This window comes from Uloborus diversus, chromosome 6 (genome assembly GCF_026930045.1).
Source record: "Uloborus diversus isolate 005 chromosome 6, Udiv.v.3.1, whole genome shotgun sequence".
Taxonomy (NCBI): domain Eukaryota; kingdom Metazoa; phylum Arthropoda; class Arachnida; order Araneae; family Uloboridae; genus Uloborus; species Uloborus diversus.
This window is the reverse complement of record NC_072736.1, coordinates 68,885,294-69,029,472: the sequence shown is the minus strand read 5'-3', so window position 1 is coordinate 69,029,472 and position 144,179 is coordinate 68,885,294. Positions and strand designations below refer to the sequence as shown.

At 32.4% G+C, this 144,179-nt stretch overlaps 3 protein-coding genes across 3 annotated transcripts; 1 reads left to right on the top strand and 2 right to left on the bottom strand.

Moving 5' to 3' along the window:
- Window positions 1–37,780: 37,780 nt before the first annotated feature.
- Window positions 37,781–102,894, bottom strand: LOC129225294 (unc-112-related protein-like). The gene is made up of 13 exons (XM_054859882.1): window positions 102,776–102,894; window positions 92,098–92,247; window positions 89,981–90,214; window positions 83,072–83,280; window positions 74,252–74,451; window positions 65,686–65,788; window positions 64,644–64,751; window positions 57,616–57,788; window positions 55,506–55,621; window positions 53,893–53,999; window positions 50,699–50,914; window positions 49,600–49,746; window positions 37,781–44,629 (listed from the first exon to the last, which is right to left on the bottom strand). Exons 2-13 carry the CDS (start codon window positions 92,237–92,239, stop codon window positions 44,339–44,341), a joined length of 2,046 nt encoding a protein of 681 aa, XP_054715857.1. The 5' UTR covers window positions 92,240–92,247; window positions 102,776–102,894; the 3' UTR covers window positions 37,781–44,338.
- Window positions 102,895–109,724: 6,830 nt separating this feature from the next.
- LOC129224798 (tonsoku-like protein) lies at window positions 109,725–113,704 on the bottom strand. Its single transcript, XM_054859346.1, has one exon. The coding sequence runs from the start codon at window positions 113,702–113,704 to the stop codon at window positions 109,733–109,735; it is 3,972 nt and encodes a 1,323-aa protein (XP_054715321.1). The 3' UTR covers window positions 109,725–109,732.
- Window positions 113,705–114,320: 616 nt separating this feature from the next.
- LOC129224797 (tryptophan--tRNA ligase, mitochondrial-like) lies at window positions 114,321–140,249 on the top strand. The gene is made up of 7 exons (XM_054859345.1): window positions 114,321–114,389; window positions 116,930–117,105; window positions 126,519–126,600; window positions 127,276–127,356; window positions 135,048–135,130; window positions 135,209–135,327; window positions 137,241–140,249. The coding sequence occupies exons 1-7, from the start codon at window positions 114,321–114,323 to the stop codon at window positions 137,702–137,704; spliced, it is 1,074 nt and encodes a 357-aa protein (XP_054715320.1). The 3' UTR covers window positions 137,705–140,249.
- The last annotated feature ends 3,930 nt before the right edge of the window (window positions 140,250–144,179 follow it).

Here is a 144,179-nt window from a genome sequence, read left to right as displayed (position 1 = left end):
GCGATACTTCTCTTGTCTTCAAAAGAGAACTGTCTGTATTTTTTATTATCTTTTTTTTTATGATTAACTCACTGTATGGAAGTTGTGTTGGCATTCTTTTTTTTTTTTTCTTCTTGCCTTTTACGAAAAGCTGTCGTGTTTTCAGACAGGTTTTATATTTCTTTCAACATGCATCAAATATTATGGATGTTAGATAGGTATGTATTTTCCTCGTTGCATTTTAAAACCTCGTTTTCTGCTAAGTACAACATGTGTTAAACGAATATATTAGAGCCGAAAATGACTTCGTTGATAGCACATTTAGGGTAGTACTCATTTTTCTGATTATTAGGTAGATCGTTTCGACAAATGGGACGGTATTAATGACAATGAATATTAGTTGTAAAAAAAAGGAAATAAATGGTTTATCAAATGTAAAATGTCAAGTAAGTGCCTTCAAAATCACTCGTTTAAATCAGCGATACTTTGTCTGCGACCCACTGAACTTTCGTAGCACATACATAGGCGAGTAAATGCGATAAAAATTCTTTAAATGCCACAATATAAATTTATTTTTGTGCACTTCAAAACGGCACCTTTTTTTTTCCTCTCTCTCTTTCTTCTTCTTTATGAAAGAAATTTCAGACTGTTTTGGCCAAAATGGTGCTTTTTGGATGAATTTAGTGACGTTAGGAAAACAACCAATATTTCTATTGCAGACTGTTTTTATTAATTCTTATACAGCAGTCTGAGCGAAATAGTTGTTATACGGAAGCCAATGGAATTAATTTTTAAATTACAATATAGGTTCAAATAATGAAGTTAAAAAAAGTCGAGATATTATTATTCTGTTAATTTTGCTTTATTAATTAATTTTATAAGAAAATGAATCTCTCGGTCAATGTATTTCGAAAAATGAATGGATATCTCTCAATTTACAATTTTTATTTTAAATTTTTCGTTTTGTCAACGTAATTCTGCAAAAACACAAGTAATTTTTTACATGAAAAACGTCAAATGCTACTTTATACCATACAAGTGGTACCCCGTAATAGAAAAATAAAAAGATATTTTGGTTCGCCTGTATATATTTACAAATAATGTATGGTGAATTTTCTCGCCAATTGGCTTGTACCCATGTTACGGTTCCACATGATAATTTCATAATTTACTCGTCCGTCTTATGATAATTTTGTTCTTAAAATTGGAATAGAAAAAGAACCACATTGAATTTTCAAAAAATCGCTTCGAGGTGCACACTTTTATGCTACAAACTAATTTTGTGCCAAATTTCATGAAAATCGGTCGAACGGTCTAGGCGCTATGCGCGTCACAGAGATCCTGACAGACAGAGATCCTGACAGAGAGAGATCCTGCAGTGTTAAAAATTCAGGACGATTTTCTGGTAATTGTTACTGTAAAATTGCATCGCCAACGCATCGCTGATTTTTACGGTAATTTATACCGGAGAAATAAGCGATCCCAGCGCCAACTGGTTGCTGTGGCCTACCGAGGAAACCGTAAAATTTTACAGTAACATTTGATTTTTACGGTAATAGTTACTGGCAACATGGATGCCAGTAACAATTACCGTAAATTTTCCGGAAAATTTTTAACAGTGTGACAGACATAGATTCGGACAGAGAGACTTTCAGCTTTATTATTAGTAAAGATTTTTATGAATTTCAGGAGCAAAGTTATGAAAGAAGCGCATTTTCCCCCCAAGGGTTTCCCCCCTTTTTCTATTGTTTTTTTATAATAATAATAACAATTTAATAATAATTTAAAAGCTTTATTAATATATTTATCGAAAAACTTTATTAGGTTTTAAAGAAGTTACAAAAAAATTTAAACGATAAAAATAAGATAAGAAATTATTGTAAATTATACATAGGTAATACACATTGCTAAAATATCATGGAAAACTTCGGAAATTAGTTTAAAAATTCACATAAACGATGACACATACGATATTAAAATTTTTACAGTGTGTTTTCTTTTCTTTCTTTTTTTTTTTCAGGGAGGAAATTTTTTTTTAAGTAGACGAGCAAAAATCTCTATACTCCGTCAAATGTTTTAGCAGACAGGTGCGGGTCCACCGGACCACCGGTTGAGAATAGCTGGTTTAGAGAGTCAATTTAGCTTTTTGATGTTCAATGCAATTTAAAATAATGTGAGAATTTTTTTCTGGATTTCGTTTTCAAGTCGGTGCAGTGATTAAAATTACTTCAAAAGCAAATATGTTAAAAAAAAAAAAAAAAAACATAAGAAGGCAACATTTTCCGCACTCAGCCGTGCGGGGGGCCCGCTACGCGGACCCCCCGGGCGGTGGAACCTAAGGCCTACGGCTAAGAGGTGGGGTGCGTGCGGAGAAAAGTGGTAAAATCCATGCTTTTTTCGAAACAAAGAGCTTGATATCTAATTTTTCAAATCGGTTTATCCCAGTAAAACGTCCTGAAAGAACCAAAAAAAAAAAAGAGTAAGGAATTGATAACCTTATCCTTTTTTAAGTCGGTAAAAAAGCGTTTAAAAAAAACAAAAAAAAAAAAAAAAAAAAAAACAAACAAATAAACTAAAATGTAAGTAGCTCTTTGCAGGGTTTTAAGCAGATAACGCAACAACACTTTATCCGCTACTATATTAGAGGGGGAGGTAGTAAACTCTTGGCAATGTGTGTGTGTTACGCGGCATAGGCAGCAATATTTTTTTTATTTTATGTTTCGGGTGTTTTTTTCATCAAAGTAAAGTGGTAAAATGTCATCGAGTTAAAAGCTTCTGGATTGAAATAAAAAATCAACAACCACTATGTAGTTGAAAGTTTGAAGGAAAAGAGACTTATGAGCAGTCTTATGATGAAAAGAAGAAGAAACTTTACTTGCTTATGTCAGCTTTTTTCTCACAAAGATTATGATTTGAATGATTTTTCATTTCTTAGTTTTTATGTTACAATGTATGTATCAGAGTATTGGTCAGCTGAATTCAAATTGGTCGACTAAAGAGTTATGCCGTGACTAATTAATTGGTCTTGGAAAGATGTTACGTCCTTCTTTCAACACCATCTCCCCACATTGCTGTTACTCGTGAAAGTTTTCGCGTATATATTGCTCATTTGTCGATGAATTTCTGCTGCGTTTTACCGCACCACTCAGACTGAAGAAATCGAGTGGTAAAAATACAGCATGAAATTATCACTTTGTGAAAGGTTCTGTAGTTCGAGGTATGTTTACGTGATCACTGTGTGCTTGAAATTGACAACTGTGACCTCACGTTATAAACAGGCATGCTCAGGGACACCGACTTTTCAAAATTTGGTCTGACCTTAAAAAGTTAGTAGTCAAACCTTAAAAACACAAATATTCGCGAGGAACCAGGAAAACCGACTAGGTGTTCAAATACTTTCTCAAAATATTTTTGGGACATTTTAAGGAAAGAGAGAAGAAAGGATAAAATATTACTTTTCTTTCTTTTTTTTAATTGATAGACTTGAACTTAAGCAAGTTTAGTAACTTGCTTAACACAACTAACAAATTTTACCGTAAAACTAAACAACTTTTACTGTAGCCTCGAGGGTGCAAACAGCGTCACAATCTCTCATTCAATGGAATCTATAGTTGCATCTTTGTAGGCTAAGTTTTTGCCCGTTTACTTCAAGATCGCACGTTCAATATTGGTGTCCCGTTTTGGATGACCTTCCCATACAAAAGTATATATGCGAAATAACTAAAAGTAATGAATAGTGTAATAATGATATTTTATGAAAAAAAAGTTGAAAATTAATGTTTTAATTGATAGATGGGATTGAATTCCCTTTAAAAAAATAAGATTAATTTCGTCATTTTACAAAAGGATGAGATCCTCTCTACTTAATGGAATGGTAGATACGCTAGTCATAAAACAATGCAAAAGTAAATGAGTAGTAAAAGTTGCACACTCAAGTGCACACGCACACACATACACACTTATGTTTTTTAACTAAATGTAAATTTTATGAACGGTTTCATAACAAGCTCTTTATTGCTTTAAAAAGTGAAGCAAGAAATATATTTAATTCTAAATGTGATTTTGCTTCATTATCTAAAAATGTTTTGGAATTAATTTTTCGCCTCCATAATCTTTTTACCTTTCTGCTTACAACCGCCAACCAAAGGTCTAAGATCACAAACGTAGAGATTAGCAAATAAAGCGCTAACATACGCCTAGAACTGCATCATTCGTTTACAAAATTTTAAAGCTTTTGTTCCATATAACACCGCTGATTATCACTAAAATGTGCGGCGGCAACGCATTTTATACGCTATTTTCTAAGACTAAATCGATTGAAAAAACATCCCAGTCATCTGAAGCCTACAATAAAAGAAGAAAAAAGACTCCGGCAAAAGGAAAATGCTTGTTTTTAGGGCTAGAAATCAAATCTCGGCTTTTGCGGTTGAGAGCTTTTTCTACACGCAACAAGCATCGGGAAATGAAAATAAATTGACGCCGCAACATACGCGGAAGTGCTCGGGTAAAGAGAAACAACCTTCCCCGGTGAATTTCCTGAGAGCAAACTTGTGTCCGGATCGCCGTAAATTAGGGATTTTTCGCGGCCTTTGCCAAAGTATGGGAGGACCATACACCTAACCCCATTCTCCAGAGTGCCAGGGGGATTCCTACATATGAAAAAGGGAACTCGACCACAATCGGTTTATTCTTTTTGGAAAAATATACGCCGCGATAGAAGCTAAGAATCGTATTTATTGTCATTTAACTTGTGTGGGATGTCTGAAAGTTGTTTAAGTGCATTCAGAGTTTGTACAATATTTCATAACTATCCGCACTGCAGTCATATCTTGTATTTATTTTCTTATATTCACGACTAAATAAAAGTAGATCCTTTATTTTTGTGATAAGCATCATTGCCTGAACTCCAGTCTGACAATTTCAGGAATCAAAAGTTATTTTTTAAAAAAAATATGAAATGAATATGGATTTTTTTTTCTCACTTGCCTGTTAGTTGAGAAACCTTTCTAACCACATTGTAAAAGACTAGGCGTTAAATCGCGGGTATCACATATTTGCCACGGGAATTGCCCTTGGACGAACTTCGCGCATTTCAAAAGCCTTGTTTAAATTAATTACAAACAATTTGTCTGAAAGAAATCGCTGAAAAAGACGGATATCTACACTCATAACTCAAATATGTTTAAAATACACAATGTGTTGCGTATATGTTAAACGTATCAATTTAAAAAATAAGTTAAGCAAACGAATAAATATTGAAGTGTCATTTTTCTCTTTCAATTATAAAGTCTATCATCCAGATGTGCAAGTGTGTAAATTTATATATATTTATATTCATATTTCAAATAATATATCACACAATCGCTGTGAAAATATTCTAATCGCATTCATTAATTTGTTGCTCTGCTACACAAGCAAATAACACGTAATCTTAAAATAGAAAGCCCAATGAGCCAAGTCCACGCACAAGCGCAGTAGCTGTGGCAAATTTGTGATATCCGAGATTTAATGTCTATTCATTGTTCGGACTATAAAAATCTAAATCATATTTTGAAAAATTGAATGTTCTGATGCTACAAGTTATGTAATTAAAAAAAAAATGATGTAATTCTATCAGACAAGAAATGATCTTTTCTTGCATTCTCGGTGTACATCTGCAATTTCTCTTTAAAATAATGTTCCTTCAATTAAAATCTGTTTGTTCACTCTGCTTTACATTGCATTTATAACGGGATTGTTTCTTTCAGTCAAAAGTACTACTTTAAGTCACAGAAATTGATAGAATAAGCAAAAAATGCAACATGACGCGAGAAAAAACTCATTTTCCTACAGCTTGGTTTTTAATTCATTTTTAAAATTTCCGAGTTTGAAAATAAGGCGTAGTCTTTATAACGTCAAAAATGATGAACTTTGGCGCATCCCTCTTCCGCATTTCCACGTTATGATAATCGAGAAGCGAATTAAGTATTGCGCTCTGCACTTGCTATCAACCATTTCGTTGCAAGTTCATGTGAGTACAGAAGCGAATTAAATATTGTTCTCTGTGAGTGGCATTAGTGAATGGCATTTCATCATTTGTGATGTCATCGGCAGAAGAGTAAACAATGAAAGCACAACGATTAAAATATTTTTTTTTAATGTTAAACTTAGTCAAATTTAAAAAATGGTAAGATTCTATGTTTTTAAAGCATGCTTTTTCAGAAAAAAAAAATACTTTTAAATTTTCGGAAATGACCCCTTTGAAAACACCCGAAATAAAAGAGGTAAATAAATCATGTAAACAGTACGAACTCAGGTAATGATCATCAATAAGGAAAATATGAGTCAAAATTTGGCAATTTTATGAAGTAAGAAAAAATGAGAGGGAAAAAGAGAGAGAAATTGATCTATATATGATTTTATACTTTCATCTAAATAACGACACATTTTGTTCAAGTTTAATTAAATTACTTTTTGTTTTTATCTGTTTAAAATTCAGAGAAAATGTGAGATAACTTATTTATGCAATAGCGCCTACAACACATAAAAGGCAAATGGAAACAAATAGATCAAAAAGTTCCGTTTCCTTCCCCCCCCCCCCCAAGAAAACGATTCTACAAATTTCGAGACCTAAAGACAAAATCTAAACTTTTCACTAACTTAAAAATAAACTTTAAAAAAAAAAAAATATTTAACCATCTTTTATCATGTGAACAAACAAATAAGAAAATTACATCCTAAAAGAAGGCTTAATACAACATTAAAATATTACTGAAACCAAAGTAATGTTGGTGTCAATATTTATGCTAAAAATTTATCCAACAATAACGTTTGAGAAAGCAGGTACAGTCAAATTCAAAAAAGAAGAAGAGGAAGAAGAAGAAAAATAAGAAGTTCTGTCTAGAACTAAACGGACCTACTTTCCCGTATACCCATACTACTTTCTAGTACCTGATCAATATTCTCAAAAATAGCTAAAATCGGAAATGGGGTCGTTTCCAAAATTTTAAAAGTATTTTTTCTGAAAGAGCGTACTTAAAAACACAGAATCCGACCATTTTTAAAATAATTTCTTTAAGATTGATATTTTTAAAAAATTACTTAAATCGGTGCTCTTTCATCGTTTAACGCTTCAGTCGATGACATCACAAATGGTGAAATGCCATTTAGTGTTGCCATTCACAGTCCAAAATATTTAATTCGCATCTTTCCTCACGTGTATTGGCAACGATATGGTTCATAGCAAGCGTAGAGAGCAATTTTAATTCGCTGCTTGATTATCATAACGTGGAAACGTAGTAGAAAGATGCGGCAAAGTCATCATTTGTGACGTCATAAAGACCACGTCTTGTTTGAAGAATCGGACATTTTAAAACATTAATTTAAAAATAACTGTTGTGAAATGAAAGTAGTTTCTGGGTCCATGTTTTTTTTTCTTTTCTGATTCTATCCATTTCAATGACTAAATGTAATACTTTTGACTGAAGGAAACCACCCCATTATTTCAAATATAATTTTTTAATATTTTAACCTGATGTCTAGGACTAAAATACGCCTCACTCATCTAAAAAATTAGATGCGTAAAAATAAAATAAAATAAAAGATAAATAAACGACCAAATAAAATAGCAGCACCTTTTAAACAAAGCAGCTAATATACTTTTTTTCCATTAAAAACAAATTATTTAACAAAACGAAAAAATAATAAGTAAAATTAATAAGCTTATTAAAATAAATGTATCATATCAAAAAAAAAAAAAAATCGTTTCTTTTACCCTATTGCCAAAAATAATTTTTTTAATGAATTAATGCACTTACCAAAATAAATAAAAACAATAAAATCTCAACTTATTTTCATTGTCAAAAAAAAAAAAAAAAAAGAAATCGTCTTCGCATATCGTTATGCACAAATATAAATAACTTCGAGTTTATCCGCCGAAAACTGAATACCTAAATTAAAACTTTAGAGTGAAAATAAATACATTTTTCCTCCGTGTATAAATTTTTGCCGAAGCTACAAAGCAGAAGCTTTGGCAAACAGTCTTCTTTTTTTGTTTTTGAACAATCGAAGTCGGGGAATCGGAGTCCAACTAGTTGTCGGGCGCAGGAGTCGGAGTCGGAGTCAGGCGCCCCTAAATTCTCGGTATCGGAGTCTGGAGTTTGTCGTCAAGAGCTATTTCCAACAAAATTTGTTTGAATTAAATCCGCCTTCTAGTACGGAATCTACATTGACTTTCAGTTTCCCCGTAGGCGCTAATGTTAAAGGAATTGAACTATTCAAAATTGAACGGAAAATTGTTCAAATCAAAAAGATATTTTATATACAAGTTTTTCATCAAAAGCTTTTTCCTACAAAGTTTGTTCAAAGCAAATTTGCCTCACAGTTCGGAATTGCCTTGAATTTCCCCGTAGGGGTTAATGTTAAGTTTTTTGAACGGTTCAAAATTAAACAAAAAATAGTTCAAACCAAAAAGTGAAATATAGGAATGAGGTGTCCTCGCCACTATCTTTCGAACAAAAAAAAAAAAAAATGTTCGAATTGGACTATTCACTCAAAAGTTATTGGGGGGAGGGGAGAGGGACAGACAGACAGACATTTTCCCCCATCTCAATACCATACTTTTCAATTTTTAATTTTTCGATATTTATTTAATTGTTTTTTTTTTTTTTTTTTTTTGACTTTTTTTTTGTTTTTTGTACTATTTTCAAGATGCATTAAACCTTCTTTCATGCTTTTTTCTTCTTTCTCTGACTTTTACTAGGAAAGTAAGTGGAAAACGGAAAAGAAAACCAAACTTTTTTTTTTCAAAATGGCATGACCTTAAAATTTAATTCCCATTTTTCTCCAGTTTTTGAATTGATTTTTATTAAATTTTGAATTTTTACAAAAAATCTCAATCACACACACGCACACACACAAATAGGCTGATCTTACTTCCAAAGCAAAAATCATTGGAAAAACTTTCGGCAAATCATTTGTCTTCTGAGCGAGCAATCTTCAATAAAACCGATTGAAAATCACCCTATGAGGTCTCTCTCTCTCTCTCTGTATATATATATATATATATATATATATATATATATATATATATATATATATATATATATATATATATATATATATATATATATATATATATATATATATATATATATATATATATATATCTTATAAACAATAACCAACATCTAAAAATATATCGATCCTTTGCTCTTGAAGCAATGAAGATTCCTTAAAAAAACAGACAAAACATCGATGCTTCTGAAGTAATGATGATTCGCTTAAAATGATGTTCTCTCAGACAATATCCTTACGAGTATTAGTATCTTAGCAAATGGGAGAATGTATCGTTTAAAAGAAAAACGGGGAAACAGATTCTATTATACATATCTGCCTGTTCTTAGCAGAAAAGGAAGAAATAAATGTTGGTATGAACTTGAAGATTTATTTTTGGATGCAGCTACCGGTAAGCTTAATGCACTAAAAGGATGTGGATATACGAAATTTGTGAAGCATTTTTTTAGTCTCGGCATGTAAGAGGAATTATTAACCATTAAAATGGAACTTTTGCCGGCTTTGCACGATCTACCTCGAAAATGAAAGTTATCTCAAGTGACACATAAACAAAAATGTTTTCTACGTAATGTACTAAGTGCGTCAGGTTTTTACAATATTATGAATTTCTAAAAAACGGAATTGTGCTTCAGTGTTCATTTACTGGTTCGAATACCCTAAGAAAATTAAATGCTGACTTTAAAAGTTTAACCGATTCCAAAGGTTTTGCCTTTTAAATACTTAAGTGTAGCCTTTTATATTAAGCTATAAAAGTTTAGCATCTCACTAAACGTTTAGGTAGCTATTAAGAGTTTAGTCTTAGAACTCATATAGGTAATAATATAGTTGATATTTAACTACTATAGTCAGGGGTGCCCACCCCTCTAAGGGCAAGGATCGCAGAGATCCCCCTCCAAATGAAAGAGTCCCCCCCCCCAAATGAGAAAAATACCCCTCAAACCCCGTCCTTCTAAAAATTTCAATGGTGCAGTGTACGCCATGACCCCCATTAGGTGGGCACCCTTGATATAGTTGAATATAACTAATCAAGGAGGTCAAATTTATCACACGTTTATTTATGAGCTACATATTCGGAACTAACTACGCGTTAGGTCTTAGTTTAGTCTTAAAATTTCTAGTTAATAACTATAAGTTATAGACTACAGTGAAACTTCGATAACTCGAAGTTGCAGGGAACGCGAAAAAAATTCGAGTTATCGAAAATTCTACTAATCGAAAACAAAACCAAAACTATAGAAGAAAAAGAAAATGATACCACTAAAACTCAAAAAATTTATAACATGCTCAAAAAAGTGATAAAATAATGTACCAGTGATACTATATATATACATGACAAAATTAAAGAATTTATGTAGGTTGAAAAACAAATTTAAATTTGTATGCATAATGAACAACTTTTTAACTTACCAAAAAAGACATAGGTATCATTTTTTAAAAAAATCTGTAATCAAACATTGCTTTTGCGCGGATATTTGTTCTTTCACTAAATAATCTTCGGATACTTTTAATGCGTCAAAGAGAGAGTCTGGATAACATTCGGACGCGAGTCTACAAAAACGCGCAATATATCTGCTGCTCGTTTTACATCTTGAATCGAAGGTAATTTTATCACTGGCTCAAATACTTCTACCTCTTCATCACCAGAATCTTTTTCGCTTTTTTCCGTTATGTTTGATAAAATTTCTTCATCTGTCGGGTATTCAGTCACTAAAACTCCGTCATCAACTGACACAAAATCCATAAAATCTCTGTCGGTAGGAATGTTCATTTTATATTGTAAAACGCTCCACTCACTTTGAAAATTTATATCGTCCAAATTTTCGTCTTCTTCGCATTCATTATCTAGCTCCAAACAAGATGTATCTTTTACAAAACCAGCCTTTTTAAAACAGTTAATAATTGTCTGTTGTGTAACATCACTCCATGCTTTCCGCAGTTCCCGGAGACTGTCGAGCAGAGTAATGCAAGGAACCGAATTCTCTTCCAGACACTGTAGAATTTTTAATACAACACGTTTTCTGTAGTGAACCTTTAAATTTTTTATGATGCCCTGATCCATGGGCTGCATGATAGAAGTTGTGTTCGGAGGAAGAAATTCCAATTTAATTGCTGTAAAGTTATTTGCCGCTGCCTTGGGATGTGCAGGGCAATTATCAATAAACATTACAATTTTTCTTAAAGCTGAGATAAATTTATTATCTATTTTTTTAAGCCAAGAATTGAACACCTCTGAAGACATCCAGGCCTTACTATTGCTTGTGTAATCGACTGGCAAAGACTTGACGCTGTTAAAGCATCTCGGCTTCTTAGCCTTACCGATAACAAGCAAAGGCAGCTTCTCCGTGCCTGACATATTGCTTGCTACCATAACAGTTATGCGTTCTTTGCTCCGCTTTCCACCCGAACATGTGTCACCTTTTATAGTAAAAGTTTTGTCAGGGAGACATTTGAAAAGTCCCGTCTCATCTGCATTAAAAATATCATTTTCATTGTACTCCATTAGAATAGTTTTCAATACTTTTTCTTTCCATTCTTCGCAAATTTTTTCATCCACTACTGCGCTTTCGCCACAAATGGTTCGGTACACAATGTTGTGTCGAGTTTTAAATTTGTCTAGCCAACCTGCGCTAGCTTCAAAATTTGAAATGCCGATATTTTTTGCGAAAGTTTCTGCTTTTTCACGTATGATTGGTCCAGATAACGGAACATTTTTCTCTCTCGCTACTAGCATCCACTTTACTAAGGCCTCTTCAAGCTCTGGATACCTTCCATCCTTAAGGCGTTTTCTTTTTGCATTAAATTTTTCGTCAGCAACCGCTTGGAGGTAGACATTTCGGTTTTTTAAAATTGTTGAAAGCGTACTTGGAGGCACACCAAACTTCAATGCAATGTCCTTCTTTTTTGCTATGCCTAAATCGACTTCTTTGATCAGCTCAACTTTTTCTTGCAAATTTAAAATTTTAAGTTTTCTCTTAGCCATTTTTTTAAGGTCTAAACTTTGAGGGATAAGCGAGACAGCCCCTCAATCACACGCTTTCTTTAACACATAAAGAAAAACAGCAAATTTAGAACGACCTTACAGCTTTGTAGAACAAAACGCTAATTCAAGAAAGAATCCCTTCTGTCGAGACAACAGTCCCCGCCCGACCTTTTTTCCCCAAAAGTGGATATTTCAGTCCTAAATGTACCGCCCCCCCCCTCCCCTTTCTCTATTTTTTTCTGTCCCGGGCTCCGCAAAGTCAGAGCTTTGGTTTCCCCCTGTGCAGGTTTTTCTTTTTAAGAAAAAAAAAATTAAGCAAACAATACCTTTAGGAAAAAAAAAGGTAAAACATTTACAAGGTTACCTACAAAATATCGAATTCCTATTTATTAGATCTACTTGGTCTAGACGCCTTTTGATGCAATGCAGTGGCGCCAACTTTTTTCTTTTTGTTCATAGTAGAAGAAAAAAAACGATTTCGACTTATAGAGTTACATTAGCATGGAAAATTTGACAAGGTCAGGGGGAAAAATCCGGCTCATCGGATATTTCGACTCAACGAAATTCGGTTTATCGAAAATAATTAACATGCATTCTCCGTTCAGTTGGACGGGAATTAATAACCACTTCGGCTTGTCGAAGTTTTCGACTCATCGAAGTTCGACTTATCGAAGTTTCACTGTATATTAGTTGTATATAATGTAACTAATAAACTCTTAATTAGTTATTAACTTATAGTTATTAACTATAAGTTACAAGACTAAACTAAGACCTAACGTGTTGTTAGTTCAAAAATGAAGCCCATGAACTACGTGTGGGAAAATTGACGCCCTTGAGGAAAACAACTCAATGTAATTCAGTACCCGAAAGTATAAAAAAAAAGAAGTGAGGCGTTCAGGACAAGCATCCCAATGGTGGATCCGGGTTTACCAGACCGTTTCTCAGGTGCCTAACTTCCCCCTTCTAATGACATCGTGAGAAAACAAATGATCGAAAGAATTACTTTATATTCTTTTTGTGGCGACGAATTACGAAATCAGGTATGAGGGGATTTAACGCTGTACGATCTTGCACAATGCTTAGGGAGTCGACCGGTACTGTTCACTTCCGGTTGTTGTTGCATCATAGAAACGTCAGTTCCGTGTAGGATGAGAGGCGTTTAGTTGTAGGGTTTCTGTTTGATAGGTGGATTATGTTTGTCACTGTTTTGTTCTTTCTTTTTTTTTTCTTTATTTATGATTTTCTTTTTTTCTTTTTTAGAATGTCAAAATTAACTTGATCTTTTTTGATAAAAATTAGTAAGAATTATTTTTTGATATTGCTGTGAGTGGTCTTTCTTTTCGAGAGGATATTTTCTTCATTGCATGGATTTTGCTTTTCAAAACATTTTGTTCAAAACATTTTTATCTACTTTGTAAAACAACTAGTTAAAAATAGGGTGCCGAAGTTGGAGGGAAAATGACCAACTCCGACTCCGGAAATTTTAAAATCTTCGACTCCGACTTCCTTTTCCTCAAAATCAACCCAACTTCAACTTCGATTCCAACTCCGCAAGCAGTGGCAGAGTTGAGGACTTTGAAGAAAAATGAGCGACTCCGACTCCTATTCTGACTCTTGAAACTTTAAACCTTCGACTTCTGACTCCTTTACCTCAAAACCAACGACTCCTCCTGGTTACACATGTATATGAGGCAGTGAGAAGCAAAGAGATGTAAGTGCCAAAAGTGAAAATTTGGGGATAATCAGTTGATCAGTAATATAAGTAGCTCTGGTTGGTGCTGCTATACAACATGATTTGGAAAACAATTTCAATGAAAGTCTACCTAGGGTAACTTTAAATGCGATTCACTTGAAAATTGAAAAAGGCAACTTTTTTCACTGCCTCATATGTAGCATAAACAAATTCTAAGTATTTTAGTCCTTTCCATTCTCATAACAAATTTTTAAAAACTACGAATAAACTCCGACTTATATTAATTTTTATATTCCTGAATATACGATCCATGCAGTTTAGTGTATCTAATAATACCAGGAAAGTATCAAAACAGATAATAAGACAGATAAGAAGGTAAGCTTAAACAATGCGTTCTTTTTACGTTTACCCTGCTTCACGAACAAAGTAATACATGTAGCATTTACCATGAACTTTCTCACAACAAGCTATAGATTGTGTTATAAATACAGTTACAGTTACTGCGATCCATGCAGTTTAGTGTATCTAATTATACCAGGAAAGGATCACAACAGATAATAAGACAGATAAGAAAGTAAGCTTAAACAATGCGTTCTTTTTACGTTTAGAGGACTTTCTGACAACGAGCACGTTTAGCGTCCCCTAATCATCATTAATGAAGACGGTGGATCTTCGACCGGCTAGGATTGAACCCAGGACCCTCCAGTCACAATGCCGTTCTAACTATTATAGTTTGCATGACAGTATGGATTGTTGTCATGGGTACCCTTAAAGGGGGACAGAGGGAGGCTCGATCCTCCCTAGCAATGATAATTTTTAAGATAAATTGTGTGCATAAATATCAAAAATTTAAACGAAAACTTTTAATGAATAATGATTATTAAAATTTCCTTTGCCTGAAAATTTTAACATAATTTTCTTCTGTACTTAATTTTCTTTCTGCATAATTACTTTCAGAACTGTAACTATGTACTTTCGATAATAGATTTGACTTCTAATGAAAACGAAAATATGAATCCTCTTTATATTAAGGTTGAAAGCATAATGCTTTTAAGTGCTCTAATTATTGTAAACATTGGTTCCACATCATAAAAAGGACAACTATTGTTCAAAATCCCCTTTAAAACAAAGACAATACTCCCTAAAATATCTAATATGATGAGGACAACTGATCCAAAATATTCCTCTTAGGAATCAGGTAAGAAGTGAGTTAGGAGTTAGGAGGAAATGGATAGAAAATGGAAAAAAAAAGACGAAAAAACACCTTTAAATTAAAGTTTTAAAATCCGAAAAATGATTTACACGCTGAATGATGTTAATTTTTACGTATCGTCAGACAAAATTTGCCAAATAAGGAATTTTTTAGAGGGTCACAGTGACCTCCCCTGTCTTCTTATCGGAGCGCCCCTGACCCCCTGATCTATCGAGAAGCAAATATTGTATATTTTGCTCAGAGAATGTATAAAGCCCATACACTTCTTTACCTGTAAACAATTTAATTCACTCGGAGTTAAAACTCTTTCTTCTATTGCGGATTATAATCTGCCCCTCAGTTACGATTACTATCTTTTTTTTTTCACAATTTTTTCCAAAAACATTAAATTTTGGGAAATATGTTGAATTTTCCTGAATGCAATAATAAGATTACAATGTGTGAATTAGCAATCAATAGTAGCAGAAATTCTTTTCAATATGTGGGTAAGCATTTATTTCTTCACCTTTGCACTTATTCCCGATTGTTACGAATAACGAAAAATACGAACAAATTCGAAGAGTTTTGTCATTTCGTATTAACCGAAATCTACTGTATTTCCAATAGTGCTGTATCTCAGGAGTGCCCACCCAGGGGGGGGGGGGGGTCATGGCGCAGACTGTGCCATTGAAATTTTTAGAGGGGGATTGTTTTAAGGGGTATTTTTCACTTGGGGGGCCCTTGCTTTATTTGGGGGGTCCTTCGCGACATTTAGGAGGTGCGCCCTTGCTCTTAGGGGGGATGGACACCCCTGGTAATCTTATCGCGGTTCAGTTCTGGGGAGAGAGGTTGGATCAGAGAGAGAGAGAAATACTGACAGAAGCAAAGAAAAGAAAAAACAAATTCAAAACCTATTTAATAAGAACCTATGGTTTAGGAAATTATTACCTATCTACCTTGATCTGGCAGTATAATACATTTAAGAGAAACTTTTCATTTTTGTTTCGAAACTATACAACACGTATTAACATCAACTAAAGCACCAAGCCGTCAAAATGACGCGAAACAGCTGTAAAAAATTTTTTTCGTCATTACGATCAAATAGACAAACTCACCGCATTTGAACAGATCCACGACTGGACAAAATGACCTCTGCGATCCCTGCTATTGTGTGGCTCACAGAAGCACGCGTGTCATGCGCCTGGCGCGAGTGTCCGGTGAAATTATGTCGCAGCTGCGAATTCGAAGTTTCCTTTGTCTGGTGTTTTTTCTTTTTTTCCAATTCTGACATTGTGACCATATCTATTTTTGAGAGTTTTTCTTTATTGTGTATTTGTAGCTGAATTGAACCCCTGGATTGCCGGACAACAAAAATTAGAAGTTTTTTTCGTTTATGTCGTGTCTTTGCAGTTGCGTTTTCTCGTTGCCAGCTGGTATTCTAAATGACACGATTTGGTTCTCCATTGCAGACAGTTTTTGCGGTCCACTATGAAGACCAAGGGTGTATCTTGATCTTTGACATAACGTGTGTTGCCAAAATTTTTAATGTGGTTGGAATTACAGGAGTGGAACAAATATCCCCCCCCCCCTATCATACAACGAAACCTGTTGAGAAAACAGAAAACCCATTTTTTTTTTTTTACAAATATAGATTCACTGTGTTGTCACATTTTATTTATTGTTTCAAGATAAATACAAGTGCAGTACTATGCGTTGTTTACCGAAAAGTTATGAAATGTAAAAAAATATTATAAGGATCAAAATTAATGTAAAATACATAAATTGCGATAGTAAACGTTCGATTATCCACTTTGCATTGCGCTGATTTTTGAGTTTTAGTGCTTTACACGTACAGGTTAACGTTTAATTTTTTTTCACGAAAACTACCTATTTCCTTGTTTCTCTTAGTTCAGATTTTCAGCTAATAAACAACAGATGCATGAGGAAAGTTTAATTCATTGTCTGAAAAGAGAATCAAATTTCGAATTCCTTTGATGAAAATTGCAAATGAAATATCAGTTCTGTCAAAATAAAGCACTGCTGGATCTTATTTCGACTTGAAAAAGGGCAATTCTTTTCCAGAATATCAAGGAAAGAGTGCATGAAAAATCACTTAATGCAAGACACAGAGAATTCTTTTACTCGATTTAACAATAAAAATAAATGGTTTGAGAATGAAAAAGTGTAATAAATCTTATATAATTAAAAACTGAGCGTATGTACCGAGTTACCTTCCCGGACGCCAGTGAATTGACCATGGAACCAGGTATCGATAGATTCGTAATTTTCCCGTCTTTATGTTTGGCTATTTAACAGAATCTTCCGATAATAATTAGCGGAGATATCAATTAAATATAGCTACTTAGATTTCTACATAAAATCCCTATTTTTTTTGATGGCTTTCCTCTATTTAAATTATTATTCAATGTTTCATCTCAGCTTTCGGTAACAATACTTTTATTAAAAATTTGTAGCATGAGAAAATCATTGAGAAGAAAGATCTGGTACCATTTTTTCTCGAACATGAACAAATAAAATTCTGGTTTTCGTTTTGAGGCTTTTCCTGTAATCGGAGGATTTAAAATGTTTCCTTTTTGGTTATTTTTCCGCAATCTGCAGCAAAATTTTACAATTCCCCCCCCCCCTCAAGTCTGATTTTTGAACACGTGCAATTATAAAAAATAATTAATTAATTAATTTTAAAAATTTTGGAGGATTTTTATTTTTTAATTTTGCACAAAACTATATTTACTAGTAAGATGCTTGTTTGTTTTTAGTACATTTATAAAGTTAAAGTAATATTTACAATTAGAATTTTTGAAAACAAATTTAGTTCGTATTAACCGGAGTTTCGGACAAGAGGGGTTCAGATTAACGGATTTTTTTTTTTTTTATTACACTCAAGATGAACATAAAAAACGCAAATCAGTTTATATTTGTGAGTAAAAGCCAAGTTAAAAGAAAGTGAGTTCTGTGAACACTGTTTCTCTGCCAATATGGTGTCGATGCAGAGAAATCAACATGCCCTAGATACTATCTGACCACCAATGAAATCGAAAGCTGAGCATCCGGTTTACAGGCGGAAATGAACGCATCTATTAGTTTTCAGAAGTGGCATAGCCAAGGGAAGGCTCCAAAGGGTATGGACCCTCCCCGAATGAGGAAGCAGATTCAAAAATAAAAATGTCTGTTTTTTCACGCATAATTTTCCTGCTCGTATAGTACAAGTAAATTCAAATTTGAGTATACATACAATTTTTCATATTTCCTACCCTTTACATAAGATAAGAAAATTCAAATTTTAAAACATAAGTTTTTCCCCCTTTTTTCATGTGGAAAAAAAATAATAATAATAAATTTTTTTTAAAAAATCAAAAAAGAAAAAAAGTTTTAAAATCCAGAACTATTAGAGGATAAGATAAATAAATACCTTTGTGCTGAATAGTAAAGTCAGACAGACAAAACAACGTAAGTAGAAGCACAAATTTGTAAATTAAGGCGTTCCCTGTAACGCCGAAACACGTGTCTGCTGTAATTTACAAATTTGTGCTTCTACTTACGTTGTTTTGTCTGACTTTATTAGAGGATCTTAAGCAAAACTGGATTTGAAGATATTTATTATTGGGCTGGGTTTTTCTCTTTTTCAAAACATTATATATATAATTGGACCCCCCCCCCCCCCCCCCCCCCGAAAACAAATCCTGGCGATGCCACTGATTTTCAGGGATGCCAGTTTTTGCAGACATATGTGTTAGTTTCTAATTTTAAGCAGTCAGATTCAAATCAGTAAAACACGCCTATCAAACTTTTACTCTTCCTCGTCATACAGATAGACTCGTTTAAGCTGGACGTTTGTCAATTCCATAGCAACCGTGGGCCAGACAGTATTAAATTATAAGATAAATAAATACCTTTGTGCTGAACAGTAAAGTAAGACAAAACAACGTAAGTAGAAGCACAAATTTGTAAATTTGTGCTTCTACTTACGTTGTTTTGTCTTACTTTAGTATTAAATTATGTTAAATGTGTTGTGAACAGGGCTTAATTTCTACCAAAAAAAAGTTCAGGAGCTTTGTATTCTTAAGAACATAATATTTACACGTTAATTCGTTGGAAATCAGTCTGCTCAAAATTAAAATAAAAGTTATGTAAATAAATAGAGTAAGTCGGGGTGACACGCCTCACCACGTAAAACGCCCCAGTGCCTGTATTTTACTATTTCAGCAACCGCGTGCTCCTGTATCGACTTTTTCAAAAACATTTGCGTATAAAGAAGCCTTACACATACACTTCAGTCATTTTCAGCGAATTTATAGAGGTAATTACAGTTTTATTTCAAAGTGAAAGGTAAGAGTGACACTTTTTAAAGCAGTTTAAGATATTTTACATTTCTATTTTGACAGAATAAAATTGATTTTGATTTTACATTTTGCTGCTCATATGATGGTTTGTATTGATTTCCATTAATTTAGCTCATTTTTAATACTTTTAGCTTATTATAACAAGTTTGGTGTTGTTTCTTCAAGTGAGGCACTTAACCTAATGGAGTAGCCTGACTGTCGAGGTAATATGCTCCAAAGCTGATTTTTTTTTTCTTTTTCTTTTTTTGCAAGAAAAAACTTGATTCGTAGTTTTTGGTCATGATAGATTTTATACAGCATCTAGGCCTATATTAAGAGAAACAGCAGTCATTATCTTTTATTTTTCGTTAAGATAAAATTTTTGAAAAAAGTTTCTGCTTTTACGGGCGTGATACCCTCCCTACGTTACTCTAAATTATGGTATAAATATCGGTTTTAGTTCTCACTTTGCTTTGTTGATCTCCAAATTTAACAATGAAAACTGTCTTGTTCCATCCCTCTCTGCTTCTCACGGATGACTTTTCATCCTAAAGCTCACTTTTCATGGCATTAAAAAAGGGGTTCCTTGAAACCCCGAAACACGTGTCTGCAATCCCATTTGCTAAATTTGTGCTTGATATACATATACGTTGTTTACTATTGTTACTTTGCTGCACAAAAGTATTTCAAATATTCACAAAGATTTCAAAATTCATTTCATATGTTTCACTGTGTCCATGGGAGCATCCAAGTTTTTCAGAACTGGAACGCCTCATTTTATATTATGGCGCATAGCAAGAATATGGTTCAATTCAGGAAATTAAACGAATAGCAGATAAGCTGGAACGTTGGAATGCGAGGAAAAAGCGAAAGCGTAAATACGAGAAATAACAGGAGTTATCGTTATGTTAACATTCCTCGTAGCTGTGTACTCAGTAACAGAATAGACTACTTGATAGAAAAAAAAGCTGTCAGTTATGTTACAAGTTACATCACAGATTTAATTATTTTTCTTAGGAAATAATATAAGTTTATTTTTCTTAGGAAATAATATAAGTATTTTGCAGTTCCAAAATTGATATATAGTTGAGTTCCGGAGCCCCAATATCGAGAAACTCTGCCGTTACCGCTAAATTGCAATAAACTTTAAACTTTTAAATTACTCTTTTTCTTCTTATCTTCATTTGATCTTCTTCTTATCTTTATTTCTTTTCTCTTATTTTAATTTACGGATAAAGGAAATGCGAAATTTATTACTCTTTTCATTATTAAACGTACATTCTTTATCTTGTATTTACTCTGTATTACTGGAAAACTAGAAAATCGCCCGTCAAGGTATGACGGGTGAAAATTGCTTCTACATTTGAACGAAGTCATTGCCTGTTTGGTGATATTTTGATGGTTGAAATTGTGACCCTAACTCCAGTGGATTAATCCTAAACTCATCAAGTAGGTAGCGTTCATAGTTTACCGCTTTTTTGTTTCTTCATTCCCTTGAAATGACAGTCTTACCAGTAAAACAGTTAAGTTACCGGATCGAGTTCAGTCTTGTCACAATAAAGCCTTTCCCCGCCTGTTAAACATTACCAAAACATATTATCAAATTATCATGCCGTGGCGCGAGTTTCATTGTTGAAACACGCGCGTTGTTCGATCATCGGCTATTATGTATATGAGGATGAGCCAGACAAAAGGATAGTTAAGGAGTTGCTTATGATATTTTTTATTAAGTACACTGGTAAATTAAAAACCTAAATTTGCACTTTCAATAGGGCTAAATTTCAAAGCTTAGTAGTAGATTTTTTCCATTTAGAAATTGTGAGATAGTACAACTTAAAAAAAAAATTAAAAAAAAATCAGAATTAAAGTATCAGTCTGAAAAGTGATTTGAAGAGGCCTTGATTAAAAACAAAAAGGAAGAGAAATGTTGAAATGGTAAACTTAGAAATTTACGTCATTCCGCACTTCAGCAGTCTTGCATCGGCATTTCAATAGAGTACGTGCAAAAAACAATCGAATCTGAAAATGTCAATAGGTTCTCAAGCATCTTTTAAATCTAAATTTGACAGTGCACCCAAATGGCATGGGAAAATTTATAAACAGATATCATTAAAGCGATTTCTAGGGAAGTAAATAAAAAGAAAACAAAAAAGGAAAAATAAAATTTAAGTGATTCCACTTCGCGTAACTACATTGTCCGCATTCCATCACACATGTGAAAAATGAGGTAGTTCGGGAGAAGCGAGCTGAGTTGCCGCCTTCCTTCTCCCAAAATCAAAATTTAACAGATGTCGCGGTGTGAGGAACACAGAAATAACGGAGTGTAGAAATAAAAGGAAAAAAAAATCCTCTGAAGGAGACAGGTTAGTGCTTCGTCACAGCTGCTAAGAACGGGCAAACAGCGATTAGGCCTAATTCCGTTTCCCTGCTGTATAAAGAAACCGGACAGGCGTGTGTTCTGGAACCATTTTTTTGTCCGTTTTTCCCCTGTTCACCACTCCATCAGATCTGAAATAAATAGTGACACATCATCCTTTCTTTGTCAGCAGCAGTCATCGCTTTCCCATTTCCCATACGCGGACTCTCGCTCACATTTTAATTTTTTTGTTCTTTTCCAGCGAGTGCCATGTTCTGAATGCCGCCATCTTTGTATTATCTCCATTTGCTGTGCCTTCAGATTTTTCCTTGTTTGTTTGTTTGTTTATATACATGTATGTATTTTGCTTCTCCATTTCCACAGGGAGAAGGCTCTCACGGTGCTCGTTGGTCATTTTTTTGAGCTTTGTCGCGCCGGAAAGCATTCCGTTGTCCACACAGGATTCGCATTTGCAGACAGAACTTGTTTACCGAAGGGTTTTTATTTATTACTTCTTTCTTTTTCTGTTTTTCCTAAACATCTTTCAAAAAAAAATTTTTTTTTTTTATTTGTTTTTTCGATTTTCCTCGGCGAAATGGATTCAACTCCGATCACATTTTGAATGTCCACTGCTGAATACCTTTATCAAAATGCTCTTTTCGGAGCATTTCCTCTCTTTTCAAAGTTTACAAAACCGGAAACTTAATTTTGCTTCCTCAGCAGCAAAAAAAAAAAAAAAAAAAAAAAAAAATCTTCGAGAAAGAATTCTAAGTTTACCATTTTCTTTTTGTTTAATGATCAGACCAAAAAGTTTTGCAGTGTTGAGTTGGAAACACTTTTTCAATTTTTACAGTTCAAATTGAATTTTAAAATAGAGCCCTTCAAAGTAGATGTGTGGGGATAAAAAGGCAGTCAAGGTCCGAAAATTCAAGCAATAGCATACTTAAAAAGTAATCAGCAAATTTTTAAAAAAAGGTGCTCAGCCGGGGTACCGGATAAGTTAATTTAAGAAAAGACCCACCTAAATATTGGGGAGCTTCAAAATTATTTCACAGCACCGATGAGAACAAAAAAAAGAAAAATAATAATAATACTAATTTGAATTTTGACATCTTGAATTCAAATTATGTTTTTCGCAATCACGACTGTGTGTATGTAGGCGTGTGTGTTTGTGTGTGTGTGGAGGGGGAAGGGTATGTGTGTTTGTGTCTGTGTGCTGGCATAAGTGTGTGGGTAGTGACGTGTATGAATGTGTGTGTGGGGGTATGTGTATGTGTGTGTAGGCATATGTGTTTGTGTCTGTCTGCAGACATGAATGTGTGGGTAGTTGTGTGTATGTTGTGTGTGTGTATGTTTTTGTGTGTGTGTCTGTATGTATGCGTGTGTGTATGTGTGTAGGTGTATGTGTTTGTGTGTGCGTGTGTAGCTGTGTATGTATGTGCGTGTGTGTAGGACATGGATGCAACCTGAAGACGGCTTTCGCTATAGGAGCAGCATCGTGAGGACCCGGTCGACGGTAATGCTGCAGAGGGTGGCGGTGGGAAAATAAAATCAAAGGACATCAAAACCGTCAAGTGAAAATAATAAGCAATCGTGATTGTTCAGAAAAAAAAAAAAAACTGCAACACTTTTTTAAATGGGGAAAAAAAATTAGATAGCAATAATTCATTTTAAAATCTCTGGATATTGAATAAGCGACTTGGAAGTCGTTAAGTAAGTTAAAAAATAAAGTCAAATCTATACAGATGGAAGTTGAGTGAGATGTTATAGAAAGCAAAAGGATGGCCAGAAAAGTGATAAAAGGTATTTTTAGAAATAATTTTGGCGACAGAAAGCGTGAGAAGGACTTTAGCAGCTGCGTGGGACAGGAAGTGGGCGTTTTGTCATCAGCTCAAACATTTTCTTAGTAGCCTTTTTATTTTAAACAAGTTACATAAAACATTACTAATGGATACATTGGAAAAATGCAAATGAACTGAACCGGTTAAAGAAAAATGATGAATAAAAAGCAAATAGTAAAAATGTTCGAAATGAATACATCATACTGCACTGAGAAAAAGAAAATTTGAGATGAAATGAGAGTTGAAAATTTGGAGATGCAGGTAACTTTTAAAAAAAATGTGTTTTTATCACAAGTGAATTAATAATGTTCCACACTGCTCACCGTTCAAAAGAACGGTCGTTCATTTTTTTGTGAACGAACGGATCCGTTCATTTTAAGGATTCGTTCTTTTTGACCCGTTCGTTAATGAACGACACTTCTCTAGCTTAGACACAACATTGTGGGCATCAATATTAAAACTAAGTTCTGAACTTTTACTGATTTCATTTTCTTGACGTAAGGAAGATTCGCGCATGTCTGATTGTCGTGCTACATTCGACGCACTTTTTAGTTGTTCAAGCATATAGAGAACCTGTATCTTTTATTTGATTGTCAGAAACTTTCTCTTTTTCCTTCCATCTTCACAAATTCTAAGAGAAAACAACACGCGTAAAAGCTATTGATTATATTTCATCGACTCTCGTATTTAGAATGAAAGAAATAAATGCAAAACGTAGAGGCATTATTTGTACGAGTATGTACTAACAAAGAGTTACTTAGACTGGTACAGCGTGGGGACTTGCACTTACAGTGATGGTAAAGGAACGAAAGTCCCTGCACGAAACTATAGCAAATAACAAAACCGATATTTATGCCTCGCAATTCCCGTCGCAAAGGGAATTTAGGAGCTCTAAGCTCCAGGCGTTCCAGAAACAGTCATATGTTCATGTTCATGTCGGGGGCAAAGAATTCGTGTTAGCTTTAAATTTCGTTACTCGAGAAAAACTTGCGTTGTAGCCATTTCGCGTAAGTCGAATCGCGTTGTAGGCGAGTCCAGTGTAGTAGTTTTCGAGCATGATTCTTCATTTTTCGAAAATTCGATTTTGTTCTTTTTCTACGATTTCATTTTTTACCACCATTGGTGGATTTAATTCCTCTGCACCGAGCGAATTATCATCACATGGACGAGTAAATTGCCACAACATGGAAGAGCAAATTTTCATAACATGGACGAGTAGATTAACATAACATGGACGAGCAAATTAACGTAGCATATTGGCGAGAAATTCATCATCCATTTTTTGTAAATATACAGGCGAACCAAATGACCTTTTAATTTTTTACTACGTGGAAAGCCTTGCGGGTACCGCTAGTTGCTAATAAAATGAAAAAATCTTCATTTCTTTGTATAGTTGTGCTTGGACCGTTCAGACTCTCCTGTCCCTTGGTGGATGCCGATTCTTTTTAAAGTGATGAAAGCTGTGGCTTTTCGCAGTGGCAGCAGGGAACATTGAAAAACAAAGAATTTTTAAAATATGGGTGTACAATAAGAAATTAAAAAAAAAAAAAGAATATTTGAAAGCTACAATTTCATGGTCAATGACTGTGTGTGTGTGTTTTCTTTTGCTTTCTTTTTTTATTCGAAGTTCTTTCCGAAAAATACTTATCCAAGAAAAATGTCTGTGCTTGATAGTGCGTTATATTCATATTTTCAAGCGGTAATATATCAATCAAGAAAGAAGTTGGATTCTCAGTAAAGTTTAAGAAGTACTTTTTTAACTTTCACCCGATATCATATTTTGCTTATTAAGCGAACATCTAGTTCAAAAAAAAAGGCACTCTGAGAGTGCCGACAGAAGTGAAAACTTGAATAATTATGTGTATATTTTTTGAATTGTCAGGAAATATTTTATTGTACAGGAAATGATTTTAAATGAAGTGTTTTTTTATTCATTACTATAAACTACTACTACAAAAATTATATTATAATTTTCATGTAATGCGCTATTGTACATGAAAAATAATGCATACTCTACATACAAAAATTGCAATCTATTGCTTAAAACGTAAGTTCACAAATGCATGGAATATATGATTTACTTAATTGGTATTCTTTGAAATGAATACTAATGGAACTTATGAATTTTCATCCACAATTTCCACAACTCTTCCATCATTACTCATCATCATCATCAAGGATTAGGCATATAGCCTGTTCCGGCTTCTTGGTCGCCCAACCGTTTCCTGGGCCTACCACGGTTTCGTTTGCCCGTTGGTCTGTAATAAAGGCAGCTCTTGGAAATCTCCATCGTGTCATACGTCGTACATGGCTTTTCCAATCGTTACGATATTCTGTAATTTTTTCATTGAGAGAGGCTGAATATCTGTAATTCCCTTCGAATAGATTCATTCCTTATTTTGTCTAGGATAGTAAAGTTCTTCAGTGATCACAAATACTTCATCTATGCTGCTTGAATTCTGCTGGTTTCTTATGTGTTTAAAGTCCATGTTTCGGAGCCGTATAGTAAGGTTGGCACTGCCATAACCTTATAGAACTTCAGTTGTGTTTCTGTCCTCGTTTTTCCCTTCAGGGTTCTTGTAAGGGTTCCACATAAGTGTTGAAACCTATGTAATTTGTTTTGAACATCATTGTCATGATCAAAGGTCACATCCTAGGTAGTTGAAGTGCTTCACCTGTTCGATAATTCTATTATCAATAACAATTTTACTTCTAATTGGATCTTTTCCCCTAAATGCCATTGGTTTAGTTTTCGGGATTGAGAGATTATATTCTTGGCATATCTTGTGGAGTATGTAGGTGGATCTTTGAAAATTGTCTTCATTTGATTGGATAATAATCTGGTCGTCAGCAAAGAGTAATGTATTAACATAAGTTGACGTATTCAGGTTAATACCAGCATTAACTAATGCTTACCAAGTACGCATTATATCATCAATATAAGTACTAAAAAGGGTTGAGAATCAACCACAACCTTGACGTACTCCTTGATTAGTTTTGATTTTCTCTGTATCAATCAGTATGTATGTATTTTGATAAATAGACTGACAGGCCTGGATTAGATGTCTAGGAATGCCTCTTTTTTCCATTACAGACACAGTTTCTCTCTATCTACACGATCAAAAGCCTTTTCATAGTCAAGAAAAATCATATGTGTTTCTAGATTAAATTCTCGACGCTTCTCAATTATTTGTTTTACTACAAACACATCATCCATACATGATCTGCTTTGCCTGAATCCAGATTGTTCCTCTAGAAGTAATGGATCCATAATTGCCCGTAGTCTATTATTATCTTACTGTATAATTTATATTTGCTATTGAGTAAGCTAATACTTCTGTAGTACCATCATTATTATATTCCAAAACTGAAACTATAGGTTTATGATAACTAAAAATCGGAAATAAAAATTTTTGATTTGAATCCATTTAAATATCGTGTAAAGACTATCAATTGCAGTTTTATATCTCGTTGTGCTAAGGTTATGAGCACTGGGCACCGTTAAATTTAATTCTCTGTTTAATATTCAAACCTGAGGCCCGAACTCGCAGTCCAATGCTTTAGCAATTTGGCCAACCAGGTACTCGCTTTAAGGCCAACGTGCCAAAAGAAGTTTTCATTTCAGAAATTAGACCCAGAGAATAAACATATGTATATTATTCAAAAAACGTTCTTAGCATCATGGAAGTATAAGAAGATTTTGTTGAACAGCAGCGGTTCTAGGAATCCTCATTTCAATGCCCATTCTATCAGCAGTACTCTTTTGTAAGTACTTTGTTTTGTCAAATATACTTTCAAATTTATTTTTAGAACTGTCCATAGTATTTGAAGCAGATTTCATTGTCTTGAACACTGGCAATCCTTTGTTAGAATCAAGATTGGACGATTGCAGCTGGAAATAAGAAGAAAATCTTATGTTCAAAACACTTGTTAAAATTTTAATGTTTAACAGAGCGTATGATTAGAAATTTGAGCAGATAGTGCTTGGGACATGAAGAATGTGGGACTTGGAGAATGTGAGTGCTTCTTATCTCATTTGGGGTGCAAACGAATTCAGGCAATATTTCTAGAAAATATAGAATCCCTTCGTGTTTCTGACCCCATCTATGCCTTCTTCCAATAAGAAGTGATAGGGAAAGGTATCGCAACGTCATCTAAGCAGAATCTATGAAGCGCCCGTAAATATCTCGTAAAATTCCAAATTTTTTAATACCTGGTTCGACCTTGAACTCGAGTAGTTTAAACTTTAAGTGTGCAAAGTTTCCCATCCCATTTCACCCTCTTAAAATCGAAATTTCTGAAAATGCTTTCTCAGCAAGCGCTTAATAACATAAAAAATTTAAAGAATATACCTTCGTTTCAACTTCTTTCATAAATAAATCTTTCCAAATTTCAAGTTTCTAGCCTTGGTAGTTTTGGCTGCGCGTTGATTATCTGTCATGATAAGCTACTTGATAAATATATGTAGATTATGATTAATGTCGCTGTAGAGCTTTAATAACTGTTAAAAATTTGTTTTACATTTACGAAAAATGTGAGAAAATAGAATTTTTATTCATTGTTAAGGATCTGGTGAATCGAAAAGGGATTTATAAGCAGAAGAATCATTCACACTCCGTATTTAGAAGTATCCGTTAACTATGTTGTGAACCAAAAATCACAGAAACAGTAAAATTCTTTTTTTTTTTTTTAATTTTCAGGATTGTTACGAGATTAGAAAATCCAATTTTTTTTTTCTTGTTTTTAAAAAGTTTTTCCCATTTAAAACTCTTCCGCGTTATAGAGATTTGAGAAATTCTTTTCTTTTGGGCTCTATCCATTATTCTGACGAACTTCTCTTAACACGTGACTGTATGCACTGTTCTGATATCTCCTTACTCTTTTTTAAACAAGGTTCTCTTGCCTATTTTTCAACCCAGGTATCCCATTTTGTACAGCATAAACTAAGCCCTTAAGAAAATCATGTCTCTTCATTAAAATGTTACTTTAGTTAAAGTTGAATTCGTAATAGGTAAATTTAAATGAAAAAAAAAAAAATTCAGGTCGATTTTATTATGAAGCGTTCCAGACACAGGGTTCATACTCTATTTGGATAAAAACATTCCATGACTTTTTCATGACTTCATGAAAATTTTCATGACCTTGTTACAAGAAGAGAATAGTACTATTTAATATCAAACTTGCCGTTTTTTTTAAAATTAATTTTTTTTTTTTTTTTGGAAATGACCATTAGCAAAACTTCTATGTGAATGCCACTACCTGATAGAAAAAATATCAGTGTACACCTAAAAAGCCGAGTGATTCTTGCCTGTTTTCATCGTATAAGTTTAAGTTATACAAAACTACAGTGAATGATGCTTAAATGTCGACTATTTTTTTTATAAACAGGCAGAATGATAATGATTGGGGAAAAGGTTGAATGAATCATTACTAAGTTTCAATAAATTCGCTTCAAAAGTTGCCTTTTAGTGTCAACTTGACAATTTTTTGGTTCTTTAAAATAAAGCCATTCTTTAGTAAATTCGTGTTTCTAAACCAGATATTTATTTAAAAAAATAAAAACATTTCATAGTAAATAAATCTTTTGATTTAAATGTGCTTGTTTACTTTTTTGTCATTTTCAATTGCATATAAATTAATAGGTTCAGAAATTCCAGAACATGTTTGAATAATGACACTGAACGTACCAGTGGGTCGCATAGATTAGTTTTGAGGGGCTGCATATTGGGCACTACTGTTTTTGAGCATTAGAATTCCCCTATTTCTGTATTCTATCCCCTGACTAAAGATTGTCCAAAACCTTCAACAAATTGAGATAAACTCTGATAAATTTTTAAATACAAATTTAGGAGTGAGAAACGAACTTGGATGAAATGTTTTTTGAGATCGTTCAAATTTCCAGTTTAAATAACTTTCATGGTGCAATACTTAGTCACTCAAGATTTTTAATACTCTTTTTAGCTACTGTTACTTTTTCCCAGAACATTTTTCCATGACTGAAAATAAATTTCCATGACTAAGACTGAAAATTTCAATTTTCCATGACTTTTCCGGGTCTGAAATTTGCTTATTTTTTTCCATGACTTTCCAGGATTTCCATGACCCGTACGAACCCTGCAGACTTTTTAACTATCATATTTGGTAATTTTTCAAAATCAGACATAAAATTAAAATAACTGAGCTGTTAGATGGACGTTGTCACAAACTAAATAAGGTACTTTGCACCAAAGTCTGCTAGTGCTTAGTGATTTTTTGTCCTGAATGTAAAGAATTGCAATTTGTTTCAATGTTAGATCACACGACATCACTCCAAATTTTGTCACAATTAAAATCTAGTATTATACATAGTTTTGCTTACTTTTGGTAGTTCCTATCACAAATTTTTGCATATCGCAAGGGGTACATTAGGGTAGGCCGGAAAAACTTTTTTTGGAAATCTGTTTTTGGATAGTGCGGAAAAGTTGCTATATGGGCCCGTTATTACCCATGAAAAATTTCGCTAAATTTGTTTAATATTTAGCCGGCGCTATTTGACATTGAAAAACGGAAAAAAAGGCAAAAATGCACTTTTTTCAAAAAAAAAAAGGGGGGGGGGGGGCAAAAATAAAAGTTTGAAGCTAGTTTCAGCAAACATTAGAAGTATCTGTCAGCAAATTAGTGAAATACTCAAAGACATTTATACATTTCGTAGAAGATTTAGCTACGCTTCTTTAAGACTGAAACATAGGAAAAATGAAAAAGAAAAGTAGTTTCGAAATAAGTAAATACTGAAATGTTACGCAATACGTTACTTAGAATGAACAGTGAAAATTCAATCAATTTTATGCGACATTTGTACGCCCATTTTAAAAAGGGGTCCTCTCTTTTGTCCAATGTCCATCTTTGGGGAAAGAAAAGTTTCCCGGCTGGCTGCTCTCTGAGCTTTAGTCAGAATAAAATTATGAGCATTCGATTGTTCACTGCAGAACGTGTTAAAGAAAAATTTCGAATATCATTGCATTATTATCTTTGTTTTGGTATACAATACGACTGTTATGGAGAAACGTGCGAAAAAGAAAGTAACGCTAGCAAGCACAAGTAGTCTTCTATTTGGACTTGGAAAAGATTTGTCTCCTCCCGATGCTTTATTTCTTCCAACATATGAAAACATTATCAGATGATATCAAATCACTAGAATGAAAATAAAGGGAGAAGGAAGTAAGCAACTATCTTCTGCAAGTGTGGCCGCTGTAGTTGCAAAAAAAGTTATTGATATTTGGGAGCGTGCTTCCCTTCCCGTTGTTTCAATAAGGAGAGTGATTACCATGATCCTTATATATTATTTCTGTAGCCTGTTTTTGGTTTCTACGCCAGATTTTCCTCAATTCTTGATCGATTTCTTTGATTTACGCCTTATTTTAAAGCTTATGGTGCTGGCTATTGACGAAAAATAGACCCACGGTCTAAAAATTGTTTTTTTCAGCCGAAAAACCTGTTTTAAAGAACCAGAATGAGGTTTTTGGTTAAACTTATAACTTTAATTTGCGCTATGACTGACAGAACTGAATAGCTTGATCGGCAGAGCGTTCTCTTCGTAACCAAGAGAATCCGTGTTCGGGCCCACGTCCGGACAATCTGCAACAAAAAATTAAGAGAAATATCGCGCATTACAAGATCGCTTAATTAAGTGAATAACGACTATGAAGGAATAGAATAAATGAGAAGGAAACGCTCCTTGCTGATATGGAAACTTGAAGTAACTTTGCGCTAAATTACTTCGGAATTGTACTTTTTTTTTTCTTTTTAAGCTTTGGCTCTGGTAAGAAAATTAAAGCATAATGTAAGCGAAAACATAAGTAACAGGTTTAAGATTTCAGACTACAATAGAATTGTTTTTTGTTCAGAAAAAAAAAAAAAAAAATCGTATATTAAAATGTATATTCTTCTAATGAGTTTTTGACTCTTTGTACAAATAAAAAAATTACTACCTCAATTTGAAGGGTAAAATATATATTTTTTCTTCTTTTTGCAAAAAAACAAATAGCTTATCACATTTTTACTACATTCGAAAAGCTACGCTTAAAAAATGAGCATAGTTCAATTAATTTTGTATTTTAACCGTTCTGTTAAATGATGAACACGTGCTGCCATCTAAGTCATAACGGTTCAAGCAGCCTGCGGTAACAAATTGTAAAAATTTTCAAGAATAAAAAAATGTTTCTTCAATATCTTATCTTATATATTATTCCCTTCTCATTTTAAAACTTATCAGGCTGGCTAATGAATAAAAATAGACTTACGGTCGAAAAATCAAGTTTTCGAAAACGCCCCTTGCTGTTTGAAAACCTTGGTGCAGCCTGTAGTTCTTATGCATTTTTTAAAAGCAAAGTTCTAATGCAGTTTTCCATTTTTTACGTCGCTTTCTGCCAAAAAAAAAAAAAAAAAAAAATAGCCTGTGTGTGTGTTCATATTTTGATAAAGCTTAAAAGCACTGGACTTAGTTGTTCGGTTAAATTGATAAGTTTTTTTCGGTAGAGCGTTCGGCTATAAACTATTCGAACTTCGGGCAAGTTTGGGCTGTCCGAAAGAATATCAAATTTATATTAGTATTACGCATTACATGTACTCATAACATACAAACGTAATAAAATAAATGCAGTGGGATTGCTACTTGGTGTTTCGACTCCTTTATGCAGGCTACAGTTATCATTCGGATAAGTTGACTGTTAATCGAAGAGTGTTCTTCCTTTTTTTAAGCTTTGACTACATCCAGAACACTCAGCATAATGTAAGCATAAAGAAGTATTAGATTTACCAAAAGGAAATCCTTTTTGTGCAGAAAAACATTTTCATTGTATGCTGAAATGTAGATGTTTCTAATAGCAGTGTTCGACCTTTTGTACAAATGAAAAAATACTACGCCAAATTAAAACTACGAGCTTCTCCCAGTAAACGTTTAATTTTTTATTCGCGCGAATACGATAGAAAGCATTAAAATTATTATCAACTTCATTAGCAAGAAATCATTTTCTACTCCTCTGCTTTCTGCTGAAAAAAAAAATACATTTTGTCTACGTTCGAAAAATTACACTTAAAAAACAGACTCAGTTCAACTTGTTTTGGTTTTGAATTTTAAGTGTTCGATTAAAAGAGAAACATGTGCGGGCATTTAAGCCGTAACTGTTAAAGCAACCTTCCATGTGAAATAGTTCAATATTCAAAGATAAAAACACTTATTTTCAATCTAATTTATTACTTCTCTAGAATGTTCGTTTCAATCGCTACGTGAGATCTTCGTCATTCTTTAATCAAATTCCATGCTTTTCGAATAATTTTAAATCGTATCATGCTGGTTAATGACAAAACATAGAAGTATGATATTATTATTATTATTTGTTTTTTGGGCAAAAAGCTTTTTTGCTGTTTTTTATTACGCATTCCTTCAAGGAATAGCTTTCGAAAAGGAAGGCGCAATTGCTAGGTTTGTTGGGGTTTCGGGCTCTTACTCAGAATGGCGCCAATCCGAATCCGTGCGATAAATATCTCTTTAATATTTCTTTTTTTTCCCGTCAGATGCTCACATGGGCAGGACTCTGTTTGCCACAACCTGTTTTTTTACATGCACAATTATTGCTTTTTCACGAGTCACTACTCAGCCACACTTTTAATGATATTTATGTTTGAATTGAAAATATGTACGACCAAAAGGTGAGCGATGATCAAATTATCACTACGTTTAGTTAACGAGGTTTTGTTACTGATGGGTTTAAATTACATGCCTTCTCTTCTGCGCTTACTTTTTTTTCGGTTCTTCTTCATAATGTTCTTTCTTTGAAATTCTTAAAGAACGAAATACCTTATGAAACGATTCGAAGCACAGTGCGGAGTTCCGCACGGGTCGACTAGTTTTATCTTATTATTCTAAATATAATAGCGCAACAAAAAAAGCTAAGAATATAAGGACGCAAATTTTACAATCAAAGCTAGGCAACTTTAAAGCAGAGGCTACGACTTTGTTTGACATTTGTGCCAGCAAATGCGGAGATTTATATTCGTGTAATTGCAGAAAAAAAGCAAAAGTCCCTGATAGAGAAAAACAATTTCTAATTGATCAAAGGACAGTAAGAAAACTGGCTATTGGGAAAGTGGATAAGGTAACTACCCAGAAACTACGAAAAAGAGAAAAAAGATGCCAGAAAATTGAATCAAGTGCTGCTTTGGATGAGAAAGACATATCAGTACCCAGCACAAGTGGATTGAGGGTTAAGGAAAGTCATATTACATTGAATAAACCTGAAACAGAGCTTGAATCAGGAGAAAGCACAAAAAATACAGATGACGATTTTAAATTGAATTATCCGCTTTCAAGAAAACGTAAGCGAACTGATGCGCCATCAACAATGACAAGTCAAATGGGACTTTCTATGGCTCATACTGCTTTAGCAGCGTTTGTTACGCTTGTATATAGACACTCCAACTCCATCAGAAAATCTTACAATGCTTGTAAAGTATGTAATGTTAGCTTATGCTCCAATGTGGTTTGAAATAAAAATGAAACCGAACTGCCAGTATGGTGCCCACCATTTTTGGAAAATGATTTCTCTTGCACGGCAGTTTCCAGACCACGTTAAGGAGATAATTTTCAAAGTTCTCTCAAATAATGCATATTTCGCTCATCCTGAACAGCTACTGTTGACAATGTTGTTTGACTCAAGAAAATACATTCAGGAATTAGCTGTTAGGCGCGGTCTGAACTCTAGAAATAAGAAGACGAAGAGCTCGGATGGTGTACGATTTTTTAAGCGTTTTAAACTCAATTTTGAAGCCGTTGATTATGTTGATTTAGTTGATTGGGCAAACTATGTTGTAACAGAGTCACCTCTTACAATGCATCTAAAAGACCAACAATTGAAAGAAATGTGCAAAGAACAGCCTACATAGTTCACTTTCGAGAAATTTAACTGTCACACGCAAGCTGTGAAACGTTGTGTGAAACTAATAACCGAAGTTGCAATAAAAGTTCGTGGTGAAACTGCACGAGATGGATACATTCGTGCCAAACTTCAAGCTAGGAAAGAACTTCCATCATTTGATAACAAGGGACAATATTATTCCAAAAAATAATATTCATTATTTCATGAAGTATTATAAATCAAATTTGAAGATTTCTTTTTCAAAATTTTATTATCTCTATATGTAATTCTAGAAAATGCATGATACTATTGCGTGATAATAATAACTATGATTAATAGTGCTATTTAATTAATTGGTCTATCATTTAATTTTGAAAAATAATTTTCACATTGGTTTTTAAAGAAATTCAATATTTTTTCATTTTTCTCCAATTTTTGATGTTGGAAAGGAGCAGTTAAATGTTCATTAAAATCAATGAAACATTTTATGGGCTCGAACTGGCTCATTATATAATATTTTCGGTGCATTCCAGCAAAATATTTCGAATTTTGTTGAAAAAAAAAAAATCGACAAAAATTCATTTTTCTCTTTTTTTTTTGGTTTTTCAGTGTCAAATAGCGCCGGCTAGATATTTTTTAATATCCAAGAAATTTTTTGTGAGTGCTAACTAGCTCACTATGCAACTTTTGCGCGCTATCCAAAAATTGATTTCGAAAAAAAAAATTTTCGGCTTATTTCGGCCCACCCTAGGGTACATGTACCTCCGGTTGCGAAACGTTGCTTTAAACCATTAAATAATACAATTTTTTTTTTATTTAATGAACAAGAAACACTTACATTATTGTTATGCAGTTTATTCAGCAAAATTAAAGTACATACAATGTCATAGTTAGGATAAATTAATATTAAAAAAATGCTTTCTTCAAAACTATCTTGATTATAACAATTTGATTATCATTTAACTTGTAAATAGATTCTTTAAGAATTTCAAAATCTATATGGAAGAGGTAATTAGTTATTTTCAAAGCAAATATTATGCACAAGGCACAGAACATGTTCTCAAAAGTTAATAATTCGAATATTGAAACCAACAATATCTTATAGTAATACAGGATTCAATACCATAACAATCTTTGATGATGCAATACAACAAAGTGATCTTTAAAAATGTGCACCATTACATCAAACATACTTTTTGCAACTATTGCAGAAAACTGACAAGATGATGAACTACATCTAAAGCACTGAAGTTTAAAATGAAATATACTTTGTTAATAGATCAGGTGTTAATATGCTTACATTTTATACCGCATAAAACTTTTTTTTCCAAATTATTCAATATTTATATAATGTATTAAAATACACTTTCATATATCTTTATTTTCCATTATTTAAGAGTAGAAAATAGTAAGACACCCATAAACGGGAGACGCAAATCTGTACCTCAAAGTCAGACGAGCGTAAGTCACATTAAGGACATTTTAAAATAGAATTACGGTTTTATGGCTTAATACAAAATAGTATTCTACATACAATGCAGAAAAAGCCGGAAAATTGCCATTTTTTTGGAGTTACGTCAGTTTGGCTCGGAGGTACAGAAATAACTGTACTTCAATGGCACTTCAAATATTTTCCCTTCAGAATAAATACTGTATAACCAGAACATTCAGAGGATAAGAATACAAAAATGATAAATATTTAGCCATCTCACTGAGTCGCAATATTTCATGTCTGGCAATTTTGAAAAAGATCAAATCTAATTTGAGCTCTTATTAAAAGGAAGTATCAGGCATAAAAAATATTTTATAAATATTTTTATTTTTAAACTTTGGTACTGATGAAAACAATATACAGTCTGATCTCGACAACTTGAAGCTTTTAACTCAAATATTCCTTTATCTCGAAGTCTTCATTGGGTCCCAAGCTCTTAAGACTTGTGGAAACTTCCCATAACTTTAAATACCAATTACTCGAATGTTTTAGCCGGTCCCTTGGGACTTCCGAGTTATCGAGAGCTGACTGTACTTCCGGGAAATAGAAAGATAAATTTCTGAGGTGCTTAGGTTTTAAAAGTTTATTTCTTAAATATAATCATGTGTGAGATGACTAACAAAATATACAAACGTAAATATTTTAACTATAAAAGTAATTGTAAACTATTGAATATGAAGACAAATATCTTCTAAATCTAAATATGTGTCCAAAGTTCTCTCAACAATTCGTAAGAACCCCAAAGAAAACTTCAACTTTCAACAGTAAATGCTTCGTCAAAAAAAAAAAAAAAAAAAAAGTTTAATTAAAAATTTACATACTTTTTTTTTAACACTGCAGAAAATCTACAACTTGATCATGCAACTTGACTAATTAAGGAAACAAACTGTGATTAGATAGAATAAAATTCCTTATATGAATATCAAAGCAATGCTTATCAAACAAATGTATCACATCTGTTCCAAAAGCTAAGACATAAGATACTATATACACAGACACACTACATATTTAATATTGAATATTTTTAAATCTTATATAGTAAATTGAAAGGGAAAAATTTAATTTCTAACAACCAACCTTCTAATTGCTAACAATCATATGTGAAAGAACTTGTTTCAATTTTGACACCTTGTTAAGGTTACAACAGAAACTGCTTTGAAAAAAGCAATTTTTGCTATGCTAAATTATGATATTTAAAAGAAAAAACTCTCCTTTCATTGAAAAAATTAGCAATAGTCAAAAATTAGAATTTATGTAGCACTAAATAATTATAAATTTCCCTTAAGGATATACATGAAAATACATTTTACTATATATATATATATATATATATATATATATATATATATATATATATATAATAAAAGTGAAAAATATTGAAAAGACCACACCAAAGCCCATGGATGCGCAACGCAGCAAAACTAAAAAGCCAAGTAAATATAAAATTAAGCAAACAGAATTTCAAATATTAAACAAATTATAAGTAATTAATGATGTTAAAAAGGAAAAATGCAAACAGCTATTAAGTAGGAAAAGATAAAGAGTGAATCCAGAGCTAATTATCGGAACTTGTTTTCCTAATTAGTCGAGGCGAAACCCCCTGCTTTTAGTTTTAGGTTTGAGCTCTAGTTTATTGTTTTTAGTTTTGTCCATTGTTACTCTATATTGCATGTACTGGAGCTTAAACATTCTCTTTTAGTTCATAGTTAAAATTTTGGTCTTTTGACCATAATTAATGAATCCTCCATGGCTGATGAGCTCTGGATTCACTCTTTATCTTTTCCTACTTAATAGCTATTTGCATTTTTCCTTTTTATCATCATTGATTATTTATAATTTGTTTAATATTTGAAATTCTGTTTGCTTAATTATATATATATATATATATATATATATATATATATATATATATATATATATATATATATATATATATATATATATATATATAGGGTGTAAAAATTAAAAGGATTACTGACTACCATCTGAATGCACTTAACAACAAAAACAAAAAATTACACCTTTACAGCATTCAATTAAAAAATACTCATTCAAATATTGAAGACTATTCAATTAACCCCAAAACTAAAGAAATGTATTCTCTTTACAATAACCAGTATATTCATTTCAGGTTAATGTTTTTAATAATAAACTCAACACCTTCAAGGACTTTTTTCGATACAGAAGTGAAACAAGTGGGGAACCACACTTCTTATCATTTAAGTAAAAGCTAACTGATTGTCCAAGCATGATCAAGCATACCAAGAACTACCCAGCTCTTGAAAATTGAGACAAGGGCAAACCACTCATATTAGTTGTTTGACATTATCTGCTAAAATGAAGTTTGATTTGACTATGTAATGATGGTTTCTACTATACAAGCAACAGTAAAATCTCTGGACACATGAACACTCTTTAATTACTAAGATGCGGTCACACCTTCAATATAAATTCAATAATACACATTCTGGCATGAACTTAATAATATATCAATTTTTGCTTCCTTGATCTTTTTGGTTTTATGAACTTTGATGGCAAAAAAACAAAAAAAAAAAAAAAAAAAAAAAAACAGAAAGCTTAATAGTAAATTCGCGATAACTCGAATGTAAAGGGACCGACCAAAAACTTCAACTTATCGGAAGTTCGACTTAACGCCAGTTTCGTTTTTCGATATTTTAATATTAAAAACCATCGAATACTTTAATATGTACATATAACAGACAAAATTATAGAACTTAAAAGTTTTTAAGCACAATATGCACAGTTTAATCAAATGTATTGAAAGAAAAAAATCAAAAGCATGGTTTTGATTTTGATATTACTGAAACCACTTGAATAGAGCTGATTCTACTTCAGGATAGGTGCACATCTTCATTCATTTCGAATTCAGATCCCAGTATTCTACCGCTTTAGAAGTTTCTCTTTTTCTTTTAATATCATTGACAGTGTACTTGCTTAGACATCTTTAATAGTAAAGAAAATTCTCTCCGTCTCTTTGGAACTTATCAGCAAATGATGGAACTAAAGAACTAAGGGAAACTCATTTTAAGTTAGATCAGCCTTTGAATAAAGGTACAATTAGTTGACTTGACAGCTTAAAAGCAAATTCATAGTCCAGCAATATGTCAAAGTGTAAACAGTACAGTAGAACAAAAGAAAACAAGCTAACTAATTTTCACATTTCTTTATTGGACATTGACTCAACAGGTGCTCTTTTTGCTTTAAAGGTCTATTGTGCAGGAATTGCAAGTAAAGGTGAAATAATTGTTCGCTCATAGTCACTTCTTTCTTTCTTTCTTTTCTTTTTCGTTCTTTCGAAATAAATTTTGAGTAATCTTGATAAAAACTTCGAGTTATAGTAATATTTGAGTTATCAGACTTTGAGTTATCGCGAATTGACTGTAACTACAAGCAAATTGATAATTTCTTCAAAAAAAAAAAAAAAAAAAAAAAAAAAAACCTTTTTTTTTTGTGTAGGAAACATTATATTAATAGCATGATTTTTTAAATGGTTTTCCTCATTGATTGACCTTTAACATGAGGTTTGAAAAGCATATACAATTTTATAATGGAAAAACAGTTGAAATAAAATACATATAATGCAAGAAATGCAAATTAAGTGTGAAAACTTTCATTTGCAATGACATTTACTAGCAAAAAAGTTAACACAACAAAATAAATGCTTTATGATTTTAAACAAGTTATTTTTATTTAAACCTACACATGAAAAAAAAAGTCCAAATATTGATGATAATGAATTCAAGAAAGAAAAACATTGTGATCTGTCAACAAGTGATATAGAAATATACAGTTAACAAAATTTTACAGAAAATACAGAACCCCTATTCTTTTTTTTAATTAAATTAAAGGGGAAAAACACCTTAACGATTTCTTTGTAACAATAAAGTATAACAAAACTCTTCCAAATAATGGATAACAAAATAATGCACTTTTGAGCAAAAACATGTTTTGATTCAAAATTATTACAAAAAATTAAAATATAAAGTAAAAAGTAAAAGAAAGAAATAAGAAAAACCTTGTGTATTTATAATTAACATTCAGGGTCAACTTCACATGAAGTAACCATCATCACAAAGTTTGCAATCTGAATTAAAGTGATATTACTTAATGGCAAATACTTCATAAACTCTGTATTTGTATACAAACTTCTTCAGGAAACCTCTGCACAAATAGGCATATCACAACATAAAAATTAAATTCATTGAATATACCTTTCAATTATACAAAAATGGCAAAAGAAAATGTATGAAAAACAAAATGTATTATAAAGTATTCCTATATACAAATTATGTTTTTTTTTTAATATCAAGAATGTACAAATAGAATCCTGTTTGATTTCTTTTCATGACACTTTAGTACACATACATACAGAAATGTAATCATGAAAAATATTCTGAGGTAGAATTATTAGTACCAGTTCTTAATTCCCTAAACTAAAAAGTTGCATCTAACAAAAAATTTCCTTTTTTTATTTTTGGAAATTTCATGAAATGAAAAAAAAAAAAAAGTTAGTTAGCAGTTAGCACAATATCTGTACATCAAAACCAGAAAAGAATAAATCACTTGATCACTACTATGTGAGAGCATAAAGACGTTTGTCTAGTGCATAAAAAGGTTGAGACTCGCACTCTCACAACATTGGTAAATAATGATAAAAGAATTTGTTGAAACAAAAAATGTTATTATGGCTTAATGCAAAGTAGAGTGTACATGCAGTAACAACCTGACAACTGCCAGTTTTAAGTTAGTCTGGTCCTTAGATACAAATATTAGGAGTTAAAAAAAAAAAAGAAAAGAAAATAAATAATGGCTACTACGATACAAAAATATAACGAAATTTGACACCCTCAAATGGCACTACATAGTTAACAAGTTTCATTTATGTGTGCATGAACAATATTTTTCTATCCGAGTATAGGTATTTCATCTAAAATTAAATTTTTAATCGAGCATGTATTAAATAACAAAATTAATATATGAGAAAGGAAACCACACTGTGCAGTGATTCTACTATATGAAAACTACATAAATAAGATGTTTTCAGATAAATTAACAAAAAAATTTAGCAAAAAAAAAAAAAAAAAAAACAGTTTTAAAATATCCCAATAAAAAAAAGTTTTTGATCCAAATTTTACATAAAAATGTTATTAGCTGGCAAAATATATGGCACAACTTTTGTGCATATAATCTCAATGAACAGTGTTGGTTTTTTTTTTATTCAATAAATTTTCTGTGAATTAGAAATTCAATACATTTTCCAAGTTTGAAATTCTATAAAACAAGATTGATCAAAAGCAATGCAAATTTGTAACAAAATCAAACAAATAAGAAAATGTTGAAAGCATTGTTAACAGAACAAATGAGACCTCTGTATGAAATTACATAAATAATGTTATGTGGTTACAAGATCAACAACTTTTTAATGTGGTTACAAAAAAAAAAAAAAAAAAAAGCTCAAAGTTGCTTCCAGTGATACAACTTCGGAATAAGGGACATTACAGTTAAATTTTAATCATCCTCATATATACAATAGCCAATGATCGAGTCACGCTTCTAACATGATCAACAAAGAAACTCGCGCCACGGCATGATAATTTGATAATATGTTTGCGTAATGTTTAAAATGCAAGGAAAGGCTTTATTGCGACAAGGCTGAACTCGATCTGGTAATTTAACTGTTTTACTGGTAAGAATGTGATATTTCAGGGGAATGAAGAAACGAAAAAGTGATCAACTATGAATGCTAACTACTGGAGTTTAGGGTTAATCCACTGAAATTGGCGTTACAATTTCAACTATCAAAATACCACCAACAGGCAATTGCTTCCTTCAAATGTAAAATAAAGTTTCACCCATCATATCTTGACGGGCGATTTTAAGCATATAATATGTATGTGTCTAAAATACTTTATCTCTTTGCATAATATCTGTTACATAAGAGATATTTAATTGTCAATCAGCACCAAATGGACCAATTAAAAAATTTGCAACATTACAATTTAAAAACTTAAAGCAAGTACTTTCTGCACAAGCAAATAAACATAGAATAGTAGTTAAACAAGAAAGATACATTCAATAATGCATAAAAGACCAAATTACTTGAAATACTTCATGAGTGATTGCGACCCTAATTTAAAATTCCTGGAAATTGCCATGGCAAAAATCTTCACATGGTAACACATACTTTAGCAGATAAATTTCTTCCTTAGTTGAAGGATTGAAACCTAACTGGCACAAAAATCTTTTCAAATAATATGAAAGAAAATACACCAATTTGTAAAAATTTTGCATAGGAAAAAATTAATTTGATTTATTTTAATGAAATTTGGAGCACGGAGGGAAGGGAAAGTGCAAATTGATGTTCTTTCCCCTTAAAATTTCGTTTTGTTCTTTTTTCATACCAATATTAAGTAATGCTAATGTGGAGTTGGATTTTTTTTTTTTTTTTTGTATATTTTAAATTTTACACAATCTGACAGTTCATTTTCTTCTGAAATTATTTGAAACTTCACTTAGCTATAAAATAATACTTGTAGACACACTTTCAAGGCTCATAGCTAAAGTGCAAATTATTTCCAATTATTTTTTTGACATGGTGTTAGGAAAATTCAAGTTATTCACTTTACTTCTTGCTGATACAGCACTTTTATTTTTAGTCCCCCTAGTCTGAGATTTTCAAGTAACAACAAAGGAGTCAAAATTCTGTTTAGTGTTTAGGACTTATTCTCGAAAAGAAGTCGAACAAAAGAGAATCACACACTCTCCCAGCTAGTTTATTGGCAATTCTTCTGAAAACCATTTATATAAAGAAAACAGACTCTGTACTTTTGTGGAGAAAATTTAATTACAAATATGAATGGTAAAAATGTACTTCAGAAACATCATGCATAACCTGAAATTTCAGGTCACAAATCACAAAAAATCTAGGAATCTAGCTTTTCCCTGATATTTATTACTAGCTATTTCATGTAAGTATTAAACATTCCATAATATAAGTATTAATCATACTAGATAAATTTCTTCATTTAAGGGAGAAAATGTACTGATTATATTAGAATATCGTCGAGTACTTCGAAGCTAAAGTAAGCAAGATCTCAGTACTAGACAGCATATCTGAAAAACACTCCCTCCCGTACTATATATATATATATTTTTTAAATTCTTGTAAATTCAAGGTTTTTTTTTTTTTTTTTGTCTTGTTTTACCTTGCAATTACAGGAGTGATGAAAATGTGAACATTGTATAAATCTTGCACCATGTCTCTTAATCCAAAAGCTTGAATTTAAATTTAATTTCACACAATGGGGTTGTTTCCTTCAGTCAAAAGTACTACTTTTAGTCACTGAAATTGAAAGAATAAGCAAAAAAAAACATGGACCCAGAAAATATTTTTCTTTTCCCAACAGTTGTTTTTTAATCAATTTTTTTAAATGTCCGATTTTTCAAGCAAGGCGTGGTCTTAATGTCACAAATGATGCATTTTGGAGCATCTTTCTACCACGGTTCCACGTTATGATAATCAACAATCGAATTAAAATTGCGCTCTAAGCTTGCTATCAACCATATCGTTGCCAATACACATGAGTCAAGATGCGAATTAAATATTTTGGTCTGTGAATGGCAACACTGAATGGCATTTTATCATTTGCGATGTCATCGGGCAGAAACAAACAATGAAAGTGCACCGATTCAAGTAAGTAATTTTTTAAAATTATTAAACTTAAACGAATTATTTAAAAAATGGTCATATCCCATGTTTTTAAGCATGCTCTTTCAGCAAAAAATACTTTTAAAATTTTGGAAACGACTCCATTATAGCCCAATACATAAAAAAACTATATGTGAAAATCATACAATTATAAATATATATGTGATTATTCGTACATGTATATAAACATACAACATATAAAAGGACATTAAATGATATTTTGAACTAATAATAAGTCATTCTTATAACAAGAATCAGATCAACTTAGTAAGATCTATTTTTTCTATAATGATGATGCTAAAAAATCTACCAAAATCTCATTCAATAAGAACAACACATCAATAATGATGCATATTACCAGGATGAAAAAAAGCAAATTAAAATTTACAAATAGTATCATACATTATGAACTAAGTAAATGAAAAACCAGTTCCATACGTAATTTTAAACTTCAACTTAAACTCTTTGCAACTTGCTTGCTTCAAAAACAAATAATAAAATAGTTTTATGCAAATGTGCATATAGTATAATGCTTTTGTATAAGTTCTAAAAATATGCACAAAAGTTTAGTCCTAAAAGAAAATGCATATATTTTGTTTTTTGACACATAATTTACATACAAAAAGCTATGTACAGTGACTTTTCAGAGTAAATTGTCAAAAAATAATTTGTTATTTTTATAATTCAAACATAATTACAAATGCTTGGAACACCAAGTGGATGCAATTATAGTTTGCTTAAAGGAGTCGGGGCAAGTTAAATTAAATTTTAGAAGACAAGAAAAAAAAAATCACACCCAACCCCCAGTAAGTTTGTGGAAGAGTTCTTCATTTAATGTTTGGTTCTGATCCTTAGATCTCATTGACAGAAATATGTAGCCACCAATGAATTCATGAATAATTTTGCAATCGGCAGACAAGCAGCTAAATGCCACGTTTTCTTCTTCAAACTGCACACGCACTTGCCTAACTTCCCAATTTACATTCCACACTTTCATTGTATTGTAACGCCAAGTTTTAATGTGATCTCCTGTGCTTAACTCCATCCTCATGAGACGATTGAAAGCAATGCCCAACAGTTCCTGCAAAAAATTAGACAAATAATTAACTGCATTCAAGTCTTATTTCAATTCAAAATAAATAAATAAATATATAAATAAAAATAATAAATAAATGAAGCAGACACATTTCAGTTCACACCATAAAGGCAAAAATGAATATAAAAGAAAACTACAATATTTTGAAGTAACTAAAGAACTGAGACTATGACACACAATTTACTTTTTATATTTTGAATTATTCAACTTCTGAGAGTGTGACAGAGGAAAAGGTGATACAGTAAAACCTCTCTGAGCAGCCACCCCTTTGTTCCTTTAAAATATGGTCACTCGGAAGGGGGGGGGGGGCGTTGAGGGTTTTAATAATTGAACTCTAATTATACTACAAAAGATATAATTCAACACTTTAAAAAGAATTAAGATAACGAAAAGAATGTTTTTTTTTTATGATTTCTCCTTTACAGGAAAAAATGATTCAGTTTGTGCTTGTTTAGTTTTACACAAAGTACTTTTTCTTTTAAAATTTATTTTTAACTTGCTAAAGCAAATCCCAAAATTATTCTTCAGCAATGGCCTCAAATAAGTGATATCATGATCAATTCGCTCCAAAATTTGCTGAGTCAATAACTTTACATTTTGTTATCACAATAATATTAAAAGTTTCATCATCTGAATCCAAAATACCTCCTAAAAATCATAAAATTTCTTTTACAATCATCAATCAATGAATAAAAAAATTATCAAAACAAAAATATTTATCCTAGGAGAAAATATCAGCTCACATAGAGTACTAAAACAATTGCAGAAGTGATACAGATACAAGTGCCTATACCTCAAAACGCTTCCTCCCCCTCCCCACACCAAAACCTGGCACCACAAAAATACATAGAGAACTCATGGCTATTCAATTACAGGGACGGACTAATACTCTGTCAGTCCGTGCCCCGGCACAGAGCAAAAATTTTGAGGAGCGCAAAATTGCCAAAGCAAAATGTGAAAAATGTTGCGTGGGGGGGGGGGACCCTAAGTACTATGGAAAACATTCTGGAGCCATCCACAAATTAAGAGGGCGCACTGCGATATCCCTTTATCTATTCTATAATCGTAGTCTGCACAAGTTTGAAGTAAAAGGTGTTAATTCTTGCATCACTTAAAGACTTTAAAATCATTTTAAATGAAGGAGAATCATCAGCAAGATCATCACCAACAGGGATGCCCGGAACTTTTTTGGGAGAGGAGAAATTCTCAAATTGCCGAACGGAGCTACAAATTTTGCTGAATCATAAAATACAGCAAAGCACCCATATGTACTAATGCCTAGTAAATAGTTACATTTAGGCATTTAAATATTTAATTATTTCTCCAATTTTTAAAAATCGCCAGGCAAAATTTGCTGAATTATTAATTTTCTGGGAGTGACTTCCCATCGGCGTGGCCCATAGACATGGGAACCGGTTCGCTCTCGCTCACTTAACTAGATGGATCAGCCTACCGAAGTTCGGAGGGGAAAATGATTCTCCCTAGGAGTAGACGCGGCAGACATTGTGAGGGCAAATACAGTAGAATCTCTGAATAAGGGACACTAAGGGGACCGAAAATTTTCACCCTTAAATAGAGGTGTCCCTTCTTCGGAGGTATATGAAATGATTAGATATTAATTCAGAATAATTTCGTAATAAACATGAACTATTAACATTAGGGATAAAATGATAAAATGATTTATGTATACTGAATAAATTCAAAACCATTCAAATTTCAAAATTTATTCTTTAAATAATTAAAATTTAGTCAAAAATTTGATTTATCCTAAAGTTTTGGAAGATACATGAACTATTTTGAAGTAATTTCTTACATGAATTTATTTGATTTCATGCAATTTAAAATTCAATACAGTATAAATTTCAATCAGTGTTCACACCTCAAGTTTTTTTCACAAAGCTATTCGTGGGCCGTTGACTATCCATCATCGGCTGTTAGCCTACTTGAATAAAGTGCTCAGAGAGAAAATGAACAGGCACATAAATTTTAGCAAGACTTTTAGAATACGTTCATGTCAACCTTTCTCCAGTTGAGTTAAAGACTCAAATTCCAGTAAATTCAATACTTTGTATGCATTAATTTTTGTATGTTTTCTCTGTAACTGTCCCTTAAATAGAGTGTCCCTTATTCAGAGGCAAATACATGAAACTCCCAATGACCAGAAAAAATGTCCCTTAAATAGAGGTGTCCCTTAGAGGAGGTACTACTGTATATTAGTGGTTGAACACCATTTGCTTCATTTCTCAGCTTTTTTCAGGTGGATGAAACTCAATCATGCCGACTTCGTGTTCAGCATTTAAGTGTACGAATAGAGCAAAGAAAGGAAGCAATGTATCTTTCTACAGATAAGAGTGAGTTTGTATTTAGAAGCGTAGAATTTAGTTTGAGCTACTATAAGGTTAAATAATCAACAGGAGTAAAAATATTGTAACGCATACTACTATTTGATAGGAAAAATAAAGGAGGGCTGACGAAACCGACTAAGGATAGTGTTAAAATTTGCTCAGAAACAGAAAAGTGTATCCGTAAGTATATTAACAAAGGTTTACCAAAAATGTGTGTGGTCAAAATAAGAACCAAAATTGTCAATTTAGTGGTAGCCAATTTTACTTGCATTTCATTATTTAAAGAGATCAATCATGGCAATGATGATAAAGATAGGGAGCATACACTTCAACTAATAAAATTACTTGCAAACCAATATGTTAAAACTAGATGTCACTATATTTCTAAGAATCTCAATTGTAAGCGTAGTAGAATCAGACAAAAATTAACAAAAACTCTTTAATAACGATTAAATTGTGCGTTAAGTGTAAAATAGCATAAATAAACTTATACCAAACAGCATTTTATTTTAATTTTGCTTGAAGTAAAACATGAACAATTACTAAGTTAACATATAAGCTGATTACGTATAGTTTTATGCAATTTACCAGCTTTTAGAACAATATAACGATAACTAATGCTTCAACTTTAAGTTTGAAAGATACTAGGAAACCATACGATAGTGTAATAACGAAAAAATATTGATGATTTAGTAGCAATGGAAAGAGCTAAGTACATCATGTGTCTAGATTCGTAAATTTTTTGCCTTCGTGTCCCCGTAACCGAAATATGAAGTTTGTAGTTCTCTCGTAATTTTAAGAAAAGTTTAAATTTAGCAAGTTTCAGTGAGAAATGGATAACATTTTTCACACGCATGCAGGCAGATACCGCTCGAAATCTAAAGTCTTTTTTATTTTTAAGGACAAAAAACTTTTAGATCAATCAAAAAATAGCGTTGAAAAGTTGTCACCATTAAAAACTGCACGTAATAGAGAATTAATAGCAAATATTCGTGTTTTATCAACAATTTAGTTGCAAGTGTTACATATTATTTTATTTCATAATATTTGTTATTGATTCTGATCCGAAAGTGGATGTGAGATTTACAAATCTATGTACCTTATGCCATTTTTGTACCTTATGCCATAAAAATATTTTGTAAATTTTACTTCTTGCAATTTAAAGTACATATTCTGATTACGATTAAACATGTTATCATGACTTTAAAAGCCATTCAATATCAATTTTGATTTCTTAAATTTATAATTTATTACCAACCAAAAGTACATATAAATTTACCCATGAATTGCAAATTTTATGCAGTAAACTTCACAGATATATCCGAGTTGATTTAAAATCCCTTTATTTGAAAATATGCGAGAATTCACACAAAATACGAGATGCAGCCTAAAAAATCCTCGTAGTGATTAAAACTGACTTATCCGTTACCCAAAAATTAAATTTTCGTTAAAGACAAAAGTATACTTTAATGTTTCGCATAATTCCGAATGACGAATGAGTTACAAATTAAGAAGATGCGAAATCTATTTTCTGTTTTGAAATTACCTCCAGTAGTTAATTTCGAACAGAAAAATTATTTTGAGGATTTTTTTTTTTTTTTTCAAATTGAAAAAAAAAATCTTTCACTGAAAGTACTATTTTAAAACAGAAAAATCCCAGAAAATTGCGGAAAACGAACCGATAGTAAGCTTATGTGATGCGCGGTGTAAAGTTCTTGCCCTACCAATGGCGGACGATCGTTGGTTGAAAAGGAATCGCTTTTCTACCACAGGATGATCCATCTAGTTAAGAGAGCGCGAGCGAACCGGTTTCCATGTCTATGGCGTGGCCCCAGTCAGGGGGAGGGCAGCGGTGTAAAGGTTGATTTTAATAATATAACCAAAGGAAGCCCTTCGCAGCGCTAAAGATTCAAAAAAAAAAAAAAAAATAATGAAAATGACAAATATTCTTTTCTGTAAAATTTGAGAAGAAAATGTAAATTGCAATATATATATATATATATATATATATCAGAGAACATCTGTACTATTTTGATAAACCAACTAAGAGTCGCTGAGATAAACGTTTAGACATTTTTAGCTAAAATTCTTCCAGTATATTGCTATTCACAAGCCTAAAAATATTGAGGGGTGTCCCCTTATCTAGGAGAAACATTTTTTAACATGTATTTTCAAACCACCCTAATATACATAATAATTAAATTTATTTTGAATGCAAGAAAAACAAAATAAATTCCCAAGTAAAGTCTCATTACAAGGAATACCAATACAACGAAACCCATTTCTGTAAGAAAAAATTGAGTCCGATTTTAATTGCCACTAATGTGCTTGAAATTCATTACAACGAAATTCCTGTAACAACAAACATAATTTATTGTCCCTTGAAGCTTGTCTCACAGTATCTGACTGCAATGAAGACCACTACACGAAATCTCAATTTTCAACTTAACAATTAATGTGTCAAACAAGTCATAATGTGGTTGGGGGGAGGGGGATATCATTTTCTGAGGTTTAAAATTTCTTTCATGATTGTTTCTTATTAATAAAATTTAACAACTCAAAGTGAAACAGCTGTTGGCACAGTTATTTGATTTTTGTTTTAATACTTACATCTCTCTTACTGTTGTTAAATCTTACAACAAAAAGAGACATTCCAAACTCAGGCAATGCCTGCCAAGCTTTAATGTAGTGAAGTTTGGCTTCCAGCAAATTCAGATCTTTCACATTTGCATGAGCTTCCAGAATTCTTTGAATTATCTGAAAAGATTCAAAAAATAATCCGTTATATCTTTATGTTTCAAATGTAAGCGAATAAAAGCAATCAATACTAAAATATGAAAACATTTTTTAAACATTCATAATAAAAAATACAGCTTAAACAGAATTCTATATGTTACATATTATGTTATCTTTTTTGATTCCACCAATTATATTGCCTTTTGTTTTTAATTTTTGAAAGAGATAGTAACCTGGAAATAGCTTCTAAATACATTCAAGGTTTATCATAACAACCCTTGTTGTCCTGACAGAATTGGTCGCTGTAACGAGGGGCTGTTATAATGCAAATATACAGGGCATTGCTTGTTTTTAGATTTTCTTTTTTTTAAATACTTGTAGATCTTTTACAAGATATGTAACATTTTGAAAGAGAATCAAGGAACTAGCATAATAACGAATAATATACAAAATAATGAATACTAAAACAATTTAAAAATAATACATTCAATGACAAAATACACTTTAAATGAGTGATAGAAAAAAGTATTTTTTTGTTTAGAGAACATAGTTGTCCTCCACTTTGTTTCAGTGTTTTTTTTTTTTTTTTTTAATAATTATTACAGTTTTCTCACTCATTTAAATTGTCTGGTAGAAGCCTTCAGCTTTTTTGAATTTTTCTTTGAAAAAATATTTCTTAAAGTCTATCTTCCCTTAGTGCAGTGTTCTCACCAGTTCTTTGACCCTTTCACTAGAAAATAACTCCTTTCAATGGAGATATTTTACATTTGATGATTGTTAAATATGAGTTACCAATTAGATAGTCTTTAGCTTTGGATGTTACATAGGAAAGAACAATTCAGTTTGAACGTTAAAATAGCATTGCATCTATGGACTAGCAAATGGGACTTTATGCATCCGTCATTATAATGGAAGGTTCGCAGCAATAGGAGGTCTGTAAACCCAATAGAATGAACTAAAAGAAAAACCATACCTTTTGATTTTTGAGCTTCTTGATAAATCGAGGAGCAACCATGTCATCAGGGTTGATATCTATTTGAGAGGGACTGATAACCGGTGCAGGTGCAGGCTTCTGCATGTTTAAGAAATCCATGATTGACTTCACTTCTAAATCATAGGAGCTATCAGCCATTGTTTTACCTTTGGCAGCTAACCTACATGCTGCCATCCACTTGGCATATTGTTCCTCCTTAAATATTAAATATGCAGTTAACTTCAATTTAAAAAAAAATGTTGGTATTTGTTAATTTAATCTGTAATATAATTATCAAGTATTTAATAAAGACTGATAATAGTATAAAACAACAAAATATTCCTTTAATTAATCCATATCATGTAAATTTTTTTGTAATTTGAAAAAAAAAATTAAAAAAAAAAACACATTTTTAATAGTAAAAAAAGTGCTTTTAAAACCTTCATTTTTGACTCTTACCTCCCACAAAGTTATCAACTACATAATTTGTATTTTAGAACACTATCCAAGCAATTTGTATTTTATAACACTTGGGATCTTAGCATAATATTTTTTAACAATCTAGATTCCACTCTTTTTCTTACTAAAGGTTGGTTGTCTTCATTACACGTACATACATTACCAGGGGTCTGTCCAGGATTTTTCACAGGGTCCGTTTTTTGTGAAAAATCAAATAATTTTGTGAAAAATGAATTAATTTTGTGAAAAATCAAAAAATTTCGCAAAAAAAAAAATGTTAAAACGAAATTTTAGAATTTAGAGATGGCACAAACTGCATCAATTAAACTTAGAGCTGAGTGATTTCCTCTTCTATGACGAGAAAATCATTCTGGATTTTTTTTCTGATATTTGGCGGGGGGGGGGCATCGCTCATTCAAGTATCAATATTTATCTACAATTCTGCATTATGTTAAATTATACTAGATATATTTCTGTACAGTATTTAAAATAATAGTAACAAAAATATAAATAAATAAAACAAAATTCAGAATAGAGTTCGGCATTCAACTTTTTGACCCAAGACACTCTTAAAAAGCACAGAATTTCGTTTAAAACTTATAAATTCCGTGATTTTAACAAAAATAAAAAGATATTTCAATTGTTTACCTCTTAACAAAGCGTAATAATCATCAAAAGTTCGAAAAATCGGATTCCCATAGCGGATGCAAAGAGATCGCAATTCTCAAAGTGAAGGCATCAAAAGTATAAAAACGGCTTGTAAAAGAAATATTTTCGATAAAATTATTTTAAAATTTCATTTTAGAGTCCTATGATAACATATCATTAATATCTGTGGACACAGTTGACTCCCCCCCCCCAAAAAAAAATAATAATAAAATAAAATAAACCATCTATTCAGCATTTTTATTTTTGACTCATTACAGAAAATGGAATTTTGCTTTAAAAACTTGAAATGAGAGTTAAATAAAGAGACTTTTCATTTATTTGAATCCTAATAAAGCGAAGTTAGCTTGAAAAAAGAACAAAATATGATTCTCATATCGGATGTTAAAAGATTGCATTTTTCAAAATGTAGACATCTAAAGAAAAAAAACGGTAATTAAAAGAGTTTATTTAAAGTTAATCATCCTTGTTAGCATCGAAAAATCAAAACCCATATAATTTTCTCCCAAAGTAACAATCAAACATCGCACCGCACCGTAAAAACGCAAATATTGACAAGCCGACAAAATGATGAGAATATTTTCTAATCAAGTCATTATAAAGGTTCAACGCCAGACACTAAGTGGTGATAGTTTTGAAGTTGGTAACCCTATCTGAAGCGATCATATCTTTTCCTCACCCTTACTATCCCTTTGCAGTTCTAAGTTCATTTCGCAGATATATATATTATTATTGTTTATTAAATCATGAGCGGAGAAAAGTGCTTACCAATGCCTTTTCAAAAAAGTTTACAACAACACCGCTGCTAATTAGCTGTGATAAAACAAACAACCATTATATTTATTTGGCAGTAGCAATTATTTATCGCTTGCAGGAGCATCGCAAGAGTGCCGATTTTTTCTTTTTTTCAAAATTAGCCGATTTTGTATAAGCTGATCCCTCTAATTTGACTTAAAAAAAGGTTCCAAAAATTATCGGTTTGTACACAGAAATATGCGTTTTTTTGCTTTCAGATTTGCTCTTTCAATAAACAATTTGTGACAGATCCGATCTTGTTTATCAGAATTTTGTGAAGGGTCCGTTTTGTTTGATCGGGATTTTGTGAAAGGTCCGTTTTGTTTGATCGGGATTTTGTGAAAGGTCCGTTTTGGTTGATCGGATTTTTGTGAAGGATCCGTTAACGGACCCAAATATCCCCTGGCCAGACCCCTGATTACACTAAATGTTCTATGCACATACAGTAAATAATATCTGATACAATGAGGAATCCCTCAACAATGATATTTTTTTTGTGGTGCATGTGAATTTGCATGCAATATAATGTATAGTGCGGCCTTGCACGAGCTAATTTATATTTGAGTTAAAAGAGGAAGTTTTCTTAAATTGGCACAATGCCAATAATCTTTGTCGCAAGGTAAACCAATCCTCCCTAGCCCTATTTCAACAAAGGTAATAAAGCCTCAGTGGACAGGAAGTCAACTTAATCAGAGCCAGACTATAAACTAAAATTCAATTTATTGATAACTGATCATCGAACCAGGCATCAATAGATTCATAATTTTCCTGTCTTTATGTTTGGCTATTTAACATAATCCTCTGACAATAATTAGGGGAGATATCATTTAAAAACTATTAATTGTAAACTTAGATTTTTACAAAATCTCTATTTTTCAAAGGCTTTCCTCCATTCAAATTATTATTCAGTACTTCATCTCAGCAATGCTTTTATTAAAATTTGTAGCATGAAGAAAATTACTGAGAAGAAAGATTTGTTGTCACTTTTTTTTCTTGAATATGAACAAAAAATATTCTGGCTTTTGTTTCGAGGTTTTTCCTGTAATCGGGATATTTAAAATGTTTCTTTTTTGGGGGTTTTTTCCGCAATCTGTCACAAAATTTTACTGTTTTCTTTGTTTGTTCAAGCTTGATTATGGAATGCACGTCACTTGACATAACTTTTATTTTCAAGGTGGACCATGCAAGGGGCGACACAGTTAGTAAATAAATAAATAAATAAAATAAAGGAAAATATTTTTTTCATGATGGAAACAAAAAGCACTGATACTTACAGAGCTACAGCGAACCCAATACTCCGTCATCCCTTCATGATTAGGAACTTCAAGCCTAATACCATACTTTCCATGAGATAAATTCACATCTGGCGTAACTTCACAACCTATGAATATATATTTTGTTAAAATGATATAGAATCACATCAACATTTTAAAATAAACAATACAGCTTGATATAAAAAATTCTTGATGAAACAAAAAAGGTTATAATCTTCAATTACCTTCAGATAGTATTTGAATGAATCTATAAAATGTTAAATTTCAATTGTTAGTGGTGAATACCAAGTAGAGGAATGTGGTGCAAAGTAAAATGTTTACTCTGCTTTCAGCACCACCTATCTAATAATGTTTTAAGTGTAAAGTAACACATGTAGTCTATTCCAGTCAAGAAAACATTACATTTGAAAATCAAAGAATAGGATAATACAAGAAATTTTCAAAAATTGATACTCGTATTGTTATATTTTCTTGCAAGTCAAAAATTATTTTATTAAATGATAAAGTACTTGTTGACATTTTAAATATCAATTAAAACCTACTAATATTCAGTGGAGTATTTCATTGTTTAATATTAAGCTTATTTCTATTTTAATGCTGCTTGTGGGGCAAGTGGATGGGGCAAAGTAAAATAGTCCATTCCATTTACATATTCAATATTTTATCAAATCCCTTATGTATTCATTTAGTAATTATTTTATTTACATTCCTTCATTTAATAATTCCCTTATTTACTCATTCGTTCACTTACTTTCTTATTCATTCACTATTTTATTAACAGATTTATTTTTTCTCATTTATTAACTTATTTATTTATTCATCCATTCTTTTATTTATTTATTTATTAGATCAAAAACATCTTAGTCATTGAATAGAAAATATTTCATTAGAAAAACATTTTATTTTTCACTTGGCCCCATGGAAAAAAAAGAAGTGAAATTTTTCCACCTTCTTTTTGGAGGTACAAATTTACTACAAAAAATAATGTTTCTTAGCAAGTTATATTAGAAAACCTTTTAAGTGCCAACATTCCCAAATGGGACATAAATTTAAAAAATATTTTGCTTTTGAATATTTGAAAAAATTTCTATTTGTTTTTAAAAGAAGACTTGATTTTTGAAAGGAAAATTTTGAGAAAGAGGCTTTCTTTGTTACATTTTACTGCATCAATCATGTGTTATATCATGCTGAGTCATAAGAATATTCAGGACTTCCCAGATGTTTTTGCATAGTATCCCTATATTCTATAATTTTCAAGGTCTTGAAAACAAATAATGAAATACAAGAACTTTTAAGGTTTTCCAGGGTATGCATGCATCCTGTCCATGTATATATATTTTTATTTTAGAAATTTTATTTGCAATACTTCATTAAAAGAATAATAATAATAATAATAAAACTACCTAATATTGCAATGCGGAAAATTCTGTTGTTTTTCATAGAAAGACAAATTTTCATTCCCATGAAGGAACAGATAAATAATATTATATTAACACAATAGAGACACTTCAGTATTTAAATTTAATTTTCACAAAATTACAATAGTAAAATATAACATAACTATTTGCTAACATATTTTCACAAAACAAAAGATTTAAAAAATATTATGTTACCTTTCAAACAAATGTTTAAGTTAGGGCCATCATCCTTTGACTTATAAAGGGTCAAATATGTGTCCCTCAAGGTGATGAAGTATCTTCTAAAGCCTTTCAAAGTGAAACGTTTTGGCCTGAAATTTAATATTATTATTTATTTAGAAAATTAGAAAACAAAGTATTACAAAATGCATGAATTCATTCAAATGAAGTAATTTAAATTTGATAAACCAAGGAATCTAAAAAGGAAGGAGAAATAACAAAAGCAACATATACATTTATTAAAATTTGGAACACCAATCAATGATAACAAGAGGTAATGTAGAAAATGCGATCCGAAAGCTGCTGGAAACGACAGTCCATTTTCAATAGGTATAGGCAATTTTTTACTTTAACTTTTTGATCGTCAGAAAAAAGTCTTTGTGCAGTAGAAATATTATTCTGATCAATGGGAACCGAACCCCATTTGGATAATTAGATCCAGAAAATGGTTTATTTAAAAAAATAATTGAGTGTGTGTGTATGTTACTTAGTTGTAAAATATTTTATTAAAAATGAAATAATAAAATAAAATTGCAAAATTAATGAATAATTATTTGAAAATGTGTGTGTGTGGGGTTGACATTACACTAAAAAAATTATAATTAAAAAATGAATAGATAGAAAAATAAAAATGAACTATTAAAAAATTCTAAACAAATTTTCAGTACTTATAAAAATTCTCCCTTAAATTCAAAAAATCCCCCAACCCTCTGGAATCTGAAGTAAAAGGGGACATTCCCCCCTAGACGTTGAACCCTATTTCAAACCCTGCTTACCAAAGTTTTGGATTGCCAAAGTTGCAGAACGGTTTCAACCGAGTTTTGAGCGCCCTTGAACAAAAAAGGTTGGACTAAGGATTGCACCACTTCCTGCGTCTCTAAAGCGGTTTCCCGTTCATCACACCCTTTTTACGGGGGAAAAAATAGAGTAAAAAGGTCCAACGAAATGGCATGAGAAGGGGGCGGAAAGTTTGAGGTAGGTTTTTTGGGCTTCTCAGGATTTACACTTTCTGACATCCCTGGGCTCTAGACTGAAAGCGACAGTAGATAAGCTTCTCCAAATGATTCCTACCCCCTGAGAAAAACTATGAAGGGTGTGAGCCATTTTTGGAAACCTTCCTCAATTTGCTTCCAGACAATAAACAGCAGGTTTTCCAAAAAATTACAATTGACTTTGAAAAATGTTTGACATAACAAGGTTTTAATTAAAAACTCTTCAACATAAAAATGAAAAATAACGTTAGATAAATACGCAAAATTAAGGGGAAAAATAATTTTTCGTCATATCAAGGATTTCGAGATATCAAAGTTCGAGATATCGAGAGTACACTATATTTACATTTTTTACTACAATCCAAGGACTATAATACTCATGTAAATATTGTAGAATAGAAAAGAGAAAAGTTCAACCAGGATGCAGAAGCTATGACACTGCATGCACAGAATCAGATTATATGTTGTCTGAAGAAGCTGAAGGAAGTGAGTGAACCGTCTGACAGTGAAGATGATTAAACCTAAATTTGAACATATTTTTCAATGCAGTGTAAAAAATATAAAACAGATTTTTCCTCTGTAAATTAAATTTTAAAAGAGCAATAAATTTTTTTTAAATAAGACTTTTAAAATTAAAATCTATATTTGTTGCAAAAAATGCTTTGAAATTAAAAAAAAAAATCACTATTCAAAGACAGTTCTCTTAAATGAAAATCATCATTATAAATTAAGTAAACTCAAAAATCCATAAGTTCAAATCTTTTGCATAGATAACAAAAGAGCGTTTAAATTTTAACAAAAAGGAAAAACGTTTTACATTTTAATTTAAAAAACAAACTAAGAAATTTCATCTAACAATTTTCTATTTGTTTTAAAGACAAAACCATTTGAATTTGTAACTTTCAGGATATATCTTTTCTTTTTTCTCCCTTGATAGAAACATAAGTTGGAAATTAACTAAGATTACAAAATTCATAAAAATAATTAATATAAATTAATATACTCTCATCTCCAAAATTAAGTTCCTACCAAATTTATTTTTAAAGAATAAAAAGATAGTTTATATTCCTTCAGAATGCATACGAGCAACATACTTCATAAAAGATAAGTAATCAGACAGCTCTGGCACATTGGTAATACTGGTCATTCCTTTACTTATCAAAGTCCCTTCTAAAGTCACTTGTAAATCTGTCAATGCAGTCTCAACATCTTCATCATCATGATACACTTCAGGCTGAGGATGATTTGCTTGCAAATTTACTTGCACCTATTACATACAAATTAAATTACTATTTAACATAGAATATAATCACTAAATATACACACACATACAGCATACTACACATATCTCTAAATATCTGTGTGCACATGGGGGGGGGGGGGGTACTAAGTTACAAAAACAAAGTTTTGTAGGGGCCCCCCTCCTTTGTGATTATTTGTGTTTTTTGGAGCTTTTTTTTTGGTGATTATTTGTTCACTGGATTATCATGGTGCAATCTTGGACTGGCCATTGAAATGATCAGGCAGGACATTTTATGGTGTACACTTCTGAAAAAGAACTTTCTGTTGTTTCCTCTCAGTTGAAAACAATGTTAAAGAAATATATAAATAAATTATGGCAAAAGAGAACTATAGTATTCTTTATTATATCTTTTTTTCAGCCATATGGGCACAATATTTGTAGATTATTTTACCTCATCTTTAGCTGGGCTACATACTCACAAGCTATGATTCTATGCTCTTCAAATTATGAATTCTACCTACATTAGTTTGTTTAAAGTAGAAAATTGAAAAAAAAAAAAAGCATCCCATAACACATTAATAGCTTATGAAAAGAACACATCTACAGGTTTATTTCTTTATGAGAATTTGATAAATAACTCTTCATAATTTTGAGAAACATTTTTTGGTAAATATCCAAACTAAAGTTCCCTTCCAGGAAAAAAATTAGGTTGGGAAATCGTAATTAATGTGGATGGTATTTTCTGTGTCAACAATTGTTTTAATATATATTTATCATATAATAATAAAACAAAAACATTGGAAGGCCAAACATTTTTATATTCAGATGTGGCAACTTTTATCTGTGTAAGTACAAAATTTGTGCACATATTTTTGAATTGCTTGTGTATTTTTAGTGCATATTTGAATAATTTTTGAGCGCATAGAATCCAGGCTCTTTTGTGAACGTAATAGTAAAGCCAAAAAGGGGAATCTTTTTCTTGGGGGGCTCTGTAATACTGAGGGGGCACCATCGCTGGTGTGTGGGGTGGGGTGAAGGCTCCTGACTAGGGGCTGGGCGATATCAGAATTTTAATACCGCAATGTATCGCTCTCCTAATATCGATATTTTGGGTATATCAATATATTTAGGTTATTAAATGCAACATTTTATGGGAGGGGGGGGGGAGGAGGTTGAAAAGATTATAAATGCAATGACTAGTGTCTGCAACAGAGAAAAGCTATTGGCAATCTTGGTGAATAAATATTTCAGCGATTTATTCTAACAATAATAGCTACAGAAAGGATGCTCATGTGTGTGTGTGTGTGCGAGGGGGGAGGGGTGGTATAATGAGGCAGATTATACTAATGAAACTTTTAGAGGAATTACTTTAGAAGAATATAAATCTTTTTATTAGTGGGTCAACTCTTGGGAGAAAGAGCGGGCTTGGTAAAATTGAGGGGTGCCATCGCAGTTGGGGAGAATGGGTACACCTAGTTACATCATCTGCATACCAAGATCTGCAACAGGGAAATGCCATCGGACATCTTGATAAGTAAATATTACATCGATTTATTCGAATAATAATAGCTAAAGCAGGTGTGCCCATGGGGGGAAGGGGGGGGGGTCATGATGCTGAGATACCTTTAAAATTATCAGAGAAGTTATTTTGAAAGGAGTTTAGTTTCTTCAATAGAAGATTTCATTTTGCGGGAAGTGCTATAAAACGGAGGGTGCCATTGCAGTTGGAGGGGGAGGGGAGCAATTATAACTGTATCATCTGTTTATTAACATCTACAACAGAGAAAAGCCATCAAATATCTTGGAAGGTAATTTTTTCAACAATTTATGCGAATAATAATAGCAAAAGCAGGGGCCCTTGTAGAGGGGGGGGGGGGGGGTCATGAGGCAGACAATGCCATTGAAATTTTTAGAGAAGTTTTTTTATAAGGATTTTAGTCTCTGTAATAGATGGTGGCATTTTTTTTGTTTGGGGAGGGGGTGATAAAATTGAGGGCACCACCGCACTTGGGAGGGAAATAGGAACCCCTAGCTACATCATATACATTATAAGATCTAAAATACAGAAAAGTCATTGAACATCTTGATAAGCAAATATTCCAGCAATTTAGTTGAATAATAATAATAATAGTTAGAACAGGGTAACCATTGGGAGGGGGGGCTTGAAGTTGACTATACCATCGACATTGTGAAAGAACTTATATTAAAAAGATTTTAGTCCCTTAAATATTCTTGTTTTTTATATTCCAGCAATTTAGTCGAATAATAACAATAGCTAGAACAGGGTAACCATTTGGGGGGGGGGGGGCTTGGAGTTGACTATACCATTGACAATATGAAAGAACTTATATTAAAACGTTTTTAGTCTCCTAAATATTCTTGTTTTTTTTTCGGGGGGGGGGGGGGATGTTCAGTAAAATTAAAACTGAAGGGGGTCATTATACTTATTAGGGGTTGGCAGCCCTAGCATTATTATCTATATATTAAGATCGGCAATAGAAAAAAGCCTATGGAAATCTTCAAAAGTTAATATTTCAGCAATTTATTCTAATAATAGCTAAAGCTGAGGTACCCATTTGAGGTGGGAGGGGGGGGGGGGCATGAAGCTGACTATATCACTGAAATCATTAGAGAAGTTATTTTTAAAGGATTTTAGACTCTTCAATTCAATAGAGGAGCCCGTTTCTTTTTTTTTGAGGGGGGGAAGACGCTTGGTAAAATTGAGGGGTGTTGTCGCACTTGGGGGAATGGGCTTTCCTAACTATACTATTTGTATATCAAGATCTGCAATGCAGAAAAGTCATTGGACATTTTGAAAGGACATTAAAGTAGTTTATCTCAATAATAATTGCTAAAGCAGGGATGCTCGTGGAGCGGGGGGGGGGGGGGGGGCAAGAGGCAGATTATACAGTTGAAATCATCAGAAGGTTTACTTTAAAAGGATTTTAGTCTAATAGAGGATCTTGCTTTTTGGGGGGGGGGGGAATAGCAAAATTGAGGGGGGGGATAATAGCCAACGCACTTGGGGATAATGGCACTCCTAGCTATATCATCTACATATTAAGGTCTGCAATAGAGAAAAGTCATTGGAAATCTTGATCAGTAAATATTTCAGCAATTTGCCCTAACACTAACAGCTGAAATAAGGGCGTTTAGCGTGGTGGTGGGGGGGGGGGGGGGGTCACGAGACAGACTTTAATACTGAAATTTTTTATTAAGTTATTTGAAATGGATTTTGGTCTCTTTAACAAGAGTTTACATTTCTCTTCAGAGGGGGGGGGGGGGGTCTTTAAAATTCAAGCGGTCATCTTTTTTTTTTGAGGAGAGAGAGGAGACTTGGGCCTATATCTATGCATATCAAGATCTGCAAATGATAAAAGCCCTCGGACATCTTGATAAGTAATATTACAGTAATTGTTTCGAATAATATTCGCTACAGCTAACCCCCCCCCCCCGCTCATGTGGTGAGAGGGGTCGCAGCATAGACCAACTTGTTGAAACTTTTACAAAGGGTGCTTGAAAGTTTAAAATCTTTATGAAACAGACCTCTTTATCGGGGAATCGCATTATAAGAGGGGGGGAGGTGCCGTGTAAACTTTTGAGGGATGGTACCACCCTCCACCCATATTTAAATCATCTGCACATTAAAATTTTCTTCCTTTACATCATTTGCAAAAACCATGCAAGTTCAGAAATGTAAGCTCATTTTTGATTTTCTACAAAAACCGATGTTTCCCAGAAAACCAGAAATCCTAATAAATGCTACCCTAATTCCGCAACCTATGTTCAATAAGTCTTATCAAATAAAATATCGGACATTGAACGAACAAGATATAACTTCGCTAGTTCCGATTCCATTTCGAAAGAAAACGCAATCGGCATTTCCTTGACAGCAAACTGGCAACCGTCGAAATCAAAAGACATGCACACATGGCTTTAATTCTCGAACCACGTAACTAGCGATCCTTCCCGTAACTAACCTACAATGTCGGAAGTTCGCAGATGTACGTAATTATTCATTTAACCCAATGAGCAGTGTCTATTTTGGATTCTATCTGAGTAACTGAATACAACAAGTGAATTAATTCTCTTACAGCAATCCTGTTGGCTTTAAACACGGCGCGGTGCTGCTTTCCAGATCCACAAAACACTCGTAGCACCAAAATTGGCGAGATGCAATTTTTTTGTTCTGCAAAGCACGAAAATACTCGAAAATTTTGCTTGTGATCAGGTCAATGAAAAAAGGCATGAAAATCCATAAAACTTCTAGGAAATCTGGAGGAATTGACAGGCATGATCCACTCATTAAGCACAAAGAATTATGAATGAATATGTATTTTTAAGTCATTATTTCAATTAGTTCTTAATTAAACCCGGTTCTTCGATATATCAGACAGATTGAAATCTGAATATCGTTACCACGGTAATAAATATATATCGATATATAACAATTTATCGGTACATTGCTCAGCCCCACTCCTGAGAGAACCATAAAATAGTTCCAAACAATGAAAAAATACTCCTAAATTACACATAAACCGAATTTTAGATAACTTAGATAAATGTGTTTTAACAAATTTTGCACATAACAAATCTTTTTACAGAACTTTGATCTCAAAGAGAGGTATTCTGGTACTCTATTTATAAGCAAAATCTTACTGGTCATTGCATCTTACAGCAACATCTTGCTATTTATGGGTGTCATTAATGACCGTACCTGCAGGAGCTGCATAGTCAATGAGGAAATTTACTCTCATCTTATGTGATTGCAAAGTGTTATATGACAATAAGTTTGAACAACTTGGTCAACATATAATCAAACCTAGGAAGATTCAAATGACATTGCCTTAAATATGTTTGCTGTGAGTTTTGCTTCAGCTATACCTTTTCTTTAAGACTTTTGTTGGGGAATTAGGAAAATAGACTTCTGGTCACAAGGCTTGGTTCAGTTAAGTCCTCTTTCCTACATTTCATTTCATTTATAAGCATACAAGTAAAAAAAAAAAAACCAGTGAAATGTGTAATTTTATACATTTTGAGAACTATTACAGGGTTCATATCCAAGTTTGAAAATGAAAAGTAATGAGTTTTGCAGGAGTTCATTTTACTTTTTAAGGACTAGTTTCTTGTTTAAAGGGGCATTTTTTAAAACATAAAACAGAAAAAAATATGAACAACTCTAATATTTATTTTTGCTTTTTTATACAGTAAATTGAAAGAACAAACATACCTACTAAATTTATAGTAAAATATGCATTTACTGCTTCTTAGACTTGAGCCGTCTTGGAATCAAATTCATATAGGAGGGGGGGGGGAATAAAATGTTTTGAAAATGAGCGACATCGATTAAAAATTTGATTTTCTCAAAAAAAAAAAAAAAATGTACTAACAATTTCCAAACAAAAAAAAAAAGACTTTAAAAAATGAAATAATAGCTAAAAAAAAACTACAATAAGCTGACTAAAAGTAGTAGGGGCGAAAATAACTTTCAACTATCAAAATAATTGAAATATTTACAGGATACAAAAGGACAAACTTCAAACACAACATACACTTTTTGGCAAAGCTTGTTTTTCGTTTTGGCCTAGAAACATAAGGTTATTCATACCAGATTGAAATACAGAAAATTCAATTTAAACATTAGGGATCCTTTTGAAAAAATTGTACATTGTGTTTTAATTTTAAAAATTGATCAAAATTTTGTAGACCATTTCAAAACTGTTGTGTGACTCTACGCTAATAAACATAGAAAACTGACTAGTTTTGAAAATTTTTCTTCTAAGAAGTATGAAAATTATAATTCTAGGAAATAGTGCCTCTAGCTGTGATAACCAGGCTGTCTGGTATATTGCAAGCGGTACCACTCTTTAGCTATTAAGTCAGAAAGTTAAGTCCATACTTAACTTTCTGACATTCAACACACTAAAAGGCAGGAATTTTGTTAAAAACTTTTCAATTTAATGATTTTAATAAAAATACAAATGAACTTAATTTTTTTGCCTCTTCACAAGACATAGTAAGCATCATAAATGCAAAAAAATATTATACCCGTGGCGGATGTAAAGAGATTGTGATTTTGAAAGTGAACCTGTTAAAAGTGTGAAGAGCGGCACATAAGAGAATTTAAGTAAATTGTTTTAGAATTGCATTTTAGAGCTCTACAATAAATGTGTTATTAATAACAATAGAGGTAAGTAAAGCAAAAATCAAACTAAACCAGCGATTTAGATTTTAACTTTTTGACTCTCATAAAGGACACAGAATTTGGTTTGAAAATTTTAACTTTGTGGTTTTATAGGAATAAAAAGAAATTTCATTCATTTACGCTCCAAAAAAGCATAATCAGCATTAAAAATCAGAAAAATTTCGATTCTCATATTGGATGCAATGAGATTGCTTTAATCAAAATAAAAGTATCAAAAGTCTAAAAATGGCAAATAAAAGAATTTATTAAAGCAAAAAAAAAAAAAAAAAAACTCTAGAATGGTACTTTAACAAGTCTACAAGATGTTATATTAGAAAAATTATCAATATAATCATTAGAAATTTGGGAAAAAAAATTTCGGATGTGGGGAAAAAAATAGTTTAACGAAAACGGATTTCCGGTATTGACAGATGAAAAACTTGCGGAATTCCAGCAAAATTCAGTATAATCACTTATATCGCATTGGCGATACAAGAAAATCTTAAGGTCATGTAGAATAAAAAAATAAGGAGTTTGTAAGGAGATAATTGCAAAATTCAGGAGTTTTAAGGGTCCTTATTTTCTTTTTTTTTTAAAGCGGGAGTTTATACGGAGATTGTAAGGAGCGTACGAACCTTGTGTTATGAAAGTTACTTCAGATTCGTATTTTCAACATGAAAGAAACTTGGACTAACCTGCAAAGCTGAAAAAAGCATCATCTCTTCTTCAGTGCAATCAATTTCTTCTGCTAAAATCTGCCATTTTGCTTGCTCATAGATTTGATTGATTCTCACAGCATCATACTAAAAACATTAAAGGGAATACTTTATTAATCTTCAAAGAAAAATATAGTATAATAATATTTTTTTCTTCATTTCTAAAACTGTCTCAGTATTGTCCTGACTATATAAATAATCATCTTTCTATTTGAAAAACATATTTCCATTACAAAATTGAATACATAATACTACAGCATCAATTTTTTCCCTTTTTTATCCCCCTTTTTCAAAGTACAGTATAACCTCAATTTAACAATTGCCAAGGGACTGGAAAAAGTTATCGTTAAATTGAATAGCACAGACACTTAATACAGTCACATCCAGACCAGTGAAATGTATCATTAAATTGAGGAAATCGTTAAATGGGATATCGTTAAATCGAAGTTATGAACATGCTTCATGTAAAAATGTTAAAATAATAATAATTTCACATGAAATTGGTCTTGGTTCTAATTCAAAGTATAGTTAGGTCTTAACAACAGGACTATGTAATGTTGAACGTAACGCAAAGAAAAATACTTTTTTGTTGAACGAGGCTTTAAGACATTTTACCTCATAGCAACCAAATTGCAAAGGGGCCCACCTTGGCTCTCGGTGACCCTGGGCATGATGGGAAAATCTTTGAAAGGAGTATTCTTACAGGCTTTCCAATAGTATCAAATTTAGAACGATAAGTTAATCTTCTTTCCACTTGGAAAGGTTTTTGGTTTAAAATTGAAATTAATCAAAGAACAAATTCATGTTCTGAGAAAAATGCTTCGAGGTGCACTAAGACTATATGCAAGGTACCTGCAACCAAAACTTTGTACTTTTATATGGCAAGGATGTAATTGAACAGCACATTTGAATTATAAGGAGAAAAGAAATGACCTATGCTAATACAACAATCAGATTTAACTCATTAAATTAAAGAGGGAAAAAAAGATAAATACATAAATAAATAAGAAACAATTCAGACCTTGGGATTTAAGTCGTAGAAGGAGTAAAACTTAAACCTCAACAAAAGTGTATCAAATTCTCTAATATCTTGCTCCATAATGGACAAAGATGAATCCAACCAGCTAAAAAAGATGAAAATTACAATGCATAGTGAAGGACAATTACTAAACATGATTATTGAAACAACATAAATTTAAAAACACTGTAGCAAAGCTAGAACAAATCATTCTGAATTCAGTATGTACACAGGGTTCATATACTAGTGGTTAAAAAAAATTCCCTGACCTTTTCCAGGTAGTTTTCTAGTTAACTCCAGGCTACTTGTTTCATTCAAAATTAAGTTTTAATTACAACATTTTCAAAATAATTAAAATTGTTTAAAGTAGCAATGCAAAAGAACTGAAACTTTTCCCCTTAGATTTATGTTAAAAAAAAAAGGATATTTTTTCTTTTATCTCTCAAAATTTATTATTACTACTGTGCTTTAACGTTTTGTTCCAAATTGTTTTCATTTGTTTACTACTTTTTGAAAACAAAGTACATACTTTCAACTTATTTTAATGTTTATAGATTAAATTAATATTAGAATTTTGCTGTAATTGGGCAGCAATATTTTAGCATGCGCTTTTGGTTTACAATACTTCTTTTTATTTTCTTATTAGTAAATAACACAAAACAAGGACAATAACTTACTGCAAAAAATCATTACTTTTTTCTTTCGCATATTAATGGGTGCTTACTTTAAAATTATTCTTTTCTAGAAAGTTATTAATTTTTACAAATTCATAATTTCTTGCACATTTTAGATTACTTTCAATAGTTTACATTGAGAAAAACATCAAATTCTGCTTTTGGAAGTTTACGGCTACTTCCATCTTGCAAATGACCAAATATGGCGACTAAATGAAAAATTTAAGATAATAAGTAAAATTTCTGTATTTGTAGCATAAAAGTAGTTATAAATAAACTAGAGGACCCGAGAGACGTTGTTCTGTTCAAAATTTGTAAATTGAAAAGTGAAAAAGCTTAAATAAACTATCAAGTGTTTGAACCGTTTTGTTGAAATAAATAAGCAAAAAGAAAATGTTTCAAGCTGCTTGGTGTCAGAATGAGTATATTTATTACAACTTCATTTATCTAATGCCCACTGAGCAGTTTTATTAACTATTCTTTCCCCCGTACTTGATGGCTTGTTCCTTCAGTCATACTCAAAGGATAAAAAGGTCCTCAGATATTAAGTGCAAAAAACTAACTACTCATCTAGAGCAAACGAAAAATCCTGCTGCAACATCTCCCATATGAAAAGAATAAAACAATCGAAAGGATATCATTTAAAAAACTGATAAAGGTAAAAACAGTTCTCTGACTAAGCAAAAATCACTCATCCCTCTCACCTCCCAATGTAAAATTCAACTAAAATGACTAAAAACTCTTTAAAAGCGAAAAACAATTCTTTGCCATTTGAAATATTTCCCCAAACAAACAAAAATACAATAAATTACATTAACAGTAGCTTTAAGATGTAAACAAATGATCACGTTGCTCTATTGTTCATAACCAAAGTCGCCAAGCTACCACGTTACTTTAGTCGGTGGAGTTCGTGCAAAAACATTTCACTTCCGGATACCAGTATGAAATTTTGTACAGCACTTATGTTCATATAATAGAGCAAATAAACGCCGGGAGGCAATTGATTGGAGGTCAAGACCCCCCTGTGGTGACGTCATCAAAATGGCTGCCATGTATTGGTTAGCACGTTGGTTTAACTGCTTAGAACTACATAATTGGTCATAATTTTGTAAAATTCAAATACATTATCTGAAAGCCGTTTAAAAAAGCTCTTCAACAGTGCTTAGTTATATTTTCTACTAACGGTACCCGCACGGCTTTGCTCGTAGTAGAAAAATTAAAAGTTCATTTGATTCGCCTGTATATTTACTAACAATGGATGATGAATTTTTCCTCAATTTGCTATATTAATTTGCTTGGCCATTTTACGGTTCCTTCCTTCCTTCCTCAGGTGCAAGACAGTCCTGGGTGGGCCCTGGCCTTTCCAACAACTGTTTCATGTTACGGTTTCACGTTACAATAATTTTGTAATTTATTCGTCCACGTTATGATAATTTGCTCGGTAAAATATTCTTAAAATTGAAATAGAAAAAGAACAAAATCGAATTTTCGAAAAATCGCTTCGAGGTGCACACCCCCATGTTACAATTTAATTCTGTGCCAAGTTTTGGGAAAATAGGCCGAACGGTTTAGGTGCTATGCTCGTCACAGAGAGACATCTGGACAGTTATCCCGACAAACTTTGAGCTTTATTATTAGTAAAGAAGACAAATAGTTTAATTATTATTACAATATCAACGTGAAAATTGGTAGGAAAACAATGACTTTCCTGTATTCTGCGATATTGGAGTACAATTTTTACTGTTATACCTGCATTATAAAAGAACCTTTCCAATTTCATTAAATTTAAATTTGTACTTCATGTTTTAACATTTTTTGTCAGTATAGTACTTTTATATTGAATGAAAGAAAGGTTAAAATGCAGAAATAATCAAAGTCACCGCCCCAAATGGATCGAGAACTTAATTATTAATGCTATCTTATAATAAAACAATTTTGTTAAAATGCTTACATTTTAAACATATAAGGCAAATAGACGAAAATTACATGTTTTAATACAAAGAAAAAGTACCTGTTATAACAAAAACCGAAATAAGTTTTTTTAAAGAACATTTTACTTATTGCACTGACCCTCACAACTACAAAGGAGTGTACAATTCAGATCTGATTTGACGCATCGACAGCGTGTAGACATCTCTTTGCACTTGCCTGATATAAGTTCCTGAATTTTCTCCATTGTTATTTCGGGGTGTGCATACCAAAGGGGTTAAAACTCTTCACCGATTTTTACCCATCCCCACTGATATGGATCCAAGAGCTGAAAACATTTTGTCCATAGTAAATACTGTAATATTGCTCTCTTAAGGTGATGCAGAAGATCATTGCTAGATGGTGGAATACAGTCAACTGGTCTGTTTTACTGGGTGAAGAAAATTCTCCTAGCCTCATTTGCGGTTTCCATTGAGCTTGATGAATTATCATTCACGTCAGGACTTCGAAGCACTGAATAAGTAAGAAAGGCTCATCGTCTTCATTGATGCTCTCGGGTACTTTAGTATAGTGCCGGTTAGTTTAATAAAAAGGCAGAAGATCTGGAACACCTTGTGGAACTTTAGGGTGCAAAATGTAGATTGGAAGATACCGCAGATATTTTCCACTTCCATATACTCCACCCATAGCTCTTGCAGTTTCGGAACTCAGAACATAGCAATCACTACATCATCACTGTCAACAGTTTTCACGGTGATCTTTGCATGACCTGAGCATTTCGAGTATTCATGCTGCACATAAAGGAATAGCCTTGCATCGGCTTCTTCGTGGGATACGGGAGGCATGGTTTCAAAACCGTTCTTGACTCAAGCAATTACAGTGTCTTTGTAGGAGCATACAACCTGCTTTTCATCTGGTAGATCCATCTTCACGAGATTTTCTGCCAACAATTCGAAAAGCTCTTCTTTATTTTCATCTTTCGCAAGAAATTTAGTAAATAACTTTGGTATCAAAACATTGGATTTAATACTCATTCTTGGTCCAGATCCTCTCTATTGTCTCGTGTCGCTTTTCAAACTTCCTTTTGAATACCGGTCAAAAACTAAATCTACCCTATGAACCCTTTTTAGTCTCATTAATATTCACAATCTGATCGCAATTTTGTTGGACAGTTCCAGTAGACTGAGGAACAAGCATGGAATCAGTGCAGCCCCATAAATGAACAATTGCTTCCGGAATAGCTGTCAAAACCAGTCCAGTTGATTAGACGATACAAGAAACTACGTCGGACTTTTTTCTTGGTTTCCTAAATTTGCCGAGGTTGGATATAGAAGGTGGACACGAGCTGTTATCATGAGAAAAAATTCTTTTACATCCATTTGAATTACTTGGCAGGCAACACATAGCTTAGTAAAAAGAGTGCTGCCCCTCCTCAAATCAACAATGTTTTGCTTCTCTTTGGACAGAACAGATATATTTTTCTGCTCCTTAAGAGGAGATTGTTTCTTTTAATAACATCATGTATGGATAATTTTCTTAACACTAAGCGATCTTCTACAAATGTATTGAATTGGCTTGCGCTAACATCACAGAAATGGCACTTTTTTCCGAGAGAACAATTTTGTTGCTGTTTACTGTAGTTAAATCGTCATCTTCGAAAGGATTCCCGTGTTCTTCAAATGTTTCAACTAGGCTGGAAACATGAGTTTCATACCGAATACAAAAGCTTCTAATATCTTCATGTATCTAGTATCTAGCTTTTCAGTATTGACATCAGACTTCAGGCTCTGATTTTCTTCAAACTTTCCAATCATGCGCACAACTATTCTTGTCCAGCAACCATCCACTGTATTAATGACGCCTCATGACTTAAACGTGATAGATTAGTTGATGATTTTTAAATCAATTTGTTGTTTTGCTCATGCAAATGGTCGTGTGCCATCCTGGAAAATTTCCTCTCAGTTTTGGAGCCAGATAAATTTCCCCTATGAAACTCCCGAAAAATAGCTGGATGCATTTCTGGTAACTGCTTCAAATTGAACAGAAATACTGAAGGCCATCGGGCATAATTTGTATGATCAAGAACAAACATCCATAAACATATGTTCTCAAGAGTTACAGTAAAATCTGAGAAATTTCCTTGAAGAATAGTGCGCATCAGATTTAAAAATATACATTCTAGCTCCATGGTGATCTTCCAGTACTTAAACTGAGGCAATTCTTCTGATCTTCGCTTAACCCAGTCTGTAAATGTTTCCTCTGTATCTTTTCGATTTTGATACGCTTTCTCTAACAGAACTTGGAGAGTAGTTACAGCAAAGTCGTGAGCTTATCGAACTTCTCTTCATATGCGAAACTTTTAGTGTTCTTTCTGCTCTTCCCGATGTTGTTACATGAGCTTCTACTAGAAGTTCAGTTCAACCACTTCCTTCAAGCCATGTACCTATTGCAGATGAAACAGCCATTTCTATGTGGAGACCACCTGACATGACCAACATTTTATCTTCGCCATACTCATTCAGCATAGCCCACTGAATAGATTTTAGCAGGGCGTAGATGGGACCCAGATTACAAACACTCAATTCATTAAATATTTTACTTTTTCAAAAGCACATGAAAGAAATGATTGCAAGCTAGGTTAGTATTTTGAGGTCACATGGACCAAATGAAGAAGAAACATTTATTCTAAAAAATATTACGAGTTTTAAATACGTTTTGTTTATTGAAAAGGACATAAAGAAATGAATGCAAGCTATATGATAATTTTAATGCTAGATGGAACCAACAATTTAAGTTATTGATTTCAAACCGTAACAGATTTATATGACTGATCTTTATTTGATATTATTTGCTACAGCATTAACCAGTCAAATATTCAGTTATTGAAAATTATATCTGAATAATAAACATATCACTATGGAATTAATTATTGCTGAGAACAGCAGAACTGGAAAGAAACAAGCTAGGCGGACTGCAATCCAAAGTTACAGCTTATTGGTGGGGAAAAAATCGAATAGTCGTTCTGATTCTTGCCGCTAGACGGCAGACGTTCTCACTTGCAGGAGAAGTGAATTATTATGTGACAATACATATGTGTATTGAATCCGGTAAGGAATTTTTAATCAAAAGTTTCAGTGCGGGTTAGATGCGGCGGAACAGTTGAACAATTCAAGAGAATGCCCCCCCCTCCCGCCCCATGTAATTACGTTATTGCAGTGAAATTTTTTAAACACTTTACTAAGGGGGAGGGGGAAGAAGAAATGCATATTTTTATAGTTTATTAGAGGGATTTTAATTAGTGTAGCTATTTTTTACAGAAGAATAATTTCTAATGGCATTTTGAGCAGTTAAACGAAACTTTTCACCTTTTCACGACGGCCATATTAATGACGGAAATTTTAATAACTCTAAAACTACTTGTCTTAGGAGGAAAAATCAATATCTCTTAAATAGCTCTTTTAAAGCTCTTTCAGATGATATGCATTCATATCACCATATAAAGATCTGTAATGTAGTTCTAAGCAGTTAAACGTACGTACTTACCTTTTCAAGCGGCCATTTTGATGACGTTAATTGTAATAACTCTTAAACTATTTCTGATAGGAAAAAAAGTCAATCACTATTAAATTGCTCTTTTAAAGTGCTTTTAAAATATATACTTTATTTTCGCAATATTAAGATCCATAATAAAGTTCTAAGTAGTTAAACGAACGCACTTTTCTTAATAAGGCGGCCATTTTGATGAAGTCATCACAGGGGGTTCGTGACCTCTGATCAAATGCCTCCCGGCGGATTTTTGTTCTTAGATCTGTACATAAGCACTGTGCAAAATTTCAGACTGGTATCTGGAAGTGAAATGTTTTGGGTATTTTTGTCACAAACTCCACGGACTACTTTAATTCAGCCATCAATGAGCGAAGCCAACTCAGACTGATTAGCGATCCGATCTTTTTCACGAAAACTTTTAAAACTTCATATATAATTTGTTCTTTCCACCAAAGATAAAGATCTTCCACTGCACTGATCTTTTGTGTACAGAACTACCATGTTGTAATTTATCAGGAAGAAAATAAAATTTGTTTAGTCTTTAAATTCCATCATCTTTTCATTTAATAATGTACTGATTAGTTTGATAATCCTTAAAGTATTCTTGACATTGGTGCCAAAACTCAGATGGATTTGAGGCGAGAAACAAATGTTGCTAGGTACGGTACTTTCTGATCATTTGGTTAGGAAAATCTAAAGCACTGATCCAGTCACATGGTTCAACCACGACGACAGAACACACGTTTTGTGTGAACATTCCAGTACTTTACTTTAAAATATATCTCAGGACCTAAAATCCTTGCTTTCAAGAAATGAAGAGGTTTCTTTCACTCTCTATGTTTTATCTGTTCTCAATTGTCATATCCCAGTAGGAAATTTCATTACAAAAAGCAGAGCCGGCTTTCTTATTGTCCTTTGGCAACGGCTTAAATATTTATTTCAGTTCTCCCTCAACAATAGGTTAAAATAAATATTAATCATTTGGGAGATATAACCATCCAATGTTTAAATTAATTAACGAAAATGTTTCTGATTCGATCCATCGCGCTTCTAAACCATGCTCGCCACAACTTAATGACACAAAAAATTTGATCAAAATCGGTCCAGCCATTTAAAAGCCTTATGGTGACAAAGGTCCGCACTTTATATATTAAGATAATAAACCTTAAAAAACTGCAATGAAGACAAAACAGAGTTTTTAGCACATAAACGTCTAAATCCATTAGAATAAAAAAATGTTTTTAAGATGAAATTTTGCATTTTTCCAAAAAATAATTACAAATTATACATAATTCTGCGTTGGTTTCAATAATTTACATTGCAACAAACATCCAATGCTATTTTTGGAAACCTAGGCATTTAAAAAGTATTGTGTACATCCATCTTGGGAATGACCAAATATGGCGGCTGCGCGAAAAATTAAGAAATGATTTTTTGAATTTGTAGCATGAAAACAATTTAAAAATAATAAATCTTCATGAAACTACAATTCAGTTGAAAAGTTTGTAGCACATTTACGTGCAAGGCAATGAAGATAAGATTAAGTTTTAAGAAATTTTTTTTTTCATTTCTCAAGGATATTACATATTTCTAAATTATAAAAAAAAGAATTTGAGTTTTGACATCTGGAATTCAAATTATATTTTTTGCAATTACAAGTGTGTGCGTGTATGTAGGCGAGTGTGTTTGTGTCTGTGTGCAAGCATGAGTGTGGGTGTATATACGCGTGTGTGTGTAGGATAAAGAAGCAACCTGGAACTATTTTCGTTACAGGAGCAGTGTTGGAAGGGGCTGGTTGACAGCGGTGCTGCTGAGGGAGGCAGGGGAAAAATAAAATCATAAGAATTCAAAACAGTCAAATAAGAACAATAAACAATGTGGTTGCTCAAAAAAAAAAAAAAAAAATTGCAGCATATTTTGCGAAACTTTCATTAGTTTGCAGTTAAAGAAAACACCAAATGCTGCTATGTTTTTGAAAACTTTTAAGCATCGTGTCTACTTCCATCTTGTGAATGACCAAAGATGGCGTCATTTTACCTCAAAATTTCAAATTTTTTTCAGGAAACATTGACAAAACCAAGATTAGATCTCATGGTACAAAATTCCTTGGGAAAAAATTGGAAAAAAAATTTTTTTGGGGGGGGGGGGGGGGGGGGGGGCAAAATTGAAAAATTCCCACTTTCCCTAACATTTTGAACTATGTCATTTTCCCTGACAATTCCAGGTTTTCCCGGAGCGTACAAACCCCGAGTGCAAGTGGGAAAGAAGAAACATATAAATTATTTTATTTAGATAAATTATTTTAGGAGCCTTTTGAGCATAAGCACAAAATTGTATTTTTATTTAAAAAACAAAACAACAACAACAAAAAAAGCAAAACCATATACGTATGTTTAAAAAATAATTGAAGAGCAACTAACCCAGCATTGAGGCGCGCTCTTTCTGCTAAACTTTTAGGCCGTAATACACCTTGTCTGGCTTCTTCAGAAGGACTTTTTGGACTGTAGGCCAGGGGTAAGTCAGTTGCAGAAACATTACTTTCACCAGAATAGTTCAGAAAGGAAGATGATCCATTAAACATAGCAGTAGCAGGAGAATAACTTCTACCATCATTCCATGACTTTCAAAAAATATAAATATAAATATTAATATTATGTCAGAACTCTCATAATACTAGACAAGAAAAAAATCTTCAAGCTTTAAAAATTATACATGTACTGAAAAGTAAAATATTAATCATTACTAACAGTAGACAAAGAAATAAAACTATGAGTATGCTTATTTAGAATATAAGAAAATAATATTTTATAACAGAATGTCTTATATTTTAAATTTAAGCATTATTAGTTTTTGTAGAATTCAACTACCAGATGAGCAATTTGTGTTGGTTCATTTGGCAAAAATGTATTACTACAACAGCATTAAAATAACTTGAAATGCAATTACAGGAAAACTTCTCTACCCTCAAAAAAATTAATTTTAGAATACAATTTTTATTCATGCGTGTGTATAAGTTTTTTTTTTTTTTCACATAAGTAGACCTATACTTTGAAAGATTTTTAACAAGCATTTTAAATAGAAGGAAAATTAAGTGTAATGCAGTTTCTTTTTTATACCCTTGTAGAAAAATTCAGTTTTTTCAAGTTTTTTTTTTTTTTTGCAAAAGGTTCGTTTTTGAAATTACCGATTTTTATGTTAGTGGTTGCTCTTTTTTTATGAATAACATTTTACAAAAACTTTGTCTCTCATACCAGTCAACTTTTAACCTCATTTTTGTGCTAAAATCCTTGACTTATATACACAAGCAAGTACAGTATACTTTTGAGAAAAATTACTGCTGTTTTAAGATGATAACAGTCAGAAAAAAACTGGAAAATATCAGAAAAAAAAAACATTTTTTCCTCCGAAGGAATTAATTTCCACTCTAGAAAAATTGAAAAAGTGTATTGTTTCAACTTTTCAGGAAGTTTTAATTGAAATTTTCGGCAAAAATTGATTAGAAATTTCTCATACTTAAATGCTGATGCAAATTCCTCCCCTCCCCCCCTTGTATGTTAAGATACTGTCTAACTTTGATAATGCAAATTGTTGTATGATAACGTAATTTGCATATAGATCAAAAAACATTTCGTACTTTTTGCAAAAAAAAAAAAAATCCTTGGTGAAGAATTTGTTTTCCTTCTTCATAAAACAAACAAGCATAACTTTAATAACAGTACTACAAGTATGTTTCTGCTGACTGTGCAAATCAAATGTACCTTGTGCAGCAAAAAAACCCAGGTAAGCAATTTTCCATGTAACTTTATTGAAAATAAATAAATTAACAAAGCACAAAAAATAATAATATGAGAAGACCTTTAATAATAAATAAATTAATTGGTTTCAAACTGGCCACCTTTTGAAATAATATTAAAATAGAGGTGCAATTACCTATGAAAATACAGGGTTAACTTTGAAAATGAAAAGTAAGGAGTTTTTAAGGAGTTTTGCAGGAGTTTATTTTGTTGTTTAAGGACCAGTTTCTTGTTTAAAGATGCATTTTTAAAAATGTATTTCAGAAAAAATATGTACAACTCTAATATTTATTTTTGCTTTCATACAATACATAAAGATAATAAGTTTATAGTAAAATATGTATTTACTGCTCCTTACACTTGAGCCGTCTTGGAATCAAATTCAAATATGGGGGGGGGGGGGGGTAACCATTGAGATGTGTTTCATTTTGAAAATGAATAAAAAATAAGTGATATTAATTGAAAATTAGTACTTTGTCAAAATCAAAACACGTACTAACAATTTCCTAACCAAAACACTAAATAAAATAATTGATAAAATAAGAACTATAATAAGCCGACTGAAAGTAATAGAGGCCAAAATAACTTCCAACTGTCAAAACAATTGAAATATTTACAGGATACAAAAGCACAATTTTCAAATACAACAAAAAAATTTCGGAAAAGCTTGTGTTTGATTTTGGCATAGGAACCATAAGGTTACTCATACAAGACTGAAATACAGAAAATTCGATTAAAACATTAGGAATCCTTTTGAAAAAATTGTACAAATTCTTTTAATCTTCAAAATTGATAAAAAATTTTGTAGGCCATTTCAAAACTTTTATGTGCTGATAAATATAGAAAACTAACTAATTTTAACAATTTTTCTTCTAAAAAGTATGAAAATTATTATTCTAAAAAATAGTGGTACCACTGTTTATCTATTAAGTTACTTTTTTATCTATTGCATAAAATATGTTATGTTTATTCATGTTTAGTAATTAATATCTACAAATTTTTAAAATAAAAAAAAAATCATTTAAATGAAAAAAGCGAGTTTTTTTTTTTTTTTTTTTTAAATCTAAAAAATCAAACTTTGCCAACTACAGATGTTACCTATGTATTAAAACACTTGAAGTTGAAACAAAAATTAATTTCAGTCATCGATTCCATGATGAACTTTCTGATATTCAAAAATCTTAAAGAGCATGAATTTAGTTAGAAACTTTTCAATTTAATGATTTTAATAAAAATACAAACGAACTTAATTTCTTTACCTCTTTACAAGGCATAGTAAGTATCATAAATGCAAAACATCTTACACCCATGGTGGTGGCAAAGGGATTGCGATTTTCATTTTGAACGCCTTAAAAGTATAAAGAACGGCACATAAAAGAATCTATTTAAGTAAATTATTTTAGAATTGAATTTTAGAGTTCTACAATTAACGTCTTATAAATAACAATCGACGTAATTAAAGCAAAAATCAAATTAAACCAGCGATTTAGATTTCAACTTTTTGACTCTCAAAAAGAACACAGAATTCGGCTTGAAAATTTTAACCTTGTGATTTTCATAGGAATAAAAAGAAATTTCATTTATTTGCCTTCCAAAAAAGCATAATAAGCATCAAAAATCAGAAAAATTCGATTATCATATCAAATGCAAAGAGATTGCTTTAATCGAAATGAAAGCACTAAAAGTCTAAAAATGGCAAATAAAAGAATTTATTAAAGCAAAAAAAAAAAAAAAAACAACTTTAGAATGGTACTTTAACAAGTCTACAAGATGTTATATTATTAATAATTATTGAAAGAATCGCTAGAAATTTGGAAGAATATTTCGGATGTGGGAAGTATATAGTCTTAGAAAAAATTGCATTTCTGGAATTAACAGACAAAACAACAAGTTCTGTCTAGAACTAGACGAGCCTACTTTCCCGTATACCCACACTACTTTCTAGTACCTGATCAATATTCTCAAAAATAGCTAAAATCGAAATGTTTTTAAACATATTTTCAAAATACTTTAAGCTGATTTCTAGGAATAAAATATTCCTCACTCATCTAAAAAAAAAATAGATGCATAAAAAAAAAAAAAAAAAAAAAAAAAAAAAAAAAAAAAAAAAAAAAACGAACAAATAAAATAGCAGCAACTTTTAAACAAAGCAGCTAATACACTTTTTTTCTATTCAAAAAATCTTTAACAGCTTTCAAAACGAAAAAACAATAATTAAAATTAATAAACTCATTAAAATAAAAACATCATATCAAAAAAAAAATTCTTTTTCTTTTTCCCCTGTTGCCAAAAACAATTTTTTAAATGAATTAATGCACTTACCAAAATAAATAAAAAAATAAAATGTCAACTTAAAAAAAATAATTTTCATTGTCAAAAAAAAAAAAAAAAACGTCTGCGCATATCTTTATGTAGAAACATAAACGACTTCGAGTTTATTCGCCGAAAACTGAATACCTAAATTAAAACTTTAGCGTAAAAATAAAAACAAGTCAGATCAACAATAATTATTTCATAGTCAAAACCATAGCTACGGAGTTGGAGTCAATCTCATTTTGGGGTAAAGGAGTCGGAGTCGAATATCTAAGAATCGGAGTCAGTCATTTGTTCTCCGTGTATAAATTTTTGCCAAAGCTACGAAGTCAGAGTCGAAGTCGGGGAGTCGGAGTCCGATTAATTATCGGGCACAGGAGTTGGAGTCAAGTGCCCCTGAATTCTCGGAGTCGAGGTCTGGAGTTTGGCGTTAAGAGCTATTTCCAACAAAATTTGTTTGAAGTAAATCCGCCTTCAAGTACAGAATCTACATTGACTTTCAGTTCCCCGTAGGCGCCAATGTTAAGGGATTTGAACAGTTCAAAATTGAACGGAAAATTGTTCAAATCAAAAAGATATTTTATATACAAGTTTTTCATGAAAAGCTTTTTCCTGTAAAGTTTGTTTGAAGCAAATTCGCCTCACAGTTCGGAATTGCCTTGAATTTCCCCGTAGGCGCTAATGTTAAGTTATTTTGAATTGTGCAAAATTGAACAAAAAATAGTTCAAATCAAAAAGTGAAATATGGGAATGAGGTGTTCTCGCCGAGATCTTTCGAACAAAAAAAAGTTTTTTCGAATCGGACTATTCATTCAAAAGTTATTAGGGGGGACAGACAGACAGACAGACCGACAGACATTTTTCCCCATCTCAATACCCTACTTTCCAATTTTTAATTTTTCAATATTTATTTAATTATTTTATTAATTTTTGACTTTTTTTTGTTTTTCGCGATATTTTTAAGATGCATTAAGCCTTCTTTCATGCTTTTGTCTTCTTTTTCTGACTTTTATTTTGAAAGTAGGCTAAAAAACAGCGGAATTTCTGTAAAATTTGGTATAACGTAATCACTTGTATAGGATTAGAGACAGAAGAAAATCTTTCAGATAATGTAGAATAAAAAATAAGGAGTTTGTAAGGAGATAATAGTGAAATTCAGGAGTTTTAAGGGCCCTTATTTTCTTTTCTTAAAAAGCAGGAGTTCATAAGGAGTTTGTAAGGAGCGTACGAACCCTGTTCAAGGGCCGCAAGTCTTTTAAACAATCCTATTCCCTATAAAGCAATTGATTTAGAGAGTCCAAACCTCTTTGTAGTTTAGAGTAGACCTTTGACTCTAGAACACGCCATACAATGTAATAAATGGGATTGAGGTTTAGCGAGTAGAGCATCTACTCTAAAGATGATATCATGTCAAAAACAATGCACCTTGCACCACTTTTGTCTTTTTAGCCGCATGAACTGGTGTGGAGTCAAATTGAAATGTCCAATCCACATTGCTGTGCTGAAGTTCTTTTAGGTTCATTAAAGTATTTAACAGCGTCTAAAATGTAAACCTGTTACACTTTTTGATTCATTTTATGGCCCTCATCCACAAGAAAACCAAAGATTTTTTGTCCCTTCTGCTGATTTCATCACATAAAGCTTGACTTTGGATTTTGGCAATGTTTAACATTTTCTAAGGAGCTTGGGGTGTCTACAGGCCAAATCTAATTGTTCTGGGGGCATATGAACAACCTTTACTTTGCTTGAGAACATATAAAAATTTGAAGACTGCTGATTGGCTATTACGTTAAAACGTCATCTACCTCCTTCACAGCTTTATTTGAACGCTCCAGTTATTTTTCAAAAATATATCGAGAATTAATTTCATTGGGGGGAGGGGGTTAAAAACATTCTAACATAAACAAAATTTATTTACATGCGTTTATCGGGGAAAAAGCATGGCTGAAGCACTGGCCAATCAGGGAGCTCAAAACTGTTTTAAGTTCTTAGCTGAGTAAAGATTGTTTCTATGTTTCTGGGGGGTTATGAGCTGGTTGAATGGTAAATCAGTGAAAGGACACTTCCAGTGTGGACTTGCGGCCCGTCTCAAACGTTTCTGGCATCCTCTTTTGAGTCATACGAATGCCTCAACTTTTTGGAACTTATAAAACTTCTGTTTGAGCTGTTTTTGCCCTTAGTCACTTATTAGTCACAAATTTCTCATCTTACAAACAACTTCTCTCGTAAAAACCCAAGGATTTCATTGAACTCACTTTTAGATGACCTGACAATTTACTGAAATGTTCGCTGTTTGTTTTTGTACACTATCTGGATATTGACTATCATTTCTAAGCCACTTAAAGCAGCATACCGCATCAAATACTGTTTGCCAAGGCACAACAAGCAAACGAAATGCTGTTCTACTTGGTTAAATTTTAAAATAGCAGGTCTTTTGCTTGAAAGTGTAAGAAAACAGAAAAACAATAAACTAGGAGATATGTTGTAAATTATTTTTAAATAAAGTGAGCGACAAAAATAAATAAGACACTCATTAAAATGAAATTACAGTGAAGCACCGTTTATATTGGGTTGTTCGGAAAGTAATTTCGTTTTTTCCCGTCAGAGGACTTAATTACGTTTTTTCACTTAAGCCGCATAACCATTATATGTCTTGAGAGCTGATATTGCAAGGCTTGTGTGTGAAAAAGTTCTATTAATTCTACGCAGTAGTTTTTGGTTGGTGCCCTTTTAAATATGGAGAGCAATAAGCAGCATTTTCGTCATATTTTACTTTTTTACTTCAGAAAAGGTAAAAATGCTGTCCAAGCGAGAAAAAAATTGACGGATGTGTATGGAGAAGGCGTGTTAACAGTACGCCAGTGCCAGAGCTGGTTTGTAAAATTTCGATCCGGCAATTTTGATGTCGAAGATGCACCACGGCCTGGAAGGCCGGTCGAAGCTGACAAAGATGCGATAAAGGCATTAGTTGATGCAAATCGGCGAATAACCACACGAGAGATCGGTGAGAGATTAAATTTGTCGAATTCGACTGTTTATGGCCATTTGAAAGGCATGGGCTTAACCTCGAAGCTCGATGTGTGGGTGCCCCATGTCCTTACGGAGCGAAATTTGTGCCGTCGCGTTGACGCGTGTGATTCGCTCCTCAAACGTCAAGAAAATGATCCATTTTTGAAGCGGATTATTACTGGGGACGAAAAATGGGTTGTATACAACAATGTTAAATGCAAGAGGTCATGGAGCAAAAAAGATGAACCGGCTCAAAGCGTGTCAAAAGTCAACATTCACCAAAAAAAGGTGATGCTCTCCGTTTGGTGGGATGTCAAAGGAATCGTTTTTTTTTTGAGCTTTTGCCGGACAATACAACGATTAATTCAGAAGTCTATTGTCATCAGCTGGACAAATTGAATGATTCACTTAAAGAGAAGAGGCCCAAATTAATCAACAGGAAGGGTGTAGTGTTCCACCAGGATAATGCGAGACCTCACACAAGTTTGGTCACTCGCCAAAAACTTTTACAGCTTGAATGGGACATACTGCAACATCACCATATTCTCCAGATCTGGCGCCTTCCGACTACTATTTGTTCTGGTCCCTGCAAAATTTTTTGGATGGCAAAACCTTTACCTAATATGAAGATGTCAAAAACCACCTGAACCAGTTTTTTGCCAGCAAGGACCAAAACTTTTATGAGAGGGGAATTATGTTACTGCCAGAAAGATGGCAAAAGGTGTTGGACCAGAATGGCCAATATATAATTTAATAAAATATTTATTCATTATACGAAAACTGTCTTTCATGTTCCCCAAAAAAAAACGAAATGACTTTCCGAACAACCCAATACATTTCTCGTTTATATGTGTTTATCAATCACACATTTTTTTTAATTTGTCCCTGCCGAGTCTAATACACATTAACGTAAATCTATTATACGTTTTATCATTTATACGTTTTTTTCATACGGTACCTTCAAAAACGTATAAACGGTGCTTCACTGTACTTTACTTCCATTCGATGATGTAATCTTTACATAATTTTTTTTGCTGCACCCTGTATTCTGCCGTGCTAAGCGCAAAAGTGGAATCTGCGGTTGAGATCAAGCTGAGATGTCTTTTTTCAGAATTAAAAATAATAATAATAATAGTAATAATTCCTGATGAAATGACAGTAAAACATTTTATTTATTAAGTAAAATACAAAACAGAGAAAATCTTGGTTATAATAACAGTTTTGTTCAAAATTGCAGCTATAACTACTTTTACAACTGTGCTTAACATGGCCCTATGAATAAACTGAACCTCCAGTCTAAGTTTGGGTTCAGCTTTAGAAATTATTACGCAGTTTTGGTTTGGGGTTTCTGTTGGAAAGCAAAAGAAAATCCAATTAAGTTTTGAGTTGGACTTCATACTGAATTGGAAAAAATCAAAACTCAATAGCTTTTATTTTCAGACAGTAAAGTTACATTGTAATGAAGGGAAATCATAGACATTTTTCTTTCAAATAATATCAATCATGTTTGAAAGTCAAAACTTACAGTTATTATTTCTTGTTTCAAAGGCAATCCAAAATAGAAAATTTAATTGTTATGATTAGACACACCTTACCCAATATTATTTGTTGAACAACGACTTGACTTATTTCTGGTGTTTAATTAAAAAAACTCTCAGTTATAAAACAAAAAAAAAAAAAATTTTCTCATTAAACTTACCTTTATGTGTATTTCAGTTAAGCACAAAAAGAAAATTTGTGGATTGCATATATTTTTTAATGTTTAACCCTAAAAATGTACCAAGAAACACAGAGCTATTAAGAAACCCTATTTCTGTTCAAAAAAAAAAAAATCAAATTTTCCATTTTTTCCCAAAAAACCCGTTTTCTTCCACCACTTCAAAATTTCCAGAAATTTTACATCTCTACTACTCTTACAATCATAGAAAGATGGTAACTATAATCTTAAGTTTTATTTGCTTGTTATTTAAATAATAATGGCAATAAAGACGATGAGGTTGCAAGTATTTTTATACTGTACTTCCTTTATATATAAATATGAAAAAGTTAAGCAGCTTTAAAAGTAATACAAGAAAATAAATCGAAAATATATATATTAAATCAAAATGTATAATAAAAACATACTGTATTTAATGGTATACCAGATGAACCTGAACTATCAGGAGTTAAAAACCCATCAGACTTGTTATTATTATTTTGAGTAAGGTTCATTCCTGCAGTAGGCTCTTTACTCCGCTGACGAGGCGTACATCCAACACCACGAGCAAAATTCCTCTTTAAATGTTCTGATGTCAAAGGTCTGTGAAGGGATAATTCTTCTGGATGTCTGATTCCTAAGAAAATTAATAATATATAAACAGAAAACAATGCTAACAAGTCATTGCATTTTCCTACTAAAAACTTTTATTAAGTTGTAGTACAAAATTTAACTTCTTTTACATTTTTAAAGAATATGAAAAACATTAGTTCTTAAATTCTAGTACATCTCCAGTATGATATTTTTAAAATGTTCAAGATCACGTCACTTTTTTTTCTTTTCTATTTTCATTGAAAAATAAAAAACTAAGTAATATAAGTAATTTAGTGTAGTAGCTTATTGATAAAATTGATGCCTCTTATTCATGTATGCATTTTGAATTCAACTGTTATATTAACACTTGACCACAATATACATAAGAATCAGCAAGAATGGTTTCAGAAGAACTGATTTTTTTTTTTTTTTTTGCCATGCCAAGAAGAATAAAGTCAAAATATTGTGCATATGTTTAATTAAATTGTTAATGAGTTATTAAGTTACATATGAGCTGATAAGCTATACTAATAATCTCAGACTAATAATCCTCCAATCATACTAATAATCTCCGGGAAAAAAATTAAAACAGTGGTTCCCAAAGTGGATGCCGCCAAGGGCGGCATTTCAGCATTTCATTTGGGAAGTCGAGTTTCTTAAATATGAATTACCTCAGTATGAACAAAACACATATTGGCTAACAGCAAGTACAGTGACCTCTCACTTATACGCGACGAAATAAGGACAACGAAATTTTCGCGCACAAGTGAGATTCGCACATAAGTGAAAAACCCCAAAAATAAGCTTAAATACAGTAAGTTATCAACAGTTATATTAATACTAATAGTACACTACTGATACTAATGAATAAATATGAACATAATTTCCATTTATGCATGTAATTTAATAAAAATGTAAAATTTGAAGTTGCACGTTTTGTCATTTTTTATACACTGTACAATATGTAAGCGAATTCCACAAAACCTAAAAACTGTCGCCTGATTAGTGTCATAGTCTGTGAGGATACAAAAGATCCTGGATAGGCTATGTCAATGCTTTCCACTTCACCACGACTTTTAGGAAGGTCAACCTTTTCGCATGTAACCCGTTCTCCCCTCTCGATGTCAATCACAAGGCTAACTGCACCCCCAATCGCACACTTGCGCGAAAAAAACGTGTTCTTGGAAACTGTTAGGCATAAATGCCTGTTAATAACAACAGTAAATAATCCTATCCCATCACCTCACAACACCAAGAGTAAAAGAATGTTTTTTTCCTTACTTATAATGTATTACCAATCATTCTGCATGACTGGGGTAAAAGATTCTTATCAGCACTCATTCACGTTGGTCGAATCGACCGAATGTTTGTTTCACTTTCGTTCACCTTTGGCGGGAACTCCGTAGTGGATGACGTCACATGAATGCTTCTAGAAGGAATCTGATGGCACGTGTGCTTAACCATAGCAGTGACGAGCGTCCGTTCACGAGACTCGGATATGCTAATGAACCGGGGGATATTTAAACTGCTCGCGGCTTATGTTCTTTCTCTCTTTGATCATCTCTCGTCATTGTAGGCGGTCGCTCGATCGGTATTGAACTTGCTTGTTCGTGCCGCTCGCCCTTTATTGGAAATGATGAGCTGGAGTTAGCTTATTTCCCAATGGGTTAACTTCATCGAAGTTTTTAGTCAATAGTCATGCAGTTTGCATTGCAGTATTAGTTATCTCATGCAAAAGTAGCATGTGGAGAGATTATGTTCTTAGTATCTATTTTTATCATTTACAGCGTGTTTTAACTACTTACATTATTGTTTAAATAAACATCATGAAAGTTAGAAATAGTTTGTTAGTCTTATTTCAGAACTCACTCTGCTAGTATCAAAGGAAAACATTGGGGAGATATTATTAGATTAGAAATTCTCCCCTAGAGAAACATTTCGAACATTGGAATAAAGATGTGTGAAAAAGATTCCAAGAGACAGCAAGAAAGGTACAAATCTTCCGATAAGCAAAGCGTGAATAGGCGATTTAACTAAAACTTGAAAAACTTTTATCACGCATAAGTGAAAGGTGCATTTTAGGTTTCGCGTATAAATGAACAAGAGTTAACATTTTTTTCCTATATCGCTGGCCGGAATCGTGAGAAAAACGCGCATAAGTGAAAAAACGCATATAACAGAGGTTGCGTATAAGCGAGAGATCACTGTAATCATGACATGGGTTTAGAATTAATAAAAATTAGTGCTCAAAAGCAATTTAAATTTTTGTGACAAAATTTGCAATTTATTTTATAATATGTTATCATACAAAGTATCTTGACACTACAGTTTTCATCTTTTGATAAAATTTTAATATTGGATCGTTAAAATAAGGAAGAACAGGAAATCTGGTTACTAATCTAGCAATGCCTAGTGTCATGCTCTTTATTCATAAGTTTTTTTTTTGTCCCTATTGTACCTCGAAAATAACTCTCTATTTTCTTCAGACACGAAGATTATTTTTTTCTACTAGCTGAACTGATTGCAATAGATGAAAAATAATTAAATAATAGTAGTAATTATAAATAATAGTAGCAAAGTTATGCATGAAAACACACGTTTCACATCTTGCTGGTCAAAATCATCCTGGTAACTTTAAAAATTGTCATAGTCTTCATTTTTCATCATTGAACAGTCTAATCTAGTTTAGTCTCTAAACAATTCTTCTTGCTTCATGACATAAATTTTACTCATAATTGAAACATTTTATTTTTTGTTTTCAATATCCAATCCAGATAATAGTGAGCTCACAATACAGGAAAATATTTATCACCCAATCTTGTGCTAATTTTATTAGAAACTGATTCTATAATTTTATACAATATGTTAAATCAATATGCATTTTGGTCACCTCTTCTAAAGTCATTTGAATATTCTTTGCGCTTTTTTAAAACTATCTTGGAGTAAGAATTTTTTTGAATTGATCCACGCTTGGTTGAAATATACATCTGAGTTAAATTTATTAATAGTTTCAATTGTAGCTTGAACAGAAGCTTGAACATTCCAAAAATTAAGTTAAGCTGATTGAAGATTTTTTGATAGAGTAAGGCATTGTTCAAAAACTCTCCACAATACAAACAAAGCGAATAAGCATTGAAACGAAGACGTGTTAAAGGACAGTACCTTTTTCATTATTGAAAAGTTGTTTTCCAAAATCACTGCTTTGAAATTATCAAGGAGGGTTTTTATGGTTTAAAAGACCATCTTGTGTTGTCTCTTGAAGACCCTCTTATGTCATTCTGAGATTGCATAGTTAAAGAGTTCCCAGGAAAGATATTTGTTGATGTGAGATATTTTTTTCAAAAATAGTATGTATTTTTAAGAAGTATAATAAGAAATTGTACTATGCATTGAGTATCTGAAACGTGTTTCTGGAAAAAGAAAATGGTGGTGAACACTCATTAAATAGACACTTAAAATATGAGCGTAACAATGAATGTAAAATACCAAGTCATTGTGAAAATCATGCAGCCACACCACTGCAAGTGCCTCATAACCATAATTGCACACAGCACAAAAGAATGAAATATTTAGCCTATATGAAGAAATTATGTCTTTAGTTAAAATTAACCATGATTCTTCATCAGTTTTTTCTGTTCTGAAAAGGCTGGTAAAAAGGAATGATGAATTTCTAATAAATCATTCAAAAAACAGAAAACACTTGCTCATGTTTGGAAATGGGTCAAGTTTCATCAATAATTACGGAGAACCAGCAAGATTCTTTTTTCATGAACATTGATTTGCGATTTACATAAATTGATGTTGCTCATTTTTTATCACTCCTCTCAAAAAATTTTGGGGTGCGACCGCCCCCTCTTGACCCTCCTATTTGCCGCCCCTGGATGCCACAGCACCCTATGGTGTTGCAGAGAGAGGCAAGGGGTGCCAGATTGTGACCACGATTATCAATATATATTACCATGCAAGACCAAAATCTGTTGAATGTCAACATTTGCTAGAACATTTCAACATTTCCATATCGAAGACACCAGCGGAAGAACGAGTTTTTCTGGCAAATAACCAGTGAAAGTCTACATTCTCCAATTTCGGTCTTTCACAGTGATATATATATACAAAAAAGATGTGGTATTAGGGTGCCCTGAGAAAATTCTAATTCTTCAAAGGGTGCTGCGATTCGGAAAAGTTTGGGAACCTTTGGGTTAAACAATAATTTAAAACATATTGACAAAAATATAAACAAAGAAAACATATGTTATTTACCTTTTGTATAGTCTGACTGTGGTAAAAAGATGATTGCCAAAGAACATGTTTATTTTTGTTTGGGTTGAAAGAGGAAAAAAATTTAAATATGTACAACGTTGATAAGCGTTTTCTGCAAACCAAAAGGCATAATTTGAAATCAAGAACAGTTTTCCTCACACAAGGTCTAACTTGCAAGTTTCTATGCCCAGGGCACTTACAACTTTTTTAGACAAATTTGAATAACTGATTTACATTATAAGGGGCTGTCCATAAATGTCATTTTTTTTCAATATTTTTGACCCTGTTTCCCCTTTGCCTCAAAGCGTCACACTTCACCACATGCTCTCCCTTCTCTCCTTCATATGACAAGCTGAATTATGAAAAAAAACACTTGTAATTCATCAGAATCAAAACACTTTCAGAATTTATTTTTAAACTTACAAGCATTTGTTTTAATGACATGCACACACATTTGTGAGCATAACAATTTTAATAAATTGGTCCAAAAGCTAAACATTTCGGAAATCGAAATCTCCACAAGCCTTCTTGCTTTATAAGGCATTATAGAAATAAGGGGGGGGGGGGATCATATGAATTGGTCAATATTTAGGGAATTGCAAAGATTTAGCACTTTAAGATGATTTAGAACAAAGAAGGTGAAGGTTTTACAGAAGCAGCAATATTTTAGTAAAAGAATATCACTAATGATACAATAAAGTACAGAAATATTGTGAAAAAGGTACTTTACATTTACAAATCTCATAAAACAAATTTCTGTAATGTGAATGTTACATCAACATTTTTTTTTCTTGTTTACTAAAATTTAATAGCATTATTGGTCATTCATATCACCTGGTTGAGCATTGAAAATATTTTTCAATACAGTAGAACTTAATAGAAGAAAATGCTCAACACAACTGTTAATCATTTTAGTAAATTGTAATGGTTAACTCATTTGGTTCAATGTGACCCATATGCGGTGAACTTTTACAAACATGCAATAAAAGTTTTAAACTTTCAGTTTTTTATGACCCCAAAACATCCTCCATTTCATCTACATTTTGGATAGGTAATTTACGTTGCTTAGTGGAACAAGGAATAGGGAGATAAATATTTTTAAAGTTAATTTTTTCCATATTATTTTGTACCACCATAATGTACACTTAACTTATCTTGTAAGAAATAAGATTAGTTTTAAGACAAATAACATAAATTATGCACATTTTTAATCAAACATTATAATGAAAGAACAACTGAAACCTATACTATTAATTTAAAATAGAATTGGATACATTTTGTGTACGTTAACTCTACTTTATGAACATAAATTACTCATTACCAGGTTGAATTTAACTTTTTAACTAGGACTTGATTTACATCTTAATTTGCATTGACAGTTTTCCCAACGAAATAAAATCTATGAACATACAAAACAAAATTATTCGAAGAAAATGGCATTTTTGTCTTCTAAAATAAACAAAGGTTATGAGCATAATAGGCTACATTTGAATGCTTTTATTTCATACAAAATATGCATGTGACATTTCTTTTTACCTGCTTTCTCTGCCTTGTCACCAACTCATAATTTCATGAACCTCTCTCCCCCCTCAGAGAATGACATTATTTATAGAGGATTTGCAGCTTCATCTTCTTGTAGTATTCCTTGATTAAAACTTGAGGTCATTATCCTTAAATCTGAAGTCCCACCGTTTAAACCATTCAGGCTGTTTTGTAAAATAAAAACTTTTAAACTTAATTTTTTCTATAAAAGGTTGTTTTTTCTAAGAAAAACCAGCTTTTTTAAAAGGTTTAAACCAAAAAAATTGGCCAACCTTTTTTGGCCTGGGTAAAAAACAACAGCCCTGCCACCCAGAAAAGAAAAGTCTTATTTTTCTTCATTTTCCAAAGATGTTATCTGCTTCTGGTGTATATCCACTATAGGTGTACTATGTACTTGTTAGAAAATTTAAAATAATCGAAATAAAACAAAAATTTAGCCAGCGCTTCAACATTTAACTTTTTAACATTTGACACTGTTAAAAAGCAATGAATTTTGTGTAAGTCTTTAATTTATGACTAATACGAAAAAAGGAAAAAAAAATCATTTATTTGTCTTTCAAAAAAGTTTTTAAAATCAGAAAAAGTTGATTCTCAGATCAGATGCAGAGATCAAATTTTCAAAATAAAGTCATCAAAAGTTTAAAATCAGTAAATAAAAAAACATTTTAAAGTAAAATAATTTTTGAGTTGTATTTCAAAAGGTCTACATGATGAATACTTTTTTAGTAACACAAACATAATCACTGGGGAAAAATTGGGGGGAAGGGGGTGGGATAAGCATATCACAATACCAGATTTGCGGTATGAATGCAAAAAATACTGGAACTCTGGTGCATAAAAGGAACACAATCACAAGAATATTATTTGCCGGAATATTTTACAGAAATTGATGGAAGGCAAGTACATGTGTAAACATAGTGGAAAAACTCAAATTTTCTTACCAAGTTCCTTGCACAGCTTTTTTACAGCTGTAAATGTCTTTGCAGAAAAATCTGCTTTGATATCAATGAATCTCAAGTCTGGAAGTTGCAGCCTTAAATATTTATGCATGGGAGTGAAATGTAATAGAGCATCTGCTTGTATTCCACACTGATCAAGTGTAGAACGCGTGCGGCACAACCACATATTTTTCTTTGGCCACCATAAAGCATGATCGGACCAATCATTGGCCACATCTGTAAAAATTCACACAAGAAAGGTAAATGATATTAAAATCTTACAATAAGAATAAAAAATAAATTAATAATTATTAGAGCTTTTATTGATTAATACATTGTTGGTCAGTAGTATTATCTGGTCTGCTATTTGCATTCAGACTAGTCCTGTTTATGGTGAATTTATGGTTATAACATTATAGCTTCAATTCCTTTTCAGGTTTTACTGTGTATCATTCAACTTTTAATAAGGAAATTATGGTTATAATGAAATTTTTATTTAGTTCCTCTGACTTAGCTGTAAACGAACGCGACTAGGCACAAAAAATGTCTAAACCAAGAACTAGCAAGGTTTTAACAAAGGGGATGCTGGCATACTAAGGCTATATATCCTCATTTCTATGCATTTCTAATAACTTTTCTAAAATGAAATATTTATTAATTAAAGCTAAACAATAAAAATAAAATTCTTTCTTTCTCAATATCAAGGAAGCATTTTGAAACCTTTACAATTTTTGAGTTACATTCCCTGTACTCAACACTTTTTGCTACTCTTAGCAAACTTGAATTTAAAAAAAAAAAAAAAAAAGAAAAAAGGATTCTGAATTCTAGGAACATTTGTCTCAGAGAGAAAAGTAGTAATTTAAGAATATTTTATCTAAATAGTATGAAAATGATAAAAAATACACATTAATAAAACATAAAGTTAGCAAAAAGATTGCATACAGAGGTTTTGAAGTGAAACCTTTTTTTAATGCAGAAATTAATGGATGAAAGACGGCTATGTCTTTCACACACATGAAACACTAAACACATGTATGCAAAAATTTGTCAATTTTGTGCTTTATTTGCATTATTTTTATAATTTTGCTATCAAGGTAAAAGTATTCTTTTATTTTTCATGTTGGGTTTGCAATCCGTTATTTCAGTATTTTAGTATTATTAAATATTAAGCTTGAAACAAAATAACAAAAGAAAATTATCAGCATAATATTTTTTTTTAAATATATGCTTCACAAAATAAAAAAGCTTTATGATTACTAAACCTTATTTTTTATTATTATTCTAAACAACTTTTTAGAATTACACGTCTACATTTAAGTAGACAACCTATGCTCATTAAAATTTAAAAACTTTTAACTTACAACTTATCAAAATACTTGAAATTTGTTTAAATAATGCATCCAGCAATTTTGACACAGAAAATATTCGAGAATGATTGATAATACAATGAATTCCACAACTCCTACACAGTAAATGATGGATGATTCATTAAGTGGCGATGTTGCACACTGCTCAAGCATCACAGTAATATGAGACTTTACAAAGATGATTGAATGCCTCACAATGAGAAATTCAATCATCTTTGCAAACATGATCCTTTCTTCAAGAATTATTCATAAAACTAATGCTAGAAAGTTTCAATAAACTTTAAAAAAATATACATATATGTGTAATAAAAATAATAAGTATATGAAATTAGGTTTTTGTGAAGCCAATAAAGGGAGTTACACTTGAAGAATCAGAAAAATATATTGTCATCCCAGACTTAACAGCAAACATTTTATTTGGCATTTTCTGGCAAAATCAAACTTTTATCTTTTATTTATTTACTGTATCAGCATCATGACAAATCAATTACAGCATAAAACAGCTTTTTTCAAAGGAATCAGGGAGATCCCATGGCTACTAATTTTATTGAACGCAAATAACAAACAAGATGCAGCTACATATCTTCTTCAAACATGTGAATAAATTGGAGAATTTATAATCTTTAAAACAGGAAGCCTTTTTCAAAACATGAATATGAGAATCCGTTTTAAAATCTTCTCAATGAGCTAAAACTTTTTTAATTGAAAAATGAAAGCAATTACGAATTTATCATCAAATATTTTACTACTTACCTAATTCTTCAACTAAATTAAGCATAAGGCCCCCAATATGCAGATCACCCTTTACTCTGATAGATCTCTCTACTTGAAGATCAGTTACCAAAACTCTAAGCTCCCAGGAGCCATCGCCCACAAGATAGCCGTCAGATATCATCTTGATTTCTGAAAGAAAGTACAACCATGAAGTGAAAAAATGAAACAATTAATACAAATAAATAAATACAAATGTGATGAACAGCAACAGGCACTGGGCCCAGCTATGCTGGTCCTAGTCAATTTATTAGTCCCCAATGAAGATCAATATCACTCTGAAATCTATCCACTCTTTTACTCATTACCACCTCTTCCGGTAAGCTGTTCCAATTGCCCACAACCCTACTAAAGTAGTAGTTTTTCTTAATTTCCAGGTTAGCCTGAGATTTGAATAGCTTAAAACAATGTCCCCTTGTCTTACTTTCCGTCAGAAAATTTAACTCATTAACATCTTTCATTTTGATAGATTTAAACAACTGAATCATGTCCCCTCAGGCTCTCCTTTGCTACAGGCTATATTTTATTAAGTCTGTTATCATAGTCTAAATCTAAAAGTACCTTTACTAGTCTAGTTACCCTTCTTTGAACCCTTTCCAATACAGAACATGAAAAACAGCATGATAAAGCATGAAAACAGCTATATGATAAAACTGATGGCAAAATATGTTCTTTATCATTATAAAATTTCAAAAGCAACGTAAAAATTCATGACTGGTTTTGTAAATATTTTAGTTTTCAGCAATTTGAATCTTCTTATGGTGAAAAATTTACCTCAATAGAAAAAACTCAGTTGATTTTCATTACTTAAAAAATAAATCACTCATATATATTATGACCATATTAATTATGATTACTGTAGTTCCAGGCAGCGCGCAGCATCCTGTTGACCTTCAAGTGCTTTTTTTGCCATTCTGAGAGACGTTTCCCTTTCAGTCCCCAACACCCTTTTTTGGCACAGCCGCATATCATTTCAAATGCCCAAAAGGCACTGCACACACACAATCACTTTTCAAGTACAATTTTCTCCTCAAAAGTCCTTGCACAAATGATGATAGTCACTTCGAAAAAATTGCTTCTCAATATTTTTTCCTATTTCAGTTTTGAAACCCATGAACACATGCAAAGTAAATTTTTAAATTTGTGCCAATTTAAACCTCAAATTTCACTAACATCTCTCCATTAAATGAAGGGCTTTCCTGCAAGGTATCAAGTTCTTACATGCGACAACAACCAAAATTTAATAAAAGATCTACAAACTACATAATTTTGATTGAAACAAGCTAGACCAAGGGTCAATTAAGATTCAAATTGGGCCCACCTTGTGGTCCCTTCGCAAAATTCTATATTGTAAAAGCGGTCACTTAAAATTTAATATCCAGGGGTCTGTCCAGGATTTTAGTGTCCTATTTTTCAGAATTAAAAAAAATAATAAATGCAAAAAATCAAATCTTTTTGTGAAATTTCAAAATTTAAACCAAAAGTTATCCATTAATATGGATTAAATTTCTGGTTTGCGAACTCAATTTATTAAAAAATGAGTCCATGAAAGGTCCGATTTGGTCAATCGAAATGTAGTGAAGGGTCCTTTTTAACTAATTAGAATTTTGTGAAGGGTCCTTTTTAACTAATTAGATTTTTGTGAAGGGTCCTTAAAAGGACCTATATTTCCTATGGCCAGACCCTAGATATCTTATAATTAGGCCTTACATTCAAAAAATTTCATTTGTAAAAGCAGCTCTTATCACTTTTAAGCTCAATCAATTTGTCTGAAAGCAAAACATCAGTAAAAAAAACCTCCAGCTCCTAAGGCATTCAAAGTGAAGTCCTTCATGCCAAAGGGATTTCGAATTAGATCCGTGATACCTATACATGTGGTATACGATATGACAAAAAATTTTTCACAAAAAAATGTGTAAGAAAAATGCCTCAAAAATAGTTTTTTTTTTTTTAACAAAAAGAAAAGTTCACAAAAATTTCTTTTTTTCTATAAGATGCGAATCTAAAAAAAACCTGGATCAATCCAGTTGTAGACATTAATTTATCATCAAAAAAAAAACGAGCTGAAAGTACGCTTTTTCGGAAACTTCTCATGCTCATATCTTTTTTTATTATAGAATCAACAATAGACCACATTGTCGGCTCAGAGTAACAATAATACATTTGCCAGGAGTGCTCACCTTGGGGGGGGGGGGGGCGTTGAGGGGTATTTCTCACTTTTGGGGGGGCTCTTTAGGGTTTGCCGATATCAGGGCTCCCAACACATTTTAGCCATAGAAAAGGGTAAAAGAGGACCACTTTGAATCAAAAAGAGGACCAGTTAGGATTAAAAAGAGGACCTTGGGAGGACCATTCATAGTTAAACCCAGGGAAGCACCAAAAGGCAAATTAGCTGCCTGGCAATAAATACAAATGTGACGACCAGCAACAGGCACTGGGCCCAGCTAGGCTGGTCCTAGTCAATTAATTAGTCCCCAATGAAGATCAATGGCCCTCTTAAAGCTATCCACTCCCTTGCTCATTACCGCCTCTTCCGGTAAGCTATTCCAAGTGCCCACGACCCTGCTAAAGTAGTAGTTTTTCCTGATTTCCAAGTTAGCCTGAGATTTAAATAGCTTAAAACAATGACCCCTTGTTCTGCTTTTCCCGCAAAAATTTAATCCATTTACATCTTTCATTTTGATAAATTTAAATAACTGAATCATGTCCCCTCTGACTCTCCTTTGCTCCAGGCTGTACATGTTAAACCTATTAAGTCTGGTATCATAATCTAAATCTGAGAGTCCCCTTACTAATTTAGTTACCCTTCTTTGAACCCTTTCCAATAAAAAAAATATCTTTCTTCAGATAAGGCGACCAAAACTGAACAGCATACTCCAAATGAGGTCTTACTAAACTCCTATATAAAGGCAGAAGAACTTTCTTAGATTTGTTTGAAATAGATCTATTGATGAACCCAAGCATTTTGTTGGCTTTGTTACTAGCAATACTGCACTGTTGACTAAACTTGAAGTCCTGATTTATAAAGACACCCAGATCCATAACATTTTCTGCCTGATTTATGACTGAACCCTGTAAACGATATCTCATATGCTTATTTCCATGACCTAAGTGTAGCACTTGACATTTCCCTACATTAACTGCCATACCCCATTTATCTGCCCACTTAGTAATATGATCTAAATCCTCTTGCAGCTGTTTTACTTGTTCTTCATTTTCGACAATCCCCATAACTTTTACATCATCAGCAAAACAATTTATGCTTCCAGAAATATTTTCATTGATGTCATTCATAAATATAATAAACAAAAGAGGCCCTAAAACTGATCCCTGAGGAACCATACTTAAAACATCACTCCAATTAGAATGATTTCCTCTCACAACTACTCTTTGCTTCCTACCAGTAAGCCAATTTCTAACCCAAAGTAAAGTTTTTCCTCCTATTCCAATGTCAGCTAACTTGCTGAGAAGAGCAACATGCGGTACCTTGTCAAAAGCTTTTTGAAAATCAATATAAACAACATCCACACATTTTTTGTTATCTAAAGCTGAGGTAACCTTGTCGTAGAAATGCAATAAATTAGTAGTACAGGATTTACCTTTCCTGAAACCATACTGCAAACTAGTCTTACAAATCATCGAAGTCAAACTTACAGGTCTATAATTCCCAGCAATACCTTTAGACCCCTTCTTGAAGAGTGGCGTTATGTTAGCCAGCTTCCAGTCTTCTGGCACCATCCCCGAGTTATAAGAAGCATTGAAAATATTCAAAATAACATCCACTAATTCCTCTGCACATTCAACTAAAATTTTTGGATAAATATTATCTGGTCCCGGAGCTTTAGTTGCTTTAATCTTTTTCAAATGAAATAAAACCTCCTCCCTGGAAAATACCAAATCCTCAAGCTGTATAATAGCTTGTGTCTTGTTAGTGTCAACTGTTGAGATACAGTTATCGTTAAACACACTGGAAAAAAAGTTATTTAGAACATTTGCAATATCCCTATCGTTATAGATTAAATTTCCATACTCATCAACCAAAGGCCCAATTTGACTGTTTCGAGCTTTCCCAGAATTAGCGTAAGCAAAAAACCTCTTAGGGTTCCCATCAATGTCATCTGCCAGCCTTTGCTCCAATTCCCTTTTCTGAATCCGTACCAAATACTTAAAATTTCGCCTTGCCTTACCATATTGGAGCCTCTCCGCACTCTGACCAGTTTCTTTAAACTTACGAAAAGTGGCTTGCTTATAATTAAGAGCTTCTTTAGTCTCCCTGGAGAACCACATGGGCCAAATTTTGGTACTAACACCTTTTCTCCTAAATGGAACATAGTCCCCAACGGTTTTAGCAAGTTTATCCTTAAATTCCGTCCACTGCTGATCTACGTCGCTATTTTCCAACCCTGACGAAAAAACCTCTTTCAAGCTCTGCCTAAGTGCAACAAAATCAGTGTTTCTGAAATTGGGCACAAACCTAAAATTATCATCTTTGCACACTTCAAATTTAACCCGGAACCTAATGCTGTTATGATCACTATCTCCAATATGCTCCCCTACACTCAACCCCTGAACAAAACTACCTATGTCACAAAAAACTAGATCCAAAATCGCCTCCTATCGAGTTCCCTGAGTTACAACTTGATCTAAGAAACAGTCACCAATTACTTTTAAAAATTCCTCTTCTTTGCCATTACCAGGGTAAAAATTATTCCAATCAATACCCGGAAAATTGAAATCCCCCATTATGATAACGGATCCCTTACTGGACATGTCACTAATAATACGGTACATCTGTTCATCTTGTCCCTGGTTTGAATTAGGTGGCCTATAAATGTTTCCAAAGCGTAGCTTTTTGCCCTTACTGCTCATCAACTCCAGCCAAACCATATCAATATCAGTAGGCTTATCATTTATGACCAATTCATTGCAAATAAAATTGTCTCTAACATAAAATAAAACCCCACCACCTCTTTTACCTACTCTATCCTGTCTGAACAAATTATACCCAGCAATATGTAATAACTCTGCATCAGATTCGGTAGCCCATGTCTCTGTAATTCCAATAACATCCAACTTCTCATCCATAACTATGCTTTTCAATTCATCCATCTTGTTCCTAATACTGCGAGCATTGGTATAGAAAACTTTAAGCATGCCTAAGTTGCTTTTATTTAACACCCTGAAATTTCCTAAATTACAATTGTTAACATTACTACTCTTGTTCGTCACTTTATTTCCATTTCTAGCAATACCCAAAAAAATTTCATTCTCTCGATACCTGATGCTTGAACCATGCCCCCCATTCCACTTGAACCATGCCCCCCATTCCAACTTAGTTTTTTGACTCCGAAGCCCTTAAAATTAATCCACTAACCATTTTGACCTCTGTAGAGCTCAGATGCAGGCCATCCCTAGCAATCCAATCCCGTTTACAATGGAATACGTGAAGATAATTCGTTAATTAACCAAAATAATGATTTTTAATGATAAATCCTTATCACCTTCTGTACATCTGAACTTCTTATCCATTGAATTATATTATTCACACAAACATTTGGATGGGGGGGGGGGAGACAAGCAAGCATGTCACTGACCATCTTACAGAGTAACTTTAATTGTAAAATAAATTTTCTAATACTTAACAGGTAAAAACTAGCTAGTTAAAAATAATCACCCAAGTGATCGATCAAACAGTGCATACCTAATAAAGACCTTTTAGATACAGTTATTACAGTAAATACCATAACACATAGTAGTTTACAAAATAGTTCACATAACCAGTTTAAAGAGAATTCATTTTGATATAAGGTACCGCAAGACAAGAAGATATAGTTTGGAGGCCAGGAGGTCCCCCTCCCCCTCCACAGCCCTTGATTTTTACACATATTTCCAGCCTAAATATGGTAAGTCTATATACATATGAGAGTTTATGACCAAACACCAAAGCAGGAGGTAATTTCTGGCCATGCTACTGACTGACTAAGTTCAAAAATATTAGAGGTTTGCCCCAAATCATTTATCAGTATGCTAAGTATCCAAATCATTTCTTCATATGTATGTATTATTTGTTCGGGCACCAAAAAAATATTGTAACTGTCTTCAAGTATATATAAAAATTAGTGAGAAAGAAATTTTTTTTATTAAAGTCACCACACCCAAAAATATACAAATGCTGCTTAAGCGATAAATACACTGAATGTAAATTTGAGCCTGCTTTTACTGGATAACTTAATGTAATAAATAAATGTGTAAGTTTAGATTCATAGAGCTATATTTTCAAATTGAAAATACTCATTATGAGTACTTAAAAAAATAAGGATACAAAGTTTTTTAGTTTTAAAAATAAAATTAAATAAAAAAAAAATTGAGGTAGCACATGTCAAAACAGCTTCCAATTTTAAAAAATATTAAAACAATTACAAAATGCAAAAGGATTGAAATCTTGCACACGAGAATCAAATTTTCGCGAAGTATGTTCACTGTTGGCCTAATTTCCAAAAAAAAAAAAAAAAAAAATTCTCTAAAACTAAACATGACTAAAATTGAACACAAAATATCCTCGTCTAGGATAGCATATGTGAAAATAACATTCGATTGCGCAAAATATCAAAATATGCACAAGATGCAAAAAGATTGAAATCTCAAAGACAAGAAGCAATTCCTTGCAAAGTACAAGTAAGTGCAATGCTGCTATGTTTCCAAAAATAAGAAAGTTTATTATCTATTAAAATTAAACAAAAAATAAGCTAACCTATGATGGCGTATGTCAAAATAACTTCCGATTGCCAAAAATATCATAACATTAACAAGATGCAAAAAGATTGCGAAGTGCGAGTAAGTTCAATGTTGCCATGGTTTCGAAAAAAAAGTAGTTTATTACCTATTAAAATTAAACAAAAAATAAGCAATCTATGGTGGCGTATGCCAAATAACTTTTGATTACCAAAAATATAAAAATATTAACAAGATGCAAAAAGATTGAAATCTAAAACACGACAAGCAATTTTCTGCGAAGTGTGAGTAAGTTCAATGTTGCCATGGTTTTGAAAAAAAAGGTAGTCTCCTATCTATTAAAATTAAACAAAAAATAAGCTAGTCTATGGTGTAGTGTTTCAAAATAACTTCTGATTGCAAAAAATATCAAAATATTTACAAGATGCAAAGAGATTGAAATTTCAAACCCAGCAAGCAATTTTCGGCGAAGTCCAAGAAAGTTTCATGTTATCATGGTTCCGAAAAAAAAGTTTATGATCTATCGTAATTAAACATAAAATAAGCTAATCTAAATTAATGAATGTTAAAGTAACTTCTGATTGTCAAAAACATCAAAATATTAACAAGATGCAAAAAGATTGAATTCACAAACAAAGGAAGTAATTTTTTGCGATGCTACGTATTGAACACAAGTTCAGAAAATTACACTGATGAAACATTCTTGATTTTTTTCAAGTGCGTACGAACTCGTGAGAAATATCGGTAGCAAAATGCTTTGATTTCATGTCATAACTCCCCAAACCTCTCCGTTTGTTAGATTTCCATGTTACAGCGGTGGGAGGAGGAGTAATGACGTCAATCTGAAGCGAAATATTACCAGAAAGTCAAGTTCAATAGAAAAACGCCGCGGCAACGTGTTCGGGCTTAACATAAGTCAGCACACAGTATCTTTTAATGTAATGAAAATTTTTAAAATCTGATTCTTTAGTAAAAACAATCAAAAGCGGACAAAACGGACCAAAATGTTAAAAAGCGGACTTTACCCTGAAAAACGGACTTTGGCAGGAACAGTGGACCATTTGGGAGCCCTGCGATATATATCACGCTATATATCCAATATTTATTTGGAAAATATCATGATATTTTGATAGTTATTTTTTCAACTACGGTATTTTCAACATAAAATTATGTGGTACTCACAGTATTGTTCATTTATTATTAAAAATAACCAAAACATTATGTATTATATTTTTTGAATGTATTACTACTTTATTAGTTTTACAAAGTGGTGTAATATTCCTTTTTACTTTCTTCTATATCTAAAATATAGAAGAAAGTATTGGATTCGTGCAAATTTTCGAATTTTGAACGTTTTGAGATGTGCTGAGTCCATTTCGACCATTTTTGGAAAATGTCTGTCTGTGTGTGTGTGACCAGTTTTTTGTGGCCGCTCTACAGCAAAAACTATCACATAAAATTGAACAAAATTTGGTACACATATCCTATGTGAACTTGTGCCCATTGGTTTTTGGCACGAATTCCTCCAAGGGGGTGGAGCAATGGAAGGTTTCTAGAGTTATGCGTGCCTGCTATTTTCCAGGAAGTAACTGGCAGAATCAAACAAAATTTGGTCCATATGTTGCTCCTAACAGGTACAGGTTCTGATTCAATTTTAGTGTCAATAGCTCAAGCGGGGTTTAACCATATAACGTTTTTTTGTCGTCAATTGTGACTGCTGTATTTCAAGAAATAATGAACGGAATGAAAGAAAAATTTATCGGCAAGTAGCCCTTAGTGGGTATAAAAGCTGATTTTATTTTGGTGTCAACAGCTAAAAAGGGGGTAGCGCAATCGCCCGTTCTTTTTTTCCATTGTGAGTGCCCTATCTCAAAAAGTAATGCTACGTTCTGGTTGAAATTTGGAATATATGTGAATCCATATGTAAACAAGCGTTGGTTCAATTTTGGCGCCGATCGCTCCATGGGGGGGGCTGACTTTTTTTTTTTTGTATGTGAATAAAAATAGCTTTATAAATGCAACAATAAGAAAGATAAATAATAATAAGACTGTCGTCTGCATATTTCCCGTGATTTTTATCGTTGGAAAATGACCAGAAAATTGAAATGATTTAAACTTTTCAACTGTTGCCATCTTGTTTGTTAACAAATAAATGTTTGTAATTATTTTAAGCAAGGCTTTTAAAATAATTTTACATTTTCATTCTTTGCTTTGCTTTTGAGATAAGTGGCCGTAAATTTTTGGCGTGGGTAATTTTGTTTTTGTTTGGAATATTGCTTCCTTGTCAAGCATGGGGAGGGATCAGAATTATAAGAAATATAATAGAAGAAAGTTTCGTGATGGCCACAACATACTAGTTTATTTTATATACTCATAAAATTATTAGTCATGTAACAATTTTAATTCAAATTAAAAATGCGTAGTTAAATATTAAACGTTGGTCAGAAAAAAAAGAAATGTCTTTATTGACTGTGCACCGACTAATGCATATTTTGTATTCCTGAATCATATAACTGTGTAAAACTAGCTAACGGAAGAAAAATGAGTAAAACAGCTAATGCTAAATTAATTCCATTAAAATTGATTAAAAAGGTAAATGAAATATTAGATATAAAGTAATGAAAGAAACCTTAAATTTAAGTCTACATATTATATTGACACAAAAATAAATACATAAATAAATAAAAGAAAAGGACTGATTCGACGATGCATTTACTATTTGTAAGACTTTAGTTTGTGCTGATTGAAAATATCGGATTTGTATCAAAATATCCGAGATATAACAAAGTATTAAATATTTTCGAACCCTGATATTCTTGCATTGGGGGGGGGGGGGGTCAACACAATATTTAGGAGGGGGCACCCCTGCATTTGCTCAAATACAACTGTTGCCCAGAGGTGACAATCTTGCCACTCGGGGTGGTATTTGATGATTTTAGGGTTGTCAGGACGCCTCAGCACTGGATGTACAGCCCAAATTGATTCCCAAAAATTATTTAATCAAATTTTTTGACTGAAATTTGATTTTTTTTCTTGCTAATTGTCAGATTTCAAACTAAACATTTTTGATTTTTTACATGCATTTATGTCCAACATATAAGCATGTACATATTTATATACATTAAAAACGAACTAAACTTTTTACTTAAATCATTTGCCACTGCTGACATTAATAATGTACAGTAATTCTGTTCTGTGTCTACATTTACAGTGTCAAAGAGAAAAGTATCAAATAGGTAGGTACTTTGGTGTAGAGGGAAATTAAGTTTATTTAGAGCTTATTACATTAATAACGTAAATGATCTCATGTGGGATACTGAACAGAAAGGAAATACGTAACCAAACAAAAGTATTCAAGTGCAAGTAAAATTTCTGAATACATAATTTTGTACCTACTAGAAATTTCGAACTTTTCAATCCCCCCCCTCCCGAGGTGAAATGAACTCTTTCTGGAAAAAAATTTTCCCTCCAAAATTCACAATTTTTTTTCTGACCCTTCCCGCTCATATTATGGGTACATAAACATAACAAACATTTATATTAATGTAGTAGTGTATAATGCATCCCATGGTTTATTAACATTCAATAATGAATTTTTAAACACTTTTCACTCCATACAAATGTGGTTATCTTAGTTGACAAATGTCATCAGTTTCTCATGTTCAAATAAGCAGCAAGAAATAAATTAAATCCTCAAAACAGTACGTTTTTAATGCAGCATATAAAAGCTCCGGTGCCAAATATGAAGATATTTTACCGATCAGAAGTCCATGTCACACACATATTGATAAATTTCGCAAGATTTTTTATTGAATTTGTCAATTTAAAACATGTGTCACAACTCAGGATCTTTCTATTTACATATGCTCAACAATACCGACAATTCAACTTCCGACAAATAGCAAATCTTACGACCGAAAATACGTACCTGAAATTTAATCTGTAATTTTCTTTGATGATGGATGGAGATCAGCAAGGCACAGCGTTACGATGCAAACATTAGATAAGAAAACAAGGAGTCAGATTTCACAAACACCCTGATGCGACTTGAGGTCCAGAGGACACACCTCTAACTTTACAAATTGAAACAAATTGCACCAATAACAAAGGATGATGATCAACAAAATAAGTAAACAATAATTTGAAAATTGATAGAAAAGAACAATACCATTCATTTAGTGATGACGAAAAGTTTCTATGAATTAACTTTCATTCATTTCTCAGATGTAATTTCCCAACTTAAGTAACCACAAGTGGGCGAGAGTTTGTAAGCCACCCAAAAAAGGAAAAGCTTCCCCACCACACAGCTTTTGCGTCTGAGCGTAAACTAGTTTTTCATTGGTTGTCAGTTTATGTGGGACACACGTGCGCTATATTTTTCATGACAAAAATAGGGGAAAACTTCTCAATGGGGATAAATAAACAGAAGTTGAGTTTCCCTTTTTACAACTCTGCCTTTAAAAAAGAAAAATCTTTTTACAGATTGTTGTTTCTGTTTTGATAACAAATAAAAATGATTTTGTGTTATTTCAATGACAAACTGAAAATTTATTTTCACTTAAGTTTAAAATTTCTATCTATTTAGCGGTGTAGCACAATCTGTCAAGAGCTGTATGAAACGCAAGAAATTTCTTTTGCAATTTCCCGTCACAGGAATAAAAACATCAGTTGTTCGAAATCTAGCAATCGCTTGTTATTAATAACGTCAACTTAATGTAAGATCAGGCCCCGACATTTTTAGGCCCGGGGGGGAGGGGGGTCAGGAAAGGGCAATTGATGCATTTGAATACAATTGGGCATATTTTCGTTGTTTCTTAGCAGAATTTACATTGAGTCCCTTAATAAATCACCGTCATTTTACGTTGGTTACTGAATATCGCAACTCGAGGTTAGACTGATATCGGGTCACGATATCCAGTCCGCTTTAACAACTGACTGATAAGAAATAAATCAATACCTTTGTGCGGAAAAGTAAATAGTGATCAACAACGTTTTGACGCACAAAATTAGCAGATTACTGCACAATCCACTAGCAGTAATCTCTGTTAATTTTGAGCGTCAAAACGTTGTTGATCACCATTAACTGCCTGATCTTGTGAAATCGAGCTATATCGTTTGCCGACATTGGTACGATATTGCTAAAGCAACACCTAACAATGTTTCATTGCCAATTACAGCTGAAAGTTGATGTCTTCCTTTATATCGCTCAGCGTCATCGAACGATGTGTGCTGTTATCACAAAATTCAGCTTTTTTTGAAAAATCTACTGATAGCCAAAATCGCGTTCTCAATCGAATCACTTGATTATTGAATAGATATCATTCGAGATCTCAATTATCCAATCCCTGATCACTGAACTTACCGTCTACTCCCTTCCCCCTTAGAAGAACTGTTTATTTCTAAAACTGGGCGTGGTTTTTGTTAGTTTTCCGGAAAAGTTAGCATTTTTTAAACACCCCTTGCCCTCCCTCCGTGAAACTTCAAAATTACGAGCCTGATACTTCATCTCGTTTATCACTTCCCGAGTACTTCAGGTGTCAATCGCGTTGAGTGAAGTTTTTTTCAGGACCGGATCTGCATTTCAGCAATCGATGCATTGCGGGGTGGGGGGAATGGCCCAACTAATTGAAAAATAAAATTGAAAAAAAAAAAAAAAAAAAACCCTGCACAAGACTTGTTAGCATTACAAATATACAATGTTAGCCTTTGGGGGGGTGCCCCACAGAGCAGGGGGATCCAAAATTTATAGATCCGTGACTGTTCTCATGGTTGAGTTTTTTTGGCGGCGAGCAGCATTTTGGAATTTGGAAGCCGGGAACTTAGGGAGCATAGTATTTTGGGAGCCTGGAACTTTGAGCACCGACCATATTGGGCTCCAGGAACTTTGGGCGCCGGGAACATTGGGTGCAGAGATCTTTGGATGCCGAAAAAATTTGTTTGCTTTCCCAGTATTGGATTTCGACTTTTCTGTCCTACTTTAACTATTATAATTAAATAAAGTTTAAAAATAAATTGCTGCAATGTTCATTTATTGAGATGGTAGATATCTGTCTGTATTCCAGATCTTAGAATGTAATAACTAAGGGTGCCATCCCAGCAAGTGCGATTGTCCCCCCCCCCCCTCCTGCCAAAATTTTACTGGGTATATCCCTAAACACAATCCTCCAGTGATGAGACTGATACTCCTTTAAAATACCTTCTCTAAAGCTGTCAATGTTGCAGACTGTTTCATGCATCCCCCCTCCCGCCAGCCTCCGCTTCAGCCTTTATTTTAGAATAAATTACTGGAATATTTAATTGATAAAATAGCCCATGGTCGCTCTCTATTGCAGATATTAGTCTGCTTCGCAACAAAAAATGCGACCCTCTTCTGGAGAAACTTAACTAAAATTATTTTTCAAGAAATTCTCTAAAAATTTCAAAACCATAATCCTTGCCCTAACTCCCCGCACCTTTCTTTTAGCTCTTATTATTACAATAGATCTAAACCATTTATTGAGATGGCCGATGATTGTCTTTATTGCAGATCTTAGATAGCAGAAACATTAGTTGAGGATGGCCACCCCCCTCCCCCTTTCCAAACCGGAAAATATTTGTTCAAAATTTTGAAAAAGAACGTTAAAAAATTTAGTTAATTGAAAGTTGCAGTAATATTTGGGAGGCAGCTTGAGAATTTAATTTGAGATACATAGTTACATCTAATGCAGAGGAAAGGGGAGGCAATCCCTCCTCCCCTCCCCTGAATCAGATGTAACACACTGATCTAATTAACTGATACGTTTTCTATGTTGAACAAAAGAAAAGCACTTGTGCCAGAAGAATACAGGTATGCTTAACAGGAAGTCAAGGAATATTCCATAATTCTGTGGGAAAAAATAGTTACTGAAATACAAGGATTATATCAGTTTCTCTTTAAGAAGTTTTTTGAAAAAGGGAGCACAAACATGTTCACAAAATTCATAATTCAAATATTTTAACAGCTTTTTGTTAGTGTGTGTATTCATACGGCTAAATAACAAATTAGAAATATTTCTAAAATAAAAACATTTATTTATGAAAAAAAATAAGCATAAGATCAATGATATTGTTACATGGTTCTTACACACAATTGAAACTTTTTTTCAAGAACTTTTCAAGGATAAAATGAATTTTGTTTCAAGGATTAGATGGGACTACAACCGCGGAATTTTTTCAACAACAATGAAATAAAAAGTGCTGATTTGGTTTAAGTTTATATAAAAGTGTCAGAGCATTAAACAAAACCGTTTACACTGTTCTATAAAAGCTTCAAAATCAGTCTTTAATAGAGGGATCTGATTGACAGCCACTGATCTAAATTCTATAACAAAAGCCTAGTAGTCAAACCCCGTTATAGTGAGTCTGGGATGTAACGATCCCTTGGTCGTTACATCCCAGACTCGCTATAAAGGGGTTCATTTGGTCGTTATAGCCCTGATAAATGGCCTCAACTGAATGCCTATGTCATTAATGTATTTTCAAAAGCTTGTAAAGATTACTAAATGCAAGAGAACCGGCTGAAACGATCAAAATTTTTCTAAAATTTCCTGATTTTTTTCTGCATTTGTCCTAGCAACATTCTTATCAATTTTTTCATAGCCAAACACCACTAATTGGCGATTCTTCCCCTTTTTTCACCAGAACACCCCGGTCTAAATCACATTCCTCAACTATTATTCCATTGTGTGATGAACTTAATACTAGGTCTAGGAAGATTATGCGCCACAGATTCCAATACCGCGGAAGCAAACAAATTTTTTCGGCATCTAAAGATCTCTGCACTAGAGATGAGACGGGCTCAGCCCGGGCCCGACAGCCCAAGCCCGGGCCCGAAGTGGGCTCGGGCTGTAGGACCGAAAATAAGTTTCGGGCTCGGGCTCAAGCACAGATATTCAATCGCCAATCTTCGTACAAATTCAAAGCAAATAAACATTTTCCTACTGTGAGAAAATGAAAGGAACATTTAAATCAGTTTATGCAATGTCAAATTTACCACCACCCCTCCAAAATAAATAAATAAATTAACGCTTCTTTATAGTGTTTTTTTTTTTTGCGATTACTATTGCAATATGTTATACAGTAATGCATTTGAAGTGGCATTTTAAGAAAATTTAGAAACTTCTGTTAATGAAGAACATTTTTCATTAACAGAGAGATCATGTCAGACTGTAGAAGGCTCGGTTTTTGATCCAAGAAAGTTTCCTTCGAGCTCGGATTTCGGTTCGAGACAATATCCCTCGGGCTTGAGCGAGCTCGGTTACAAATTTTCGGGCTCGGGCAGGCCAGGGATTTCAAAAATGAGCCTGACTCATCTCTACTCTGCACCCAATGTTCCCGTAGCCCAATATGCTGACGCTCAAAGCTCCCGGCGCCCAATCTTCCCATTCCGGAAGCATCATAACCAGGATCCGATTAAGGTATCTATAGAAGGCTCTAGTTGGTCTATTCAGTAATCAGGCCCTGGTTTTGGGCTATTGTTGGAGACCTGCTAGTTGGGAGCGAGTGTGTGCGCGGAAGGGGGGAATGGGAGGAATTCGGAATTGCTTTGTATAATGTTGGGAGTTGAAATCTAAAACATGTAGGCAATCTGCAGCACTAACATTAGAAAAACTGATGCTCGGAGCCATTCCCCTGGAAATTTTTTAAACAGAAATCCTAAAAAATGCATTTTATACATTATGATGTTAAGAGAAGGGTTTGGGGCAGTTCTCTTAATTTTTTTTGACAATGAACTTAAAATTTTAGGCTATGTGTTGAGACGCTAGAGAAGTGGATAGGTTGAGAAATCCATTGGACATTTTTCGAAATCGATAGCCTAAAAATGCATTTTGAAGGTATGTTTGATGCTGATAGGCGATAGATAAAGCAGGAGTTAGGGTTCTCCCCGGAGTTGTTGAAATTGAGGCCCGAAAACTGCGATTCTAAAGGTATTTTAGGGATGGTGAGGGAAGGAGTGGCTGATCCTGAAGCTCTAAAAGCACTAATCCAAATAACACATTTTAAGGCTCTTTTTGGTGATATAAGAAATGATAATATCTAGTCAGACTATCTTTAGTCTTTTGATGCAGCATCAGTTTGCCAACCTCAAAAAGTGCCGCCTGGGGCAGGAATCCCTAGATTCGGCACTGTAAATATCAATAAGCAAAATTAAGAAGTCATAACATAAGATAAAAGTCTAGTACAATGTTATTGGTTAACATTTTTTTAAGAGTAAGGAGAGTACATATTATTTTTGAGAACAAAAATAATCATGTATAGAAAGAATTTTCCTTTTTTTTTGGGGGGGGGGGATAATGAACTGTCAATGGGGTCTTAGCCCATGAATGCAGTACTTAAAGAAATATTACTGATTTAGATACATAGATTTTGCACAACACAATAAGAATGGAAAAAAGTAGATTGCCATACTTTGGTGATTGATAAAAACCAGAGTAAGATTTTAAGGACAATTTAGATGAGATAACAGAAAATTATTTTGAAAACATTGAGGGAAAAAAATCCCCTTTTACTAGTTTTTTTTTGATGCAGACATGTTTCATATTATAGTCTTACTAGCGAGCGGTTTTGTCGCTAATTTAAAAAATTTCTTTTTTTTCTTTACATATCAACCAATAATTATTAATATTTTCAAATAAATGGATGATGATTTTGTTTAGCAGACGGAGCATAAAATGACAGTGCTCACAAATTAAATATGTAAAATTCAGAGAGCACACAAGTCCATAGTATAATTGTTCTTTTTTCAGAATTTAAAACTAAACAAAAAGAAATACTTGCAAGAAAGAGAAAGATACTATCTAAAACTTAATCATACTTTTTCAGAATTTTTCTTTCCAAAAGTCAAAATTCAATTCATAAGATAGAAAACAATTGTTCGTGTTTGAAGGGTTTTAAACTAATAATAGTTTGTTAAATTTTAATCGTGTTGCCTAAGGCAATTTAATGTTGCCCGACACTTCTCATAGCAACCTTTTTTATGACCTACTAGCTATACCCGATGCGCGTTGCTACGCCAACAAAAAAATACATCATTACACTGATTTTCATGACAATCGGTTGAACGGGGCAGAAGTTGCTACTCTGCAGTGCCACCTGGTGGCGAGTTGCTTCAATGAGCATATTATGCACCTTCGCCGTGTAAAAATACATATATATAGCAATTTTCATAATAATCGGTCCAGGTATCAAGTGAAGCCGTACTATTTGACTATACTCAAATTTTGTACTCACGCAGTTTGCAAGATCAATCAATCGCTAAAAATATCAAATAGAAAAAGTTTTAAATCTCCCCGTTGCATAAAAAGCCATAAAACAATAAAGAAAGAATTTATTTGTTCAAACTCAAGAAAAATGGCAACAGCTAACTTCTTATCAATGAGATCTTTCACGCGAATTAATTTCTGCAGCCGAAAAATTTTATTCGTATTTATCCAATGGATTGTGACTTAAATTGGAATAAAAAAAGAACTATCAATCGGATTTTTTTCGAACCGGCCTATAAACATTCCCAGTACCAAAAATAACAAACGGTGAAAGTTTCAGCCAAATCTGCTGGGTAGTTTTTGAGTTCATGGATGACATACAGACAAACATTCATTTTTATATGTATAGATGATCGGTTTTTCTCAGAACAGCGAGTGGTCAATTCTGAGAAGTTTCAATGTCTGCAAACATTTATAAATGAATGAATGCAAAGTTTGCCAAAAACTACTAAACCTGCAGTTGAAAAAATATTTTTTGCTTTGTATAACTAAAAGCAATTTTTATATTTAAATTTGTTGCATTAAAAATTATTTACAAAATAAAATTTATCCTTTATTTTGAAAGAATGTTCAAAGTATACTTTGCATATAATGACAATTTAGTTTCATGCAATTTTCAGTTCACAAAATAAATTATTCATGCATACAGCTTTACTTTCCCAAACATTTTTCCATAAATTAAACAGATCTTCAGATAAATCAAGGGGACATTTATCAGCAAATAAATGATTTAAAATTTTGTGCTTGAATACTTGAGCAAACAAATCAATATTTGCATTCCTCCACAAAAATGTCCCAGAGGATGACAACTTAGTAATATTAACATTGTATTTATAAGCGCACAGAAGAAAATCAGCTATATTTTCACCCAATAGCTTGGGGTTTGCTGATAAATCCACCACTTTCAATTTTGTACAATGAGGGAAAATCGAAGAAATGTATTTTAAATCTTCATTCGTCAAATTACACCCTCGTAATATTATTTCTTCAAGAGATGGCAGTCCTTCAGATAGAAAAGTTTTAAGTTTATGACCAAATCCTATGTTTGAGTCTATCGTACATGACAAATTTAAAACACGTAAACTTTGTTTCTGTATGCTTACAAGAAATTCAGAAATCCCATCACTATCTAAATCATTATTGGATATATCGAAATTCTGAAAAGCACGAATTTTTAAAGAGTTACAGATACTTTTGCTAAAGAATGAAGATTTTAAATTACAAGAGGATAAGTCAAGGTTAATTAAAGATGGCAGTTTGAAGATTGCAACAAAAAAACAATATGAATCTGGAGTAAAAACATTATGACTTAGATTTAAAGTTTGCAAGCTAGGAAATAAAACAGCAGAATTGCAGTTGTTCAGACATTCAGACCACAGTTTTATACCTTGTGTAGTAATACAACAACAGCTCATATTAAGTGATACTAATGAGATAAAAGACGGTATGCATGCAAGAAAATCCTTTATACTGTCAACTGCAATGATAGTACCGCTGATGTCAAGGTGTCGTAAAGTTTTAAAATTGCGCACTGACGTAAAAATCAAATTCAAGTGAGTAGTTGGAATGGAGCAGTTGGAAAAATCAAGCTTATGTGTGGATTCAAACAACTGAAATCTTTTTTTAACAGATGCCACAGCTTTTGATCCGTGTTTAGTACATAACTGTTCATACCAGTCACTCAGAGAAGGTTCAATCCAGAATTTAACATTGGACAAAACTTCATCATTATTGTTAAAGATATTTTGTATCAAATCTGTATTTAACATCTGTGCACCTTCTTTTGTCATAAGGGTTAAATGTGGCTTCTTCCCAGTTAGACTTTGATACCTAATAGCTGCTTCTTCCATCAGCCACTCAATATTGCACGTTTCTTCTGGAATCGGCACAAGTATCAATTTGTCTGTGATCCGAACCCTTAAACAGAATGATAGTTTAGATGATAACCCCTTTTTCTTTTCAGGGGAAAATGCAGTTTCATTATTTTCCCTATTATCAAAGTCAAAGTTCATTTGAGGGTTAGAATCAACAGATAAGCAAGATACAATGCTATTATCATCATCATCAGATACAATGATATTAGATTCACCAACAGATTGTCCAGCCACTTCTTGAGGCATTAAATAATTGTTTATAGATTTACTAGTTCTGATACTTAAATTATTCATTCTTCGCCGTTTTCTTTTAACTTTTGGAATCTGATTTGTGTCTTTTATCAGCCATTCATTCACAACTTCTGTCTCTTTAAGAAGAGCAGGTAGAGAAGTTACTTTTTCTTGAAATACAGATTTCTTAACAGGAGAAACTGTTTTTGCACTTCGTCTAACATTTGATATTGCAGCTTTATACTCGGCTTGTGCTGTTTCAGCATCATCATAGTCAAGTCTTGGTTCATTCCCGAAATGCAGTAAAGGAAGTTCATCTTCATAGGATTCAATATCTGGTGAAAGACTAGGGGATCTAGAACGTTTTTCAGAAGTTCTACTCTCATGATTGGAGACAGCACTGGGACCATCTCCCTTCATATCTTCAAATGAGTATTCATTTGTGACACCAGAGTAGTTTTCAACAAGCAGTCCAGCTTGTATCATACTGCTCTTTAAATCATTTTCAACAATTTCACACAATTTTAGATAATTAGCATCTAAATTCCTCATTTCAGAAACTTTCCAGTTCAACAATGCTTGTAAAGCAGTTTCCCCATCATCATTTTTTACTGTAACAGTAGCCCCTTTGGATACCAGTAGCCTTATAATTTCAAGATGACCACAGCCTGCAGCATCAATTAAAGGAGTAACACCTTTACATAACTCACCTCCACGATCATTAATGTCAGCTCCTTTGTCTATTAAGTATTCTACAATATCATACCAACCATGATTACATGCTTCATGTAATGGGGTCCAGCCACATGCATCTCTAGCATTTATTGGATGACCAGTATCAATTAATTTCTTTACCATATTCAAGTTACCTTTTATGCATGCTTGGTGCAATGGCGTTTCTCCAACTTCATTAACTTTCACAATACATTTCTTGGTTCTCCTTCTCCGTCTTGAGGCATCTGTTTTCTCTTCATCACTCTCACTTGTTAACATATCGCTAATACTGACATCATCAAATAAGTTTTCAGTATTTTCCTCCACATCAATATCCTCCTCACTGGATAGATCTTCAACATTAATAGCATTTAATTCACATAGAGTGTCATTTAATTTGTTGGTAATGCCATTCGATTCATATAAAGTCTTTAATTTTTCGAGAGTAAGATGCAAAAGCTTGAGGTTATTTATCTTTTTGGCAATATCTTTTGCGTTCAAGAGTCTTTTTTCAGCATTTTCATGCATTTCTTGCTCTTCAAAAATGTCTGCTATTTTCCATAAAGTTTTAACCCTTTCAACAGGTTTATTTTCATTACAATCAAATTCCTTTTCGAAGTACTCACACGCTTTTTCGTAATTACCATCATCATAATATGTCTGAGCAATGGAGTAATATATTGGAGCCTTTTCCAATAAACTCAAGTGAGCATCCTCAATACATTTTAGAGTAGATAGGTAAAATTCTATAGCTAGTTTATACAGCTCCAAAGCAGATAATGTGTCAGCAATTTTTTCCAAGAGCTCTTTTCTCTCCAAATGCTCATTAACATCTAAAGTTTGCAATTTTTTCTGAATTTCACACAAGCCAATTAAAGACTTCAAACTTCTAGTTATCCGTTCATGATCTTCTTCAACAGAAGTGTGCAATCTGTATGCTTTTCCTAAACATTTCTTAGCCCCCTCAAAATCTTTTCGCAGAGCAATTAATACATAGGCTTTAGAAAATAATGCATCACACATCATTGTTTTATCCTGTAATTTTTCTGAAGAAGCAATTACTCCATTATACAGAGTTAACGCTTGGGAATATTCCCCATGCTTTTTGCAAACATTAGCGAGACTACTTTGACATCGATTTAAGTCTTCCAAAAGATCATATTTTGTTGCCAACGCTATAGCTTCTTGGATGTACTTAGCACAGTCTAATAGATTTCCTCTATCTTCGCATACAAGGCCAAGATTCAACAGCAATCGCGCTCGCATTTCACTAAAATCTTTTTCTCCTAATTTCTCTTCCTTTCTAAGATCTTCGGCCAGTAGTAAAGCTCGATTGTACGATTGTTCGGCGAAATCTAAAGTTTTAGAACATGAAACTTTATCATGCTCAAGTTCATGGCAATATTTCATGTAATACGTTCTTCCAAAAGTTGCCCATGCTCTTTGTTCCTCTACAGCATTACCAAGATGGACAACATGATCCAAATACTTTTTAATGTGAATAAGAGCTCTTTTAAAATTGTTGTCTTCGGCATAACATTCACCAAGCATGCGATTAGAGACTGCAATTTCAAAACGATCATTTAACTTTTCAGAGTACTCTAAAGCTTCAGTGTGAAATTCTAAGGCTTCTTCATACTTCCCTTTTTTAGCAAGCTCGGCACCAATACCGTGACAAATAGCTGCCACATCTTTATATTTTCCCAGGGAAATATATTTATCTTTTTCCCTTTTCAATTTTTGGATTTCATTAGCCATACTTAAAACTACTATTACGGTGACAAAAATCTATATTTTATACAAAATAAAGTACAAATTTACCATTAAAACTTATCTCAATAACTCAACTGGCTTATGACATTTCATTTTGGCGCTTGTTTACATTGCGTAACTTGACGGTTATTTGATTTATCACGGGCCTTCTGGGCATATTTGAATGATAAACCGGTTAACCGGTCGTTTTAAGTAGGCGTCATTATGAATGACCTTTTGTCGATTTGTAATAAATCAATATTCTTTATTAATTTCGAATTAAATATTTCATTGCAATCAAAATGGTATCTTAATCGCTCAATTTCGATAACAGGTACTTCATACGTTTAGAAATGTAAATGGTTTCTAAAGAACTGTAACTTTATCGTTGATTTTTGTTTATTGTTTACTGTTTACCCACATCTGTGAAGGGGGCCATGCTCTCTACCTTGTGATCTTGGAGCATTTTTAAAGGACAGCTGAAGAAAATTAATACCGAAATCAACACTACAGAACGTCATTTATTGTCTTGGATTCTGATTAACTAATAAATTAAATGCAATGTTCTGCAAAACCAGTATTCAGTTAAAGTTTTTCATCCTATGAATTAATTCATTCCGTCATGATTAAAGCTGCTGCACGGAATTTGTCATGGTTATATGCTCGTTCAAGTTATGTGATATGCCGGGAGGTAAAATAAAGTAAATTTTTAAGTATCGTCTGAAATCTTATTATATCGGTGAGAACGGCGAAAAACATTTTTTCACAGCGTTTTGGAATGGACTATTATTCAAATATTAAATTTCAATTTTTTTCTGTTTAAATCTTTTTTTTTTTGTTTTTTTTTATGTAGTTTTTACAATTTTTTTCAAAATAGTGGATGTATATTTTGGTGGTTTCTGACAAGATAATTTTATTATTAACTAAAGATTTTCTGGTGTTCCCAAATAATACTTTGAGTTTATGTTCCTCCTTAAAGTTTATTGATACATCTCTGTTATATTTTCAACGGAAAATTTCAATAGCATGTTTGAGAGGAAAAAAAAACATTTCGTGATTTCTTAGGCTTTATGGTTGTAGATCCGGACCTGCTTTTAAACTAAATCACAAAGCCCAAGATCTCTATTAAAAACACAATTTCTGGGAAAGGGGGGTGGGAGTTCTAGCATCCCTGGTTATATCCTCCTACTTCCAAACTATCTATGATCTATGGTTAATTACCTTTCTGTCATTATATCATACATTTGTTACACATTTTAAACCATAATTTTAGTTTAATTGTATTCTACGTTTCGAAAATACAGGAGACCCTGGTTTTATTGGGGGGTTACATTCCAAGAAAAAGGCAAAATTACTTAAATAAGGACTGAACATTATTTTTAAAATTGGAGTTATGTTCCAGTGATAGATAAATATCTAATAAAATGAATGTAATTATTTCACTACGTGTGCCCAAAGTGTATAAAGAAAACTTGAAAAAGATTGCTAAGAAAAGAAGAAAAACTGGTCACAGTAGTCTATTGGCAGTCAAGTCCTTATCAATTTTTTGCTGTATTTCTTTGTAGAGCTTTTGATCATCTATGATTTCTCACATTACTTCCTTGACAGGATCTTCCTTCACTAACAAATCAGAAAGATTATTTACCATTGTCAAGAAATATCTTAAAACTTTCAATGTGCAAATTTTTAAAAGTGGGGCTTCAAGTTGGTATCCTTGTTGGTTTCGTCCTCCTTTGTCACTTTTAAAAGCTCTTCTTCAGTTAGCACTGAATATATTGATCTGAAAACTTTACTTCTAAAAAGAAAGATTTCTTTAACCAATCACAAAAAAAAAAAAAAACAGCCTTTAGTGACCCAAGCTTGTTTATTAGCACGCAAAAATGCTGTTCATTGCATCTTGTCACCAAATCTGAACAAAATAAGCTCGTGCATAGCCAGATTATTATACATGCCAACCAGCCCTGTACGGTAATCAAGGTAATACGGCCTCATCTTCCTTAGGAGCCCCGAATTTTGCAAAAACATATCCATAGCATTGAAAAAACATGTATTTTTAATGAAATAGTAAGAAAGTCATAATTGATTAATTTGAAAGAAAAAAAAATAAAAAAACTTTATTTATATTTCTCTTACTTAGTTTTATATGAGTAAGAAAACTTTATTTATTGAGAATTTCATGTAAATTTAAGTATAGTTACTAGTATTTTCTATTTAAAAAATCATCTGACTCTCATGAAGCTGAAAAGACTAAAAAAAGAATTGTTTAGAAAATGGCTTTTTTTCTTCTTTGTTTGAATATTTGTGTGGAAGAGAGGAAAAGGGTGAAGGAGGACAATGTGCTCTTCACTATTTAATTGAGCTATAAAAGTTTTAATTTATAAAATGACATAAAAAAGCAGTGGCAGCAGCGATGTCCAAACAGCGTGATTGTGCTAGGCTCTACGGCACTGTTTACAATGGCCCCGCATGAGCGAGAGCACTGACACAGCCAAAAGTTAAATATTTTTTTTACATTGACTTAAAGTGACAGGGGGGGGGGGGGGGGGGAGGGCTCCAAGGCATTGTGGGCCTTTTGCCTCATTTTTAGTTAGTTGGACTCTGAACTCGTGTAAAATGAGGGTCTACTGTACTTTCTTTACTAATAATAAAGCTGAAAGTCTCTCTGTCTGTCAGGATCTCTGTGACGCTCATAGCACCTAGACCGTTCGGCCAATTTTCATGAAATTTGACACAAAGTTAGTTTGTAGCATGGGGGTGTGCACCTCGAAGCGATTTTTTGAAAATTCGATTTTGTTCTTTTTCTATTCCAATTTTAAGAACAAAAATATCATAAGATGGACGAGTAAATTACTAAATTATCATAACGTAGAACCGTAACATGGGCACAAGCCAATTGGCGAGATACGAAATTATCAAAACGTGGAACCGTAACATGGGTATAAGCCAATTGGCGAGAAAATTCATCATACATTATTTGTAAATATACAGGCGAACCAAAAGACCTTTTAATTTTTCTATTACGTGCAAAGCCGTGCGGGCACCACTAGTGTGTAATAAAACTAATCTCTTTTTCAAAACCTACTGTTTCAAAAGTTGAAATAAAATAAAGAATTGTATTGTAAATGATGAAAATTCGCTGATGGCAGCACACAATGTTTGTGGAAACTATTGTCTTTTTTTTGCTTATTTTGGTTGCATTAAAATATATTAAATATTTTTTTCACATTTTAGATCCATAATAAGAAAGTGATTTTCTCTGGCATTCAACCTACTGGAGCTCCTCACCTGGGCAACTACTTTGGAGCTATTAAAAAGTGGCATTCTTTGCAAAATGAACAAAATGATTGCATCTTCAGCATTGTAGATCTTCATTCTATTACTTTGCCACAAGATCCTGTGAAGCTAAGGTAGAGATAAGTTTCTATTTTCATATAGAATTGTTACGAAGCATCATTGTCAAATATTTTTATGCATTTACAATGGAGAGATTTAATTTATATCTGATGTAATATCAAGATTTAAACACATTTAATCCGTTAAAAGTTTAATGTTACACATTATTGAACTTCACAGTAAAATATTGCTTAAAAAATTGATAAAATAGGTGATTGCATATTTTTCAGTAATTTAAATGATCAGTCTACAAAATTTAGTTATAAGAAAGGGCAACGAAGAATATTTGTGGCAGTGAGAAAAGGGATGTCGTTTTGGCCCCAAGGCCTATAGTCATTCCCTTGATCGGATGAAACTGACATCTCGAGCGCCAGCTAGCAAAGGGATGTAAGTGTACTAAAATTAGGTTTTGAAAAAAACATGTTTGAAGTTTAGTTCCTAGGTAGAGTTTCATTAAAATTTTGTCCTAAATCCTGCTGTATAGCAGCACCTACCAGGGATATTAGTTCTATTTCTTGACCCAAAGCAGAGGAAAGGTTCTTCTGCCATTTATGTACAGCTTTTCTCCAAATTTTTAATTTTGGCACCTACATCCCTTTGCTTCTCACTGACTCTTTTGCCCTTTTTTAAGAAACATTTTTCAGAGATGTCTATCTGAGAAGAAGTTACCATTAGTTATAAATGAAGAATAGTCCAAAAAATAATGGTACAGATGTGATATACCCCCCCCCCCCCCCCCCCATTTGGCGACATCCGATTTTTTGCACAAAATTGAAATATTTTCCTCGCCAATGAGGCGATAAATTTTTAAGCATGGCATCCCTGGTGAAACTAACCTGTGGTTGGCAACGCGAAGGCAAACTTGTCCGAACTTGTTTACTTGGGTTCTTGGTTTTACGTAGGAGAGATACGTGTTGTTTCGTGCAATATACCTTACAGGAATGCTTATTTTGTGTTAGTTTAGATTCAGTAGTTGTGTTTTGAAGTAAAAACATTAGAAAATGCCAGTTTCTTCAAACTTGAAGGTTAATTAAAAGTTAACTCCAACGTGGTGTGTATCTATAACGCGCCATTGTCAGATGATGTTTTGTTTTGGACTGAGTGTGAGGATTTATACCATAAAAAGGTAAGTTCTTTATTTTAGAATTCACATAAAAATTATCACTTCGGAAATTCTTTGTTTTTTACAAATCCTTGAGGGGTTCTTGTAGCTTTTAACTTTATTTTTACTGTATGTTAATTAATTTTACAAAAATAGTTTGGTTATTTTGTTCTAAAAGTTAATCCTTATCGATGCCACGAATTATTTAGACATTAACGTGCCTCCTTTAGGTACTGAATTTTAAGTTAACAATTGAAAGTTCTTTCGGTTGTACTCTTAAAAATGCTGAATTTTATTAATAAATCTGCACAATAATGGTGCATATTTCACACTTAAAACTGTCATTATTGTACACTGAACGGAAGGAGCCACCCTTGGGTGTACATACACATGAATATGCATAATATACATAAATATACATAATTGTGACCATACTCCGACTGTAATGTATATTAACAGTCGGAGGGATAACGGACCGAGCGAAGCGAGGTCCTGGCGAGCCCGAGGTCTCATAGTACTTTCGTAATGAGACCGAGGCAGGGCCGGCGAGCCGAGGTCTCATTACGAAAGTACTATGAGACCGAGGGCTCGTATCCCGGAGAAATGATGAAAAAAAATTAATGCATTAATTTCGACTTGTAATTAATACAATAATTTATTTCATTGTATTTTAATATGTTTACAAAAAACCCCGGCCCTGTACATTTTTGAAGCATATATTCGTGATATTTTTTGTTGTGCTTTTATGTTGTTTTTATATATATTGTGTTCTGAAGTGCTTTGATCATGTTTTTTTATCTGATTTTTTCCTGTTGGCGCTAAAAAAGCATCGCTAAGAACGATGTATGACGTATGTCGTCATACATCGTTTTCTTGGCGACGCTTTCTTGGCGCCAACAGGAAAAAGTCGCCAAGGGTGGGGTATATCACATCAGTTCCAAAATAATACAAAACATATAAACTAGTATGTTGTGACCATCACTAAACTTTCTTCTATAGCTTTCTTATGAATTCTGATCTTTCCCCATGCTTGACGAAGAAGCAATATTCCCAACAAAAACAAAATTACACGCCGAAATACTTGACGACCCTCCCAATTCCCGAATTGTTGCAAAAGCAAAGCAAAGAGTGAAAATTAAAAATTATTTTGAAAGCCTTGCTTAAAATAATTACTAATATTTTAATTGTTAACAGACGCAAGATGGCAACAGTTAAAAAGTTTGAATCATTGAGATTTTTCAACAATCAAAATCACGAGAAATGCGCAGATGACATTCTGTTACGATTCGTCTTTCTTGTTGTGCATTAATAAAGCTATTCTTATTTGCGCAAAAAAAAAAGAAAAAATCAGCCCCTCCCTCCTGGAGCGATTGGTGGGAAAATCGAACCAACGCCTGTTATACATATAGGTTCACATTTATTTCAAATTTCATCCAGAACAAAGCATTACTTCTTGAGATATAGCACTCGCAATGAAAAAGAAAGAACGTTCCATTGCACCGCCCCCTTTTCAGCTACTGATCTGAAAATCAAATAAGCTCTTTTACCCTCTAAGGGCTACTAGTTGAAAAAAATTTTTTGATTCTGTTCATTATTTCTTGAGATATAGTAGTCACATGAAGACAAAAAATGTTTGATAGTTCAGCCCCCGTTTGAGTTATTGTCACCAAAATTAAACCAGCACAGCCTGTACTTGTTAGGGGCAACATATAGACCAAATTTTGCATGATTCCGCTAGTTACTTCCTGGGGAATAGCAGGCATACAAGCGGGCAAGAAACGTTCCATTGCTCCCCCCTCCCCCCCCCCCCCGTTGAAGGAATTCATAAAAAAAAAATAATGGGCACAAGTTCAGATAGGGGCTTGTGTACGTGTACCAAATTTCGTTTGATTTCATGCTGTAGTTTTTGCTGTAGAGCAGCCACGAGAAACCAGTCACACACATACAGACATGCACATGGACACACACACACTGACAGACATTTTCCAAAAATGGTTGCATTGGACTCAGCACACCTCAAAACGTTCAAATCTGTCAAAATTTGAAAATTTGCTCAAAGCCAATACTTTTTTCTATATATTAGACTAGCATTCCCGTATCCGGCATTGCTCGAGTAATGGAATTAGCAGGGGATAACAGTGCTTGGTGCATCTAGTTACGGAAATCAGGGTGGCGACAGATCAGGGAGATCAGGGAAAAGTCAGGGAACTTTATTAATCAGGGAAAAGTCGGGGAAATATCAGGGAATTTTGAAAAAATAACAAAAAATCAGGAAAAATTGATTTTATGAAGAAAAAAAAATGTTTTGCTGTACAAAATTAAGTGCTCTAATTCCCTACGCATTTTCCGTCAATTATTTGTTTTAAAAAAAGTAAAATTAATGAGGTGCGATTATACAGTGCCGCATATTTGTACATCCTTTTTCCTCAAGGTCAAAGTATTCAAGCTTAGGATGAGCTTCCTAAGATTGCTTCTGTGTCTGTTAGGTTGTTTATTTTACCTAGCTTAAAATTTCCTTATATGTTTTCAATGCTACGTCACATAAACAACCATACAGGCAAAGAGGAAGCCTTCATTAATACCTTAACTCCTTTGCCTTTATTCCATTGTCTCGAAGTAATTAGTGTACTGTAATCACGATTTCAAGAAGAAATCTTTGGTTTTTGAATTAAGACCTTAAAATCTTAAAAGTCATTACTTCTTCGCATTTTTAATTTAATTGCTAGAATTGAACTTTCAATTTAAAAAAAACTTTGTTTTTTGCTGTTATACTATTTGTTGTCACTGCAGATTATAAAGGTTTTCTTTTCTTCAGACTTAAGGGATTCTTTAATTTTATAACCAAATTGTATTCTTCTTTTCTATATTTTGAAATTAATTAATTGATTTTTTTCCCTTGCATTTCTTTGCCTTTTTTTGTTACAAAAGCAATCTAAGATTTTTTTCGTTACATACTGAAATCATTTGAAATAGAGTTAACTTGTGTATTTAAGTAAATATCTTTATTTTTTATTGTTAAAATGCTGTATTCATTCATTAAAACCTATGTTCTTGATTAGAGAAAAGTTCCCTATGAATGGATGTCAAATGGTTTCATCTGTTTTTCATAAATATGTCAATTAGTTATATAAGAACAACTACATTACTTCAATTCTTGCACTATTACTTGTTATTCTTGCAACAATTATTATAAAAATGTTGTTTGAAAACTTAGTTCAAAATAATTTCAATTACTTTTTAGTTCTATCATAAATACACGTGTTTTTTAGAGTAATTTTAATAGTTTCTTAAAATTCTTATGCTAAATGGTTTCTGGAAGTAAATTTTTTTTTTAATTTTCTATAATCTTTCCATGTAGAAAAATTTAATATACTGTTTTGTAGGGTTTTTTTCCCAAAAAAATTGACTTGATATGTTTTTTAAAACCATTTTATTAAAAAAGTAGCATCTTTTTAAAATATCTTTTAGTTCAACAACTTTACACAACTTAAAACATTTAAAATACTGCATTTTATACAAACATACAATGGATTTCAAGTAGAGCAAAGAAAGAAAACATTATCATTGGTAACGTAAATCAGGGAAATTTGGTACATCTAATCAGGGAAAAGTCAGGGAACTTTTTTTCAGTTCTTGTCGCCACCCTGAAAATCCTCTTAACAAATTAGACCTTCTAATTACATTTGCAAGAAACAGAAATAAATAATGCTGTTTAAATAAACCAAAAATCGAATAGCAAACAGCGTGCTGTTTTTACCAACAAAATTTCCACAGCGTAAGAAAAAACGAGTCAGAGCTTTAATACAAAAAGTTATTTGGCAGCATGGCATGGTACAGTGTAAAAAAAAATATTTATGTTATTACTCACGGTTTTGGACCAACCAACAAACCTCTCAAAATCGTTTTTCTAATGCAGTCTTAGCAAAATCAGAAATTGTTTCTTAGGACGCGTAATATTTGCTGGATCGTTTTCAAAATTGATCTGGCTGTGCCAAAGAAATGCCAAATTATAGAAAAAGTTTAATTTCATTTTAATTTATCTATGGATTTGATTTGTAATGTTGAAAAGGGAAACCCAATAAATGACAAAAAAGTTTTTAAATGCACAATTTTTTTATCAGATTTTTACAATCTTTCACACGATTTTGAAAAATTTATCCAATTTTATGTAAAAAAAAATTTGATTAAGTTATCTAGAAAAGTTTCGCCGTAATTATATATTAAAGCAAAGTTTCGTCTCTTCATTAAAAGATTCGCCAAAAATTCAATTTTAGAAATTCAATTTTTTATATTGTATTGCAGTGTAATATGTCGTATTGTCTTTCTGTATTTTTCCAGCTAAGTGTCTATTTTACGTGGTGGAAGACAGGAAAATTCACATTCTAAATCAGTACTATGCAAACTAATAATAAACTGCAAAAAAGCACTCATTTACGTTTACTATGTGAAATAAAACTTAAATGCTTTATATATTTTATCTGTGATGATGTTCTTAAAAACTTCGTTTCCAGTTTTGAAAAAGTGAAAGCAAAAGACAGAAACATTATTATTTGACTTGATAAAAGCCTTGAAGAATCACGTGAGAAAGAAAAACAATATCAAATTTAAAATTCGCTATATAGACCAAAAGTTGAGATGAAGTAAAGAATAATGATTTGAAGGAGGAAAGCCTCCAAAAATAAGGGACTTAAATTTCAATTACAGGTTTTTAATTTCCCAGAAATTAAGGGGTTTTAATTAATTTCTTCCAAACTAATTGATATTTTGAAAAATCCTTTCTTAGTGGATACTTTCGTAATCATGTGGACATGCCTGCCAAATTTCAAATCTGAGGCTTCAGGGGTATTGGCTGTGCGTTGATATATGTTATCTCAGGACATTGATTTTTCAAAATAGACTAGCAGTACGCGCACTGCGATGCCCATGCTTAAAATTTAATGGAAGTCCATTGAATTAAAAAAAATTGACGCCCCCTCCCCCTCTAATGTGAAATGATCATTTTTCTTTGTATAAAATACTTACACACCTTTTCAAAAAAAATAAAAAAAACTGTTTAAGTTTCTTTAGAATTTGAAACTTTTCGTCAAATTATTAAATTAGATTTACAGTTGCTTTAAAACTCTATTTTGTGAGTGAACAATTTTTTATTGCAATTTAAAATATTTTGCCAAATAAACAAAAAAAAAAAAAAAAACATCAAATAATATCTTTTATATGTAAAATAATTCCGCAACTCTATTATTTATCGCAAAACTTGCCCAGCAACCTCACTATCATAATCGATCCGTCTAATGAAAAAAAAAAAAACATCCCGTGGAACATTCAAAAATCATCGCCAGAAAAAAAAAGAAAATGTCGTACATTTCACTTGGATAAAAACAAATCTAAAGTTTCTTTTCTTTCAAAACAAATCACCAAAACAATGAATTACATTAACGGTTGCCTTAAAACAATAATCCTAGACTGAACTGCTCCTCGCCTAACGCTTCAAGCGACCACGCTACCGGAACCCAGCCCTTTTGCGAGTGAAGCAGATGTTTTTTCTTTGGCAATAATAAATGTTTCGCCAAACGAAATAAAAAGTATAAAATCACATTAACAGTAGCTTTCAAATCTTTATATATTAAGAGCTGCATTGCCCGGCTTTGCCCGGTCTACCTTAAGAATAAAAATTGTGTCAAGTGACATATTTCAGCAATCAGGCTTAAATAAAAGAAAAAAAAACACCATGCAAAATTACGCTTTCAAACAATGACGGCAGATATTAAAATACTTTTATGAAAATAAAATGCGAAAGATGGATTTTAAAAGCGTAACCATGGAAGCATGAAATAAAATAAGTTTGAGAAATTAAATGCAAAATAAGGAAACAAACAATGGATCCAAAAAGCGTAACCGTGGAAACGCGAAAATAAAATGGTTGACAACCTGAATCAAAATGACATATTTCGAAATTGATTTAACAACGCTTGTAACTTTTTTTCCTTTGAAGATAGAAGCTAATTTTTTCGACCATAGGTCGAGAGAGTTCTGGAGTAAAAAATGTCGCTTTTTCCAATGGTGTCAAAAGGAAAACTGTGGGACAACTCATTCACTTTTTATTGACAGATTTAATGAAAAAAGTAGTGCCTAAATTTCAGCTAAGCCTAAAAAAGTTCGCGCTAAAAACGCAAATTACTCCCGCTGTAATTTAGTTAGATCTTTGAAACAAATAGTTTAGAACGTGGAAAATACTACCCTTTTCAACAATATATATAGTATTAATATGTGCAAGTAATTTTTCACCCCTTTAATAGCCAATAATAGGCAATTTACGTGAAATTCGGGCCTAAATTGGAATTAAAAAAAAAAAAACACTATTTATCAAATTTTTTTCGAATTGTAGCCTATGTTACTCAGTAAAAAACCACCTTTCATATAGTGAAGGAATTTTTCAAATAGGTGCAGTTGTTCCAGAGTTACCTCGAACATATAAACACACAAAAATCTGCCCTCTCTCTTTATAATACAGTGAAACCTGTGTAAGTTGACCACTTGCGGTGCAGTACTTTGGTGGTCAACTTAGACAGGTGGTCAACTTATAAAGGGGGGTAATGATTTTTTTTTTGTCATTTGCACCATATATTCATTTTTGACTAATTGACACTTATTCTTTCCGTTCAACTCACTTTCATTGTTTGACATTACTTTGAAACAATAATATAAAATTTTATTTAAATATTTAAAGAGGTTATTTTCTAAGAATGACGTATAATGTGTCATGTAAATTTAAAATTTTAGTAAATTGATCAAAAAAAAATATTGTTTATAAGAAGTTATTTGATATAAATAGTTCCTAAAAATTCATAGCTAATCAAAAATAACACATTTTTCGCTTATTTTTTTCTCATATACATTTAATACATTTATAACCATGATGATCTACTTTTCAAAAAAATAACTCCTTATTGAAGTTTGGCGCACTTATTAGACACTAGTTTTGGAAATTCCATATGTGTCAGCTAAATTTCTCTGGATTTCTCCCTTTTCAATTAATTTTAATATTTCATACTTTTTATCAATCTCAAGTTCAACTAACTTTCTTTTTGAAGCCATTTTATGTAAAACTATAACACAAAGAGCAAGAAGCTGGACTCTCATAGTTCTAAAAGGCAGTTGAAAATGAAAATGTCCTATTTCTTAATCCCTTGCACCAGAAATATTGCAATGCAAGTAACTTTTACTCTAGCACAATTCCAGTGTTGCCACAAAAGATTGCAACTGGAAAAAAATACTTTGTACTTTTCTACTAACACATGTTTTCATTGAACAGAGAGTAAAAAGGTAATCTCAAATAGAACAACAAAAGAAAAACAAGTTTGGAGTATAAAAGTGTTCTTAGTAGTTTTCCAATGTGGTTAAACTTACAAGGAGGTTTAGTTATGCTGCTGTTTTATTTAGTTGGTAAAATGCTGATCTGGCATCAAAAATATTCTTGAAAAGATATAAAAAAATAATGATAAAATAAAATAATTTGCTAAATTAAGTTTTAAAAAATAAACCATGTGATCAACTTACAAAGGGTTTTTTACAATACTCCAAACCAAATTTGGGGTACATTAGTGGTCAAGATAGACAGGTGGTCAAGATAGAAAGGTGGTCAAGTTACAGAGGTTTTCCTTCATTATACAAGATAGGACTAATTCCGTTCCTGACAAAAGCGGTCAACATAGACAGGTGGTCAACTTACAAAGGTGGTCAACTTTACAGGTTTTACTGTATTAGTATAGATATGGAAGAAAGTAAAAATGGGTTCATCAAAAGCCTTTGAAACATAGATTGAGTTGTTAGAAGACAAAATATATCAATGCAGATGCTTGGCTTAGGCATATTGGTTGATATTAACAGTACCACCAACCAGTAGTAGGTATAGAAAAGATAGACTGCTGTTAATTTTTGAATATAAATTCATACCTATTTTCTATGATGACAATTCAAAAACATGCAGTTATCAAATAAGTTTTCTTTCCTTTTAAAAGGTATTATCCTGGTAAAAGGTTATGTGTTGTAGAATGTACAAAAATTTTTAAATGTAATTTTGTGCTTTTTAACAGTTAAACTTTATTTTTATTCTTTCATTATACTGTAAAAATGTATTAATTTATTTTTTATACTATGTTTTATGTTTCTAATTTTATAAATTATCATCTTATTGCTCTTTTCAAGATATTTGACAATAACATTTTCCCATTTATTTTAAATTTTTACTGCAAAACTGTGTACAAAACTAATAAATGTGAGAAAGAACAACAGCGAGACATTACATTTGTTTTTTACTCTACTCAGGCAAAACATTCATTTAATGACAGCCTGTCTATTAGCTTGTGGAATTGATCCGAAAACATCTATACTTTTTCTACAATCTCAAGTAAGTAAAATGTCTTGATTTCTCAAATTAATTAAGTTAACAGAATTTGAAGAGAACATCTAGGGACAAACCAAAGATCTTTGATGCAATGCAGAAAAGGGCTTCTTGATTTTTAAATTTGAAGACAGGATTGATGAATATCCCAGAAATCATTTTATTTTTAACTGGCAGTACCCGCACGACTTTCTTTGCCCGTAGTAGAAAATTAAAAGATCATTTGGTTCGCCTGTATATTTACAAATAATGGGTGATGAATTTCTCGCCTATATGCTATGTCAATTTGCTTGTCCATGTTATGGTAATTTAGCCATTCATGTTATGGTAATTCGCTCGGTATTGCTGCAGAGGAATTAATTCCACCAATACTGGCTTAAAATTGGAATAAAAAGGAATAAAATTAAATTTAAAAAAAGTCGCTTTGAGGTGCACAGTGCACACCCCCATGCTACGAACTAATTCTGTGCCAAATTTCATAAAAATCGGCCAAATGGTCTAAGTGCTGTGCAAATAACAGACATCCAAACACCCAGAGACACAGACTTTCAGCTTTATTATTAATGTAATGCTTTTAAATGTGAGTTTTTTAGCTGTTGGAAAAAAATATATGTATGTATATATGAATTGTTTCATTTGAGGTTTCATCAATACAAAATGTTTACTTTATTTTCTAAACAGGTACCACAACATGCTGAATTGTCTTGGATATTAGGTACTTTTTCTACAATGGCTCGGTTGTCACATCTTCCGCAGTATAAGGTTTGTTGTAACATTTCCCATTCTTATTGGAGTAGGTGTATGCCATTATATGGGCAGTATAATAATTTGAGCAATGGAAGTTAGAGTTTCCTTTATTAGGTTTTAGGGAAAGGTTTTCTTACTTTTTTTAATCCTCAGAATTATTCTTGTTTACCAGAAAAAAAACAAAAAAACTCCAGCATAAGAATTCTGAAGAGTAGCCTCTGACTACCAGAGTTTCAAAAAATAGTAGTCACTTTGAACTTTTAGTAGCCATTAAAAAAAAAAAGTTAGCTCAAAAAATAAATAACCTTAAGGGAGTTTACTTTGAATTATGTTGCCAAGGTGAAGTCGACTGATGTGCTGAACATCTCAGAATTGGTAGATTGTTGTTGTAGTATGATGTACAATATGCTTTTTAACAAATAAAGAAACATGTGGTCACCATTTTTAGCGACTAAGACTTGAATTTTAGGTAGCGATTTTCAATGAAATGGTCGCCTGTTGGCGACTAGCAACTACTAATCTAGACCCTAACCAGAGATCCATAGGGGATACACAATATAAAAAAAATCAGAATTTTTTCAGATTTATAAGAAATATAGGACCACAGTGAGGTCTGAAAAAATGAAACAAGAAGGAAAACTTTAGAAAACAAGCATAAACAAGCTGGAAGTTTGGCAAAAGCCGGAAAAATCTCATACCTGTAGGGTGCTTAAGGAGCTCAATACAGGTAATACCAAAAATGATTTTCTGCAGAAATCTGTGGAATTTTTGCAAATAATGTCTGCCTAAAGATATAATTTTGCACATTCTGTAGATTTCATCAAGGTCGAAGTAAATCTAAAGTTCATGCAAATGATGCATAAAATTCAACATTTTGCTCGAGTTTTCCCCAAGTATGCATTATTTGAGAAAATTTTGGATTTTCTTCTAATTTCAAGAAATCTGCAGAAGATGTGCTGAATTTAATTTTTATTTTGGTAAAAATTTGCAGTTTCAATAAAATTGGCAGTTTCTGAAAAATTTGTACAATTTCTGCAGAAAATCTGTCGGAATTTTCCCCTCACATTTGAATCGAATTGTTCTGCAGTTTAGCATCTGTTCTGCATCATACATCGCAAATTTAACAGCATTGTGCTGTTAGGCAAGCACTAGTGGTTTTACTACAAAAAGTGTCATGGAAGATGACTATTGAAACTTGCTTTCATGCAAAAATTTTGATATATCAAGGGTAACAAAAAAATAAATTTCAAAATGAGTATGGAAAATACATAGTTTTTATGTAAAATGCATGGAAATTTTTTTACTATGATATCAAGGATTTTGAAAAAAGAAGTTTCAAGATATCAAGGTTTGACTGTATTTGCTTTCATAGTATATAAGTAAGTGTATTTAAGGCTAGGACAGCAGAGTCAGAGTCAGACTGATTTTGGAGTAAAGGAGTTAATGTCGGGAGTCAAAGTTTAAAATTCCAAGAGTTGGAGTCAATCATTTCCCCTCAAAGCCTGCAGCTCTATCAGTACTTGTGGAGTTGGACTGATTTTGTGCAGGGCTCCCAAATGGTCCGCTTTTCCCGCCAAAGTCCGTTTTTTAGGGTAAAGTCCGCTTTAGACCGCTTTTTAACATTTTGGTCCGTTTAGTCCGCTTTTGATTGTTTTTACTAAAAAATCAGATTTTAAAAATTTTCATTACATTAAAAGATACTGTGTGCTGACTTATGTTAAGCCCGAACACGCTGCCGCGGCGCCGTTTTTCTATTGAACTTGACTTTCTGGTATTATTTCGCTTCAGATTGACGTCATTTACTACTCCTCCCACCGCTGTAACATGGAAATCTAGCAAATGGAGAGGTTTGGAAAGTTATGACATGAAATCAAAGCATTTTGCTACCGATATTTCTCACGAGTTCGTACGCACTTGAAAAAAACCAAGAATATTTCATCAGTGCAATTTTCTGAAATTGTGTTCGATATGTAGCATCGCGAAAAATTACTTCCTGTGTTTGTGTGTTCAATCTTTTTGCATCCTGTTAATATTTTGATGTTTTTGACAATCAGAAGTTACTTTAACATTCATTAACTTAGATTAGCTTATTTTATGTTTAATTACGATAGATAATAAACTTTTTTTCGGAACCATGATTACATCAAACTTTTTTGGACTTCGCCGAAAATTGCTTGCTGGGTTTTGAAATTTCTATCTCTTTGCATCTTGTAAATATTTTGATATTTTTGGCAATCAGAAGTTATTTTGACACACTCCACCATAGATTAGCTTATTTTTTGTTTAATTTTAATAGATAAGAGACTACTTTTTTTTCAAAACTATGGCAACATTGAACTTACTCGCACTTCGCGATCATTTTGCATCTTGATAATGTTATGATATTTTTGGCAATCGGAAGTTATTTTGACATAACACCTCCTTAGATTAGCTTATTTTTTGGTTAATTTTAATAGACAATTAACTTTTTTATTTTTGGTACCATAGCAACATTGAACTTTCTCGCACTTCGCGGAAAGTGCTCGTCGTGTTTGAGATTTCAATCTTTTTGCATCTTGTAAATAATTTGATATTTTTGTCAATCAGAAATTATTTTGACACACTCCACCATAGACTAGCTTATTTTTTGTTTAATTTTAATAGATAAGTGACTACTTTTTTTTCAAAACCATGGCAACATTGAACTTACTCGCACTTCGCAGAAAATTGCTTGTCGTGTTTGAGATTTCAATCTTTTTGCATCTTGTTAATATTTTGATATATTTTGCAGTCGGAAGTTATTTTGGCATACGCCACCATAGCTTAGTTTATTTTTTGTTTAATTTTAATAGGTAATAAACTACTTTTTTTTTTCCGAAACCATGCCAACATTGAACTTACTCGCACTTTGCGATCTTTTTGCATCTTGTTAATGTTATGATATTTTTGGCAATCGGAAGTTATTTTGACATACGCCATCATAGATTAGCTTATTTTTTGTTTAATTTAAATAGATAATAAACTTTCTTATTTTTGGAAACATAGCAGCATTGGCATTGCACTTACTTGTACTTCGCGAGGAATTGCTTCTTGTCTTTGAGATTTCAATCTTTTTGCATCTTGTGCATATTTTGATATTTTGCGCAATCGAATGTTATTTTCACATATGCTATCCTAGACTAGGATATTTTATGTTCAATTTTAGTCATGTTTAGTTTTAGAGAATATATTTTTTTTTCCTTGGAAATTATGCCAACAGTGAACATACTTCTCGAAAATTTGATTCTCGTGTGCAAGATTTCAATCCTTTTGCATCTTGTAATTATTTTAATATTTTTTAAAATTGGAAGCTGTTTTGACATGTGCTACCTCATTTTTTTTTTATTTAATTTTATTTTTAAAAACTAAAAAACTTTGTATCCTTATTTTTTTAAGTACTCACAATGAGTTTTTTCAATTTGAAAATATAGCTCTATGAATCTAAACTTACACATTTATTTATTACATTAAGTTATCCAGTAAAAGCAGGCTCAAATTTACATTCAGTGTATTTATCGCTTAAGCAGCATTTGTATATTTTTGGGTGTGGTGACTTTAATAAAAAATTTTTCTTTCTCACTAATTTTTATATATACTTGAAGACAGTTACAATATTTTTTTGGTGCCCGAACAAATAATACATACATATGAAGAAATGATTTGGATACTTAGCATACTAATAAATGATTTGGAGGCAAACCTCTAATATTTTTGAACTTAGTAGCGTGGCCAGAAATTACCCCCTGCTTTGGTGTGTTTGGTCATAAAGTCTCATATGTATATAAACTTACTATATTTAGGCTGGAAATATGTGTAAAAACCAAGGGCTGTGGAGGGGAGGGGGACCTCCTGGCCTCCAAACTATATCTTCTTGTCTTGCGGTACCTTATATCAAAATGAATTCTCTTTAAACTGGTTTTGTGAAAAATTTTGTAAACTACTACGTGCTAAGGTGTTTACTGTAATAACTGTATCTAAAAAGTCTTTATTAGGTATGCACTGATTGATCGGTCACTTGGGTGATTATTTTTAACTAGCCAGTTTTTACCTGTTAAGTAGTAGAAAAATTATTTTACAATTAAAGTTACTCTGTAAGATGGTCAGTTACATGCTTGCTTGTCCCCCTCCCCCCCCCCCCATCCAAATGTTTGTGTGAATAATATAATTCAATGGATAAGAAGTTCAGATGTACAGAAGGTGATAAGGATTTATCATTAAAAATCATTATTTTGGTTAATTAACGATTTATCTTTACGTATTTATTGCCAGGCTGCAAATTTGCCTTTTGGTGCTTCCCTGGGTTTAACTATGAATGGTCCTCCCAAGGTCCTCTTTTTAATCCTAACTGGTCCTCTTTGGTCCCCTTTTTGATTCAAAGTGGTCCTCTTTTACCCTTTTCTATGGCTAAAATGTGTTGGGAGCCCTGTTTTGTGGTAAAGGAGTCGAAGGTTTAAAAATCCTGGAGCCAAAGAAAGTTTTCCCTTGGACACTGTAGGCCTTGTTAAAACATTTGTGTATAACTAAATGACTGCAAATAAAGTTTTGGGATAGTTAAAATAGTTGTAGCCTATGCTGCTGAACATTTTTTTTAAATGTGAATTATTGCTAAATTTCAGTCATTTTTTCAACATTGTACACTTTTGGGGATCTTGAAATATTTTTATAGAATTTGAAAACTTTACCAGAGTGGTTTTATGTCCTCCAAAGGAAATTTTTCTAAAGAGTGAGAGATCCACAATTTGAAAAATGTTTTTCAGTATTTTTTGGGGAGTGGGGTGGGGGGCTGGAGACAATGATTTTCTTAGCCTTTTTTTGAATACATAGCTGTTTTGGGCAGGGCCTGATTTAAGTGTAAGCCCGTGAAGCACGGGCTTTAGGGGGCCCCCCAAAAACTACAATTGTTTTTAATTGTTTTGCTCTTCAAATTTTGCTGGCTCTGTATTAACAAAGTTTATGCGTTCAGCCACAGCCTTCTATATATCAGGCCTACGCGCTGTATTGCGCAATCGGTGTCACGTGACCTCAAGCAGGCTTTGAGCGGGGAAATCCCTTTAGTTCAAACAGTGTTGTGGACTTCAAGTAGCTGCTCGTTGCGGATGCAAAATTGTATTTCATCTCACAACTTTAGTATCAAATAGCAAAGTAATATTTATTCCAAATGTGTGAATACGTTATCAACTGTCTTTATGGAGACTTGAAATGATGTTTTCTTTTTTGTTCTTTGTATTTGACTGTGCTAAATCGTTACGTTTCGTCAAGTTTACATTATAAGCCGTTGGGATACTTTGGTGGTGAAAATTTAACGTATCAAATGTTTAACATCTCCAAATAAGTTTGAAGCTACTATTGTTGGATTAAAAAATGTTAAGAAGGTAAGTGTGGTTACCAATGGTTATTTTTAAGCAGAATTGATAATAAAAATAAATACAGTAAAATCCCTCCTAGCGGATACCCCTCCTATGTGGACAGTATTTAATTCTTCGATATTAAGGTAAAATTAAAAGGTATTATTAAACCTCTGTCATGTGGACACCCCTCAAAAAAATTTGTCTTGATAGTGTCCGTATTAGAGGAGTTTTACTGAACTTGTAAAATAATATTTTAAGGATTTTTTACTTGTAAGGGGCGAATTTTTATGTATGGTTTTTCATGCTACATATTTTTATCACTTTCGATTTTAATGACGAAGCTTTTTTGCCCTCAATTTGTGTAATGATTATTTTTTGTAACTATTGTTTCAAGGAACTTTTTAACATCAATTGGCTGAAGAGTGCTGTTTAATAAATACATTAGATCGCGGTTCATTAAAAAGAGCAACTGTTTTAACTTTTAAAGCAGTTTCTATTTCTGTAAGGTACTATACTCTATTATTGAAAGGTACACATTTTTATTTATGTTTTTTTCATGTAATACACGTTTATTACTTTCGATTTTAATGACGAAACTTTGTCTTCATTTTGGTAAATGATTATTTTTTGTAACTAAAATTTCAAGGAGCTTTTTAATATGAATTCTCTGAAGAGTGCAGTTTAATAGATACATGAAATCGTGACTTTTGAAAAACACCAACTTTTTCTTTTAAACCTAGCTTCTATTTATATAAATGTATTTTAAAATGTTGTGGATTTTTTTTTTTTTTTGGAGGAATTCATAGCAAATGAAAATGAATTAAAGCTTTTAACAACTATTAGAGAGCCATGCATTAGAAATGTGGTACATGACCATTACAAGCTTAGCTCTCACACCATTTTCTTGATTTTGAGAAATATTATGCGAACGATTTATAACATACTGTAGAATAACTTCTCCAAAAAAAAAAAAAACTCACAGATAACTCATGATAAATCTAATTATATTTTTTACTCTGAAATATATGCATCAGTATTGTCCTTTTATACCAATTGTTTAGTTTGTTTCAATTGTTCAGATGTTTTGTAATTATTATTGGGTATTGGAGTGATTTTTTTCTCAAAAATGTATGCTGTTTCTTTTGTTTGTAAAAGTTAGAAATATGGCTAAATATTGGTTTATTTTATTCCATCTTATTATTTTTTTTTTCATTTGTCTGTATTTTTATCAAAGGAAATCAATACTACTGTAAATCATTCGTGTGAAAAATGCAAAATATTTATTAGTTTATTGAATAAGAAATATGCACTTCCCGTTTGTCTTCCCCGTCTGTCTTAATCATTTTACAATTTACAGTAAGCAAAATTTATTTCGTACTTTCTTTTGCACTATGATTTGAAGTTGAAGTGAATTTTCTTTTTACCCATTAAAATTTTCATTTTTATTCATTATCTATATATTTATTGCGAATATAATATTTAATGTGTCATGCATGAATTTTAATTTAGTTTACTATTTAAGAACTATTTGTGTCTATATTAGAACTCGAACGATATAAATTTTTAATTTAAAGATGTATCGGAGTATTTCACGTAAAAATTAACTGTGTTTCTTAATGGATTATAAAAAAATCTAAATTTTTATTCACGGTAGAGCTATTATGAGATGTAAACAAACCGCCTTCACGGGCGGCCATGTTGAATGAGCGCGCAGGCCTTGTGTTAAGATGGCTGTGGTTCAGCGGAAAACTCTCTGCCATGGAGTGAGAAATCTATCTGGAGTGTAGAATGAGACCACTTAGATGACATTCCATGGTAGTACAAAGCTCACTATTACTGCCTAAGGCATTTATTTTGTTTCTGTTGATTTACAACATTTCAAGATGTTTAAATCTTTAGTAATTGTTTATTTATGTAAGTTTCAAATTACAAATACATTGAATCGGAAATTAAATAGCTTCAGAACTTCTTTTCCAATTGTACTTTGGAGACATTTGAAAATATTTTTGGGGACACATAACAAAAGACAAAAGGATATGTGATTGTGCATTCATTCTTCACTTATGCAAGTCAAGGAGTCCCCCACAGGTTTGTTGTGCTTACAATCCTGAAATTTCTAAATTGGGCCCTGGTTCTGGGCCAGACCAATGTGCATGTAGCAAGTTTTAATCAGCTTCATCTGTGTTTATTAGATCTATTAAGCAACTGTATTTCAGTTCTATGTGTTACATGAATTTGCTCTAAATTGATTTGTTCTACTAAATTATACTAATTATTATGTTTACTTATTTATTCTTTCATCTTTAAGAGTTATGAATTTGCTCTTATTTATTTTCCTAGGAAAAATCTCAAAATTTAGATGTTATTCCCCTTGGTCTCTTTATATATCCAATATTGCAAAGTGCAGATATTTTACTATACAAGTAAGTTAGGTAAATTTGTATTTTCGAAAAAGTAATTCAAAAATTTGCAAAAATAAAAAGAATATATTTATTTTTTAGAGCAAATGCAATTCCTGTTGGTGAAGATCAACTGCAACACGTTCAATTATGCCAACACTTAGCAAGGATCTTTAATAACAAATATAAAACAGTATTTCCTGTCCCTTCTGCTATAGTTGGTAAGAAATTTAATTAGTTGAATTTAAAAAAACATGCAGTAATTGTTGTTTATGCTTATGAAACAATCTTATTTAGTTTGTGAAGTGTCCAGGAAAAAGGTAAATATGTTGCTAAGAACATATGGGATTACGTTCTTATATGAGGCGAGATTGGGGGGGGGGGGGAGGCTCTATATGTAAACTATTATTTGTTTTGCCAAAATTAATGAAAATCAATTTCTCAAGATATGATATTATGATAGAATTATATCACTTCTATTAGGATATTACATTATCAGCATTTGTATTTCCTTCTCTAGTTAACTTCAAACTTTAAAGACGTTTTTTATTGAGAAAAAAAAAAATATAAACTTTTGATTGATATAAAAAATTTTAAAAAAGGAAGATATTTTTTATTGTTGAATTGAAAAAATTCCAGTGAAGAAATTTTTTTTTTAAAAGTTGAACTAAAAATCCTTTAGCTAATATTCTAACTTAGAACCTTTTAATGAATTTCATCTTGTTCAGAAAACTCAGAACTTTCAATTGATTATGAATGATATGTCGACAGACATCTTTGGTTCCAAATGTTATAAATTACATTATTTTCCTGTTGCCAAATGTGTACTGATCTATCATTTATTCCATCATTAAAAATTACTTTTACTCAATAGACTGTAATTTGTTAATTGCATTGTGATGTGACCTGTTCTCATGGACGTGATGATTCATTCTTCTAGCCATCTGGCATGAAGCCATCTTACTAAAATGTCCTGCCTATATACAACTGATTTATTGTCTTAGGGGGGGGAGATCATTTTAGAGAGCCAGTGACTAGCATATGAGGGGAGAAATGAGCTGGGACTGATTTACAGATCTTGAAACCCTCAGGGTAAAAGCCATTTAGGACCCATACAGAATCATCAAGCTTCAGTTAGTGTACATGATTTAAATCACAGTATCAAAATGTCATTTTTTAAAGACAACAGCAAATTATTAAGAGTCTGGAGCTTTTTTAAGAAATTAAACATCAGAAAAAATCAAAATCATTTAGTTAAATTATAAAGAAAAAAAATTGTAAAATACAATTTAATTTATAGAGTAGATAAGCATAATGAAAATTATGTAGAAAACAAGATTGTACTAAGTAGTTATATCATATATAATTTAGGGTCCCTTACATTTTCCCCCTAGATGTGAAAACTTGCTTCTGAAAATTTGTTTTTTCTTGGACAACTCTTTCTTCATGTTGAGATTTTATCTAACCTGCGAGTGTATTTTTTTAACAGTGTCTATCTTATTGTTTCCTAATCTTAGTTCTAATCTTAGTTTAGTGAATAAACTGATAGCATCTACTTTTACAATACAAACTAAATGAACTTAGTCACTTAGGTTTGTAAATGTACAGCTAAAAATTCCTGTTGCTTTATTTATTGCAGCAATCCTCATACATATATAATAGCCAATTCACTGATGGCGTAACGCTGACATTACCGGCAGTGAAACTCGAGCCATAGCATGATTATTTGACAATATTTTCTAGCAAAATTTGACATGCTGGGAAATGCTTTATTTTGGCAAGGCTAAACTGGATTCGGTAGCTCAACTGTTTTACTGGTAAGCTGTAATCTGAGGAGAATGAAGAAACAAAAAAATTGGTCAACAATTAAGGCTATCTACTGGAGTTTAGGGTTGATCCACTGGAGTTAGGTTTAAAATTTCAACTATCAAAATATCACCACACAAGCATTGTTTCGTTTCAAATGTAGAAGCAATTTTCACCCATCATGCCTTGACGGGCTATTTTGTAGTATTTAAATATGGATAAAACGATGAATCTCTTTCATTCAATCTCTTATAATATACTTGAATAATTTTCTGATCTGATAACATTTACCATATCATGTATTTTAATTGCTGTTTTCTTGTTTCAGATGAGACCTGTGCCAGAATAAAAAGTCTTAGACAACCGGACAAGAAAATGAGTAAATCTGATATGGATTTTAAAAACAGAATAGAGCTTACAGATCCACCTGATTTAATGTTAAAAAGAATAAAAGAATCGTTGACAGACTTTACATCTGCTGTAACATATGATCCTGAAAATAGACCCGGAGTTAGTAACCTAATTTTAATCCACAGTCTGTGCACTGGAAAAGATTTTGAGACAATTTGTAAGGAAAATGAACATCTTGATACTGGACAATACAAACTAGTTGTTGCTGAAGCTGTGATTGAATATTTCAAACCTATTCAGTATGAAATGAATAAGCTTTTATCAGATCCTGTATATCTAACAGGAGTATTGAATGATGGGAAAGAAAAAGCTCAAGAAATCGCGTCAAGGACGATTAATGAAGTCAAGGAAGCTGTTGGACTTTCAGCTTCTTGTTTATAAAGTTGATTGTGTAGTTTTGCACATAACTCTTCAACACAATGGGAATTTAAGGACTTTTAGTTTTTATATGATTCTTTAATCATCTGTGAGTTATGTGAACTTTTTTTTTAATAAATACAGTCGAACCTCCATATATCGAACTTCCACATATCGAAATTTTCTATACATTGAAATTTCAGCTAATTTCTATGTTCATTACATAGAAAAATTGTTTCTATATATCAAAAAAATCTCTATATATCGAAATTCTTTTCGAGACATTCGTAAATTTTATTTTCCACTTCAGACTGTTTGTCTCATGAAAAATGAAAATTAGGGGAGAAAATTATGTTCACTAAAGGTTTGCCACGAAACTCATAAGTAATCTGGGGCTGTGCAGATAGGTCGTTACTCCGTTCTGGAGTTCTTTAATTCCTTCAAGTTTATTTCAAATCTAAGTTGTAACCAGTAACACTAAAATCAGTTTCAAGTTATCACTTTTGTCTGTTGATTATCATTCCTAGTTTTTTAGCTTCAGTAAAAATCATTCAAGTGAAGTAAATTGATTTTTTACTTTTCCCTTGATTACACTGTCAAAACGAAACCCCCTAATGCTGCGAATCAAGTTAATTGCAGAAGAATGAAAATGTCTGACGGCGCAAAAATGTAATTTCTGTTATTTTTTTTAATTTTTCAACTTTCATTTAATCCGTTACTCGTATAAATGAGAAATTGGGTTTTATACACGAAAATTAGCTTTAATTTTAGTAATTTAGGAGATTTGAACGATAAAATAAGATCGTTTCTATATATCGAAATTTCTATATATCGAATTTTTTTCCAAAAATTTGCTACTTCGATATATGGAGGTCCGACTGTAGTTTAACTTACATCCATCCAAGTTTTCAGTTGCAAAAAGTCTTATAGCATAGGCAAAGAAAAAGCAAACGCTCATGCCAATGAGGATGTACTGCTTTCAGAACGCTTCATCAAATTACAAGTGAATGATTTGTGACTTTTTGAAATGAGTTTCGATTGGTTGTCTCAATCTGTAGCATCACCTTTATTCTTATAATATTAATTGAACTCATGAAAATTGGGGTCAAATTATTGTCATGTCAAATTGTTGTAATTTTAGTTTTGATTTCTCAGAAGTAATTTTTATAATGTAAAATATATTGTTAATAAGTATATTATTTGATTTGTGAATGACTAAGTGGTATTCCATGTTCATTGAGAAATTTCGTTTTGTGTTTTCAAGAATCAAGTCATTACCAAAATTATACTTTTATATGAACTTATTTGAAAAATGTGATAAAATATATTTGTATAATTTTTAAATAATAATTTATGCAATTATAGTTTTTTTTTTTGGAAAGTTCGTTTTGAGTTAAATGCATAAAACCAACAATGTCTGATCCTCGTTCCTTTGTTTTCAGTTCATATTTGCTCTATGTTAAAAGCAAGAAAGCAATAGGCATTTAGTATTACGGGGGCATTGGTTACTATTGGGGCAGAGTTGAATTGTGCTCCCTGTTACAGTTTGACATCCGATTGAAAAAATCTCATTAGTTGCACTGTTCATAAGAGATTCTGGGAATTCACATATGGGTGGTAAAACCTTATTTTAACTAGTTTAAACCAGTTTCCTTTTTGTTGAATCATATCCATATGCGAAGCTGTGCCATTTTAATTTATTTTAAGTCTACTTTTGCATATTATCAACGTGGGGAAAACAGCATCAGAAACAGCAAGATAATGTAAAGCTAGAATGTCCCAAGAAAATAGGATATGCATAAGAAAAAGAATAGAGAATGTAATATAAAAGTTGATGATAGCAGAAATATATTGAATGAAAAACTGGAGAGGGAAAAAGATAAATTAAATAGACAAAGGGAAAATACAAAAGCGTTAGTAATAGTCATAGAAAGTCTTGATGGATATTCTCCTTGTTATACTCTTCAGACATAGGAAAAAGTTGGATGTGCACCGCCTGTATCTCCAACAACACAGTGCTGTTCTATTCGCAACTCCAGTAAACTATAGGCGGCGCTGCAACCACTGTCTAATGGCAGATGAAAAAGGTAAAACAAACAAATGCTGTAACTTCAAACTTGCTTTGATGCTTAGTGAATGACAGTAATTTTTCATCGTGTTTGTGGGAAGCTTTCTTTTCAATTCTTCTGAAATTACACTACACCACAAACTGTCTGAAGCCTGTAATTTAGCCCGAAGAAAACATGTGGAATTTAATGTTTTACCCTTTTCTTTAATATTATTAATCACCGCAACGTAGGGTACTCCAGCTCTGGAGTTGCGAATTAAAACTTTTGTGAATCTGCAATTTTAACACCCAAACAAAAGAAACAGCTCAGCACTAAATTTTCTGATCAAGCAGAGAAACTTGTAATGAATTTCTACTCATTTCATAACATTTCTTTCCAGATTCCTGGTAGAGCAGACTTCATTGTTGTTAGAGAAAAATGGACAGAGAGTTACAGAACAAACAAAGTAGGACTTTTAAGGTGTGTATTTCTGTATGTGCTCTTCATAAAAATAAATTTAATTTTGAAGGCACATATCTGTTTGCTTAATCATTACTAGTGGCGAATCCAGGATTTTGTTCTGGGGGGGGGGGGTGGCTGTGGTCATTAAGATTTTATGTCTTCTTGTCATCACCAATGTTCATTGATGTAAACGAAGGCATTTTTTTTAAAAAATCCTTATCTGCTATCTAGGGGTGTTAATAACCAATCAAACTTTCTATCACACTTGAAATTATATTTTTAACGTTGGTGTATATCAAAAAAAAAAAAAAAAAAAAATCCATTTTGGACACCATTGCTAAGTAATTAGATGGCAAAAATGTCAATTCTTGTTAAGGATGCAAAAAAAAAAAAAAAAAAAAAAAAAAAAAACCACCCTAAAATGCGCATGGTTTATTGCAGGTGGTGTAAACAAAATAGAAGAAAACAAAAAGTGAAAACTTGTAAACTAATAGTTAAAAACAGCGAGAAAAGAGACAAAAATTTTTATATTTAATACTAAATGCGCCATTCAAAAAGAAAGGGAGAGAGAAAAGAAAACAAGTAATTATGAGGTCAGTCAAAAAGATTTTAGTTTTGGTCTGGGGGCAGCTGTAGCCTCATGCCCCCCTCCCCCCGCCCTGGATTCTCCACTGATTATTACACAGAGCTACTGTACATAGCTGCTAATTACAGTTGCTCAATCGTTTGCAGGAAAAATGGATGTGAAAAATGCAATAATGATTTTTTTTTGAATGAGATTGAAAAAAGAAGTTTTAGATGGGACATTACACGATCCCCTGAAGTGGTATCAATAGAAAAATTTTAGTGGAAGCAAAGAAAGATAAATTTTTAAATGAGGGAATGATAGAGGAACTCAAGAGTCAGTAGGGTAAACTTATACAGTAAAACCTGTCTACAACGATACTGTTGGGACCTAAATAAAATGTAATAGACAGGTTATCGTTATAGACAGTTGGTTTATTCATGCTGATATTTTGCTGGGGCCAAAAAAAAAAAAAAAAAAAAATATTGTTATAGACAGTATCGTTATACACAGGTTTCACTGTATTACTGCACTGTGATAAAAAGTCAACACTTTCTTATCACTTTAGGTAGCTTAGGCAAATGCCAGAAAAGTGCGTTTTACAAATAAACTTCAGTGCCGTACTTACGTATGGGCTTACTGGGCTATAGCCCAGGGCGACATGATTTGAAGGGCGGAACTTTTCTCCATATATTTACTGTACCATAAATTTACCTAAAATTTTTGAATTTTTAAAAATAAATTATTCAGGCACATTTTCAATGAACAAGAGTCAATGTAATTAGTATCCCAACAAAACATAAATGTGAAAAAGAAGCCAAGTTCGAACGAAATGAGGTTCGGGGTAGACGGTGTCACCGGCAAAAAATAGTTCAGATCTAAACGGTTACCAAGTTCCTTAGCAGTTCCACATATATGTTGGATTTTCCCATGTTCTTCAATTCATTTAGAAAACAATTTTTACTTTCTTTGATAATGGATTTTAAACTTGCGGCAAGTTCTAGTCATCGCTATTTTTTTTTTCAAACTTGCCAAATTTTAACCTTTTATCTGCCGATGTTCCCAAATGGGAACATTTTTTTGTGAATTTTTTTAGTAACCTAATTATTTGTTTAGACCTGTCATTTTTTCTGAAATGGCACATTACAGTATGAATTTATTTTAAGTGTTCTTAATTTTTAAAGTACGTTTAACCTTTATCTTGAAATTAAAGTCAAATTTACTAAATTAGAGTTATACTTTTAGAATTTGTCCAAGTTTTTCTGTCTCTGCTTTTAAAGAAAAAAACGTAAAAAATATTTTATTGGCTTTATTTAGTAGCTAGAGGAAATATATTTTATTTCAACTTAACAAAATATTTCCAATTATTATTTCTTCAGAGTTATTTCTATAAGAACCGACACGTTCCCATTTGGGAACATTGGCGTTTAGAGTATAGTATTTGTGGAGGATTTTCGTCAATCACGGAATTTGAGAGTGATTCCTCTTTATTTCAAATATTTTGTTGTGGAAGATCTGTTTTGTGTTGAATACACGTGTTCGGTTCTTTCATTCACAAACATACATTTGTTATCAATCAGCTTGCCTTTCACATCACTATTCTATTGTAAATATGACCTTCACACCCGCCTTCATGCATTCTCTTTATTATAAGTGAATCGCGTTTTCGGGGTTGGAATTCTTGTTTTCTAATGTATTCACTTTCTAAGAATTGTATGTGTTTCACCCTTTTGAAATGTATCTCGTGACTGACGGGTAGGTAAAGATAAGGGCCTTTTATGAACTTTGACCAGTCTCATTTCATCATTTCATTTCATTACTCGGCTCACGTGCGTTGTTTCTTTTACCGAGTCTCATACATACCAACGATTTTGTTTTTAGACTCAAAATAATGTAGTTTTAATCTATTTAGCGTTTTTGAACTATCATTCCGTGTAAACAGCCATATAGAGATGCCTCGCAAAGTTTTAACGTTAGAAGCTGCGTTAGATTATTTCCACAGCTTATCCGACAGCGAACTTGATGACAAACACGAGCAGGATCTTTGTGTTTTGCTACCTGATAAAGACGCGAGTCTGAGTGATGAAGAACACATAAACGATGAAGCCTTAAATGAAGTTTATCCTAAAGATGTCGGCGGCAAGGTTGACTTGATGCTTAGCGATAAAGATAGAGGTTCAAATAGTTCAGATGATCAGATTCCCAATTCAGGATATCAAAAGGGAAGCACAACCTCATGCTCGGCTCCAAAAGTAAAGCGGAAACAAGAACCCTATCACAGGTGGAAAATATATGCTAAGTTTGAAGAAAATCTTCCTGGAAAAAAACTCGAAAAATTGACTGAAAAATTCCCCGAGCTTCCGGCAATGGATCTTCTGCAGTTATTTTTCAAAATACTTCCTCTGAATTATATGCAACATCTAGCTGATATCATATTAACTCTCAGTGAAGGCGTCAAGCAGACCTGAACCTAAATCACATCCTCCTGTTCTGAATAGAAAAACAGATAACCATTACATTGTCCCCTTCATTCAGAGACGTTGTACGGTTTGTCAGAAGAACGTGCGAAAACCGGCATTGAACGTAAAAAGAGAATCCGTTCATCTTGCTTCCCCCAATACCATGGACAATAAGGAAGAAAAAGTGTCATTCAGAAGAGAAAAGTATAATAGTATGCAAAATAAACAAAAATATTCATATTTTTTCATCCATTTCGAAGTAATAAAGTTTCGAGATCAATCCTCCCGTTTAACTTCATTCCAAACGCCGATGTTCCCAAATGGGAACATCCTGAAAACCCTATTTAGAATATTTTTTCGCCAAAACAAGTTTAGGTTAGCTATACTAGAGGTAAATTGAGACATTTAAGCAAAAAATTAAAAGTAAAAGTTAAAAATTTGAATTACGGCGTTTAAAAGGTTAAATCCAATATCAAAGAAAGTAAAAAATTGTTTTCTAAATGAATTGAAGAACATGGGAAAATCCAACATATATGTGGAACTGCTAAGGAACTTGGTAACCGTTTAGATCTGAACTATTTTTTGTCGGTGACACCGTCTACCCGGAACCTCATTTCGATCGAACTTGGCTTCTTTTTCACATTTATGTTTTGTTGGGATATCATTACTTTTTGAAAAGCTAAATCAAAGGTTTTGTTCTAATTCAGACGATTATAAATGCAAAAGGGTATAGAACTATATGATTTCCTTTTTCCCCCCTGATTTTACGGTTCACTGGTTTGGGGTTTCTCTTTATTAGAAGTTTTGAAGATATTTCGATAGCTGGGGATTTGGCGCGATCGCCAATTTTAGGCAGTAATCGTCTGTTTTTCCCATTTATCAGCAAGGCCGAAGTGCATTAGTTCTTGGTCTTTGACGTCCTCAAATTTGTCGACAATTAGGAAATAGCTGACTCATCTCAAAAT

What these genes read in the sequence shown, in the direction of transcription:
- LOC129224798 (XM_054859346.1), bottom strand. Translation starts at nt 113,704, where the DNA reads ATGGCTAATGAAATCCAAAAATTGAAAAGGGAAAAAGATAAATATATT.
- LOC129224797 (XM_054859345.1), top strand. Translation starts at nt 114,321, where the DNA reads ATGATTAAAGCTGCTGCACGGAATTTGTCATGGTTATATGCTCGTTCA. An exon ending in GCAGATATTTTACTATACAA is followed by an intron (nt 135,131 to 135,208) that starts GTAAGTTAGGTA and finishes TTTATTTTTTAG; the next exon opens with AGCAAATGCAATTCCTGTTG. An exon ending in TGTCCCTTCTGCTATAGTTG is followed by an intron (nt 135,328 to 137,240) that starts GTAAGAAATTTA and finishes TTCTTGTTTCAG; the next exon opens with ATGAGACCTGTGCCAGAATA.
- LOC129225294 (XM_054859882.1), bottom strand. Translation starts at nt 92,239, where the DNA reads ATGATATCTGACGGCTATCTTGTGGGCGATGGCTCCTGGGAGCTTAGA. An exon ending in TGCTTTTTTCAGCTTTGCAG is followed by an intron (nt 57,789 to 64,643) that starts GTTAGTCCAAGT and finishes TGTATGTAATAG; the next exon opens with GTGCAAGTAAATTTGCAAGC. An exon ending in CTTAAACATTTGTTTGAAAG is followed by an intron (nt 54,000 to 55,505) that starts GTAACATAATAT and finishes ATATATTCATAG; the next exon opens with GTTGTGAAGTTACGCCAGAT.